The sequence below is a fragment of the Phalacrocorax aristotelis genome, chromosome 7 (assembly GCF_949628215.1).
Source record: "Phalacrocorax aristotelis chromosome 7, bGulAri2.1, whole genome shotgun sequence".
Lineage (NCBI taxonomy): Eukaryota > Metazoa > Chordata > Aves > Suliformes > Phalacrocoracidae > Phalacrocorax > Phalacrocorax aristotelis.
In genome coordinates, this window is record NC_134282.1 from 32601446 (window position 1) to 32719849 (window position 118404).

Below are 118404 nucleotides of genomic sequence, written 5' to 3' on the forward strand. Positions count from 1 at the left end.
TAGTGTATACTTGCCATGTTCCTGTATGCGGTCTTTTCCAGTTGTGGTCACTGACAGGCAATAGTGAGGAAGGTGGACCTTGGGTCCTACTCAACATCCAGTTCTTGCATAAGACATAAAAAATTTAGACTTCTCCATTGGGAAGTGCATTTTAGTTGGCAAAGCCTCTCCTACACAGACAGGCAAGCCTCAGTGCTGAATGAAGAAAAATGCACTTTACTAAAATAATAAGCTCCACACATAAATGCACTACAAAAAGGCACATATTCACAAGTAGTTCATCTGCCAAGATTGTTTTATATAATAGAAAACACAGATTTACTACAAGGAAAGCTTCACCACTCTCTCAAACCAAACTGCACAAAAAAAAAAGGTTTTTTAATGAAAGATACAGCTGAGATTTGAATCCAGTTTTATCCAGGCTGCACTGGCTAAGGAGCAGCTTTCCTGAGAAATTCATAGGAGAGGTTTTCAGGGTTGTTTTTTTTTTTTTTTGTTTCCCCCACTTGCATCTTAATGAGATCACTCCCCCTTAGCTGCCAGCATTTGTATTATTCAGCCACTCTGAGATCTTCTCAGCAAAGGCTGATACCAGGCTCAGTTTTCAAAGCGACAGCGAGCTGTTTGGAACAGACGCCTTTCTGAGCTTCCGGCACAGAAGGTAATGGCTATGCGTGTCATTTCCAACCTGCATTTACTTCCTTTGCTGAGAGAATGTCCTCCCACAAGAGTCTGGATCAATAACTCCCTGATAATTCAGCCTAGTCAGCTCTTAGGATCCACCTGAGATACTACGCAAGAAACTGCTCCATCTGTTACAGAAGAGAACTTTGTCTGACATCTCTGAACAGACAGGAGAACAATCATTTCTGGCCCTAAGATCAAGTTTCACTAAAGAGATTAATCAGACTCAGCATTGCTGAAGCAGAAGGCAGACAGGAGTGATGAGAGCAGGACAAGGGATATGCTATGCAAGAGAACTCATGGCAAAGAGGTTTCCTCTGCTCTGTATCACTCAAACTTCCAAAACAAAGAGCAAAGACAACCTTTAATATTCCCATTTCTCTCTCTAGTCACCTCCTTAGTGCTTGAAAGAAGAATGTAAGACAGTCATTGTGGCATCTGTTTGAGCGGGTTTTAACCAATGAGTCCTACAGACATGTAATTTTTTTTAAACATGAAACCTGTGATCATCCCAAAGTGGTAGTTTAAAACTTAACTGTATGCTTTTACCAAAACATTAATTGCACTAGAGAAGAGTGTAGTTAATATGGCTTGAAACAAACATGCACATTCAAATCCTAATTTAAGGCAGGACATAAAAACAATCCAAGTAAGGCCATAAAAATGTAAATTTAATCTTTTCCTCCATTTTTATACTGTTCTTCCAAATGTACTCAAAAACACGATGAGTTTCCTTACACCAGAAATAGCAAGGCAGCACGCTGTGTGTCAGAAGTACTTGACAGCACTGCTTCAGAACAGATTGCTCCAAGCACGTGTATCAGCAGCCAGTGCCAAAGATCAGCACAGAGACAGTTTAGCTGATCGCTTGTTGACAGCAGCATCAGCTTTCACCTAAGCTGTAGGCTCCAAAAGAGAGCCCGGCAGCACAGAGGTGTAAACAACTTTTAGGGTAACTGGAAAGAATTATGTTGCCTTGTACCATTCTCACAAAAAACATCCCAGTATTCATTTTAATTTTTTTCTCAGGACATGACTGGAATGGTCACCCTGTGGCACATAATTCCTGATACTTCAGTACATTATTACAGAATAAGAATAAAAATCCAACCACAACTAGCATCAGCTGATTTCACAGTTTAAATATACCTTTTTTTCCTCTCGTTGTCATTGGGAGGTGTACTACAGAGATGGCTACAAAAAGCAACCCCACCTTAGGCTAACTAGTCTTAAAATAAACTTGGGCAGAAGATAACTGATGGCAAATACGTACACACTGCTGACAGTTTTCCATTTGGTTTTGGAAATGGATCTACTGCTCTGCTGCTATCCAAGCTTTGGATTCCAGTAGCTGAGAAGTGAAGTTGGGCTCTAAAGCAACATCTAACAAGGGTCAAAGCAGTTGATGAGGTCTTTGCTACAGGCAACACATAAAGGCTAAGGAAGAAAATTTCAGCACTATTTCTGTAAGAAGGAACTCATGAGAAAAGAGCAAACTTAACCGGTACAACAGGAGACAACCAAGAAACACAGAAGTAAAGAAAATCAAGCAATGCCTTATCAATGCTGTGAAACTCCCCTGGAGGGGGTGGGGAAATAGCGAGCCTTTAAACTGGAAAGAGTTGGATTTGGGATGGGCTTTTTCATGGCCATATAGCAATCGCATATCACCACGGGCACGGCAGAGAAGGAACGTATCCTTTCAAAGTCTGCCAGCCTCCTGTGATTCACGCATCTCTTCAGCAAGCAACGTACACAGAAAAGATATGAAGCATTGCTTGGTTTTGCTCAAGGGTAAGACAAAAGACTGGAACCAACTTGGCTGCATTGGCTACAGGCACGTAGGACTGGAAATATCAAAGTGCACAAGTTTTAGCATCTAGAGAGCCGCTAGTGTACTGTTACAATGATGAGCTCATCTATTGCATCTTCGGAAAACTATGTGTGAATAAACATTTCCAGCGGAAGCGCTTCTGTTCAGGAGTACGAGGCTAGCCGAGGTTTGAGTCATCCATCACTGTGGATTTCAAGGTATGAGTATCACAGGAAAACAAACAGAATTTGTAGAGACAGGATCAGGGGAAAGCAGAGATCATTTCAAGCCTAGTTTTGAAGCTTTGCTATTTTTGCAACTTTTCTGTTTCTTTATGGTGAAGAGAGATCTGGATTTTTATAACCCATTAAATAAATTTGTTTAAAAATCTCTCACCTATGAGGGACATCTGTATTTTACAAAAAAAACCAAACCAACCAAACAAGAAAACCCACAATCGAGAAATTTCACTAGTTTTTCCCCCCTATACAGACCAAAAAAAAAAAACCAACCCACTAGCTTTTTCCATTTCTGTTGTTCAGCAAGGTCTGTTAAAGCAGCTTTTCTTCATTGTCGCTATTGTAGCTGTGCGGAGGTATGAGACAGCCTACACATGCAGGAAAAGGATTTCAAGAGACTCTGCAACCCTTATTGGAATTAAGCGTGGAAGGCAGAGGGACATTAAGTGCATCTGTGTTCACAGCATGTGCAACATGAAGAAAACATGCTGCTGTGTCCCACCATTCAGTTCAGTTTTGTTATCATAAGATTGTTTCAAAACTTAATCAGGGATACCAACAGTATATCTGATTAACAGGTCATGCTTGTTAAGAGTTAGCCTTGGTACATGAATGTGGTGACCAGGTGAGCTCTATATGCCTGATCAAAGCAGATAAATAGATAGAGCAGCCATCTAGCCATCACGAGCTACTGTCATTTGAGAAGTGACTCAGTGTGTGCCAGGCATTCAGAGCACAGTGACAACAGGCCAAAGAAGAAATACTGCCTGGTGAGAAAGAACAGGAGCAGCAGGTAGGAGGAGTGAGTAATAACAATAATTGGAGCTTTTAGGCCGAGATGAATTCAAAGCAATAAACCCCTTTTTCATACTTGTTTACAGCAGTTATTAATTCAAAGTAGTTTAAAGAGATAATTTAGGCCTGTAACACTCCTGTTAAATCCAAGTATAACTTACTCTTGGACCAGTTCTGTTAGTGCGGTTATGTGATTTTAAATGGCCACAAGGCGATGCCAGTCCAATCAGCCTCGCATCCCTGCAAATATTTTTGGAAGAGAGAAGTGCAATACAGCAGCAGGGCCACTGCTGCTGACAGCTTGCATGTATTTAGTTTTGTTTTGTTTCCAACTCAAGAATCCGCACAGCTTGGCCCAACGTCAGGAAAGTGGGACCTAGCGTAAGCAAAGGATTAGTCCTCCAGCTGGCAGGATGCATGGCCTTTGGTGGGCCTAGGGGTGGTGTGCCAGAAGGCTGTGATCAAAGGTTGCAAAATAACCCTGCTCATAGCCTCAGACATTTTAGGCGGCTGAAAGTAGAATTTATTAATTTTTTTCTGTAGAAGACTAAAGCAGAACTCCAAGTCTTATGCTACAATTATCAATAACAAAAAATAAGTGGATAGAAATAGTTCCAGTCTTACAAAGATCCTGCACAGAGATAAATGCTGAGACTCAACGGAAGATCAGGATGGGATAAGCTGCAGGAAAGCACAGCACTGACTGTATTTCTCCTCCAGTACAACACAGAGGACTTTGCTCAGAGGGAAAGCAGGAGTTAAATATACATTGACAGACAGCATTGTGTGCTAAGTCAGTACAAGTTACACCAGCTGTCAATTTTTATCCTTACAGAGCATTCATTATGGCATTTTCCAACAGGGGAACATCACTGACAACAATATGACAGCGTTACTGAAACGGATCACTCCAGCCTAAGTGATATAGGCTCTCCTCCCCTCCATTCAGACACAAACACTAACCTAAAGCAACCTCCTGCAAATTCTGGTACAGCACAGGTTTGCAGAGACATGCTGATTGAATTTAATTCAGTTATACTGAAAAAAAATGTACATGATAAGCTATGCATATATGCTTGAAGTTCCTGAAGTGGAGAGAGACAAAAAAATGCTGGGGCTATGTAATCCATAGTGCGCAACTATGAGGAGTTAAAAACATAAGTATTTAATAAGGACACATGGTTCTATTTTTTTTAATTTTAGAGGCTGTCCAGAGCAAAGAAACTATCAGTGATCTAGTCAAAGAAAAAAAACCAAAATCAAACCCTAAAAAAGCCCTCCTCACTTCAGTCTTCCCTGGAAAACACTGTTGCAGCTTTTGAGCCTCCAGAAGGACCTTCCCTAATATATTAACCCTTCTGAATGGAAAGCAGGGAAACTGAAGGCAATTACACAACTATTCTCAAACAGAAAGATTAGTCTCCACCACTCAATAGCTTTTCTGTAAAACACCAGATATAAGCACCCACTGTTAGCAAAGAACACCAGCTGTCAACCCTACTCTGTCTGGAACTCTTGGCATTTAGCGTACAGCAAACACAGGTGGTTTACCTGGCAAGAAAATAAAGCTGTCTCCCCAAATATAAACCCTGATTATTTTCACTTCTAGTTGCCCAAAAACTAAGCATGGGCTACTAGGGCTCAGTTAAATACTATTAGTCACAGAGACAACAGATACCCAAAATAATCTACGCAGCCTTGAGTCAGGTTTTATCTGTGCATTTACGGAGTAGGTACAGTGTGCATCACATTTCAGGACTCTGGCTCCCTCCAATGCTGGGGGCACCGAAGTTGAGAGGTAATTTCATCAGTAAAAAATACCATCATCACACCAAGCAAGTGGAAGGTTTGCTCTTGCCACATAGCAATGTGCTGTGAGGAGATAAACCAAAAGCCTTTATTTTTAATTTATCAGAGGCAAGGTAGGGCCAAGCACTGCTGTGCTCTCCCTGGGATCCACACGCAGGAAATTCTCCTGGCTGCCGTACTTTCCAGCACTAACAGACAAGACCCATTCGGAGTTACAAACAGCAAACGTACGCCAAACAGGGATTGATATTTGTTTCCCTCCCCACATGCTTAAGACAAAGCAAAGCCAATTTTCACATTAAATACTCAAACATCTGCACCTAACTTGGAAGTGTTTGAGTCACTGCCAAGTGGCTGGAATGCATCTGACAGTTTATACCTGGAATTATTCTTTGGCTCTTGTTTCAGTTATATCCAGAAAACACACCACGTGGATTCTGTTCCTATACCACCACTGGCTGAAATCCTAACGGAGGACACCATGGCTCCTCAGACACCGTAGAGTATTGGAGAAAAAGGAGGGTCTTAGTCTCCTAGTGAGGATATACTTCTGAGTATAGCAGTCCTTCAGCTGAAATAGCATCCCCAAGTCCCACGGTCCGGACAGGGTCTTTACAGACCAAAACGGGAGTGAAATGGAATGAGATGCCTTCTCTGTGCCAATGCACCACTGGCTTATCTGGATTCAAAAAGATTTTGGAAGGTGCCTCTGTCTGGGAGGTCACAAACTCTAAAGGAGCTTTAAGAAAGACTTTGCTGGTGTCGATGGTTTCAGTCGCACAGGCCTGAGTCCCTGCTGCTCTAGCTCCAGCAGCCACAGCAGCAACCTGGTTGCCCCAGTACCCATCCACTGTGACAAGGATATGATAGGCCAGGGTGTGGAAGTGGATCCGCGTGAGATCAGAGGCCCGGTCCACTGTCTTCCCGTGCTCCTTCAGGATCCAGAAGAGGATGTCGCTGACTATGCCCACATCGGGAACTCCACTCCAGGAAGCAAGGGAGGCGTGGGGACCAGAGGCAGACTGCGTGAGGAACAGCAGCTCCTGTTCATTCAGCCCAATGGAGTTCACCAGGGGAAAGACCTGCTAACAGAAACACAGGAACAACAGTTTTTCCTTCAGAGAGGGAATCAGACTTTAGTCTTTCTCATTCAGGGTATTGATTTTACAATACTGTGTTACCGGCTCTCTTGCCAGTGTGCGCAGCAGAAGGAAGCACCCAGTTTCCTGCAGAGATGCAGGCCAAAGTCACTGCTCAAGCTTCCCCAGTTCAACAAGTCTGCAAGAATTACTTAGCCAAGAAAACATTTCACGCCAAGGGTACATGATAATTTTGTGCAATTAATTTTCTAGACACGCACTTTGACATTAAAGAGTAACAAAACATCAAATCCACATCAAACTCTCATAACACAGATCAGAGCTGTGTCAAGCTAAACAGGGAACCATCAGGATCTGCAGGGAAGAAATCTTTCTTTGCAGAAAGAAATCAAGTTTTTTTTTTTTTAAATTACAAACTCAGCTCAAATTCAAACCCTGTTTTTTCTAGGAATTTGCAGGCCTGCTAAATCTAAACCAAAGTTACTTGTGGAGTTGTGAGTATTCCCCTGGGTCACCTTTCCTCCCGTGACTGCGAAAAATCTTTATATCAGAGAACAGAGCCCAGCTGCGTAGCATGGGATTTTTACTGAATACAGTTGCTGAATAAATTCAGATCTGAAAAAAAAAAAATCCTTACTCCTTGCTGAAAACTGTCTGATGATCAACCGAAAGCTTTGTAAGATACCTCCTAAATTAAACTTCCCAAAGAGACCTTTGCAAAAGGAGCACTCTCTTCTGAGCTAAAGAAAACAAATCTGTCCTCTGCTAAGTCATTACAGTTCTCCTTCGCTGCGCAGAGGAGACTGGTAGACCTGACCAGACTCTACTGGTAAGCTCAGCAGAGAAAACTGAAGCATTCAGAATGCAATAGCAGACATTATACCCATGTTCTCAATTTATCTTCAAAGAGACAGCTCTAATTTTAAGTTTTCATTTCTATATTCATCTATCAGTCCGTGCATTGTGATACTGAAGAAAAGGAAAACAGTAAAAAGAGCTTGTCCTTTCAGTTTCATTACCTGATGCATAATGTTGCTCATAAAATCTTGATCAGTCATACTGGCCAGCTCCAGGTGTATGGGAATGTCAGTGGGGATGTCAGAGATGGAGGCCACAGCCTACAGGGGAAAAGAAAAAAAAAAAATCCAACCTAAAACACATATTCATTAAGAAACAGAAAGAACAAAGGGATTTTGACTCAGAGATACACATCCTTCAATCTTCTTGTGTATGGAATTAAACACAAGTCCAAATGATATGTCTGGCAACTGCCAGAACGTACAGCTAAGGGGAAGAAATTAAAACAACTTCTAGTTTTCAGGATCCCAGAGCAAGAAAACTGTATCTAACCCTAATCTGCACCCAACTCAGCACTCTTCTAATGGACGAATTCAGAAACCTCACAAATCTGAAGCAGCTGTAGAGCAGCTGGTCCTAGACCAGAGAAAAATAAGAAATTAGGCTAGTGTATTGCATCAGGAAGGGCACTCAGCTGTAAGACAGGCAGTTATCTGGAAATAAAAAGAAAACTTGGTGTAGCTCCTTTGGGCTCAGATGAGAAAGCTGCCTCTTGGATTATCTAACATAGATGCTGCTTGAAGAATGCAAGTCTGGCTTATAACCTTGACCACCTTAGTGTCTGGGATAGAAAAAGAGTAATTTAGCCATTAGACAAGCTCCAGTAACTATGTCAGCGTACTCCAGCCAGACAAACAGACCATGCCTTTTTTCCCTAGAAAACCCACTGAATCTAAGAAACATTAGTGTTAGAGGATTAGGCTTTTGCCATTCCTACAGTTCACATTCTTCTTTTAGCATGCAATACTGAAAAGATTTGTGGGAGATCTGAAGACACAGCCTATTTACAAGTTCAAGCCTGGGAAACCAAAAGTTTGCCACAAAGCATTTGCTGGAATGGAAATTAAGGTGGTGTTCAAGTATCTTACCTCCATAAGTCGTCTCTGCCGCATCTCCCTACTCTGGCCTTCCATCATGTGAAGCCCTGAAAGTACCACAAGATCTGGCTGAAATTCATCCAAGCTGGACACAAACACTTCCAGCATATTTAAGGCGCCATTTGATAGGTCATGGGAGAAGATGAAGCGGTTGGCATTGGGTGCTCTCACTTGTCCCCACTCTTCACCTAGGATGAAACAAATAGAAGCGAGTTAACTCAGAAGAAAACGAAACCACCGGTCAGGAGACTGTTTTGGGATATCCTGCTGGAATACGAAGGCACGGTTTCACAATGTGACTGTGCCCACTTAACAGCTACTGCCAGCTACAAGAGAAGTCTTCCTCTTTTTCTCATTCATTCTCTTCATTCACTCCCTTTGCCTCATTTAGATGCTTGTCTGATCAGAAGGAAAATTCAATACTTGTTTGGTTTTGCAAGCTTTGTGATGTTTTAATCAGTTATATTCATTTAGCATGCAATTAGGTGAGTGTCACAGCCAGTTCAAGCCAAACGTTTGGAGTGTGCAGGATATGCAAAGAGAGGTTGCCTTCTGGCAACCTGCTAGGCTTGACTCAGGCTTCATCATGAAAGTACACCCTGAAAAGTCTCGTGGCTCTTGCTGTTTCTGACTGCGCAGCTCCCATAAATTAGCTGCAGAATAGAGCTGCATCAGTGCTGTATGTGTATATGGTTTTATTCCTGGATAAGATCACAAATTAAATGGGCTCCATCTCCAGGACACCAAGCTATGAGAAAACAGGGTAACAACAGTGAGCTGAGAGAGGATACAAATTACACAAGCCACAGTCCAACTGGCCAATCCTCTGCCAGCTCTCCCTATCTGTACACAAGTCTTTGTTCAGGCAGCGGGCAGTTCCTTGTGCCAGTTACGATAACTGGACAGAAAGAAATGTAGGGGAATAAACAAACACAGGTCACAAAGGGTAGCTTGGACAGAAAGCTCTTGAGACACAAGCATTTTGGAGGCTATGATAGGCAGAATCTCCACCTTAGAACCACCCTGCATACTTGTTCACTCAGGTCTCCCAGACCATATACTGGTTATACTATGGAGAATATGACCAGCATTTGTGGAAAAGCCACTAAAACAGTATCAACAGCCATCAGTGCTGCCTCCTCTTAAGATAAGGCTTATGACAAAGTTCTGTCTAGGACATAGATCCCCAGAGTTGCATCAGGAGGGCAGCTGCCACCTGAGAACAGAGATGCTGAGAAAAGGAGACATCATCTACTAACATATCATCTAATGAGGATGTTTCCAGGAGCAAGAAGAATGAATAATTACTTAGAGATTAGTGTAATTTTACAAGTGCTACTGTGTAACAGCACTTTTCAGTTATAGTAACTTTGTTTCAGCCAGAAGTCCAGAGCGAATGCTTTGAGTGCTGCTCCACATAGCTTTGCTGCTGAAAAAGTTTAATTAAGGTGGTTCCCTCCTTGTGTCACTCCCTCTTCTGTCACACCAATGTAACTCTGAAGCTGTATATTGAGAAAGACCAGTGGAATGATTCAGGCTGAGAACAGCAAGAAAACACAAGCAGATTTGTTTTATCCATTGTATTAGGGTTACCCTGAATTTCACCTGCATGTGGTTAAATGGTACCTTCTGTTTTCAGAGGAAATAAGTGGTCTATTTTGGTGTTCACACAGCTTTAGAATTACATCCATCAGGCCTGCTTAGGTTATGCATCACAACAAAATGAAAAGTCCACTTGGTTTCTATAGGTTATAGCGTACAACCACACAGAACCAATGGTATGGCAAGACAGCAGCATGAATCAGTATTCACAGTAACCGTATTACAAAGAGAAAAAGTTTCAAAAGACTTAGATGCCTGTTCACCTACCACACCTGCCTGAAGTGCATGGAATTATTGGATTAGCCCAGTGACAGCTGCCAGTACTGATAACTTACACAGTCCTTCTGGAATTAACTGGTTTTAAAAAAAAAAAAACCAAAACAAACAACTGCCTTTAAACCCAGGACTGTCTTAGTGATGTTCAGGGCTCCCACCTAACATCCAGCCTTTGGCAAGTTACCTGCTTGATACTCCAAGATAAGATGGAATTCATCTCTTTCCTGCATGGATTCAGGTGGCACAACTACATTGTCATCAAGTAGTTCGTGGAGTTTAGGGCCAACTGGGCCGCAAAGGAGAATCTAGAAAACAAGAAAAAACAATCAAGGATCCCTTGCCCTGTCCCTTGCCACCATTTCAGTGCGTTTAAGCATCACCTAGACAACTGATTTAAAAGCATTATAATTCAACTTTTAAAAATTAGCTATGCTTTTCAACTTCTAAGGCCAACCACATGTTTCACGATAACCTAAGAAATAACTTCAAGATGCACATAATCTACCAGGAAGTAACGTAAGCCTCACTACGGACAAGTGAATAGCATGGAAATTTTGGAACACATACCTTCAGGTCTGGATTTGTTGCAAGCTTCTGACCAATGAGAGCAGCATTTCCTCCTACATAGAGCTGTAAAACAATAAGAGGCAGGTATGGGCATTCCTGTGCTTTGATAGTTTTATACATGCTTAGTCCTCAATACAGGCTAGATTAGACAAGGGTCTAGCATTATAGAAGTTCATTAAGCTTACTGGGGCTGAAGGCAAAAACAATTTTACAATTCTCTGTGAGATCTCAACAAGTTGTGCATTCTCTGACTGTTTAAAATCTAAATATTCACCTTCAGGTAACTCTCAAGCTTGTAAAAATCAATTCATAACATAAAGAGCCCCTACTTCTGTGCAACTTTTCTGTGGCATTTGGTAACTTGTGGTTTTTTAGCAAGGCTGACAAGCAATCATTTAAAAACTGCAACAATACTTCCTCCAGTTTGAAATGAAGGTTAAACCTGCTACCTGTGCCCATGTGAAATGAGCAGAACTGTGAAAGTTTCTTACTCAGGTAAGAGAGATTAAACTTTCAAGCAAGAAAACTCCGATGTGAGCTTTGAAACTAAAGATTATAGATTGTCATGAGGATCACAGGCACTCAGAGGAGACAGAAAAGAGGATATAGGAGGATACAGATAATAATCAGGTGATTCCAGAAAGCCAGTGTAGCAAACGTGGTGAGAAACAAGTCAACACAGGAGAGTATTGACCAAGAGAAAACATTTAGAGCTTTTCCTCATTTTCAAAAGCAGCTGGTGAACTACATAAGCATTAAGCAGTCTGTAGAAATTATTAACTGCCAAGCAAGGTATCAAACTAGATTCAGAAGAGCCAGTATAAATCAGAGCAACAAAACTTTGCTTTTGGAAAGTCTTGCTTGAGAACAAATATTTATTTATTTTAATCACTCCTAGAGGGAATTTAAATCCTGTGTTAAGTAGCTGAAGCTGATCAGCATGTTTACAACTCCTAGCACTTGGATCTACTTCCTCACTTCGTGCCTCATTATAAGATGTTGGAGCCTTTTACAGCATCAGCCCCATCTGTCTCCCATTTTACAGTATTCCTATGAGGCATCTCAGACCAAAGTGTCAGTCTTGAGAAAGCAACCACGGGACAGACCATTCAAAACCCTACTACTTACAGCAGGTGCAGAGTTTTGCAGAAAGTCATTAACACACTCAAGCAATGGCAACAGTTTCCTTCCTGAGTGATTTGCTCTCTCACTAGACATAGAAGTCACCAATGATGCAGAAAATAAGAAACATGCTTTTCAAAGCTTATCTTGAGGTGGAAGACATACCTGTGCACCAGGGTACTCAGAGGCTGTCTGTGCAATGTGATGGAAAGACTCAGCGTCACTGAAGAAGCGCTCAGCAGCTGCCCCTTTTTCCATGAAGTGAGCGAACACTTCTTTCAGGTCCTGTCTGGAGTTCAAGACTGCATGATTTTTTCCATTCCCGGGTTCAAGACCAAGCGCCTCTAACAACTTCACACCGGACAGAACAACGTCTACGCAGGCATTGACACTGGAAGAGAAAAGGAAAATGCATCCTAAGAAAACCACGCGTTCCTTAGGAATATTGTTCCTTAATATTGTCCTGCGCTTGCAAGACAATACAATGAGGTCATTTTCCAGTTAGTGATGTTTGCTGTTCACAGCCCTCATGCTAAGGGGGAAAGTAACCAACGAAATGAAAAAAAACACAAACCACAAAGGCATATGAATTTCCTGAAATTCTCTAATACAGCGTTCTCCTCTTGACATGCTTTTATTGTGCTCCAGCACTGCAGAGAAGAGAGGTATTTTTAACATACTGCTGAATTATAACAAGAAAGAGTAAGCTGCAACATACGCTACCACCTTTGGACCTATGCAGTATATGTTATGCTTCATTTGCTGCCTTAGGTTTGCTCAAAAAAGAATAGGCACAATAAGAATAACATTTTAAATCCTTAAAATCAGATTTTTTTAAAAATATACTTCTAGTTTAAAACATATATGCAATTCAGAACCGTTAAAAACAAAAATGAAAGTATTTAACTCTACTATATCAACCTCTTCAGTTTCAACTATTGCTTTCAATAACCGAAGCCACACACACGAACATCCCACACATATGTTTGCTCTGTTGATAAGGAATCACAGAATCACAGAATCACAGAATCACAGAATCACAGAATCACAGAATCACAGAATCACAGAATCACAGAATCACAGAATCGGTAGAGGTTGGAAGGGACCTTTAGAGATCATCTTGCCCAACTCCCCTGCCTGAGCAGGCACACCTAGAGCAGGGGGCACAGGAACGCATCCAGGCAGGTTTTGAATGTCTCCAGGGAAGGAGACACCACAACCTCCCCGGGCAGCCTGTTCCACTGCTCTGTCACCCTCACAGGAAAGAAGTGTTTTCTCATATTGAGATGGAACTTCCTGTGTTCCACAGGAAGTCAGGAGAGCAATTTTTCGGTTGAAATATTTGGTAACTGCAATTTCAAAAGGACCACCCCAAATTTCCAGAAATAGCATACCACCTTCTCTCCAGTAGTGGAAACAGGAGAAAAATCCCACAATAGTTCGGAAGTGGTAAGAACCATTTCAGGAGGTCTAGACTTTATGTGAAGTCTAACCTGCAGCTCAAATCTTCCCAGTCCCCATTTCTTTTCAATTATATTAATTTAAACACAGTCTAATTCAGACTAGAGAACAGGAAAGTTTCTGGCTGGAACTAGGTCCCAGGAAGAAAGTTTAGGAACACTTGCCCTTCCCTCTACTCCTTGGTTTCAGAGAGACACCAATATATACCAAATATTTACTGAGATGATACCAGCAATTACTAAAATGTCTTCTGGAACTGCTGTCAAGTGCAATTTCTGTTCCTCTGCCCATGCTCCCCTGGCAGGGATTGAAACGATTTATCAAACTTAGGCAGGATCTCTAACTTACTATCTGTCTATCCACACAATACTCCAAATGCCAACACCTGCTTACATGTCAGCATGAAACGCACAGCCATTTACTATTCCTCCTTGTCAGTGACCTTTCATGCATGATTTGGGCTGCAACACATGAAGGCTGCATTGCACAAAATAAAGGACATTAAAAACAACCGAGGCTTTTCAGTACCTGAGGTAACCAGCGCACAAATCCTCTGTATTGTGCATCATCTCATGCACTAGGGAGAGAAAAATCCCCTCACACAGCAGAGAAAAGAAAACCAAAGAAACAATAAGCTCAAGCAGCACTTTAGCCCCAAACTCACTCAGCAAAAGGTCAGCAATTTTATATTTTAATAAATCATTAAAGATGCAAGGGGACATAAACCAAGTCACAGTTCTTTCAAGGGAGACACCTCTAATCATCTTCCAACTGTCCTTCTTCTCCCTCCCTGCCATTCCTCTGCTAACACACTTCATGCTTTTAATAAACTCCCTTAACAGCAGGGATATGCTACTAATGAACTGCTTCCAGAGTTGAACTTTGAGGCCCCATGTGTTTTGGGTGTGTGTATATATTATATATATTCAGTTGCTTTAAAGCAAAGAAGAAAGGAATAAACCAAAGATACCTGGCTCTTTTCCAGTGAGGGCACAGCAAAAGAGAGGACTAAATAAGGCACCAGAAAACCTATTTTGTCATAGATTCACAGGAGAAAGTCTGCATCAACTGTGATGCAAGGGCAAGACAGACTCCAACCAACACTGGATTAGCTATGGAGACGCTGAGGTGGAGAAACTTCTTCCAACACTTGAAGGCCCAATCTGCTAGTCAAAGTCAACCTGTCGTGTCCTTATGTTTAAAAGAAAGTGAGTCAAGTGCTAAATATAATGGCAAGATTAATGATAAGACTTAAAACCAGCATTTGATATCAATGTGACATTCCTGAACTTTCCCCTCGCCCTCTTCCCAGTTTAAAGAGAGGAAGGGTGTTGGATTTCCCTGTACATGCACAGGTGTTTTCAACGTCTCCTGCTATCTTGTTTCACCTTCCTCATCTCTCTCCTTCGCCTCTCCACCTTGACTCAGTTAGTTCTCCCCTATCATGAAGGCTTTCCTCACTTTGCCATTTTACAAACTCATCTCTTGTACCTATTTATTGCCGAACTGTGCTCCGCAGCTGCCACCTTCCTGGGGATGGGCCAGCAGCTCTGATTCCCTCAGACATTCTCTCTGTATAAATATGTTTTACAGGCAAGCCAGCCAGGGATAAGGTCTCCAGAGACAGACTTGCCAGCCGGCTCTGAACCATGCAGCTCACTTAAAGCACCAATACAGGAGTTTTCCAGACCATTAATCCCCTCAGCCAAGGTCCACCTCTGGTTAAGCAACGCAGGAGGCAGGTGCTGTAGTCACTAGCAGCTCACTCTCAGGAAGGCACCCCTACCTGGAAAACTACAGGCCTGAAAAATTAAAAGAGTTTTAATGAACAGGTGAGGAGCTCCAGTGAGCACCCGGGCTCATCAGTGTGAGGTCCTACAGCACGGCACCACCTTGCGCTCCACGACTAACCTCTTCTCCTGTCTGTCCGGAGGACAGTGGAGGAGGCCTCTCCCGGGGTGTCTGCTGGGGAGCACTGCCATAACCCCCGGTAACTCAGGGAGCGGCTTTGAACCTTGTCATAGCTCAAGGAGGCTGCGCTGGCTCAGGCTGGAGGGTTCCAGCCGGCGGGTCAGGCCCTGATATATACATACGCATATATATATATAAATCTATAGATACAGATATAGATACAAATACACGGCCGCAGAGCCCGCTGAGGGGAAGGGGCGCCCACCCGCGCGTCCCCCGCCCCGCCGCCAGGGGCTCCCTCCCTGCCCCGCCGCCAGGGGCGCTCTCTCCCTCCCCGGCACCTACCCGACGGCGACGCGTGCCCAGCGCCGCGCCGGGCGGACGATGGCCGCCTGCCAGGCCGCCACCATGCGGTCCTCCAGGGAGCCGGGCCGCCGCAGCCCCCCCGGCAGCGAGGCAGAGAGGTGCCGCAGCACCGAGCGGGGCAGCTCGGGGCCCAGCAGGCAGAGGTAACCCAGTGCCAGGGCCAGCAGGCCCACGCACACCGATCTCTGCCACATTGCGGCGCGGCCACTCCTCCCCCGCCACGTCTGAGGAGAGACGCCGCTGGCGGGGGCCTCCTTACGCCGCCTCCGTAGCGCCCCGCCCCCGCCCGGTGCCCGCTGTCGTAAAGTCGCTTCGGGAATCGAGGCGGGCCCTAATGCGAACGGCGTAACCTACGTACCTCCCGGGAGGTACGGTTACGCCGCCTGCGTAAATGAGGTACGGGAATAAGGTGGAGGCTGCGCGGTGCGTGGCGGTACTTTGTGAGGGGGAATGGCTGGTGGGGACCGGCTCCCTCACGGGCCCGCTGGGGACAGTCCGGCCTGGGGCAGCGCCGCCCTGGTCCTCAGGCAGCGGGGAGACCGCGGTGAGCATAGCCCTGGTGTTGCCTTGGCGCCTGGTTCACACTGTATTGCCACAACCGAGCTGAAGCCCACCCATGGCCATGGTGCCTGCATGCTCACTAAACACGGCTGTCCCCTGGCTCCTTTGTCCTGTGCCTCTGCTTAAACAGCTTCTCTCCAGCAAACAAGTCACTGACCTGAATTGCATTGCTGGCCCTAGTGTATATTCTGGCTTCCTGTGTAGCCTAGCGTCTGGTCTCAGCCTCTTCCGTGCTTTCTCTGGGGTGAGTTACTCCATCGCATTTCTTCCCATGCTCCTCCTGAGGCAGCCTGTGCTGGGAGCTGTGGGAGAGAGCGTCCTTTGTTTCATCCTATCACAGAGGTGGTGTAGTGAGTCAAAAGGGAGGTTTCCCTTTTTAACGAAAGGGAATTTTTCCAGGCTTCTTTAGAAATCATAGAAATATTAGCTCTAAGACTTACGACAAAATTTGCAAGAGTTTGACAACTGTGTGCCACAGTGCGTTGGTTGAGGCACCTGATAATTTTCTTATTCAGATCTGTGTTGTGAGTGATTGTCATCTCCTTTGACTCTGAGAAAACAAACAGTAAAGGAGATGGGGTAGGGGAAGCCTTCCTGTTGATTTTTCTTTTTAGGATGCAAGGGTTGGTATTTAGTCAACAGCTTATCTACACCAGCTGTTATCATGTACCTACTGACTGGCCCTGAGCAGTCATTTGGCTGCCCATCAGCTTCCCTTTCTGACTAGTCCTTATGAAAAAGGATTGCCTCATTTGTTTATTTTTTTCCCGTTTCTGTGAAGTTACTCCTTGGAGCAAGTAAAGACGGAGGGTGTGAAGGTCGGCAGGACGGGCAGATGATGTGGGCCAGAATTGGTAGGGAAGGAAAGAGTGAAAAAGAGCCTTCTCACCTGGCAGCGAACATGCAGGGGCACTGACAGCTTTTGTAAGCCTAAAGCGTTATGATAATGTAACGATCTTTAAGAACGGAATCCTGAAAACAAACCAGAGGCCTAGCCACCTTCCTTATTCTTCAGGAAATCCTTCAAACAGTTCTTTCTCCTCAAATAGCTACCTGCTTAAGTGTACTGTAAAAGGGTGATTATCTTCATCTCTGTATAGACTTACCTTCAGCCCACCAGAGTTGCTTTGTTAATATGTAACCCTTTTTTTCCTTTGCTCAGGTGGTCTTTGGGTTTTGTCAGTAGGCTTTTTCATTTGAACAAATTTACTCCTTTTCCCTTTGGCACTTTCCCCGCTAACGTTTATCTATATGTGATTATGAAATCTCGCTTGCTTCCGTAGTCTCTAACTCCCTGGGGTATAGGCCCATGAGGCTCGCACAGTTATAAACAGCCCTCCGGTTCAAGCAGGCAGTGCTACGCTGTGTGAGAAAGAGCAAATACCTGCCAGATCCCCTCATTGCTCACTACAATCGGGTCTTCACCTAAGGGAGCCTATGTATTTATAGCCTTGTCACAGAACATCGTAATTAGACGTGCCCATAAGGCAGCCAAAACCCATAGCATTGTCACAGCTTGCGGACCCCATTATTAGTACTGTGTTGTCAGAAGGTTAGACTGCAAGCGGATAACCTATCAAACACAGCAATACTTTGGGGAATTAGCCACGATTCTATTTTGGGGTGATTAATTTTTCATCTGATGCTAATGCAATGTTCTGCATTGTTGCTCTGAAGACTAAAGTTGTCTTTTTTTACTCCCAGAACAGGTACAGTTTCCACATGAACAAAATCGAAGCTGCTCAGGAGGAACCACTGCTATTTGGTCTCCATAAACTGCTGGTGTTAAATCTCCATGAACAGTTTTGTCAGTGGACTTGAATGAGACTATAAAGGTAATTGAAAGGTTTGGTTTATTTTCTTTATTCCTGCCAATAAAAATAAAAGGCTTAGCAAAGAAAAGAGGTTTTCGCAGAGAACCTGTTCAGTTACAGAGCTAAACAGAAATTTCTTGGTCAATGTTTGTTTTAAGCCATTGCAGATCTAGATTTGCCTCAAACAGCCAAATCAGAGGTGAAGCTGTCAGCTGAGAACTGGAATTTGGCTCCTTCTTTCCTTCCCTTGAGCTACCCAGCGCCCTGCAAATTCTAATTGGAGGTAACGGAGAGGGACGCAGGGCTGTTGGATTCTTAGGAGTTGACTCAGGCTGAGTAAAAGGTGTTAATTAAATACCTGTTTAATTACAGAAATATCAAGCTGATTACTTCTGGTTCAGTGCGGTGTGTTATTTCAAAGATACGACACACTGATTTAAAGGGTTTTTGCTGGAATGTTTTTATTAAAAGCAGAGGAAGAGAAAGTTAAGGGTTAGTGGATTTTAGAATGGAAAGAGTTAAATCTAGACTTAATGTCAACAATTTTCCTCTGTTTCTTTTCCCTAGTTATGTGAAGTTCTTTGTATAAGAGATCCTTTCCTCGACACTGTTTCGTGGTAGGACCTGCTTGTGAAGACCTGTTTTTCTTAGTTTGAATTCAAGCTGGAAGCAATTGCCTTTACTCCTTGTTATGTTGAATTTACATATTCAAATGAATTCATTCCCTTTGACCTACTTTGGCCAGCTTAAACTGTAGGCCTGTGCACAATGGGGGAAGGGGAGGAGTTTAGCTCAAACTCTGAATTCCTTTGTTGTTGCTGGGATCAGTCATGCGTATCTGTGATGCCTGGGATCCATTCTTCAGCTGTACCTAATAAAAATTAGGCAGTACTCAGGGCAGGATTTGCATTCCAGATGCTTGCAATCCCATTTCCTCCCATCCTATCCAACACTCCCATCACATTACTGCTTCGCTCTGTGTTCCCCAAGCTTCATGAAGTCAATTATTCAGCTTTTACGTGTCCAACTGACTCGTCTACATGTCATCATGCCTTCTCTGCTATTAAAGATCTCCCTGAAATCCCACAGCCTCCAATCTTTTATTACAGGCCTTGTTTAATCTGAATTGGAAACCCTTTACAGTAGGAACCATATATCAGCCTATATACATGGAAGGAGCACGTATGTTTCTGATGCTTGAGCCGTGTCATTAAATGAGAGCCGACAGCAGAATACATGGGCGTGAGTCATCACTGCTGGCACGTCTTCACTAGGGGAGGAGTAGAAAAAAGTGGAAAATAGGCCTTTTGGGTGGATCCTAATAAAGGCCTGGAAAATTCAGAGGTTGAAATTGTGTGCTGAGCCATGCAGATGAGCAGAGGAACTGTAACGAAACACAGACTCTGTTCTTGGAAACTGGGCAATATTCCCCGTCTGAGCTCTGCCAGCATGTCTCAATCCTGGACTTCAGCACCCACTGCTTGCTCTGCTCTATAAGACACCCACTCAGCTTGGCCAGCGCATCTCAATCTTGATCTGTAACACCTCCTGCTGTTCCAATTCTGGGCCATTTTTGAGCAGAAAATGCTATCTCTACTAAATTGTGCCAAATTGCTTAATTTTGTCGGGAGAACTCATTTTCACTTGTCACCTAACGGGATACCTAGAGACTTTCATCTAGCACTGTCAGCAGTAGAGTAAAAAGAACATGTGAAAACCTAGCCCCCTGCTAAGTCCCCTAATTATATAGTGATGTGTTAATAACAAACACGCTTTCATGTCTTGGCAGTTGCAAAACACTCATCGGTAGTGCAGTGCTTCAGAAGTAGCATCGCACAGGAAAGATGCAAGTCCCAGTTTAAATTACTTAATTAGTATCAGCATAGTCTGTACCCAGAATTAGAGTTTGGAAGAAATGCCTAGTACGAAGCTGTCAGATGCCAATCATTTGGATGTTCTACAGAATCTGAACCACCACATTAGAGAGATTTGCTGTTGCAAAAGTGAGTGTTTCTGCCAGAGAATCTCTTTTCCCTTCCACCCTGCCTCATGATTATAAATCTGCCTTCCTTGGAGGCCTTGCCATCATCCATTTTTTTGAGAGCTCAGCAGTGGGGGGTGGAATGGCTTCCATCTTGGCTGAGACACCAGGGTTGGAGCTGGGATCGTCTAGATCCAAAATTACGTATTTCTTTCAATTTGAGCCAAATTGCTAGATTTTGCAGTGCCGATTGCCCATGCCCTGTGGTGATCAGCCTGGCTTTCAGCAGAATATGCAGGAGCTGGAGCAAGTGTGAGCCACCATGCATGCTGGTGAACACCCATAGCAGTTAGAGTTTGTGGTGGTGGCTGCCTGAGCTCAGGAAGCATCGCCCTGTTTCTGGAGCAAATGGTTCAGAGCAACAGAAATGGAAGAACTAAAATCTTTGTGGGAAGAAGACAGTTTAGGAAATTATCATCAAGAAAGAAGTGAGGAAACTTTGGTGAGAAGAGGTCTTGATGGCATTTCCGTTCTTGCCCCAGTCAGACTCCAAGTGCAGCTGCACCAACTGCACTGCTGTCAGGTGCTGAGAGCTGCAGAGCAACAGGCCAGCTAAACACCTATTTATCTGTCAGGTTTGGCCCTGTGAACAGTCACAGGTGAGTTATTAGATGTATTACAGGTGGCACTGGATATTATCCAAAAGAAAGGATGGTTCTGTGTCTTATATGAGCAGTGCATATGGACAGAGCAATGCTTTATGTGCATTTCTGGATTCCTGACTTCTTTGGCAAGATAGAAGATGAATGACAGATGCCTGATCTTATCTTTGGAAAGGAACTCTGAAAACAAAGCTCAAAATATTCTTCAGTCCCCTAAATCCAACCAATTTACATACTCATTGGTGAGCGTTATGTGGATTGCATCCTGTAATATGTACTTTGGATTCTTTATTATATAGGTTATAATTTCTCTTCACATTAACAGCAGCACAGTGTCACTGGTAGTGAATGTGCCTTGAAATGTTTGGTGTCTATCAAATATGACCTCACCACTCTGATACAAAGGGCATTGCTAACACGTCATCACTACCTTATCATATACCTCAAACTAACAAATTGGCATAGTACAGCCCCATCAGCAAAATGATATGTCAGAAATGTGCCACGTTTCTGTTACCATTCAAGAAAACTCCTAAAGCCAGATCTCTGAGAAGCCCTTGGTTTGCAGCCCTTTAGGCTGTAATTGAAGCCTTTGCTGTGGCAGATGACTATGGAAGAAAGATTTAGGCAGGTCTGGAGAGACTAGAACAGAGAAGCCGAAGTATTTGCTGTCCTTTAGGCCTGCCTGCTTGTGGTGCTGTATGCGGGGACCTGTTGGGGTGCTTTGCAAATGGGCAGGGCAGCCTTAGGTCAGATTTCTGCGAGCATGAGGGAGGAAAAATATATATCCGGCTGAGCGCTACATGGTTTTATCAGCAAAAAGCCACTCTTGCTAGTATTGTTTTATGAGAGTAGCCTTTTTCTTTTTTTCTGTCTCTTATTCAGTGTGTATTGCATGCACGTCTGGAATAGCCACAGCCTGGGTCTTGGGCACAGGATACGTCTTTGTGGGGAGCAGTTCTGTCCCGCTGGCTCAGCTGCTGTTTTGCCATTCCAATCACACATGCAACTGTGGAAGAATTGTGTTGGGTGAGGACAACTTAAGGTGACGGCTACATCAGCTAAGCGCTGCTCATTCTCTTAGATCCTGCCTCACACCGTGCCCCTGGGTGGGCCATTACCACACAGAGTCTGCTTAGTCAGAAAAGCCCCAGGGCCACCTTTGCTCCACCCTCCCGAGCCCCATCTCTTCGCTAGCACCTTCCAGTAAGGCAGCACAGACTCTGCTGCAACTCCATGAACAGGAACTCAAGGCTGTGGCAATCGGGCATACGGTTTTACTTTCGCAGGGATGGCTGATCTGCTGACTGATAGGATGTGCTTTATGCAATATTGTAAGCTAGGCATATTTTAACATGCTAACTGAAGCTCCAAATCAGATTTTGCAATAAATTTGTGTATTGGTCTGAGAGGCAGTTGTTTCAGAATTTCACCGGTGAGACTCCCAAAACTATTTGCGTATTTCATAGTTCATATTGTAAAATACTCGCATATGTCCCCGTGTTATGTATTAACTGACACAACTCATAAATAGCAGTGCCTGGCAGAGCTGTCTTCCATAGATTTGTCTACAGAGGTTTTAGCCATAGAACTTGCTTTGACAAAGTTGCCCCTGGTATTTTCCTCCTGTGTGAATGACAGGAGGTGTAAGGCATGGAGTATTTGGTATAAAATGAAGTCAGTGGTAGTAATTGTGGCTGCATGTGGAACCATATTTGTCTTAATTGGCAGAAGAGTTCTCTAACCTCTTCCACAAAGAGGTGATGAACAGGGAAGTAGAAACTTTTTGAGAAGAAATGTGGCTTGAGAAAAGTGATAGGCAGCCAGAATACCCAGAAAATGTTTTATAAAACAAAGAGGAGGTGGAGAAGCAAGGGGCTAGCGAAACTGTATGGGGAAGAGCTTGAACAAGATTGCAAAGAAAATACCTTATGCTCTGGAAATAAAAATATAAAATGCTGGACATCACAGAAATACAGAACAAAATCTGTCCTGTTATAAATATTATTTGAGCTCGGTTTTTACTTATGCAAGCGTATAGGTATTGCTGAGGCCCCATAAGCATGAAATTCCTTTTTCCTTTGTAGTTTTGCAGCACCTGTAAGTCTTGTGAGGATGTGTTGCCTCTAGGCCAAGCAATGTGTGTGACAAGGAGAGGTAGCTGACCAAAAGAGATTGAACTGAAAACCAGATAGATTCCCAGGGAAATGGCTTTGTGGTCATATGGGTGACCAACCAGATCAGGCCTCAGAGAATTCCTTTTGAAAGTCTGTGTATGATTTAAGCCATCTTCATTCTATGAGCTCAGAGATTATGCTTCGTTAACGCTGCAGGAATGAATGCTTTCCTGTAGTATCTTACGGCTAATTTGGGTGGTTGGGTGGTTGTTCTCACTGGCTTAGAGCAAAGCACATCTCTCTTGTAGAAACGGCTGTTCTGCCTGTAGCACTGGCAACCCACAATGTAGTGCTCTGGGAGACAAGGCCCAGTAGCCAAGTGGGCTAAAGAGAACAGAGAAGGCACTAAAAGCCTCTCCATGATGGACATACTGAGAAAGACTCTTCCTCCTTTGTCTTTACAGAAGTGTAGAAGAAAGCAAACCGATCCTTTTCTACCTCTGTTGCTTTCTGGATTTCAGAAATGACTGCTGTGAAATTTCCTTTCTCAGTAGTGGCCAAGACAGATTGTCTTGTCACCTTATTCTTCCCTGCTCTGCCTCTAGCTGAAACGTCACACACACAGAAGACGACCTCAGCAGTGAGTGATTACTCCATCTGCTGTCTAGAGGAGGTCATTCATCTGTGAAGGAAATGCTTTGAGGTTCTGGTTGCTCATCAACCTCAAAACCTATATGGTATAAAAAATGTCCAGGGAAGAGCAACAGGGATGATTGTTGGTCTGGACCAGCTTCTGTACAGGGAGAAGTTGAACAAACAAATACTTCAGCCTTGAGCAGAGATGCTCTTGAGCAGTGCCGTAGGGGGTTAGGAAGTCCTCTGTGTCTAGAGGGTGACCAGTGAATGATGGCTTGGTCTTTCTTTCCCAGGCATCACACTATTCACTGCTGTCAGAGATAATGGGCTGCATGGGTCTGTAGTCTGACGTGCCATGACTGTCTTATGTTCTGCTTGGGAGAGGAGAAGTGTTACTGAGCATGGTTTTTACTTCAAGTGAAGTCATGAGATGCCAAATAGGGAGGTGTGTGAGGAAACCTTTCCCAAACAGATCCCTGTTACAGGAACAGAGCTGATAACTCTTTGGAGACTGCTACCAATTTAGCACTTAGTTGGCAGCTGAAGGTGAGAAAGACAGGTCTGGACAGCTGCACAGGACACTTGCCGGGGAAAGGGCACAGCTATGCACTAAGCACCTGATGACCAGACTTAGAGATTGTCAAAGTAGATGAGCCTGACGAAGGCTGTGCTACCAGAGGAGGAGCAGGAGCCTGAGGACAGCTGGGTTTTCTGTGGTGGTGCATGTCACTGTCTCCGTTGAGTTCAGCTGGAGACACAGGTGCTGCGATGCTTCTCACTGTTAGGCTCTTGAGCTTTCAGCTGGGCACCCGTCCAGCCATCCATTGCTCCTTGGATCTTGTCCATGGGAAACCAAATGTGATTTGAGAGTTGCCACCGTGGCAGAGATACCAAACAGACACCTGGCATTTAATACAAACTGAGGTAAATTCAGTCTGAAAATAGAACTGGGTTGTGCCTTGACTGCCAGGCAAGGGAGCCTGTGGTGGGGCTTCTGGCTGCTCTCTGGAAGCTGGGGTCAAGGCGCTGCAGATCAGCGCCAAACAAAAGGCAGAACCAGATGTTTGGATGTAACTGTAGAAAAATAAATGTGGGACAGCTCAGAACCTCAGGTAAATTGAAAGCCAAGGCAGGGGCTTTTCTTTTTTCCACCATGATTTGATCACATGAGTAGCAACTGAGTGAGCTCTTCTTTGTGGTACAACTGACATAACATAAGGGGAGGCGAGACTGGCTTTGTTTTCAACTATGAAATCCATGAAGGGATATGTTCTTTGTGGATTAATTAATTTTGAGAAAATGGAGTTTAACTATTTGACAAAAGATTAATTTCCACCCACTTCCCAGCTGGCACTCTAGTGTAATTTAAACATGGACTGTCAGATTCTCATCAGCCTTCAGCATTTCAACTGAAATAGCAACTTTTGCCTGGCAGGTCAGCGAGTAACAGTTGTGAGCCCTGTGCTGCTCATGGGTAGTATGTAGGAGAGTACCAGGGAGAGGAAGGACAACGTTCTGCCCTGCTTCAGACAGGGCTGGCTGGTGCTGCACATCCTGTTCAGCAGACGCTACGAACAGGAGCTAAAGTAGAATCCCTCTGACCAGGGGTTTATGTTCATTTCCCAGGCCAGCAGAAGCTTTCAGGAATTTTCCCCTTGACCTTTTTGTAAAATAAGGGGAGTGATGCTATCCTTCACTCCAAGGGAAGGATTTACTGTTCAGATTATTCAGTATATCAGCACCGCAGCAAGCCACATTAATAGGACATGCAGGAGTCAGCGCAGTACCCAGTGACATTCTGCAGACAGGTGCAGAGACGCCCTCAAGACAGAAGCTGCAGAAGATCATAATCACAAACTCATTAGTCTGCTAACAAGAGCTGGGGGAATAAACCTAAAATTAAATTCTAGTTTGCTGTAATAGCATGCGGCAGACACCTGCTGTCTTTCTGAGGTTGGGACTTGGCCCTGGGAAGGTGCATGCTGCTACCCGCTGATAATAAGCCAGTTCAGAGACCGTTAGGATGTATAAACTCTAGATTCCTTCCAAAGCTTTCAAATCTTTGCAAGCCTTTAGTTAGCCTTACCAAAGAGACAACTGTTATGGAGACATTTACATCAACATGATGCACCTGGCCCACAGCAGGTCTTACCCCTCAGTTCATGGTACAGTGATACAAACTGCGAGGTGACAGTGTCATCTGTTGCCAGTAAATGGAGTGGCAGGAGAGCAATGCCTTTCCTGTTCATGTCACCACTGTCAACAGAGCAAAGATGCCTCTAATGCATTTGTGATCTCACGTGAAATGTTCAAACTGTATTTCAAGGACAGAGGTATTCTGAGAAGAAGGAGATGAAATCTCCAAGGAGCAGTTGTGAAATGCCACTGTTAGTGCCCCCAGAATGTCTTTGGCTTATTTTGCTGAAACGGTGTGCTGCAGCTTATATCTATATGATAAGAAAAGGACACAAATGTTCACAGTTGGGACTCTGAACAGCCTTGCAGGTCATAAATACAGCAAGGCAACAGTAAAATGAGATCTTTATTCTGATAAAAGAAAATGCAGAGAGAGAGAACATCAACCAAAACGTGTGCCCACCGTGGGTGCAGATAGGAGGAACCTGAGAACAAACTGCAAGACAGATTTACAGTTGTGGATATTTGCTACTCTGTCAAGATTGAGGGGCACCAGAGAAGTCCAATTTACTGCCTAGAAATACTTAAATGAGATAGTGCAGCCCCCTGGAAAGATTGAGCTGGGAGCTGTGTGGCAGAAGGCTCCGATGAGGTATTGTTGAGAAGAGTTAGAAGGACACAGTGAGGAAAAAGACCTGTGTATCTCAGACAAGACTGACCTAAGCCCAGTGAATCTAGATCTGTTCATCTTTTCCGCTACCTAAAGCAGAAAATATATTCAGTGAACGTATTTTGGACCTTGCCTGTGTCTCCTTTGGGCAGTATGGACTTGAGCTGTTCCTCAGCCTAGAGCACCAAAAGGGGAATGTACTGACTTTTTGGTATCTGCATGCTCTGAAGCTGATGTTACCACAGCCAGCAGTGGTGGAAGAACTAAGGCAAAGGGGAAAAGCACTGAGAAAAAGCAAACCCTCCTATCGCCAGTACACAAAAGACCACCTGGAGCTACCATCAGGAGATCCTGTCAGTGTTAGACTGTTTTTTGAGGATAAATCGTGCACTTGGAAGCTAGAAGAATCTGTTGAGCAGATAAATTCTTGCTCATGCAGCCTAGCAGTAGAGTGTCATATATTTCACTGAAACCACAAATACATACACTCAGTGAAAGTGTAAGATGAATGAGACTTGGAGGACATTGAAATACGCAGCCTTCTGGGGGTTGCTCAGCAGCACACAGGAGGAACGTAGGCCTACCAGCCTGCCGAGGAGCATGAAACAGCCCCATTGCAGCCCCGCATCAGCCAACCTCCTGTCATCACAAGAGTGGCTTGCACTCACCCATATCTAGCTTCCCACACAGCGCACACAGGGTTTTCACAATGGCAAGGAAAGAAGGAACAATCTTCCCAAGCCTGGAGAAAATCCCTGTGGTGCCAAAGTAGGTGAGTCAGGTGTCATGAGAAGCAAGCTTGGTGTTGCAGGGGGTGGCTTGGCTGTGCTGGGAGCGCATCAGGACAGATATGTAAGAACATAAAACATGATTTGAGAGATGTGATGTTTATCTTTGCCGCCTGAGATGAATGTGGCAGGAAGGAATATTACAAAAAAACGTTTTCCAGCAGCAGGTGCCAGCGCATGAGCCTGGGTATGGCCTGAGGGCACATCTGGCCAGATGTTACAAGTGCCCACACTGGGGAGAGTGGGGCTGGGACACAGCACAGTACTGCTGCTTCTTGCTCAAACGGAAATCTGGGCTTCTCATTTTCTTTTAGGCCAAATGAAATGTTCTGGTCAATCAAAATCCCCTTTTATTTAATTTGTGATTTCTTTTGCTGACTTTATTCCAGCAACCATTTATGGTGCTGAATGTCCTGTGGGTGTAGCTGGGTATGGGACCTGACTGGCTCTGATGCTGGGGGCCTCCTGCAATCCGTTGCACTGTGGGAGGACAGAAGTGTTTCCACCTTCCAAGTGTTTTCATGGCAGCCAGGAATACTTTGCTTCCTGGGAGTGGTGTTTCCCGTTGGAGGAAGACTCACTTTTCCAACACATTGCTGTCCTGACAGTGTGGAAGCATTCAGCCAAGGCCAGCCTCTCAGGCAGCATTCAAAATCCAGCCCTCTCTTTGCATCTACTGAGGGGGCTGGAGCTCTTTCTGGCTCTTCTGGGGGTGGGACACCTTGTTTTCACTCACTTGGAAAGTAAAATGGCTACTGTAGATGAGCTTTATTTAGTCTATCTGTGCAACATGTCTGTATTTGTAAAGCTCCTTCATTCATATCCTTGGCTCCCAGCGCTAGGAGCAGTACCTTGTCCTTTAAAATGTTGATAATCCCTAGCAAACCAAGCAAACTTCCTACAGAAACAATACTTGTCATTGCTTTGCCTTTGGCTCTGCAAAAGATATCTCATATTTCTTCTCCTGCAGTGCATGATGCTGCTGTGCTGATGGGTTGAGGGGTAAGGTCCCAGGGCAGGTTGGTCCGTGGTGTGGGCATGGAGGTGCCTGGAGCACAGTGCCCGGGGCAGCGTTCAACAAGAGCCAGCTGCTGAGAGATCCTTTATAAATCCTCTGCGATGATGGTACACAGACAGACTGGTGAGTTATTCTGGCTGCTCAGTACACTGCGAGATGTAGTCAGACCTTAGGTGATGACCAGAGACTGGTGGCCGAGAGAGGGGTAATTGCTTTGCTCCACATTCCTCTGATGGATGCCAAACTCAGGTCCCCAGCAAAGCCTCTGTGAACAGAGCTTGCCTTTATCTGAAGTGCCCAGTAGTTGATAGAAAGCAGTAGGCAGGCAAAGATTTCTGCCTCTGCTTGCCAAAATCCCACTGGCCTTGGCTCAAGGTGTGTAGAAGTTACTGCAATTTTGGGTGCTGCTGGGATTAGTCCTTTTGAAACGCCAGCTCCGCATGCTGGGTGATGCGTGGCCACTGGGACCGCCCTGAAAGCAAGCCGGGTGCCTGGGCCATGCGTCCCCCGGTGCTTGCAGTGGCACAGTGGGCCTCTTCCGGCTGTGGGGTGCCAAACAGTCCAAGTCTAGCTGGCCCACGGCAGAGGGCGCTGCGGGCCTGCGCTGCACAGCCTGGCAGCTCCTGCCTGCCTGCCGAGCTGCCTTTGGCGGCTACAGACAATGCACCGGGCAAAGCAGACAATAACAGGCAGGAAACAGGCAGCGGGGGATTCACCTCCGAGCTGAGAGATTTCATTCCTTTGGAGGGGAAAAAATGGTGCTGGGAACTTGATGGAAAACAGCCCGAAGAGGGGAGGGAACGGATCATACTGTCCACTTGTGAGAAACAAGGAGCCTCTGAATTTTCAGATTATATTTAGTGTGGAGATCTCTTTGCCTTGAAGGGTGTTTTTGGTGGATTAAGGTGCTTTTGAGTTCAGCTGCTGCTCGACAGAAAGGATGGTGGATTTTGTTTCATACAATCAGATTATTTTTCCCCTTTTTGTTCTGTTTTGGTTGTGCCCACAAAATAGCCAGTCCTACCTAAAGGTTGTCGGTAGGAAGTGATGTTAGAAATGGTCCAAATCTGCACTGGAAAAGGTGTATCATATCACAGACATTTGTTCTCTTCCCATTTCCATGGAAACATGCTAGCATGGACTTCAGTGGTGTCAGGCAGAGCAGCCTGGCCCTCCAGCCTGGCAGGATCTAGTGGACACTCTTCAGGAGGAGCTGCTGGCAAGAGCACACAGAAATGTGGCTTGGTCTCGTCAGCTTTCGGGGAGACTGGGTAACCTGGTCCTTTAGAATAAGAGCAGAAACAACAGCTGGGACAAACATTTGACTCTCAACTTTCCCTTTCCCATACTACTCTTCCACATCCCATTGCCCCATCCAGTCCCGCTGAGAAAACAGTGTACACCACAGGCTACAATATTTAATTTCCTGGGGGGTGGAAGGGGTGGAGAGCACATGTTATGGCAACTGACAGGCTTTTTTGTTCTGCGTCAGTCCTTTTATTAACCCCCTGCTAGATCATTCACTCTCTCTGCTTAGCTGCTCCTGCTGCGTTAGTGATGAGAGTGTTTGTAACAGCAGGTGTGCCTTGGGAGATTATGGGAATCCCGTGGACAGGGAGCAGTGGGTTGGTAGGTGTGTGCACACAGATTGCTAGCTGCAGCTTTGCCTCCATCTGCCCTCTCTGCTAGCCTAGATACCTTTTATTATCCCTGCAGCAACAGCAGTTGCATGTCTGATCCCCCTACAGCCACCCTGTATCTCCCTGTGGGTGGATTTGATGTCCCACCTGTGAAGGCGGTGGTTGCCAGGACTCTGGCCTGTTGCGAACAGATAGGCAGACGGTTAAGGCAAGTGCATCATCCGCTATCCTGCACTCTCCACCATCCTTCAGCTTCGCCTAGCCCCTATTATTTATTGTACATTTTAGGTAAAAGCAAGTGTTTCCACCCAACAATCTTGTCTGTTCCCCCTCTGGACTTAGGGCCTTGGTTCCATAAAGCGTATTTTCCAGACATATTATATCCCAGAATTTATGGGAGCAATCTAGATCTCTCTGGGCCGTTGTTTCCCTTGCCTTTTTGATCAGACTGCTGTTGGTGGTTGATTATTCAAACAAATTAATTTGGGATACACACACAAGTTCTAATTAGGTGCAATTATTCACTTATTTTCTCCCTGCTTCCCTCCGACATTGCTAGAAATCCAAAAATATCACCCTAAATCAGTGTGCCCTGCAATAATTATCCCCTGGGCCAATCCTGAACCTCTCAATCTATGATCAATACCTTCATCTGTCAGCCACGATTAATTAAATGGAATCTCACTTTCAGGGCCTTGATTCATATCACCCAGAACAGCTTACTGCATATTATAACCCAGGCATGATTCTAATACTGTCCTCAAGTGAGAGGGAGGGGCTGACTGATACATCAAACCCCAACTTCATTAAAAAGCCAAGGGATACAGGGACTCTCATTGTAAGGCAAGTGATAAGTAGGTGGGACCATGCTTTTCTCTGGAGCCTGGCTGCTTCACATGGGAAAATAATGCTGCTGAAATCAAAGACAGGAGCAAGGGTATTACTCTGTGTGAGGAAGGGAAGCAGAGTTAGTCCCAGCATGATTGTTTTGATGTCTGTGCTGCCTGCATGGGTGTATTCTGTTCCACAGGAGCTTCTTTTTTTTGGCCAGCAGTTGCAGTTTTGGAATTTGATATGGTTATGAATGGTATTCAATATCCAAAGGCTGTTCTGAACTTCCTGGCTCTGGTCTGTGGTGGTCCAAGCCAGAACTCCAGAGATGCTGTAACAAAGCTCTTAAAAACAATAAAGATGTTTTACTTGAGATTCCTCTGATGCATTTAATAACCCTCCATTCTACACATGGAGTGGTAAAAGCAAAGAGGGATGTTAGGCCAAGCCATGCAAAGCAGGTACTGGATCCAAGATTCATGGCTCCCTCTCCTCTTTGCCATCTTGCTCGAACAGGAAAGGAGGTCAGATCTAAAAAGAGATGATTTGAATCTGTTCCAGGTCTTAAACCTGAGAGCCCGTACCCTTTTTGCTGATGCTGACCATGTGTCTCAGCCAGACAGCATCCTCTCTCAGGACTTGTGCCTTCATATTCTTTTTCAACTCTGATTCACAGCCAGGCTCTCTGTTTCCCAGAATGCCTGTCCTTTGCACCTTCACCCTCAGGACTTCAAAAGCCTCAGATCCAACATCTAGGAGTCTGAGGGCAGCTGCTGTTATCCACAAAGGGCAGTCAGCTCAGCAAATCTTCAGGCAATAAGAGCAATGATTTCCAACTTCAAGCCACCTGGAGGAAAGTGGAGCTGTTGATGTTGCCAAGAGTCATGACCCCAGGACTGGGAATAGTGAATCTAACTATGCTTGAGCTTTCCAGCAGTCCTCAGTGTCCAATTTCATCAGTGCAACTATCTGGGGGTTTCCAGGACATGCTGCATCTTCCAAATGATAGATGTGTTCTGTTTTCTGCCCTTGTAGGACAAATTACTTTAGAGCCATAATCAAAGGGGAACAGGGAAGCTGTGTAGGTCAGCTCAGGATTTGTGCTGTGTGTGTTAGAGGAGAGCGCAGTGTTTGTACAGCACAAGCAGGAGCTTATTGCCAGCGCTGGAAACGTTACGGTTTGCCTTCCTGGCAAAATTTACACCTCAGTGATATATAACGGAAGGAGGAGGCAGAAGGTATGTAAAACCTTCCACTCTGCCTGTGGCCATATTCAGCAGGGGCTGGAGCCCAGAACTGTGGTAGTGTTGCTCTAGGGAGCTGTGGAGCTGACCACAGCCTGGAGAGGCATACTTTGCATAGCTGCTTGAATTTGAAAGTTCGTTCCAGTTCAGTGAGGCAAGTGGTGCTTTCATGCTTGCTGTCTGCACAGGGTTCTAGTATTTGAGCTGTACCAGCATGCCAGTTCACATCCAGAAGTGATTAAACCAGAACGTTTGCTAGGCAAATTTCTTAAGTTTGATAGGACATTCAATTAGGGAAGAGAAATGATAGCTGTAGTGTGCTGGTCACCAAGTCTGCCTCAGTGACAGAGCTCACTGAGAATTTCACAGTGGCTTTGCAGAGGGAAAAACAAGATGTGAAACTTGCAAAATAAATAATTACTTGGGAGTTTTCTGCCTGGCTGTTTCCAAAACCCCATTCTTACCTTTTGCTGAAGGTCAGAATGGTACCCAGGCCGTTACTTTATCTGCACTTTAAGCTTCAGCTTGTAAATAGCAAAATGTCTGTGATCAGAATGTTTTTAGGTACATCAAGCCAAAAATGCCAATTTCTCTGTTCCCCACCTAAGACAATTGAGCAGTGGGATTTGTAGTAGAGCAATAAAACACAGTGCCTTTGTGGGTGAAAACTGTTAGCCTTAGGTTCATTGCAAGACAGAGGAACAAAGGCCACTTTGCATTCATCAGCCACTTGAGAAATACAGACCCCACCACCACACTTGCGGGGTGAAAGGCTCTGCTGGTGAGGCTTCATTGCCAGTAGAAAATGAAAATTGTACACAAAATACAGATGAGAAAATTTGTATCTCTGCATTTGAGTGCTGTGCTGGGTATGACATCACTGGTAGCCAATCAGCAATCTCCCTTTGTGTCTGGCTTTCTAATACAAGCCACTTCATCAGAGTAATTTGCAATAATAATTTATTCACCTTCTAGGAACAATACCACCTGACTCTCTTAACAGCCGGAGAGAGCGAGTGTGCAAAGTTCTCAAGCCCTAGACACTAGCTATGCCCTGAACGAGTGCACCTCCAACACTGACTTGATAAGAGTTTCGTTCAAGTTGCAGACAATATAAGCGATCACTTGTGTTAATTACCCTATGGTTGAGCACCCCTAAAGGTGCTCAGCGCTGCAGGCACCCGGAGCAGAAGGTGGTCCCCATGGCAGTGGGAAAACGGGTGCTCATAGGAAGTGTGGCACTGGGGCCATGTAACCAGGCTCAGGAAATCTGGGCAGGGTGTGATGGGTTCCTGTTGCTCCTCAGGGGTTTAATAGGTTTGCCTGAATGAGGGGCAGGGAACCCTGGACTGGAAGCACATAGAAGAGGCTGAGGCATCAAAATGTGGTGTGCAGCTGAGTTGCCTTGTGCTAAGCAGGGGAGGATCTGAAGGTGCAGGAATGTCATGGGTATGGTGTCTGGCAGTTGTGTCACACAGTTCAGCTCAGAGAAACCTTCTTTCCTGGCTGTGATATCTCAAAGCTCTTCTGTGGTATCAAACATGGCATCCAGTCTTACACACAATGAGTAATAGCTCTGTGAATGCATGTGCAGGGTTCAGGAACCCAGCACAGAGATGCTGAGGAGGGAGGACAGACTACACTAAAAAAAGAAGCAGAATCTGTAGGATCTCTCCCTGAATCACAAGGAAATGTTGCTTAGAGCAAGGTCCTGCAGTACTCTGGGGTTGAGTAAACCTGTTGTGGCTGCTTGTGGGGGTTGCTCGTCCTGCATCTCTCTAGGAGGAGCTTCACCATGCTGGTATGTTGTGTGGGAAGCTCTCTCAAAGCTGTCTTAGCCAGAGCTGTGCCATATAACTGCTTGTGAAGGCATATAGATGTATATTTTGCAGGTGTAAATTCCCCATATCAGGCTCTGCACAGGTAATGCTGGATTTGGAAGTGAGCACACAGGCACTGAATAGACACCAAAACACAAAGACAACCAAAATAAGAGATCACTTCCACCCTGAATAATTTCCTTTATTTTACAGTGAGAGAAAGCAGTGGAGCTGGAAACAGCAAACAGATGTCCCGAGTCAGCCCAAGTAACTCTAGACAGACATACCAATATAAACATCAGGACACTGAAAGAGGTAATGGAGATGTCAGTTGAAGATGCAGCTGAGTTAAAAAGCCCAACAGTTGTTAGGTGGCAGAGTGAAGGGGGTATTGTCAGAGTGTGCAGGCAGCAGCCCCCCTCTCTGGCTGAGCTGTCAGCATTGCTGCCTCAGGATCATCAGGGTGTCTACACGGCCTTTGGAGAATTTTGAAATTAAAAGCCCCAAATACAAATAATTCAGCCACTGGAGTTAATTTGCTCTGTAAATCCTTCTGCAAGTGCATTCAGGTAGGCTGTCAGGGGTTCCTCCAGTAGTTTACCCTCGCCCTGTGTGCCACATTGATCTTGGAGAGCTGGACAGCCCCACATGATGAAAAACCTACCTCTCAGCCATTCCTTAACAAAGTGTTTAGCCAGTAGTCCCTACTGCCCTGAGGGGGTCTATCATGATTCAGCTTGGAGGAGCTGCTTGTGGAGGTACAACCTTGTTAGCTTCTAGAAGGCTGCCAAGGACCAGGTCTTGTGCTGTTGTATGGCTGTTGGAGCAGTGGGGAGTACGAGGAGCCACAGGCAGCGTAAATGGGGGGCAGGAGTGAATATGTTCTCCCCTGGGGTTCCCAAGTAAATCTAGATATGCTCTACTTGGATGTATTACCCTCTGTGTGATAGCAAGCCAGAGGGGCCCCAAGTGTTTTCAGTGAGACTGGGAGGCATATGGCCCCTTTCTGAATCAAGGCTTTCCCGATTTGCTGTTCTAGTCCCTCGCTAGGGTTGGGATGTTTATTCAGGCATCTCCAGGGCCATTTGTAGCAACCAGGAGACCCTGGCTGCAGCCCACCTGTGGGTACTGCAGACTGGCAATGAGATATATCCCGGTTATTGTGCTATGAGAGACCCTCGCACCAGCCCAGGTCAGTGCTGTGTTGAGCAGTCATGCTGATTTGGTGACTACAGGGACTTCTGAACACTGGAGGTACCTTTCCAGCTGCAAGGAAGGACCTAGCCTGTATTCCCATACTGTAAAGCGACCCTGGGGGCTTTGGAAAGTGTTTTGCTGTTTGGATTTTGCTCGTTTATTTGGTTGGGTTGCACTAATCCTGTCTAAAACAATGATTTGGGCTGGAGGAACAAAGCAGAGGAAACCAGGGAGAGAAGGAGGGCTGAGGTACTGCACCCAGCTTGTGTCTGTAGGACCCTTTTAAGTGTTGTTTATTGATTTACTTTGAAACTACATCCTTGGCCTCAAATGCATGCAATCAAAGGTGACAGAACTCCAGAACAGAAGAGTTTATAATATATTTTCTAAGAATTGCCTGTCATATCTGAAGGGAAAATGGAAGGGTAATATAAACACACACAAAGCTTGGGGATAATGGCTATTACTGAGACAGCGCTCTCAGAGTCTGGAGTGATCTGATGAAGCCTTGGAATGGAAATTTACAGAAAGCTGTGCTTTGCAAATTCAATTCTCTTTGTAAATAAAGCTGTGTAAAAAAATATCCAAATTGCTGGAGCAGGTAAGCAGGTAGCCTGGAGAGACCAGGCTACCTTGTCTTGACTTAACTCTGTACTTCATGGAGCCTGGCTTTCAGATAACCTCTGCTACTCCCCGTCTGGAACCATCTCACTTAATTTTGCTTATGGGGTTTGTACCAGAAAGATGTGTTAGCACAGCTCACCCCGTCATGCCACCACAGAGTACCTGTCAGTCAGCGAGGGATGTTTTCTGAGAAGTTTACATTTACTGGCTTGCAAGGCTGGGACAGAGACAATCACTTTCTGGCGTGGTTCATTTATGAATCAGGGTCATATAATATCTTGCTTTCATCAGGGTTTGTGTTCCTTAAACCTAAAAGCAGTTTGCCTTTGTCATGCACATGCAGACAGAAACAGAATAACGTCTGGACCACTTACTTAAGGGTTGAGTTTCTCGCCTGCTCTTCTCCATTGACTTGGCCAGGCATTTCCAGATTGTAAGACATCTGACTCATTACATTATTATCCTCAGATTAGACAGCAGCAAAGTTGCTTAAACCTGATTTAAGTGCCAGAATAAGCCCTTTTAATACAGCCCTTTTGTTCTTGCGATGGTTGTCCCACTGGTCTGTTGCAGCCCCCTATTCCTCTCACTCTGCCTGGGGCTTGCTGGACTTGCTAAGAGCCTCTCTGTGGCTAGAAGTGGATCTTCTTTTTTTCAGAATCTCTTTGTTGTCTTGAGCTCTCAGAACAACTGCCTAACACTTGCAAAAACCCCACATCCCTCTGTAAATTACATTAATCCCTTCCTGACAAATGAGAGGCCATTGCCAGTGACAAGTTAACCTGGACATTCTCTGTGTGCTTTCCAGCCAACCCTCTCAAGTAAATGGGTGATTTCAGAACTCAGCACCTGGCCAGCTGGCTGTGTAATCTAGGGTCAGTTGTGACTTTCAGGATCCCACTGCTCCTGCCCCGGCACATCACAAAGATGAGCTCTGTCTCTTCCAGTGCCTGGGTAGCAGCTGAATAATGCTGGGTAGGCTCTGTTTCCCGGCACAATGCCCTGCCAGCTACAGCTGTGTCGTTTTCTTTTCCAATCTATGGCTACTGACAAGGCATTTTGCCCTCTCTTTTGGCTCTCATGGTGACCTTGTGACTGTCTCTTCTGGGGCTTCACTGCCCCTTCTTGCTATATAGATGCCAAAATCTCAAATGAGAATATGGGCCCTAACCACTGGAAGGTGTCTCCTCTCCATGGGGAAGCCCTGCTCTCCAGATGAGGTCTCGGCAGCTGCAAGAGCCAGGTCTGGGCCTGCACTCACAGGTGGCTCCAGGGGAACAGAGGCAAAAATTCATCCTTGGAGAACGGGGGCCCAGCAGCTTCCTGAGCCCTTTCTAGGTTACTTATCAGTAGCTGGTATGACGCATTTGCCCCCAAGAAACAGATCAGCTGATGGAGGTATGTGTATTCCCCTCTGCTCACAGAGTAGGACAGGGTTACTCCTGCAGCGATGTCTCTAAGGCTGTGCCTGTCCTGCTTGACAATCTTCAAGTACTGCCGGCTACTTCGCCTGCTCCATCCTTGGCCACTTGCCCAGCCCTCCTCTTTTCCTCCCGTACATTCCCTCTCTGGGTGACCTTATTTACAAATTCTGCATATATAATCTCCTGCTGATGACTCAGAGTGATTGCTTTCCTCCTAGCCTGTCCTGTGCTGTCCAAATTAATTCGCAGTCTGTCTTTCTGACAGCACTTTGCGTACACCCACCTACTGGCTTCAGCTCAACACAATCAAAGTGGAGTTTTAAATCTTCTTGTGCTTGCTCTTCCCTGCTACGTTTCCTGATATCTCTTTCTCACCATGTGCTCAACCCCTTGGTCCTCTTTGACTTGACCTGTCTCTAAATGCCCATATCTGGGCCCTGCTGAAAACTAGCTGGTTCTTCCTAAAGAATATCTCTAAGATCCAACTCCTCCTCCCTGTCTACCCAGCTGAAATCCCTTTGGGATGGATGCCCAGGTTTTCTGAGCAATCAGATTTCTGCTACACTTAGCAGTTCTGTGCAGAGTACCACACAGCCTTATCATCGGGATTTTCACTGGAGACCTCTGACAGTGCGATGTTAAAGGGTCCTGCAGAGTGTGTCTCACTGATCCTGTAATCATCTCCATCTTGTGAGCTGTAAAGCACATGTGCCTTCTGCAGATGGCCTATTCTGGCCCTGCTCCACCTAACCATCTCATAAAAATTTTCTACTGCAGAGATACCAAGTCCTGCCTGTCTGCCAGCCATGCCAGTTCCAACATGCCACTGCATGTTTCTCCCAGGTTACTCTGTCTGCAGCAGAGGAGTAACCTGTAAACACTAACAAAGCATTTTCTCCTTCTTCCACTAAAAACTAGTACGCTACACTGCCTACCGACAGCAACGTACTTGATACCTGCAGTTGCTACCCAGCACCTGCCTTCATGCCTATTAGTGCTCCTTTGCCTGCATACCTTGTCTTTGTGGCCTCTAAGTGTGTCCTTGGGATGTATATACACTCCTGAGCATGGGACTGTCCCTCCATGGCATTCTTGCAGCGTATTCAGCAAGATGAGACCATTATACAGTCTATAACGAGGGAGGAAAGCGTAATCATTTGGAAGCCTAAATTATTAAGTCTGGTCATTTTGGTTTCTGGGAGCACTGAACACAAGATTGGTTTTAGGGCTTGCAAATTTTCTGTGTAAGCTTCCATTTCCCAGGCATGTTGCTGTTCTGTTGCCTCTGTCAAAGGTAGCAACTTTGGCTCTCCTCCCACAGATTATCTGGGCATGTAAATGACCTAAGACAGATACACTGTCATTTTTTCATGCTGTGATTTTTACTTACACCCCCCTGTGGTACGTGACAATAAAATTACCCCACTTGTTCATTTCCCACAGACAATTTTGCAGGCTTGTCAAGCAGCATCCCGTGCACAGTCCTCTGTCAATTGCTTTTGGGACCTCGGGGGCAATTTGGGAAGGATCTTTTGTACTGTAATTCACCTCTGTTTGCCTTTAGGAGAAGGATTCTGGTTTCCATGCTGTTTTCTCATGTGCCTGCATGGCTCTTTGATCACAATTTGACTCCTCAGGCCTTCAGAATTACAGCTACCTTGTAAGGTTTGCCCATAATCCTAGTGACATATTGTTTCTTGACAATCTCCAGACTTTACTTGCTCCTGACTCGTGATTAATGGCTATTTCTGACAGACTTTGTGATTCTCTGGTTGCCACAGACTTCCTATTTCTTACCTAGATTTAAGTGCTAGTTGGGTCTAAAGTACTCCTTACCTTCTCCGTCACTGTCATCTGACCTTCCACATTTTCACTTTAAAATAAGGAAGATTTCAATATTGAATCCACTTCTCTCTCTCACTTTTATCCCCACTGACCCTTCTGCACAACATAAAACCAGACATGCACCAATAACTCAGGTGGAGAACCTGCAAGAGCCTGCTGCGCTCACCAGCACTTCTTACCAGGGTTCCTCTCTTGAAAGCACAAGCAACAGAGCTCTGACATACCAGCAAGGTCCATGTCAAATGAAACCTGTATGCTTTCTCATCTTCCTCCTGAAAAGACTTTATACATACACTGATGTGTTTGCTCTCAGGGCTGAGTTTGAGCTGGTCAAGCCAGGATAAGAATTGCTTCCAGGCAGGAATCTCTTTAATCAAATGCTTTTCCTCCTGCTTATTATGCAGTGTGTTCTTCTGACACCAGAGGGAACAGGAGCAGGATATCAGAGTTGGCTGCCAGCTGCAAGCCAACGGGCATGTTCTTCCCAGGGCAGACCCTGGTGGTGAGTAATGCCAGTGGGGTGTGGAACTGCTGCAGGAATCCTCATCTATAGGAAAACCATGCATCGTGCGAGTGGTGTGGTTAGTGAGTGGTCGTGGCTAGTGGTTACTGAGCATTTAAATATGTTTGTAGATACTAGGTCAGCCTTGAGGAGGTTTTTTTAGAAGAAAAGATAAGCAAGGAGGAAGGCAGTGCAACAGCAGTGATTTCCAGCCCTTGGGCAGGGGATGACTTCCATAGAGACAGACTTTTTTCAGTGGGCTCAACTTCGCTGTGCAGGGGCGCATCTGTGTCAGGTAACTTTAGAGGCTTGGAAGGTCTGAGCACCTAAGCATATGCTCTGGAGAGAGGGAAGGGAGAGCAGCCAAGGACTGAGGGATGAGGAAGACAGATTGTCCAAAGTATTGTACCAAGAAGTTCAGTGTATCCTGACCTGCAGAAGGCGTAAGCTTTGTGAAGGACAGGTGTGCTTACGTGCTTGCACTTTGAAGCGTTTTCTCTCAGAATATACAAAATTTGCTTTATGAAGTATGTCATGTGACTTTAAGATTTGCTTTAGTGTGTGACCACAGCATACCCTGCTAAGCTCCTGGCCGGCAGAAGTGCCATGAGGTATTGGGAATTGGGTCTAAGAGAAGTAACAGCTTGTAGATTAAAAGTAGAAGATGATGCACTTCTCAGGAGCAGAGGGCCTAGAGGAGAAGGTGTCTGGTTGTGCAAAAAACTGACCTCAGGATGCAGCTCTCTCCTTGCATTGCCTGCCCCAGAGAAATGATCATACAGGTTTATTTTTCCACCCGGGTATACAGAGCCAGTGTGAATGTTGGAGCTCGGTGTTCCACAACCTTCCCACCTCTCCTGCTCTCTGGCAGAGAGGGAAAAGCACTGAGGGAGGAGTACACCAAGCTTGCCCTAAGAGCAGTAGCTAGATAGACTGAGAGCTCCAGCCAGTCATGTTGGTGTGTAAAAGGAGTGATTACCCACGCTTCAACAGTAGAACCAGGGCATCCAGCTGAGGTCTTTATTCTGGAGCAAACTCACAGACCTTTGCAGGGAGCTGTTGAACTCTCTTCATCCATCCCAGGTCTCGCAGATGGATCAAAGCCCACCCTGCCAGCAGATATCCCCTGCATGCTGAAGAAATGAAACGCAAGTTCATCTTGGTCTTAACTCAGTGTTCTGCCTCCACCTTCATGAAGGAAATGATGTCCATCTTTTGGTAGTATTTTTCATATTTTATAAATCATTAGTGACCTCCTGGTCAGACATTTCAGGAAATTTAAGAACCAGCTGTGAGGAGGAACCTTGGCTTCACCTTCTATCTTCCAGGCTTGCATAAGCTGCCAAACTAATTACTGGCACATGCAGCAGCACTGGTATTACCTGGGGGTTAGCAAGGTAAGGTTTTCCTAGATACTGCTTCTCCCGCCTGAATTCTGCACAAATAGGGTTCACAAATCCCTATTTGTACAAGCAGAAAATGTCATTATTCTGCCCAATTATAATCCCAAACTTAAAAATTAATTGAGGCAGGTATTAAATTAAGCAGGTTTTGCTTGAGTAAATATTTTCCATTTTGAGTCTAATCTATTCACTTAATAATCTAAAAGAATTTTATTAATTTTATTATGGTTTGCAAAAAAATAATAATGTCTGTTCCATTAGGAGCTGTTGCTGGCTTAAGAGGATTTTACTCCCATTTTATGGTTTGGTTCAAAGAAAATTTATTCTTGCAGTAGGTTTAATGATTCTTAGCTAACGTTGCCTTCCCAGCTGCAGTTGGACTGTAATAAAAAAAAAACCTTTGGCTTTTGTTAGACTTGCACATTCTTGGCTGCCAATAATGATTAATCTTTCCCCCTATAAGACCATCTTATTACTTGGGTTTGACTTAGGAGATGCCATTCCCTCCGGAGCTTCGTAAGGGCTTTCTCCCAGAGCAGCTCTGATGCAGCGCAGGTGTGACCTGCAATACCTCCCTTTGTAGTCTGTCTTTGCCCCTTAATTGCTGATCTGCAGCATTCTGCTTTCTAAGCTCCTCTGCACAGGAATGCTATTTTGGGAATGACGGAGGATTAATTGCAAGAGGAATTCCTGAATACTTCATGCATGGAAGGGCCCTCGGTGGCCCTGTCTGGATCATCCCCAGCGGGGAGGATTGTCTAGACACACTGCTCGGTGAGGAGATGCAGGGGGTGCAGGGAAGGCTCCTACTCCTCCCTGACTGTGGGCATGCTGCAGAGGGCACTGACCCCCACCCAAATAAACAGGCAGCGATCTACGCCACTGCTAACTCTCAGCTGTGCTTAGAAGCCCTTTCCCACAGGGCGGCATCCCTATAGCTCTCAGCAGGACAGACCATATCCTGCATTTTTGTGGGACATCCTGGTGTGGAATATCATGCTCGTCTTGAGAAGGCATTTCAGTGCTGGTCCCCTCTCGATAGACAGAGATGGGAATGCACCCCAAAGGTGCAAGAGGAGGCTGAGAGTATAGGGCTGGTCTAGGTAGAGGTCTGCGAAAGCATTACAGTGGATGATTTTGGGGCATTGCCAAACATATGGGACTGGAGCTTCACACTGAGAAAATTTGTGTTTTAATTCATGGCCATCTTGGCAGTGTTTTAATGGTTCATAGTAATAAAAACCCTGGGAACAGGAAGGAAAGAGATGCTTAACCGATTTAAGAGAGACCTTTGCCATTAACAGGACACACATGGTTTCTGATCAGCTTGTTGCATCAGTCATAAGTGTGTTTGTGCTAGATGAATTTGCTCTACTGTCTCTCTGCCTTTGCCTGTGAGATCTTTTGGGCAAGATGATTGCACCGGAGACGTTGCATAAAGAAACATCTTCCCCCTGCCTGCTCTCTGAAAGGCAGCCGATTCTAGGGCAAGACTGGCAGCTCATTGTATGAAAAGGTGATCTGCAGTACCAGCAATTAAAACTGAAGTGGAAAATGCAGGAGATGTTTGGGCTAGCATCTGGAGTTCCTTTTAGAAAGCCTTTGCAAACAAGCATGAGTGGTCAGTGCTGTTGGTTTACATCCATTGGAGCCCTGCTGCATACCGAGGAAAAGACTCATGTTGGACAATGGTTGTCAGCAGTAAGAGGTGCAGAACTGGTGTTCACACAGCCTTGCTCCAAGCACAGACAAAGACAAACTATGCTCAGCATCGTTTCAGAAACCAAGGTTAAGTGTCGGGCTGGTCCAAGCAGGTTTTATGAGCAGCCTTAACATAACAAGCCCATATAGGTACAAGGAGAGAGCATAAATGGTTTTTGGAAAGGAGAATTACTTCACTTTCCACTTTCTAAAGGCTCATGATAAATCATAGCATGAACGCTCAAAACCAGAAGCCTCAATGGCTTTACTACCCATCTCACAGTGAAATAACAGGTGCGGAGGTGAGAAGGCACTGCTAGGAGAGACACAGCTGGGCACTGGTGCACACTGAGTCACCAAAAGAAAGCTGAAAGGTACGATCATGAATTTCAAACTGTCTCCCTGCCTCCACAGCGGGTTTCTTGAGGCTTAGGGAGCACTGGGGTATCCCTACGGGTTGATGCTCCTCTGAAAGTACTTGAATCTGAAGGTGCTCTGTCATTGGAACTGAGCCACGTATATGGAGTCAAGCAAAACTGTTTGCAGAACTGGTCAAATTCAGCAGGTCATTTCAGCAAGGGAAAAACACCCAGTGCTCGTGTGGGATTAGATCTTCAGTTCTTTCTGACCTTTTTTTTTTTAAAATTTCTCAAGTTTGCATTTTGAAAAGCCATTTTGTTCAGAAATTTAGCTGCCTGGCATTTTTTTAAATGCACAAAAGCTTCTGAAACCAAAACCAAACACATTTTCTTTTGGGCTGGCCAGAGTGTGCCATTGGCTCTGAAAAATGTTTTTAGATTTGGGTTTTTTTGGTTCAGCAAAGGAACCTGACAATCTTTTGTAATGGGTTGGCCTAAGAATGTTTGGGGTTTTTTTCCTCCTGTTTTTTTTCTTTTAGTTCAGTCTTTGAGAGGTCCTCCAAATTCCTGTGACGTTCCTGCTGGCTGAGATGTTCAGCTCTGTTGGGAGACCCCTCCATCCTCTTCCTTGTCAGGAAAGGGACACAACTGGGCTCTGGAAGCCCAACTGGATGGAGAGTGAGGGCAGGACTGGCTCTGAGAGTGGACTCCTTCTGGTGATATGGTTGAGAGTAAGCATGGATGAACATCATTTCCCCACTGCTGATGGAGCAATGTCATTTCCTTGCCTTTCTCTGCCTGCCCTTCACCACCAAATGGGTGAGTTTGCCTGCTTTTTTTTTTTTAGTCATCGTACCTGTATTCCTTTTCAACTGCGGGGTCAGGGTTGCCATATTGTGTGTGGGGAGTATGTTTTCACTGTCCTTGCTGTTCCGCTGGCTGCCTATGCCCATGTACCCCTCTCTGATGCCCTTTCTGGGCTCAGAGCACTTACTACCTTTCTTGAGTGAAGGCCTTATTTTCTCGTGTCCTTCTCAGCCATTCAACTAACATAATGAACCCCTTCTACTGTGAGTGAGGCTGTGAGCGTTAAAGGGGCTGGTAAAGGGTGTGTTTTACTTTTAACTGCTCTGTTTCTTCCACGAAAGTATTTCGTGCCCTGCATTCAGCCCCGAGACTGTCTTGGGCAGTCACGCCATAGCAGCAGCCCACAGTTGTCCTGGGGGATGCAGTAGCTGGGGTCGTGGGTGTTTCAGCTGAGCTCGCAACACTGTACTGACGCATTGCTATATGCACAGGCACTTCAAAGAGGTTTCCACAGACAGGAAGCAGGGCAGATTAGAGGCACACTGAGGCTTTTATTTTATGCCAGGACTTCAAAATGTTATTGCTGATATTTCTGTGGCCCCATTTTTAACCACTTTTAATACATGTATATAATATAGCACAAGGCTGGCCTCTGTGAACCACACACTGCATCTTCATGGGATGAGAGTCACAAGACACTTCACATGCATCAGAGAGCCAAGGGGCTCCAGGGGAGGTTCAGGACTGGCTCCTTCAGCTCTGCTTCCTCTAGCAGCAGTGAGTCAGCAAACCCAGCAGACCCTGGGCAGCCTCACCATGCCAGGCACTGCTCTGGAGCCTGAGATTGGCTGTCCCTGGTGCAGCTGACATGGCTATGCTGCTTTCCACCCTAGGGACATGCCACCTCCCTTGGAATGTGCTCAGAGAGGCAGTGCTGAGGTAGCCAGAGGTCCTGGCAGGCCAGGGGAGTAGGTGGTGCTGGAATTTTGCCGCCTTTTCTTTTCTCTCATACGTTTGCACGCTTTCCAGGCGTGTGTCATCTCCACTCCCACAGGAGCACTGGGAAGAACATGCTCCAGCTGCTGTTCCTCCATGGTTTCTCCCCAGCAATGTAAATAGTTTACAGGGGACTTTGTAAACAGCAGATTTGTTTAGGATATTGTCTGCATTCCCACCTCAGCGTTTCTTTATTCAGCAGCACAGGGGAAAGGCTGACCTGCTGGCTGTAGGTCTGCGGCTCTCATTGTTGGAGGGGAAGATGGTGATGACCGAGAGGAAGGAGTTGTGTACACTCCTGTATTCTCTGTGAGCCTGGTGGATTTGGGGGATCACACCGGGGTCACATGCACACATGGTGGCTGCATGGAAATGTTTCTGCATCTAGCAGAGAGGAAAGCTGGCATGGGATGCAGCTGCTGCTGAGCCCTTTGCAGGACACGGTTGCATGAGAGAACAGTGTATATGAACAGAAAGCATGCTTACACAGTGCCCAGGGCACTGGGAGGTAGATGAGAAATATTCAAAGATAGGAGCTTCATTTCAGAAAAGCACTGCCTATTTGAGAAGTCTCAGGAAGCTGATTGTCCACCCAGGGAAAGGGAACTATTAAATCAACTCAGCCTTCATCCTGTGGGAGTAACATCTGAAGATGTCAGTTCTGCCTTCAGAGCTTCTCACACCGGGATTCAGCCTGTGCTTAGTGGTAGGAGGTCAGCTTCCCTCCCCCACCCCTTGACCTTTGTAAAGGAGCAGAGAAGGGAGAAGGCAATTCCTACCTGAGCTTCTGTATCTGCCACAGAAGCTTTGCCAAACTTGAGCTGTACTTTATCTGGGAGATAACCATAAACCTCAGAACACACACTAAAGACATGAACAGTCATGGGAGTGGATGAGGGGAGCTTGAAATAGAGGCTGACATACCAAAAAGAGGCTCTAGAGGTGGGGGGAGCAGCAAACAGTAATATTTAGAAGCAGTCAGGAGCTTTTGGGTGAATGGGGGATGTTCCTCAAGGCCCTAAGTGTTTGTTGCAGCTGTGGGTGAGTTCAGTCTTCCTTCTGCTAGTGAAACATTGCTTTTGCAATGTAGCTGGGAGAGGCAGGTACCAAAATGGGAGAGCATAGGAGAGTAAAACTTTCAGGAAGCACCCGGGGATGGTCAGCAGAACCTATAGAGGAGTGAACAAACCCCGAATGTTACAGTACACTTAATGGTGCGTTGTTTTTTTTATTTTCTGTTGTTGTGCTTAAGCCTGAGCAGCTTAAATCTGTGATGGGCCCTCAAGCCACTACCTCTCAAATGCTTCCCACCGACAGGAGGGATAACTGCTGGAGGCCAGCTGGCTACCCGATGCTGGGCTGTCAGGAACCGACAGCAGATCATTCTGCTGTTTGTTTGCCCGTTCCCCGCCAACCACAAGTTTGAGTTTTGAATTTAAACATCCTGAATAGAAAGAACAAGATCTCCAAGTGACATCTCTGGCTTGTTGCCAGGGGAATCTTGCATCCAGAAGATAGAAACAGCTTGACAAAGCCAAATACTGGGAGAAGGAATCTGACCCCATTTTCAACAGCATTGGCTTCCCTAGCATGTGAATGCTGGTTGCAGTTCAGAGATGGTCTGCACCTCCTCTGTTAGTGTGGCCGTGTGAGGGGCTGGAGACTCCCTCTGGCCATGTCCACGTGTTTACTGTTATTAGGAAGAAAAGGCCAACAAATTCTTCCTGCTTCCTTCAGAGGCATGGATGTGTGGCATGGACCCAGCCTGGCCTGGGAACAAACGTGAGGGCTGAATTTTCGTTGTCTCTGGATGTTTTAAATACCACATAAACCCCCTGTTTTCCTTTGGGGGATGTGGATAGTTGGGTGTTGTCCAGCAGAATCCTGTTGACTTTCTGGCAAGCTTTAACTGCAAATATTTGAACAAAAAATTATCTCATGTTAACCTTAGCAAAATTTAATCTTTCTGTACATAGTGAAATCTGGCTTAAGTCACAAGTGAAAATGAGAGTGGTAGTTTCAGGTGATTCCCCAGTGGATGTTCAGCACAGAAACCTGCGTGTTGCCCATCATGGATGGCAGCTTGTTCATCAGGAAGGGATGAAAGGGCTGCTGGAATTGCTGGGCAGGATGGAGTTGTGTCGGCTAGGTTTAATATAGCCCTGAACAGGAAAGCAGGAGGGCTTCAGGTTATGCTGGATGACTGAGATGGAAGGTGGAAGGCACAGGGCTGTCGGGAGAGTTGCTAGTTCTCAAATCTTTCTGTTTCTTTGCAGGGTCTGGAGTTTGCCTGTAGCTTGGGACCAGTTTTGCTATAACCCCAAAGCTCAAGCAGATTTTCAGCTCTGCTTTAGGTAAAATCCCTGTCTGCTCAGCTCACTGGCTTGCATTGTACCCTCTTGGGAGGACAGGGGATGTTACAGGAAGGGCTCAGTTCATTCCTTTCTTCTCTTGGACTCTCACCTTTGTAATGGTGAAGAGGAGGCAGGAAGCCCTCTGGGAACATCTACCGTCCCTCCACCTCCTGTCTGCCTAATTCATTCCTGGAACTCTGCTATGGCCTGGGATAGGGGTTCCAAACTCCCAGAGGGCAGAGCTGAGCCCAAGGGAAGGAAGACTACAAATTACTGAGGAGAGGCTGAGCAGATGTGTGAATAGAGGGAGACAGCAGCAATACCAAAGCAGTTGGGGGTCATGAGGCAGACGGACATGAGGAGTTGCTCCCACAGCCCCAGAGGACCACCCTGGACTTGTACATGCTGGAGATTCAAATACTCCCAAGCAAACCCAAACGTGCAATGCGATCCTCATAAAAACATCTTCCTCAAGTAAGAAGTCTGAGTGGGCTGGGGTTCCTCAGAGCCGGCAGTGTTAGTGGCACAGGAGGTGAGCAGGGGAAGGGGCAGAGCTGGCTGCCAGGGCCACAGGTCAGGACCAGGGCACTGGCAGAAAGTCTCTGTGGTTCTGCTCAGAAAAGATATTCCAAGCATTGATGTTTCCAAATGAGGAGGAGCTGACAGCTGCCCCCTGCAGCCCTCAAGTGCCTTGAATTCCCATCTTCCTTTACAATAAACAGGTGCCTTGCTCAGTTAGATCCCTTGAGTGGAAACATCTGGGAGCTCCCAGCATTCACCCCAAATTCACCCTGCTTGAGCCACACAAGCAGGCAGGTCTGTTCCTTTGGTACCCAGTCTCTCTTCCAAAGAGAGTGAGTGCAGGATATTGTTGGGCTGTGCTCTCTTGTTTTGATGTGGGCCGAACTGTGTCTGGGACCTCTTCAGGGAGGGAGATAGTCTTCTATGGTCCAGCTCAGGCCCACTCTGTTTCAGGCCTTGGCTTTGATGTAGAGACTGACTTCTGCTGTGTTTTGTGTTCTTGCCATTCCATCTAGCAGACAAATTCCTGCTCTGCTGGATTTGGCCCCTGAAGCAGCAGAGTGGTCTTAGCAGCAAGGCTCAGGCCTTATGATAAAGCCCTGACACAGGTGTTCATGCTCTTGGGCACATCCTCTACCTCCCTGGGTGCTGCATAGGCTCAGGTGATCTTTGGTTGCCTTTTTTGGAAGGGGGGGTGGCTAAGTTTGCAGTGGCCAGTTGGTAGCTCTGTGATGCTGTCTGAGCTTGGCAGTATCACAAACCCGCTACTGACTGCTCCTTCTGTTGTGGGAGTGAGGGAGGCTACGCCAAAGTACCCTGTATGATCTGGCCTGAAGGGAAGGATGTAAAGCCACACTCCTAGTGTTTATTATCCTTTTTTACATATGGATGTAGAGAGGAGGCAAGTGAAAGGATGGCAAAGCTCCTGGGGATCCAGGCACCCTCCTCCACAAATGAGGCCCTGCTGCCTGGCTACCCAAGGCAGGCAGTGCTGCAGTGCCAGAAGGTCCCTATCTCTTGAACCACAGAGGGGGCGAGCAAAGGTTCACAAACTGAGACCAAGGGAGGCTGAAGAGCAGCACTGAAAAACACCGCCTGTGGGTCAAAGCAGTGCTCCCAGTTGCATGGTACTGCTATCAGGTGGTAGAGCACAGGCACAGAGTGTGCCTCAGTCCCAGTGATGCTTTCTGCCTTGCTTCTGAGAGCTAACTCTGCCAATCCTTGTGCAACAGGGACATCAGTGAGGGAGCGCCTCTTGTGACTGGAACAGTGCCTGTGTAGCTGAGCCCTGCAGGTTTCATCTCCAGGCCCTGTGACTTTGGTGTGACACGAGATTACAAAGGTAGAGTTGGGAGTGGGCTTGCAAGATGGCAAGTGCGGTCTAATTAAGAGGGAAGATGATTGTTAATAAACTGGGTGTGATAATACTTTGCAGGGGTGGGAACAGCTGATGAATGCAGAGCCACTCGAAGGCCTGTGAGCACCTGTTACGTGCACGGGGTGTTTGCAAGTGGGTTCGGTTCTCACTCCCAGCCTGTCCGGCGTGAGGGGCTGGGAGCTTCTGTGTGTGCAGGCAGGCTGGCATTGGGGGCTTCAGCAAGCTGTAACAATTCCCATTTAGGTTTGACCTTTTGCTGGATATTAAAGCCTTGCTGTGGCTCAGTGAGATCAACGCTGCAGCAAACACAATTCCTCAAGATGAAATATCTCTCCAGCGGGTAATTCCAGCCTCATTTGAGGGTTGCTGCATTTTTTTTTCTTTCCCACTGAATCATTTATTCCTGGTGTCAGGAAGGTGCAGAATGACTTTCCCCACTGGCTTTCAGAGCTTCATTGATTCTTCAACTCCCACTCCTGCAAATCTGCTGGAACAGCAGCCCGTTGCCTCTCCAGTTTTCCTGGGGCGGTGGGGAAGGGGAGGGTCTCAGGACTGGGGGAGTTCTTCAGTGAACCCATTCACAGTCTGGGGGAGATGCAATCATATTTTAAGCTCCATAGTCTGAGGCAGTGTTTTTTGATTTGTAGGTTTTTTTGTCTTAAATGCCTTCTCAGCACTCAGCTGCCTGCATGGAGAAGCGGGAAATAGGACACATTAAAACTGCTGGTGAAAGCAAGTTTTCTGCTGGAAGGATCAGGAGTGGGGCGTGATCCCAAGTCTTGGGTTGTCCTGAACACCATTTGGACACTGACACTGGTCACCAAAGACAGGGCAGGTCCCTGCCTGACTGAGAGGTCTTCAGAAAGAAAAGGAGCAGGATGCATTATGGCAGCTCCCCCAGAACAGGGAAATAATGGCAGATCAATGGTAGAAAGGGGAGCAGTGAGCAGGAGCATCTGCTACAGTTGGTGTGTATACGTATGTGTGAAGCACCTATGGGAATTTCTGAGATTGTACAGAGTGCTGGAGACCTTTGGCCCTTCCTGCTTTCTGGTTCTCTGTTGCAACTTAACTCCTGTGCTCACAGTGGGTATGAATCTGGTCCCTTCAGCAAAGGAAAGCAATCAACTCCCAAAATCTGCGCAGCGAAGAAATTCAATCATTGTGTGTCTGCCAGACGGGAGTGACTGAACCCAGGCTCTGCCTGTCATCATCAATCTATTTGCAGTCCTGTATCTGAGTTCACACTTCATGTTCTCCAGTGCAGCTCCCTTCTCTGGGCTCCTGGGGGACATAGAAATACTCATCTTCCTATGTGGGGGATGGAAGGAGGAGGGGCAATGGAGTTGAGACCTGGATAAAACGGCCCCAGAGCCTGGGAACTCAGGAACCCAACCCAAGAGGTACCATCACATCACTCTGTGATCCCTTCTGCGTACAGGAGCTGGCCGGAGCCACCACTGCTTTGCACTTGGCATGGCACTGAGGGGAGTGAAGGAGCCAAGTGGGTGTGAAATGCAGAGTGCTGCTGGACCCCTCTCCAGCAGAGGAGCAAATAGAGCAGGAGAGAGGCCACACAGACCCCAGCTTTTCAGCATGGCTGAATGGATGCCTTATGTCCAGCAAAGCTTGTCACCAGGCGCTTGCTACCAAGCTCAATAGCTTTAAGGAATTTCAAGCAGTCTGACCATGCCCATTAGAGTTTACACGATTCCCCTGCCAAGTAGTTGTAAATGTTTCCGTTCGTTCTGCGCATGGCCTAGTTTCTCCTGTTTATCTTAAATGTGCCCAGGATGTGACCCTATTCCCATCCTCAGCACTCTTTCCAACTCCATTTAATTTCTACTTCTTCCTATGAACCACTGTAATGTAAGCACTGTCCAAAGGACAGAAAAACAAAGGGAGGTGGATGTTCACAGGGTGCCATGCCCTCCTTGGAATCAGGCAGGGTGCTCTGGCATCAGTGTCAGATGGGTTTAGATGGACATAAAAGCAGTAAGAAATGCACACGGGTGCTTCAGGGGAGCTGGGGACTGGAAAACAATGGAGGAGGCTCAGTGCTGGCAGATATTTAAGTCATTCTTTATTGCAGTGCTACACAGGAACAAAAAAGATCAATATTTATTAGTCACAGAAAGCATAATTTTGCATGAAAAGCATCGATCAGTGTGTCAGACGAGACAATGTCATTACATCTTCTTTATGATTTGGTCAACATCCCTATAAGACTAAGGACATTGTTCCTCTAGACAGATAGAGTCGCCGGGGTGAAGGAAGAGTTTAGCACAGTGCTGTGATTAGAGGGAAGCAAAGCAGGGGCTGCAGTAGTGTTTAGTGTCACAGTTTAGTGTAACCTGGGCTTAGGGGCTCTGGTTCTCTACCTCATCTTTCTGCGTGGTCTGTTTGCCACTGGGGTCTAAGTACTACCAAGAGAAGTTCACTGCTTCAGAGTCAGGTCCTAATTTTTTAGCTGTTTTTCCCAGTGAAATAAGCTGCTTGCCAGCTGGGGCAGGGTAAAAGCTCCCCCCATAAGGTAGTGTTGCACAATTATAGGCTTTGTGGGATGTTTACACCATCCTTTAAGGCAACCCAGCATATGTGGTGAAGATGCCTGTCAGTCCTAGCTCTCCACCCGTTGTTCTTGTGCACTCTGACTGACTCCAGCCCAATCTGACCAGTGGGTAGAGGTGTCCGGTGTCAGACCACAGACTGAGGACTACATGCAACCACCAAAGCTGTTTGTTCAACCCAAGCAGCAAGTTCAGTGGCTGGCCAGCCAGTCTGGCTCTCACCCAGCCAGCTGGTGAGCTCAGGCAGGCAGGGCATGTGGGGAAGGCTGTGGGCATTGCTGTGCAGAGACTGGGAGGCAGCTGGGAATGGCATGGAGGAAGCAGAGGAGCTCTGGGGTGGCCTTCAGTGGGATGGAGGGGTGTTCAAGAGGATCTGGTGGGAAGTAGGAAGATGAGGAAGGTAGAAGTCATTACAGTTTTACAGCTGGACACAAAGCCAAAGGGAACAAACATCTGGACCTCCACTGTGTGTAGACAGCTGCTGCTAGAATCTCTCCTTGCTGTGGGTCCAGGAGGCAGGGCCAGCTGTGGTACAGTCAGTGCTAAAGAGGGCTTATAGCTGTCCCTGTCCCTGCGTGACCGGCAGCTTGTGCCTGAGCACACAGCAGCAGCAAGATCCCCTTATGCCTCTGCAAAAGCAGTTCAAATCCTGCCATTTCCAGCACTGTGCTGGCCCCAGCAGAGATACAGGAGCACAAAGATGGACATAGAAACAGAACTCCTGAGTCAGGACTCCTGGGTCATGATTCGTAGCAGTGCCTTTGACTCCCTTAGGGCAAGCCACAAGTCAACTGCATGCACTGCAATTGCAGAACTCAGCTTCCACTTAGACACCAAAGTAATCAGCTCAACCAGAACTGCTTGCTTCAGTCACTGAGGGCGTAGTGACTTTTCAGAAAAGTCCTGCTGTAAGTGTCATGATCAGAGCAAGCAGTTCTTCCAGTCCCCAGCCTCATGCTGGGTGTAAGCCAGGGAAGTGTGCCCATGGCTTGGTAAAAAGATCCTGACCAGTTCACGGGCTGGTTATGAGTCTTAATCTAGGTGTTTGTAGATAAAAGGTGTCATCAAATGAAGATGAGTGGCTCTGTCTGGGTATCTGAATGATGAATGAAGTGTTGTTCCATACAAGTAGAAGGGACCTCCATGTGCATCCTGAAATACAGTTTTTAAGACAGCTGTTTGGCTCTCAGCCCTTCTGTCAGTGAGAGAGGCCACTGAAGAGGTGGTACAGTCAGAAGACTTGGTTTAAAGGACACAGGCACCTGCAGCCCACCTGCATTATAGCTGCTGCTGCAGAGATTCGTGGATCTTGTACCCTTAGCATAGGAGGCAGGAGGCTGAGGGATCTCTTGAGCGTAGGAGCTCAGGACTGCAGTGTGAAGTGCCTCTTGGGATCTGGCATCAGCGTGTTGATCCCCTGAGAACATGGGGTGACTGTAGCACAGTGTAGGTGAGACAGTGGGCCTGGGCCGGAAGGGTCTGAGGGCTGTGTTGCTTTGAGGAGCATTGGGAAAAAACGAGTTTTCAGCTCCAGTTTTGCTCTGCCAGTTGCAATGCATAGAGCAGGCAGCTTTGCCATGTGGAATCTCAGTAAAGGAACCATTAATTTTGTATTAGGACATAAAACTGTTTGAGCTAAACAGACCGATACTCCTTCCAGCCCAGTATCCTGTCTCCACCAGAAGCCAAAGCTGGCTGCCTTAAAGGAAGGCATAAAAATCCCATAATGCCCATAATTGTGCAATACTACCCTGTGGGGGGAGATTTCACCCTGACCCCAGCTGGCAAGCAGCTTATACCCTGAAGCAGGAGAATCAATAGCTGTTATGATTTTCATTTGAGCTAGTGTCACTGCGGCTGCTGTTCTTATTCACATAAACATCTGATCCTGTTGTGAAACTCTCTAATGCTGTTCGTTATACTGCCCTTTTGATATCCTGGCAAGGACCTGATGTTCTCAGTTATGGTGCTCAGGATAGGTACTGGATGATCTGCCCTAGGCTGCTCGTAGGAGAGCAGAAGAGGAGCTTAGCCCCTTCCCCACCACCCCAGCCAGTCCCTGCCCCTTCTTGTACTCTATTTAATGTTAACCCTCCCTGTGGCCCTGCTGTAGAGTGACCATTGTGGGGACAAGCAGCACTGATGGTTCCTGTGTCTGTATTGATTTTCAGCTCAGGTATTGCCCTAGGAGTAGCTGTGTACCAAAGGTGAGTTTCTTTGCCTCTGGAATATTTGCAGGATATTCCCTAGAGCGGGATTGTGGAGCTAACAGGAGACTGGTTGATCCAGGTGTAACCTCCTTACCACTGCTGCAGGTGATGGAAACACTTTCTTGGCGGCAGTGCCCTGTCACTCCCTTTCTCCTTGGACATCCCAGTGGATGTTAATGCCAGGTGAAGCCTGCTGGGGAGTTGAGCAGGCGGTGTGTGACAGGGGCAGGAGCCGTTGGAGACCAGGACAGTGGCTCATTGCAGTGTCTGGGAGGAGAGCTTGATGTGACTTCAGCTCTAATGAGATTGAACAGTTGGTTATGTTTTCACTAAGTAAAAACAGATTTTTCATCCAGGGAAGAAGACTCACTCCCAACTAGCCATCATTAGGGTGAGATACCCAGCCCAGAGACTGCTTCTTCCACTTGTCTGGCTTCCCTCAACCCCCACCAGCCCTGAGCATGGGAGAAGTTAAAAAGCAGACTACCCATGAAGGAGCAGCAAAGGTGTGTTTGCCTGCTAGCAAAACAGGAGAGGGGAATGAAGGCAGGAGAGCAGGTCTCATCATGTAGAATGGGAGGAGGTGACACAGCCTGTGATAATTGGACCATTAAATCTAGCAAAGGCATCGACACTTACACAATGTGGCTCAGGGAAACAAACGTTCTGTAGTAACAATAACTCTCCAATAGCAAGCAATAAGTATCTGCAATCATTTTTCTGCTGATCCAGTGCTTAATCCTATTGTTCAGGCTCCAGGTCAAACTGTCCTCAGACAACGGTGCAGAGGCCAGATAGGTTTACAGAGATGTGCAGGCGTGACCTAGAGGAAATTTTGTAAATGTCTCTCAAATGTCCGCCTTTGTTTCCTGTGCCTTCTCTCTGCCAGTCCTTCCACCTCCAGAAATCTCACTGTTGGAGGGAACCACCCCAGTCCTTGTGCTCGAGCCCTCTTTATTCTGCCCTACATCTCCCTGTGAGTCTCACTCACCAACTACAAAGAATGCCAGAACTGCCTGAGATGGTCACAAAATTGGCTTAAAATCCTTATAGTTTACAAATCTGGCTTTAAATCTTTTTATTTATTGTAGGTCTGAGGAGGAGGGATTTAATCCCTGACCTGCATTCTCAGACTTTTCAGCTGTGAGAGCTAAGAGTGCCATTTTTGCAATAACAAGTGGAATTTCGTGTGCAGATGCAGGGCACCAGCCTGAAGAAAAACACCCTGTTTCTGAAAGCTTCACAATAAAGTCTGGGCTCTTGGCAATTTGAGGCTTCCAGGGCCAATACCTTCTGGACAATTACCTTTATAGATTCTTAATTCACCAACTCTAACCCCGTGGAGCATATCAGACCCCACTGATTGTTGTTCATGCTGTAAAGTACAGGCACAAGGTTTGACCAAGGCTGCTTAGATCTGACATTGGGCCTGTGGTGCTGGGTAGCCCTGGCCAGGGGCAAAGACCAAGTCCTGTGTTTGGTGACCAGGTCCCATTTGGCACTGGTGTGTTCAGGATGTGAACGTGCTCATAGCTGGGGTGGTGGCAGGAGCCCTGGAGCTTGAGGCCATCTTAAAGTGGGATTAAGAGCAAAGACAAAGAAAATTTTACCTCTCCACTTCCTTGGGGTTTTCAGCTCTTCTTCAGCTGGGTAGAGGACATGGAAGGTCAGAAAAACACTCTCTCAATCCCATGTCTGGCCAGGCGGGGGATTGCATAATGCCACAGATGTTCCAGCTGTGCTGTTCAAATGCAGATGACTCTGCTGGATGTCTTGGTTTACTCTGGGCTTTGGGCTACCAGGCTGTGGTAGAAAAATGACTTACAAGTGTTAGCCACGTATTTTCTTGGCCTGACAGCTGCATGACACCCAGGACTGACCAGAGCTGGTAGGAGGTATCCCTTTTTCCTGAGGGCAGATACACTTTAGAGCTAGTGATTCAGCATTCAGATGATATTTTTCCCACAGCAGCATCCTTTCTGAATAGCGCAGCACTCCTGAATTAGAGCGAATGATGCTAGTGTGTGAGAACACTTACAATATTTTTACTATCACTTGAACAGTGGGATGTGCCTCCTTTCCTCAGGAGGTGTAGACCCAGCTCACTGTTCCTGTATTGCTTCTGAATCAGCTTCACTGCTTCTCTGGTACAACCGCATAGGTCCTGATAATAGGACAGAAGTGCGACCCTCCACTGGGCAGGAGGGGATTGAATTGGGTCAGAAAGAGATGTCAGACTGTGTGACACGGGTGTTGTGAGACACCAGGCTCAGGGCTGGGGATAATGTGTGGCTGGAGTCTACTTGATGCAAGGTGAGCTGATCATGAAAAGTTTGTGACTCCCTGTAACTCATTCCCCTCCTGGGGCCATCTGTGCTCAATTATGACTTTCTAGAGATGTCTAGAAAGGGGAGATGCCTGGGATATATTTGTTTTCCTCTTCTTTCCATTGATGTCTCTTCCTTAATTGTTGGAGAATTCTGCAACTTGGGGTTGACCTTCTCTGCCTGGGCTGGACCAGCGCCTGCTTGGTGAATAGGTATTAACGGCAGGGGAGGGCAGGACCTGTGATAACTCAGTCTGGCAGCCCCACCCATGTCAGCATCAATGTGATGGAATAGTCTTTGGAGACCCAAAGAGCTTTAGTCAGCTCTTCTTTTTGAAAAGGGTTGTTGTAAAAGGAGTAAAGGAAAGTAGCCATACAAAGCCCTGAAAACCTGGAGGAGGGGACGGAAATTGAGACATAAGAAGGTAAAGCAGTTTAAGAGGAAGGTTAAGGTGATGCCATCCCTGTAATCAGTGATAGTGTTAGTAAATCTGGACTTGATCCTGCTCTTCCTAGCTATGAAACTCCTGCTGGTGTCTGTGTCTGAAGGTGTTAGAGTAGTGCCTTGGTAAAATGTGTGTGTTGGGAGCAAGGAGGCCCCAAACATCACTGTGGCATGCACTCAGCACTGCTGAGGAACCGCTTAGGAGGACAGGGGTATCTGGGCAGTGCAGATGGTGGTGTCGTTGGGGCTCGCAGCCTTGTGACACCTGCCTGGCTTCAGAGCTTGTCCCTGCAGCTGCAGGCAAGCTCTGACCTCTCCCAGACTGGAGCCCTCCAGACCCAGGGACTTGTTCTTCCTTTGGGAACGTGTGACCGGGCAGAGGCTTGCTAGTGGCAGTGTTGTTTCATTTTAACAAAGGAATAAAAGAAGGGAAATGGATTTTCCCTCTGCCAAAGATATATACCCATCTGCCTCACCCAGACCACCCACCACTTCTCTGATTCCCAGGCAGACTTTTGAGAACTGGTTGGAGCTTGGTTTCTTGCAGCTTAAGATGCTGCCCATTAGCAATTAGTTGGGCTTTGGGTTCCCTGAGTTCAGACCTTAGACTTTGTGGCCAAAGCACAGCATGGAGCATGTTCTGTGGTGGCACAGTGCGAATGCAGAAACCTCGTTCTTTGTTCTTTTAGCGATGGTGGTGGTGATGTCAAGGTACTGTCCTATTCCCTGCATGTGGTTTTCATCACCCTCGTATTAAGCTAAGACAGCTTGTTAACATAGCACACATCCCAGGACCAGATTTATAAAACAGATCAGCTGCTCTTGCTGCAACATGCAGTGGCAAGGAGCCATGGTGTGTTGCAAAATGATTATTTCCTCATATGATACCGGCCTGAAACTATGCCAGGACGCTTTAGGGGTAGGAAGCACCATTAGTTTGTGAGCAGGGTTGCTGCTTATCTCTGTTTCTTATATTTCTTTATCCCCTACAGAGTGATGAGACAGCTTGGTGTGCAGGAAGGTTACCCCAGCACCTGGCCCCCACAGCTCTGAGTTAGGACACCTTGTCACCATTGTGCATCTGGAGGTCAGTGATCTGTGAGTGCTTCGTACACATGCACACTCTGAGGCAAGTGAGAGGGATCTCAGCTGCCTGTGTGGGGATGGGAGGGTGGCGAACAGGGTTGGCAGCTGGCTGGGCAAGGGAACCACTTCAGTCATTGCACTGGAGTTCGCTCTGGTCAAGTATTTTCTGCCACTAATTCTTACCAGTCTTGTGGCATCCCCAAATGAGGCACAGGGGATTACAAAGCAGTCAGCTTTCGTCTAAAGCCTGACCTTGGCATCAGGCTGTTAGCATGGCAAGGAAGAGAGATGAGTTAGCTGGCAGCCTGCCTGTGCGTGGCAAGGGCTCTTTAAAGCCTCAAAGGATGCATTAGTTTGATGTCAGAGGCATTGTTTGTGGCATTCCTTGGAATAATCATCCTCCCTCTGAGTGTGTGTGCATGCGTACATGTATCTTCTCCCTATCTGTATCTCTGATGCTCCCCCATCCTATGTCCGAAGAGCTCAGTTAGACTGCATGGATAACTCCAGTGAGACAGATGGAGATGGATCCAGGCCTCTGTGGGGACAGCTGCGTCCCTGACAGTCCCCTCTGGTTGTGCACCTGTTAGGAACTATACTTAGCATGGGAAAACTTTCCAGAAAAGAGAAAGCAGGGGACAAGTGGGGAGGCAGAAAGGCTGGGAATTTGGCCTCATTCTCCCCAGCCAGTCCTGAAGCTCCAAAATTGCCTCTCAGTAATAGCATCCAAAAATGGCAATCAGGTGAAAAGCAGGCAGTGTACCAAGGCGTGCTGGCACTGTTAGGAGACAGCCTGAGCGAGTGACGGCTTCATAACTCCTGACTGAAATGCCAGGAAGCCTGGTGTGTTTGTCCTGACAGGTCCCAGCGGTCCAGATCACTCAGCAACTGCCATATGGGAACCCTGGTATATACTGAGTGAGGCATGTGCTGGGGGTTCACAGATTGAGCCTTCACTGTTGCAAGATGTGAGGCAGTGCAGACTCCAGTGTCCATCATGTATCACCCAGGAATACTGCAGTACCTCTAATGATCACCAATTCAAGCAGCCACCATTCCTAAAGCACTCAGCAAGCTGTCTGCCTGTGCTCCAACCTGTCTGCCACACTTAGAGCCATCCATCCACCTTCCATCATCTCTTTGCATAACCACCTACCTCCTTTTGGTGCTATGCAAGATTCTCTGTGAGGAGATGGGAGGCTTTTCGGCTCTTCTTTTTATAAACGCAGAACCTGAAGTTAGGTGCCCATGCTCTGATGGTAACTGAATATGCCTTCTTGCAGCAGGAGCTCCTTGGGAGCCTTGCAAGGAGGCAGACTGAGCTGTGGTGTCTTGCCTGAACAGAGGCAGCAGATCCAGGTAGGTTTAGAGGCCATGTTTTCCTTTATATTCTTTTCCTTTGATAAGCGCAGAGTTGCATTTTCACCACACAACACTCCCATTGGCACAGGAGATGCCTGATGGCCTCCTCTGCTGTGCCACTTGTGATGTGTAGCAGTGGCTGCACTCTCTCTAGACCATCTTTCATCTTCCTCCCTGGGGAGGCGCTCCTGAGCTCCTTCTGTGGAGAGAATCCCCTGCCTGGAGCTCCAGCTGGTGAAGAGTGAAACTCTTATCAGTGCTTTGTAACTGTGGGAAGCTTCGAATGAATGAGAATCCAGCAGCTCTCAAATGCCTCCAGAGCCATCCTGCAGCAGGGCCCAGCTCCCGGCACTGCTAACAGGTGGCATTGCCTCCCTGGAAGGACGCTTTGCTTTGCTTTCAGCTGCTCTCCCACTATGCCCATCCGCATGCCCTCTCTTAATACCCGCACACTGCGCATGAGTTAGCATTTCAGTATTTATGGCCACCTGGGCTGTTGCTTAGCAGGGGGATTTGCTGTACTTAGATGAAAAATGCAACAGGAACTTTAAACTGCTCTGTGGCTAAATTGAGTTCAGTTTTCCAGTCCCTGCAGCTCTCGGCCCTCCTCCTCTGCCCTGTTATGCCCTCTTAGCAAGAAGCAAGAAAACTATTATATTGCACTTAGGAGCCACTGAGTACTCTGGGTTTTACCAAACATCTTCCCTGAATGAAATTTTTAGTCAGTGTTTCCCCAGTCTCGGGGGGAAGATCTGGGTGTGAAACCAAGAAAGGAAGAGGGAATACAGTGTATCATGAGGATATCCACATCTCCAGCTGATAGGATAAATCCATAATATTCGTAGCTGCCTAATCTGGATTTTTGTGGCACTGGAACAATTTGTGTTTGCAGACCTGTGCAGCAGATGTGAATGGAGGTATCTTACCATTTCTAGGCACTTGAGCCCTGCTGGTACTGGTGCCCACTGTGCCAGCTCTTGATGCCACAGGTTTGGTTTCTGTGCCATTGGAAGTGGGGAAATGCTCGTCTCTTTTCAGTGGCTACTTGCAGATTTTTCCCCTTAAGACTGGGAAAGTCCTACTCATTTCCCAAATTTTTCCCTGTGGTATAGGAAGGGATGCGTAGGGAGAATCAAACCTATTTCTGCTTGTGAGTGGGAAAAACAGGAGTTTGTTCCTAATCTTAATCATGGAGATGGATTGAAAGAAACTGGTAAGCGTAGGATAACTGGGTAACCTGTATATTACTTGAACAGTGCCTAACCTCTCTTCGTATATGCCATGGAGGCTTTCCTGGAACCAAAGGCACTAACCAACATAAATTGCTTCTGTCAGTGTGCTTTATTGGACTACATCAGAGTAGAATCGATAAAGAGTTTTAAAAAAACCCAAAATGGGCTTACTAAGCCAGACCAAATCATAAACAGATGAAAGTGCTGTGGAGGTTAGGTTTCAGCTGGCATTCATGAAAATAGGGGGGTTCTGGTGTTGTCAGAGGGTGATTCATTGCACTGGAATATTTCAGGGGAGGAGAATCGTAGAGGAGTTGTTAACACACTGCTGCAAAGAGAGGGTCTACTTGTGTGTCAGGTTTCTGCCTCCATGTTTGCTGTCACAGATTTGTACTGATATCATTTATATCAGTATAAGTTATCTGTTTCCAGTTAACCTAGATGAAAGCCTGAGTGTGGTTATTGCTGGAACTTGTTAATTCAGAATAATAAAGTCCGTCAAATTAATTCACTCCTAAAATTAAGCTTATTTGCATTGGCTTGTCTGTTTTTTTGTAACCGATCTCTCTGCAGGCAAATGTTTGTGTAAGCTTTTTGTATGTGCTTGTGAGTGTTTGTATGCATATGTAATTTCTTTCACCACCTTACAACCAAAAGAGGCTGAGCTGGATTCAAACATCGTACAAGAAAAATAGTTTCTCCCTCCCTGTGAATGTATTCAGTGAAGGTCCACCCTAAAGTGAAGCTGAATAGCTAAGGTATATAAATCCATGGGAAAAAATGGGGTTTGTAATGGAAATGCTCCCTTGTCTTAAATTATAGTTAGGTATATGTGAAGCTGAAATTCATGCTGCAGCATCCAGACGGTGCCTCAAGCTGGCCACACATTCCCAGAAATAAAGAAAAATACCACAGACTACCTGCAAAATGACCTTTCTCCTAATACCGACTTGCAGCTCAGAAGCTTTTGTGCTGTAAGAGGCAGGGCAAGATACATGAAGTGACAGATTGCTGCTGACAGTGAAAGGCTCTTTCAGCTGCATTTCTCTACAGCCACAGTGATATATCCAGGGGCTTGTTAGAGGAACAACAACACCAGCCAATAACCAGTTGGTCTAAGCCCTAGAGATAGACCGTATGTCCCACACTCTGTTTCCTAATCTGCCAATGTAGAGTAAATTCAGCTGCTGTATCACTTCTCTCCCTGCATGTTACATAGCAAAGAAATGCACCCGTATATTTATTTGTCTATGGCAATGCCTGTATCTATAAATAACAATGTTTGTATCTGTGCACATGTGTACGTGTATTTATGTGTCTATGTATTTATTATGGGCGAGGCTGGTTGTAGAGAAGACCAGAAAATGGAAATCCTTTTCTGCAAATCATGCTTTCTTGGAGGAGAGGAGAGCCAGGAGATCAGGGGTGATGAATTGGCCCTGAACTGCAATGAAAAATTTTTTTAAAAGGCAAAACAATTTCAGGGAAAGGGTCTCCAAAAAAGTCCAGTTTCAGGAGGTAGCTCGATTGAATTTCTGGTTCCTGGCTGCCTGCCTGGAGGGCCTCTTGTCACTTCTACTTTCTTCCAACAAGGCAGAAGGCGGAACTGACAGCAGCTTTCCCGCCAGGCTGTTAGGGAAGCAGGGAAGCCAGATGCTTTGCCTCCCTGCTCCCTCCCCCTTCTGCGGCCCAAGGCCAGGGAGTTAAGTTGCTTAACTTTTCCATCTTCGCTCTCCAGTGTTCCTGGTCTGACTCAGTGGGGATCCAGAGGAATGAAATAATGCCTGGTAGTCAGCAGAGTCAGTGCATGTGCATGAAGGGGTTCCTCACTAACGAGCGACAGGAGTGTGTATGTCACACAGTAAAGTAGCATTACACTTCCATACAGAGAAGTAAAATTATACTTTTGTACAGACAGTTTATGCAGAGGCACAAAGGTGGAAATGGGCTGGTACACAAGTCTCTCCCCTAGAGCAAACCCAAGGCAAATTGTTGCATAACATGATTTCAGAGCTTCCATTCCAAACTCACTTCTAAACTCACTCTCAGCCTGTGCTATTTGTGTAGCTGCGTATAGGTTACATTGTAGGTGGTGGCTAAAATATTCTTACGATTTCTTCTGCAAGGACGGTATGCTCAGCCCCTCTCTTTTCTTCTTTGTGTAGGATTATCATCTTCAGATGGTAAGAAAAATAAGAAGGTTTCAGTTGCTGTTGAATTAACATTTCTATATGCATCATTTAACTAGATAATTTGCTGACTCTGGAATTTTTGTGTAGTCAAATTGGTTGGCTGTTTTAACATTCTTAACTGCTAGTTAAAATGATGTGGAGAATAGACCCCTTTCTTTAGATTCAGGGCAGTAGCAGGGTAAGCTTCTCTACTATAGTTTTTGGGACCTGACCTGCTCCAAGTCAGGGGTTGTGCATTTCCCAGCAGACGTGACCCACAGAGCTCTTGCCCTCCCTTTCCAGTTTGCCGACAACTGCAAAATGGGGTGAAAAATTGGTAGTGGGTGGCCAGGAAATTACACCCTCTCCCTCCCCAAGCTTATCTCATTGCAAAAAGCTCCAGATGCCAGTTAAGATGAGGACCCTTCTTCTCTGCCAAGCTCATCTGTACTGAAACTGGCAGTCTGTGGGCAAGCATCTCTGCAACCTGTTGGCTCTGCCAGGGGTCATCCAGACATCTCGAAAAGCAAAGAAATCGTAGGGCTTCATTAAAATACATGCTGTCCTTTTCTCCTGCTCTGTGCTGCTTTATGTGTTCTCTACACCCAGAAGTAACATCACTGTCTACCCAGTGTGTGCATGTACACTCCTTCCTTCTGCCACTGGTCTCTCGGTCCCTCTGCCACCTTCCCCAGGCGGGGAGAGTCATGATGGAGCAGGCGTTCCTCCTCGTCTGGCAGGCGTTGCTGCCTGTGCCAACTCAGGCAGGAATGAACATCAGCCTAGGGCAAACCATGAACATTTGCAGCCTGCAGCAAGGCAAAAAGTGTTGCCCAGAACAGCCTTTGGAAATATTTTTATTACCCCTGGTTGAACTGGCAATCAACTAACTTGAGTTAAAGATCACAAGTGGAGACAAAGTCTAAGGGGAATTTTATGCTTGGAGTCAAATTTCAGCAACATTTTTTAAGCATTTCTAATTGGTATGGTTTAACAGCCATCACCAAACATCCCCAAATCAAAACGGTTCCGATGTACATGGAAAGCAAATCACAGTCATACAGCTGTAGCACAGTATTATGAGGTGGATGAACATGGGGCTTATAAAGGAATCAGCCTAACCACTGAGGTCTTTCAGAGCAGCTTTATAGTCAGACTTCTTTAATGGACTGTAAAGAAAAAAAAAAGAATTTTATTTTTTGTTTCTTCACACTTGGCAGTGAAAGAAGAGCTTGCATATGGCTGAATGCTTTCAGATCGAGCCATCTTTGCCAACCAAAGCAGATTCTTCTTGCCTGCTTTCAAGAGGCATGAGCTTAAACAACTGGTCTCAGAGTGAGGTGTCTCTACAGTCTTAGCCATGAAGAGAGGTGATTATTCCTCCCTAATAATTCAGTTTCCCATAAGGAAATTATCACACACAGAGGCGTGCACCTTCCTCTGTTCTGTTGACATGAACTGCTAGAAAGATGTATTTCGGTAATAAGGTCTTTGCAGTGAAACTTAACAAAAATGAGGGGGCAAGTTTATTAATTATATATTTTACAGTTAATGAAAGATAATATTTAAGAGAAGTAATTGCAAGCATCTGCCTTGATGGCACAATTCATTTTCAGTAATAAACGGTTTGTGTGTCCCTTTGTTGGACTGATCAGTTATGGAGACAAATCCTGCCTCATGCTAAGCCCCTCTTATCTCTTTTCATTTGCAGAAGATTAAATGTTCTCCTGTTCTGTGTATATAGAAGAGACTGGAGCAGAGCTGCTATCTCCATAACAGTAGAACTACAGTGAAATGTGAATTCTTTGTTCATGTTTCATTGCCTGCTTTGAGGAAAATAGTGATCATGAGATCAGACATCAGCCTCAGGGTGAGTATGGATACCACCCACACCAGCTTTACCAACACACTGCAATCTAGATCTGGTTCTATCCATTCCTGTCTAGCTCTCTCAGCCCTGCTGCGGGCTCTGGTAGGCATAAAAGCCTTGTTCTACAGGACTCAGGTATTTCACTCCTCAAGCTGCTTCTAAGCAGCTTCTTCCATTTCTGCTGAAATATCATGTAGGAGCGCTTGTCACTCATCTCAGTTTGCATTCAAGCCATTTTCAAAACCTGGGCATGGACAAAACATTAGCTGTCCATGTAGTAAATTGACAGGTTGTCAGAGCGTATGTCCCTATAGTATCTGATACAAAGGGTGGCTGGTGTCTTGTGTGCCCTTACATTTGCAGAGTGGGAAAGTTTTTTGCAGTATCACTGATAATTTTTCTATGCTCCTAACACCTTTCAAGCAGTTGGTAGAGTCTACCTCATGTAGGTGCCCATCTCCCATTTTCTTTCTGCTACCTGAGGTACACTACAGAGTCTGTGACACACAGTTGAGTGATTTTTATTCCCTCCACTTGAGGGAAGTGTCTTACAACATTTTACACTGGTCCACTGTGATTGACTCATGCCACCTATTTCTGAAATGCAGCCAACAAGGTAAGAGAGGTTTTAGAAAACTTAACAGCACCCAGATCAATTTAGGACAGGCAGTAAAACCAAAAATTAGTTAAAACATTGTAAACAGGCAAACTCAGCATGCCCACTAAACAGAGAGCCATCCCTGTGTGACCGTGTGACATTTCTTCCTTCTTTCTGGTTTTTTTTTTCTTTTCCTTTAAAAACTGTTGGTGCAGTTGGTGGGTTCTCCCCATGGGGTTCACTGCAAATGAACTGCGACAGGTGAAGTCATTAGCTCTAATAGCTATGCACTCCTCAGGACAACAGTCCTTCATACATAAGAGGTTGATGGGAACTTTTCAAGGAGGTGTTTACCTAACAGCACGCCATGGGGATCAGGGTTAGGTCCAGTCTTCTTTAGTGTCTTCATTAATGAGCTGGAAGAGGGAGTGAACAGCATGTTAATGACATGTAGGATGAAATGAAGAGAGAGCAAAGCAAAGGGCCAGGGAGGTCACTGGTGCCAGCCCACCAGAAATGAGTAGGACTGGGTTGTATCTGCCATGGGCTTTCAGTCTGGCTTAATGTGGGCCTGATTATATAAGTAAAATGCACAGTCTTGGGTCTGGGGCTGGGCAACCAGGGCGGTGGGCTGGATATTTGTAAGAGCATCTGTTAAGCTATAGTGTTGGCGACTCTTGATTTAAAACACAGGTTTTCTGCAGACCTATCTTGTAAATATTTAAATGTATGAGTAGCGGAACCAGCCAGTCTGGGTGGAGAGTTATGAGCTGGAGGGAAGCAGAGGGTGTGTGAGTTGTATGTCTCTTTCTCACGTGTCTGCACTCGCACGTGCACATCTTCCAATACCTTCTGGAGAGATTTTCATCCAGAGAGCTCTGACAGCCTCTCAGGCATCAATCACACAAGCTCTGCAATAACCCTGCAAGGTCAGGAGGTGTTATCAGTTGGGGGAAAAGTCTGTGTCTCTGCATTGTGTCTCGGAGGAGCAATTTGCGCCTGAACAAGGAGAGGTGAACAGAGGGCTAGTGACTCCTGCAAGTGTGCGCATTTGCTGCAATCAGAGCTTTCCTGATTGCTAAAGCCAGGGGTGGGAGCCAGGTATCCTGAACCTGTTCTCTGCTTTGACCACTAGAAACACTTCCTCCCCACAGAAACCTCACCATGAAAACACCCGCAGGAGAACTGCTTTGTTGTTTGGCAGGGAGAGCACAGGCTCTGCTCTACCCAATCCGCAGGCGCATTTTTGGAGTTGCATGTTTACTAAAATCTTGGCTTTGCTGGTCTGGAGAGAATAAAAGTTGATTGTTCACCAGCCAGGGATTGACGTCTCCCTGCCTGTACGTGTAAATATCTCTGTACAGCCATACCAGGCCATAGGGAATGTTTGTGGTGCAGCAGCCTGCTTGTATTAGAATCCTTGTCTCCCTTCTGTGGTAAACACGTCTCTTGTTACCTGTTTGCACTGAAGCTTTTCTGGCTTCTCCTATCTTTTACTTGGCCACTTTGGCTTCAGGGCCTCATGATAGCTTGATTGATTGATTTATTTAATAATGAAACTTAAAGAACTGGTTGTTTTCCAGATTGCTCCATCCCAGGCAGTGGCTGTCTCTGAGGAGCCAGGTCATGATGGGGTTAGTGTGGAGGGAAGCAGGGCTGCTTGGCGTGAGCCTCAGCTCTGCCAACCCTGATGTTCCTTCTGCCTCTCAGCCTTGTCCAGGTAACCCCCCTCCTCCTGAACTGGCAGGAAGGATTACAATGCTCTTCAGGCTGTCCAGACCTTGCCAGTTCTGTCCCTCTCAGGATGTGGCAGGGATCCTGTAAAAGGGAGTTCACAGCCCAAGACTGTAAACAGGACCATATGACAGTAGAGAGACGATGACAAAAGGCAAGGAGTGGGCCTTCCATCAGTTACTTCTCCTCTGCAGGTACCTAGTAGGTGTCACGGCACGTGCTTGCTGTCTCTCACCTACTCTGTGGGCCCATGTCTGAGTGTGGCTGCTCAGGGCATGGAGGATCTCCCAGAACCCAGGTTTGGCTGTGCAGATCTGGACTCGTGGGACAGAACAGAGCCTCCCTGCACGGCACTGCTGGTGTGTTCAGTCCCAGTGGGAGTCCAGCATGGGGATCTTGTGTTGTATTTGTGAGACTGGATTGCTTGTCCTGTTCTCCAAGCCAATACAGAGATTGTGTAAGGAAAACCATAATGGGTGAAAACTGAGCACTTTAAGGAGAAGAGACAGGCAGTGAGCAGGCAGCAGAGGGAAATGGGGCTGCTCATGGAAGTGAACCCTTGGTTGGAGATATCAGGAAGGAAGATAGGAAGAAGGAAAAGGCCTCACTCAGGCAGAAGTGAAGGGAAAGACTAGGTGAGGCCAGAGAGCTTCAGTGGCCTTATCTCATCTATGAGTGACAGTGACATCCTCCCCATAAAGGTTAGAAGTGTTGCCTGTTTATTCACATGGCTGGGAAGCAATTGCACTCTCTTGGATGATGGATTCTTAAGTGTTTTAAAACAAAAGTCAGAGATCTGTACTCTGGATCCTGACCTGAGGCATCTGCTACTGCTTGTAATCTGAAGGCAATCAACTCCTGGGTGGTATGGGAAAGGGATTCCTCCACCCCACAGCTTCACATGTGGTACTGACAGGTCTAATGGGTCATTTTGCTGCTTTAAGAGACTTGATTTTATACAGCTTCCTAAAATTTGATTTCTGCAGTATTTGCATGACAGCACTGCTTTGGGCAAAAGTCAGTCAAGCTGGTTCGTAACTAATGCTTTCCTGTCTGTCAGTGTTACAGCTGGATAATGAAACCTGTTTTCCATTGCTCTCTGACCTTGGTTTGGCAGAGTGTTCAGGTGCATCTGAAGGACTTCATGTTTCAAGAGTCTGTCACAGCTGCTGCTCTGTGCTTTGGGTGTTTCGTTTCCCTGAAGGTTTGGCCCTTCCTTCAGGGGGACGTCTGTATATTCACAGTGTTTCTGCCCATAGAACTGATAACATTGAGATTGTCTTATACATCAGCAACAGAATGAAGAAAGCAGAGGCAATCAGGACCCAAAATAATTATGTTTATCATCTGTAATCATCACACAGGGTCTAACAGCACATAAGCACTTCTAGCAGGCTGCTTTCAGGAACTCAGAATGTAGGCAGTATCATTAGAGGATTCACTGATTATTTAAATGGATACTAGCCAGCTGCTGAGCAGTGCAGTGGGGGATTCTCTGGACTGCAAGCACACCTATTTATTACATATGTTGAAAATGGGCGTATCCAGTGCTGAACCCATTTCTGTGTGTGCAAGTGTTAACAGCTGTAGTTTCCAGAGCCAGGCCGCAGAAATAACAACTCAACCCCTTTCTGACAACCCTGGGATTTGGAAGGTATAATCTGGAAGAGCCTACAGCTGCTTGAACCCCTCTCCATGGAAGGGATTATTCCAGGGGAACTCTCTGATGTTTCCCCTTGTGGCTCTGTTTGTTCCTCCCTAGTTTCACACCAGTCCTGAAATGCATAACCCTGAACAAAGACTTCAGGACTGAGTTCCCTGCTGGCAGAGCTACCCTCCATTGCACTGGTGCACAGTCTGAGGGTGCTGAGCAGAAATGTCCAAGCAAATTCAACTGATCTCAGTTCAGAAGAGGCCCCTGAAAACATTTGCGGTCAACAAACCCCAACATTCTTCAACCCATATCCTTCCAGCTGAGTCCTTTCTCTCCTTGTGCTGCACTGTTAGGGAGAGACAAGTTTTTGGAGCAAGGGAGAAAGGGCCAAAGAAAGTCTTGGCCAGAATGAGTAGAGTCAATTGCTGCATTTAGCCATGTGGTGGAAGGTCTTAGTAACAGTCTACTTGGAAGTCAAAGTCTTAAAGCTGAAAGCACAGGAAGAGTTAAAGCCAGATTTGTATGTGTAGTGGAATTAGTTGGAATCCCATCAAAAGCCCATGACACTTCATCTCTTTAGCAGAACATCTGAGATGCTGCACATTTACTTACTCTGGCATTCCGGGCTATAAAGTGGATTTCTAAAGCCCTTGTTTTCCATTATGATCTCCAGATGAGGATGTAAAATCCCTCCTTACAGGATGCCAATCCTGAGGTGTTTCAGTATATGAAGGAGGGATATTTCTCATCCTCTCAGTATCTGTCAATGGGAACTGGTGTTTCTCCTGCAGACACCACCCCACTGCCAAGAAATCTGCTCTAGCAAGGCTCTTATGAACTACTTTCAAACCTGGAAGGGATTTTTTTTAGAGCCAAACCTTGATGTAAGTGCATTGTTACTAAAATTCAAATGCAAACCAACCAGGATTTCACTCCAGCACTTCCATTTTCTTGCAGATTGTTTTTCCATGGTCACCCGCTCCTTCTGGCTTATCTGCCAGACTGTGGGAATGCTGTCAAGACAGGAGCTGTTCTCCTGTATCTAAAGAGCAACCAGCTTAGGGATCAAGCGAGATACTTCTGCTGTGTGTGTATCTCATGCCAGTGAGGTGAGGAAGAGAGCTGAGCTCTGTGGTGTGCTTTGTGGCTGGTCAGAAGAGCCCTGCTGTTAACTTTGCAAGTGAGATTCTGCCTGCTGTTTCAGGGATGATAACCCTACAATCAGAGGATAATGTTGGGTGAAAGGAGCCTCAGGGACTCTTCAGTCTGGGTCCCTGCTCAAAGCACAGCCAGTTTTAAAGTGAGGTCCAGTTGGTCTGGACATCATCCAGTCAGCTTTTGTATATCTTCAAGGACAGGTAATTTTTCCATCTCTTTGGGCCCCTGTCCAGGATAATTGGGGTTTTCCTAGCGCCGAGTACTCCGTAGCTGAGTGTGAAATCTTGTAAAAAATCTTTGCCCTTTTCTGTGCTAGGATAGGTTCTGCTTGCAAAGCAGGTTTATCACTAACTTAACACCTGCCAGACTTTCCCTGCACTCTTAAAGCTTTTCCAGCCTCTTCCTTGGACTTTTCCAAGTGCAGAAAGGACAATGCTTGCTCCCATCCCAGTGTGTACCCAGGGTGCCTGTTCTGTTATGGTCACAGAGGACTTGAAGCCAGCCTAGACTGTTGGATCCCCTGGCTCAGCTGGTGAAAGGAAGACGAGACTATAGGAAGTCAATCAGGGACTTCTGTTGTAGCTGTAGAGCCTGGAGCAGGACAGTGAGGGGAAGAAGACTTAGAAAGTAGTGACCCTGGGTGGGTAGCGGCGTTGCCTGGGTGGTGTGTTTGCCTGTGTTTTGCATTGGTGAGTAGAAGTAGAGTCTTGTTCTGAAACAGATTTTGGGGTGGGATCTGCCTGGCTGGGGATGAAGGCTGGCTCCTGTGGATCACCCCCGCAGGGCCGAAGGCTTCTGCTTGTTGGAATGAAGAAGTTCTGGAGCAGTGGGGCAAAACCGCTGGACCTTTATGCTTCAGCTCAACCAGTCTAGGAAGAGAGCGGACCTGTATAGCAAGGGCCCTGAATGTCCCTCCCATTGTCCTTCAGAGGAAGAAATGGAACAGAAGGGGAAGGTACTGGACCAGTGATGCAGCTGGGGGAGCTCCTGTGGTAGACCTTCAGCACGAGAGCTGCAAAATTAAGCTTTGTGGTATTGTACAAGGTAAAAGGAGGAGGCTTGTCCCAGAGAGTTCCCTACCAAAGTGTGAGTCTGGTGGAGGTGAACAGAGGAGCAGTGAAGTGATTCTGACTGTGATCTTGGTGCTGCGCTGTCAAATTTGCTGTAGGAATCACAGTGAAAGAATATTTTGAAGAAGACAAGTAGGGAGCTTTGTGGGTGTTTTTCCCTTCTAGAAGCGTGAATAAAGAAAAGCACGACAGTGCTTCCTTGAAAATCTGGTGGGTGGACTGGTGCTATGAGCTGATAGAAGATGGGGGCTGATGCCTTCATGACGAATGAAATATGACAGATGGGGAAAGGCAAGGAAAAGCCTTCAGCACTAGTATAATTAACTTACTTCTGAGAACATTGGGATGGGCTTTTTTCCTAATATGAAAGAGAGAATAGAGGATAGTTGACTGAGAGTAATGGGATAATGGGAACTGTGGAGGTGAATTTGGTTGTTCCTCTGTTCCTGAGACACCTGAAACAAAGACCCTTTATCAGCTTCAGGAGCAGAGAGAGAGAGGATGGCCCCACTGGTCTTAGAGAGGGTAGGCTGCATGGGGCTGGTCTGCCTCCTCCTAGCATCATCAGTGACCCTGAGCTCTTGTTTTGGAAGAGGAGGTGAAGAGCCAATTCTCCTTCAGCCCAATAATGACTTCACACCCCTACTTTTTCCCCGCAAGCCTTTTCTCTTGCACACTAACAAGTCTGAGCCTACTTCACGGTACTTCAGTAATTGTGATTTTAATTATGCTCTGTGTCTTTGACCATCTGTTGTGCTCTTTTCAGAATCTGTTTCAGTTCTGATATCCTTTGAGATGAAGGGACCACAAGTGCACGCAGTATCCAAGGTGTGGATGAATCATAGATTTTTCTGCTCTGTTCTTTTTTTTTCCAAATGATTCATACCACTTGGTCTGTTTCTTGATGGTTACTGAGCATTAAGCTGACATTTTCATGGAACTGACAGCTTTATGTGGAAAAATGAGGGCCTACTGAGAGGACTGAAAATGATGTCTGTTGGAGAGGTAAATCCTGATCCTTTCAAGACAAGATTGTTTGACAGGGAGTATTACAGGAGTCTGAAGGGAGATGTTACAGCACCTCCCAGCACGGAGGCCACCTGGGAGGGAGACCAACATGAAGTTGATAGTGTCAGGAAGATGCTGTAACTTGCTGATAGACATATAAGAGCAAGCATGGCAGACCTCCACTTTGAGCAAGACTACAAGGGAGATGAAAATCAAGACAGGAGAGGGAGCTGGAAAGGCTCCAGCTTAAATAGAGGAGAGGAAGAGAAGCAAAATGAAAGGTTAATGAGCCAGAGAGCTTGTTAGGAAGACAGGGCAACTACAAGTTTGGGCAGAGGATGTACAGCAACATCTGTGAGGGGATTACATTCAGGGGTTGCAATAAAGTGGGCCGCACAGAAGAAGCAGCAGCATCCCTGGCTGCCAAGTTAAGCTTGTGGATCAGATGGTCCTGCTCACCCAGGCCTGGGAGTCCAGGAGGGAAGATTTGGCCTGTAGAGCTTCTTGGAGGGTGAAAGAAAGCATAGCATTTGGTGGATGAAAGGAACAGGCCTCCTGTCATTATACTTGGTGTGTAGGATAAACATAGCTGAAACAGAGGGCTGAAGTCTGCAGGAGCAGTGGTTAGAGTTGGAGGAAGGCCAGGAGATGATAACCTGCAAGCAGCCGGTTCTGCTTTTTAGGATAGGGGAATAAAACTGTGGTCTGGGGCAACTGTTATGTGGTTCTGTCATGGTTTAGCCAGCAGCTCAGCCCCACACAGTCGCTCGCTCACGCCCCCACTGGTGGGATGGGGGAGAGAATCAGAAGGGTAACGCTCGTGGGTTGGGATAAGAACAGTTTAATAATTAAAATTGAAAAAGAACAACAAAAATGCAATGGAAAGGAAAACAATAAGAGGCGTGAAACCCGGGGCGGGGGGCGAAGGAGGGAGGGGGATGAACTGCCAAAACAAACCGCACGCGATGCAGCCGCTCACCGCCCGCTGACCCGCCGCCACGCCTCCCCAAGCCGCAACTGCCCCCCCTTAATATACTGGTCATGGCGTCATGTGGTATGGATTGAACATGCCATTGGCCAGTCGGGGTCAGCCGCCCCGGCCGTGGCCCTGCCCCTCCCAGCCCCCCCCCCCGCCACGCGGCAGAGCGCAGGAAGCTGGAAAGGTAGCCGACCCCCACAGTGGGGAGAATTAACCCCTTCTCAGCCAAAACCAGCACGTTCTCCACCCCTTATTCCATACCATTTACACCATGCCCAGGTCCCGTACAATCCAATACAACCTTACCAACCACCACCCCTCCCCTTCCCATCCTTTAACATAATACACAGACATCATTCCCTTAGTTCATGGACCTTCCCTGTAAAATGTCCATTAAAATGTCCATTGAGTTCACCCAGTCCATGACTCTGGGCTCCGTCTGTCGTATCAGTCTTTCAGGGTGGGAGAGATGGTGTGTGTGGCGGTGGGTTGCTGCATACCGAGTCAGTCATCGTTCCGTCACTGCTGCACTTTGCTTGTTTCACAATTTATCTTCCATGGATTGGGAGGCTTGTACTCTGATATCATTGATACAACACAGAGATGACACACAATATCATATAGCAGTTCACATTGTGCCATTCAGTTCGTTGGCTGTTTTCACCCAAAATCAAATCCCCTTGAGGCACACTTTGGATTTTTCCGTCCTCCCACACCACCCACCAAGTGCACCCAGGTCCTTGAGCAAAAGCAATCCCACGAATGGGTTTGCCTTTGCCTGAGGCAGGAAGAACCCAGACTGTTTTGCCCAGCATATTTTTTACGTGCACTACAGGGACTCTATCCCCTTCCACAGTATGTAGGATTTCTGACTGGGCAGGGCCAGCTCGCCTGGCAGATCCCCTCGTGTTGACTAACCACGTGGCTTTTGCTAAATGTGTACTCCAGTGCTTGAATGTCCCACCCCCCATTGCTCTCAGTGTAGTTTTTAACAGTCCATTGTACCGTTCAATTTTCCCAGAGGCTGGTGCGTGATAGGGGATGTGATACACCCACTCAATGCCGTGCTCTTTGGCCCAGGTGTCTATGAGATTGTTTTGGAAATGAGTCCTGTTGTCTGACCCAATTCTCTCTGGGGTGCCATGTCGCCACAGGGCTTGTTTTTCGAGACCCAGGATAGTGTTCCGGGCTGTGGCGTGGGGGACGGGATATGTTTCCAGCCAGCCAGTCGTTGTTTCTACCATTGTAAGCGCATGGCGCTTGCCTTGGCGGGTTTGCGGGAGTGTGATATAGTCAATCTGCCAGGCCTCCCCATATTTATATTTCAGCCATCGTCCCCCGTACCACAGAGGCTCTACCCGCTTCGCTTTCTTGATTGCAGCGCATGTTTCACACTTGTGGATAGCCTGTGCAATAACATCGCTGGTCAAGCCCACCCCTCGATCATAATCCCACCTGTATGTTGCATCTCTCCCTTGGTGACCTGAGGTGTCATGGGCCCACCGAGCTAGAAATAGTTCACCCTTATGCTGCCAGTCCAGATCCACCTCAGCCACTTCAATCTTGGCAGCCTGATCTACCTGCTGGTTGTTTCTGTGTTCTTCAGTGGCCCGACTCTTGGGGACGTGAGCATCCACATGCCGTACCTTTACAACCAGGTTCTTTACTCGGGCAGCAATATCTTGCCACAATGTGGCAGCCCAGATGGGTTTGCCTCTGCGCTGCCAGTTGCTTTGCTTCCACTGCTGCAGCCAGCCCCACAGGGCATTTGCCACCATCCATGAGTCAGCATAGAGACAGAGCGCTGGCCACTGTTCCTGTTCAGCGATGTCTAAGGCCATCTGGATGGCCTTTACCTCTGCAAACTGGCTCGATTCACCTTCTCCTTCAGCAGTTTCTGCTAGTTGAGTAGGACTCCATACAGCAGCCTTCCATCTCCGGTGCTTTCCCACAAGGCGACAGGACCCATCAGTGAACAGGGCATATTGCTTCTCATTTTCTGGCAGTGTATTATACAGTGGGGCTTCTTCAGCACATGTCACCTCCTCCTCTGGTGATAATCCAAAATCTTTGCCTTCTGGCCAGTCCATAATCACTTCCAAGATTCCTGGGTGACTGGGGTTTCCTACTCGAGCCCGCCGGGTGATCAGTGCAACCCATTTACTCCATGTAGCATCAGTTGCATGGTGTGTAGAGGGGACGTTTCCTTTGAACATCCAGCCCAGCACTGGCAGTCGGGGTGCCAGGAGCAGCTGTGCTTCAGTACCAACCACTTCTGAAGCAGCTCAAACCCCTTCATATGCTGCCAATATCTCTTTTTCAGTTGGAGTATAGCGGGCTTCAGACCCTCTGTATCCCCGACTCCAAAACCCTAGGGGTTGACCTCAGGTCTCCCCTGGCGCTTTCTGCCAGGGGCTCCAGGTAGGGCCATTCTTCCCGGCTGCAGTGTAGAGCACATTTTTTACATCTTGTCCTGCCCGGACTGGCCCAAGAGCTACTGCATGAACCACCAAAACAAAACGCACACAACGCAGCCGCTCACCGCCCGCCGACCCGACACCGCACCTCCCCTTAATATACTGGTCATGGCGTCACGTGGTATGGAACGAACATGTCATTGGCCAGTCAGGGTCAGCCGCCCCCACCATGGCCCCGCCCCTCCCAGTCCCCCGCCATGCGGCAGAGTGCGGGAAGCTGGAAAGGTACCTGACCACCGCAGTGAAGAGAATTAACCCCTTCTCAGCCAAAACCAGCACAGGTTCTGGCACCTTTTGGCTGTGTATGGAGCATCTTTTCCCTTCATAGGGAGAAATTAAGTCTGAGTGGCTTCCTCTTTATCGTGTCAGCCCTTGCTCTGCTCCTTTTGCCTGGTGCACAGGTGTGTTCTGGCAGCGTGCCTTCAGCCCAGTGCTGGCTTTCTCTCACCACTGTGCACGTTCTGTGCACCTATACCATGCTGCAGTTGTAGCTCTGATTTGGATTTTTGTGTGGTGACAGTGTGGGATGTGGGTGGAGCGGATGTTCATATATGGTGCCAGACCCTCGGTACCCTTAGAAAACTCCTATTCCATCCCAGGCCAGGGAGATCATCCCTTGACCTCTGGCAGCTTCTGCTTGTCTTGTTTTCTGAGCATCTTTCAAAGATACCTTGGACTGCCTTGATGTGATTTCCTAATGCCTTTTTGACCTCCCCCTTTCCCCCAGGCCTGACAACCTAGTGCTTAGATGTCACCCATTATCACTGCTTCCTACATGAGCAGTGAAAAGAACCACCTGATGTTTTGCTTGCTGTCTCTGTTCTAGCTCTCAGACAGCTTTCATCTCCAGCTTCCTACTATAGGAAGGAATTGTGGTATTTGGCCTGGTGGTTATCAGCCCAGCAAAACAGTCTATTAGCCAGAAAGCAGGAATCACACATAAATAAAGTAACCAAATCTAATTCCCATTGACAGGAGAAAATTTCCATTACCCTCTCCTAGTCCTGCCTGAAAGGGAGAGTGGCTACTGGGATGGAAGAATAGAATGATATACAGAAGCAAAGCTACCTGGCTGAGATCACATGGTAGATCTAGGATTACCAGGAAGATTAACTGGCAAACCCGTGTAGGTTAGTTACTCGAGAAACTTGAAAGAAACCAGAAGTTTCTTTTGGAGCTAAGAGAGCAGAGATGATTTGGGAGCCCTGTGTTCTTCTTGAAGGGGTTTTATAATAGAACTTCCTCCACATTTGGTGCTCTGGCTGAGCCCCTGGCCAGATGCCTGTGCCCTGCTCAATCCCAACCCCTTCCTGAACCCTTCAAACAGGACGTCTTGATGCTTAGCTCGCAGCATGTTCTGTTTTAGTGGGGCTGTCTTGTTTTCTAGGTGGAGTTATGAGTTGCCAGGTCTGAGACTCCAGGAGTGCTGTCAACTGTACACTGAGGTGCAAGGCCTTTCTCTGTCATCCTTCTACTCTTGCTGTTTTCTTATGCATGGATGATGGTGAACATAAATAGCTCACCCAATTACTTAAGGGGCTCTCTTACTCCTGTATTCTGCAGGCAGGTTCCTTTCCAATGTAATCCTGTACCTGCAGGGTTAGGTGCCAAGCATCAGTCACGTGAGAGGACTGTGAATGAGGTTCCTTCAAAAACTAGTTCTAATTTGCCTAAGGCCATAATGGGAAAACTGCTGTGTTTCTATTAAATCCCCTTTGTATCAATCTGTAGAGCTCGGCTGTGGGCGAGAGGTGCTAGGATCCCAGTAGGCCACTAATTAATTACCAACCCCACATTCTTTATTGGCAATGCAGGGGCCTTCCGGCACCGCCTCTTGATAGTTAATTAGTGTGAAAGCCAAGGAGAGGCTCTGTTTCAGTGGCAATCAGTTAACGTTCCCTCTGGCTTTATTCCTTGCAGACATGTCTTGGCATCATGACGGGAAGCCAAGATTGAACATATGGCTTATTATGGAGCTCTGACCTTCCCAGAATGCCAGCGATCTGGGGTAAAGCCAAGAGGCTGGAATTTCCTTCAAGTGCCACTCAAAAGCCTTACCTGATGCCATAGAAAGCCTCCATGTCCACAGAAACCCATGGGCGTATTACCAGCAGTTGCTACTTGCTCATGTTATTCCTTATTATACAACATGGATAGCTGAGAAGCTTTTGGTCGGGCAGCAGGAGAAGACCACCTATGAAATCTTCTTTGCAGGGCTCAGTGCTCACAGGTGGTAGACAGCAACGTAGCTCTATGGGTGCTCTCTGATGGGTGCCTGCTGGCTCTGGGTGTCCCTTGCATGGCTCTATGAATCCGGGGGATTGCAAGATAACAGATTGTGACACCTGAGGGCACGCTTCTACAAGCCACACATGAAGTCTGTTGGGATCTTACCTGTCATTAAAGGAAAAGGCACGTCTGAGGTGAGGCACAGTAGTTCAGAAACTGTCCAGCTATTCTGGGCATGAAATCCGTGGCTGACTGGCCTGAGAGAGACCTTGGATAAGCAAAATGTAACTGTTCACAGTGGCTTGCCAGGGTCTGGGTGGGAAAAACCTTCCTTTGAAGAGGATTTCCCATCTTCTCCCAAGGAGTCCCCAGCTGCTGAGCTTTCTTTGTTGCTGTGGCCTTGTGTCTGGGATTTGCTTTTCTTAAGACCTTGAAACCCATTCCCTTCCCCAAGTCCTTGCAGAGTTTGCGGCAGCCTGTCTCCAGTAATGCAGCTGTTTGCTCCTTCTCTGGAATCTGCTTTGCACAGAAAAGATTTCTGCTTTATTTTCCTTTTGCTTTGCAGCAATCTAATTAGTTAACTTTCTATTGCAGCCTCTTCCTACAGCACTTGCCAAAGAGCTCATCAAAGCCTCCCTGCCCCAGCGCTGGGGGAGGTGGATTATTAGTCTCTCTGTGTTCAAGGTTAGAGGAGACGTTTCCTCCTCTTGTGGACTAGCAACTCTTCCAGAAAAATCTTTAGCCTCCCCATTCAAGATCAAAACTGCAGGCAGCTGGGAGGGTGTTAGAGTAATGTTCATTCAAAGGCCGTGCTTTGTGTTCTTTAAGTGACTATCAGCCTGCCTCTTATGTGCTGCAGACAAACTGACTTCACGCCTCTGCCTCACACCTTGTGCCAGAGCGGAGGAGAGCAGCCTGCCTGGGAAGTGGCTGTGGTCACTAGTGACACGTTGCCCCAGTTGTCCTGAGAACCCTGGGGCACCCACGTTCCTCCTACCCTCCCCGGAGGAGGCTGGTGAGACCTTTGCTGGGTCATCTCTGCCCATGCCTGCCTGGACAAGGGACAGCTCACAGTTCTTCCAGAGGGCGTGCTTGTGCCTGGTGTTGTACAAGTGTCAGCCTTGGCTTCAGGGAGGATGAACATCGAAAGGAAAAGGCTTCGGCAGCTGAGGTTGGTTTGTTACTTTGGAAGCTCCCTGGGCTGTGACCCCACCTCATGGAAAGTGTCAGTGTAGTGAGCTGAGACATATGGGAATGTTAGAGGCTGAGCACATACTGTGGGGCTCGATAACCCTGCTGATCTTGTTTCTTTTGCTTTTACCCTCAGCATCTGCTGGGTGGTAACAGTGAGTGTTTCCACAGAGTGGACGTTACAAATCTGAGATTCTTCCTGACATGAGGCTGCACTGGAATATCACATACTTAATTCTTGGCATAACTGGATCAGTTTGGTCTTGGGATGATTGAAGGAATTTCTAGTCTCCCTTCTACCTTGACAAAATAAAGCTCATAAATAGCAGTATTCCTCCTGTGCCAAGGAGACTGGTGCACATACCAGGTGCCAAAGGCTAATGTAGACAAAATATATCACTGCTGGATGTGATTTCCCAAATATGTGATGTCTTAGAGATGTGGTAGTGCAGTGAGCAGGAGAGGTATGTGAGAGAGCAGGAGAGCCTGGTTAAGCACCCATGTCCTGCACTCAGATTTCATGTGCCTATGCTGTGTGCAGGGAACAGTTACTCAGGCCTGACTTTGCTGGTGTCCTGAGCTGCACGTAGCTCTGCAGCAACAGGAGTGCAGAATCCAGGAATGTATGTCAGCCTGGCCCCAGTCCCACCCTCCCTTCTCTGGAGGGGTTGTATGAGGGCATCATGGTGCAGAGCTGTCTATGGAACCAGGACCAACAGTAGCTCTAAAGCCCCTTGGTCACCCAGTGACCAAGTCACCCAGTGATCCACTCCAGAAGATCATTTTGCATAAGGAAAGCAAGGGCAGGATTTGCAATGATGACTAAGGAGAGGGAACTAAAAATCAACCGGGAGGTGTAAGAAGGGTGTTGGAAGTTGCTGTCAGAGTCAAGGGAGCTGGATGTGACTGGTGCTGGAAAAGAGATCAGAGGAGTTGACTGGGGCAGAAGATGGGTTAGGTGCTTAGAGTCATCCCAGCCCTTCCTTACTTGAGCAGCTCTGCCTGCTGACTCTTACTCCCCCAGCAACACCGTCCTGGGACCTACAGGGCTGCCCCCTGCTAAAGAGCTCATGCACTGTTGCAGTCCTTTGGCTGGAGTGCAGCATACCGCTCCTTCAGCATCCTGCACTTGCAGAGCTGTGTGTGTATCTGTTGTTCTGTGGCTGCTGGTACCCAGCACGTGCCTCTGCTCCTAGGCAGCAGCTGGTAAATCCATTTTCTCAGCAGGTGTGTTCTTGCATTCTCTGAAATAATAGACTTTTCATAAGAGAGGGAAAAGAGACAGAGGAAGAACTGGAGGGGGTGTAGGAGGAAATAAAGGGAAGTAGAAGACAGAGGGAAAAGGCAGCAAATGACAGGAAGAATTAGAGATGGAGTGTGGAAAGGGCTGCATGTCCCCAGTTGCTGTGAGCACTCAGCAGATCCTGTGGTGTGTCTGCTTTATTACTGACAGAGTTCTCCCTTCTGTCGGCTTGTTTCCTAATTGCTGGTCTTGTAAACCTCTTGATTTATGGCTCTGTTCATCAGTTCTGGCCCTCGGGTATAACATGCTTTTCCTTCCAGGCTGGGAAGTGAATAACGAATTAACAGCCTGCCTTAGGTTCAATAAGAAGCTGAGCATTCAGGGATCTTTATTGTGATGCACGTGCCAAATCTAACTGCTTAATTTTTACTTCTCATTCATGGAGGGTATTCAACAACTCCTCCCCCAGGGCAACAGCTGCGTTGTGGATGCGTGGTGCCTTTGAAGTGTCCCACAAGAGAAGCCACCAAGGAATGGTTTCACTGTTGGTTTGCACAGAGAATTCAATCTGTTTCCTCACAGCTTGCTCTGAAGCTGGCATTGTGTGTCATAAACGTTTGTCTCGGACAAACTTCCTTTCAGTACAGCTGAGGGATGAAGATCAAGACAGAGAACAAACAGCCTAGCTGAGACAGAGCCATGAGCCTCGATGTGCAAGCAGCCATCAGACCAACCCCCGCCCGTCATCCCCATGTTTAGCCCTGAGAAGAGGTTTGTCCTAGACCCTGGAGTAGGGTCCCTAGAGTCAGCACAGCTTTAATCTTTTACTGAGCGAACCAAGTGCCTCTGCTCCCACAGCCCTTGATTGCAATCCAGTGCCTTCCATGCAGCTCTGATCCATGTGGCTACATGGTCACACCATGATGCACAAAGTTTATGGAGCATCCAGGTGTTGTTATGAGAAGGTTGTCCCCCTGCCACCCTGGAGGGTTGTGAGGATGCGAGTTCCCTTGGGTTCAGAGCATGTGGCTGTTCTCCTTAACAAGTTCACAGGACTATGGCCAAGGAAGTAATGTCATGTTCATATAGCAGCTCTGCAGCACCACAGGCACACTGCAGTGGAGAATTCATGAGAAAATGCCTGTAAAACAAAACCTATGATGTGAAGGAAGAAAACTCTTGTAAAGAACAGAGAAACTACTGTAGAAGTGCGGGAGCTGTTCTGCAAGCATAGCACTCTGCAAGAACTAGCTTAGGGCTTGCAAGTCTCGAGCAGATAAAGTTTAAGCTGACAAGTCCCCTCAGGTGTTAGCAGCTCTATGCCATCCTGCCCTTGAACAGCCTCTTCGGATGTTGTTGCGATCTGTGAGCTGATTTGTGGCTGCAGCAGGTAAATCTGATCTATCTGAAAGGGGGAGTTCAACAGAATGGCTTTGTGCCCTCTGCATGCTGCTTTAGGAACCGGGGGATTCAACTCTGAATCGCATGAGGCCATGAGTGAAGGAGAGTGCTCGGGAAGTCAAGTTGAGCATTAAGATAAGGCCTGCAGCCCCTAAGGTGGTGTAAAAACTCAATTAGAGGGAGAGTTTTAATATACCTGCTTAGTCCTGATCTAGTCCTCACTTGTCTGCAGGAGTTCAGCCCACTGGGAGCTCAGATGGATGGAGCATTTTCTCTTCTGAGAATCGTATGGCAGTGAGAGCTGCTGATGTCTGTTTTTTTCTCTTAGGGCACATATAGTAAAGCAAAGCAGAAATAAACTACAGGGTACAGCATTTCTTTCCTAGTAACATTAGCAGTAGAGCTTGATTAGATCATCGCGGCCATCCTGTATGCTTTGTCTCTTGCTCTTCCTTCCCTTGATGAGTCTACAGGTACAGACAACTGTATCCCTGTCTGTGGAGCAGGGAACTGGTGTCTTTTGGAAGCATCTGCCAGCCCATGCCTGTCACTGTGGTGCAGCTGTCCCAAGCAGTCTGAGTGCCTCCAACTCTCATATCGTATTCTTTGGCTTCTCACAAGTCTCAGGAACGCATCCAGCCCTTGGTGTAGGCTGGGCCCCCACGCGTATGTATGCCATATCCAACAGGATCCCTAATGTGATCTTCATTTTTATTTAAAATCCATGAATTCTCCCCCAACTGCCTCCTTCCAAATCACTTATCAAGCTTGTAACGGACAGCATATCTTGGAGTACAAAGCATGAAGACAGGACTGCAGCATTCTTCATGTACCATGGCTGTAGTCATTTGGTTCCTCACGCCATATAGCCCAGGATCCAAGAGCATGAGGACAGAAGATCAAAAGAGCCTCTTGCTTGCACTTCATGCATCCTGTCACTGAGAATATTAACTACTAATTACTAACATAATCTGAAGATATACTCAAAGTCCAACTGTTTACACTTACTAATCAAAAGGCTTGAACTGCTTTTGGTTCTGTGTGTGAGCATGCTCACACCCATGTAGAATCCCTGTCATATTTCCTAGACTGCTTGGCAGGCAAGATGGTTCAGATAGAATAAACGCAGGAGGTTCAATGTCTTGGCCGTACCTTACATCCAGCTGATCAGCTACCTGTGGCTGCGAGCCATCAGCTGAGATCAAAGGAGCAATAGTCTGGGATCCATGTTCAGGGTGGGCACAGGAGATGCCTGCACCCTTCCCCTCCTCTGGTGTGAAGGCTGGAATAGTTTCTAAGCTTGGGACCAAATCACCTCCTTTCTGGATGCTGCTGTGGGTGGCAGCAGAGCACAGACAGCTTCTCTTTGGACATGTTCCTACTGCTCACACAGCACCGTAGGCTTTAAATGGGATCAGAGTGAAATATTCCTCTTTAAACTCTATATTCACATGGCAAGATCCTCTCTGTCACCTCTGACCTGTTCCTGCCTGGCTGCTGATATGGATCTAAGTGCTACAGCATTCAATCACCTTCCAGACAATTGAACAGGAGCCGTTCCAAATACCATCACTTCCCTTCTCCCCTGCCTGTGAGTAGGAATTATCTCAAGCAGGTCCTAACGGTGTGTGTAATAATGACTGTATCAGTGAACGTAGTTCCCGTTGCCTGGATGCAGGTTAAAAAAAAAGGCTGCTAGTAGAAAGGGGATAACTTACAACTGAAGATGTGATCATTGAGCGTATGTTCCATCTTTAGAATTTTTTTTTTTAAAGTTACTATATTTCAGCTAAAGGTTACTGCCCCTCTGCTGTCAGGTGCCTTCCTGCAGCTTGGGTAACTCACTCTTTTCATGCTTCTGTTCTGTACAGTGCAAAGTAAAACAGGTTTGTGTGAAAGCCCTGCTGACATGCTCTTCTTGTTCTGAGTATGATGATGTCAGGGATCTGACCTTTCACAGGAGTCAGCTTCACTGTGTGTGCCCTGTGGTCACAACAGTTGCCCCGTGACACTCCCAGCCTCTTCTGTCCATCCAGTCAACTGTAGCTGGCATAAAAGGATGGAATTGGGCTTTTTTAGGAGGGTGAGCTCTTGGGTTCGTGTGTAAACCTCAGGAAGAATTTTGATTTTCAGGTTAGAGATCACTACCAGGACTGTGTTCTGGACAGAAGACGCTTCTGGATCTCGTACCAGCTGGGCGAGGAGGCTCCCTTCCTAACTGAGTGCTGTAACAAATGGCTGGTGTCAGACCTGTGGGGCTGATCTGGCCAGGCCTGTGTCCTCCTGGGGCAGAGACCAGGCTGCAGACATCGTTCTGGTGGCTATCAGGCACCAAGGACTTGGGCCAAATGCTCTTCCCCACTTCCGAGGTTCATGATGAGTTTCATGAACCAGAGAGTGAATTCAGCCTTTAGGGCTCCTGGGGTGAGGGAATAAGACTTGTCACAGCCTTCCTCATCCAGCTGCAGTCTCCAGGGACTTTATGGGTCTAGGATGCCTTTGCCCTGTGGCTTCATTGTATCATCTGGCAGTACAAGACTGCCCTAAAGAGCGCCAAGTGAATCCCTCTAAATATAGCCTTGGCTAAGGTATGTTTGCATAGGTCTGGCTTGGGAATGCTCATGAGGAGCAAGCTGGGCTATGGCCATCTTCTAAAACCTGTGGGGACTGTGGCTGAGAAATGTGAAACACCAGTAGTACGCTTGCTGACTACTCATTTACCCCAATCCACCCATCCCTCCCACAAAGGGACAAGGAGGCAGAAGCAAAGTGTTTATACATGTTTAGAGTATAGAAAAAGACAGCTCATCTTGACTGAACCAGATTAGGAAGCGATCACAAGCATACCCCAGCTGGCAGATCTGCACAAGGCTGGTCTCATGGAGTGGGATGGTGACAAGGTGTGAGAAGCAGCCTCAGCTAGAGCTGGCACAGCTGCAGCTGAGCTGTGATTTTTTCTGCTTGTTTGCCCTGCAGTGCACTCTTCCCTTGGCAGCAGCTTGGAGCCTACATCCCTTCTCCCTGCCCACAGGACTGATTGCAAGCTAGAGGAAGAATCTGGTGGCAGCCCCCACAAACATTTGGGTGTTTTCCAGATCTCTCCCACTCTCTAGCAGCTCTCAACTTGCTTGAAGTCAAGGACATACATTAACTGTCTTTCTCTCCCCCACACAGCGCATTAGCTATGCTCTGGCTCTGTGGTCTGACAGAGGTGTGCTCTGCTTAGGCAGTAAGCGCAGGTTACCTGCAGGGTGACAGGAGCCTTCTCTGGCCTCTTTGGTGGTAGAAATATTCATCCATTTTTAGTTCTCTTGAGCCAAGTAGGGGATGCTGCACTGCTGATCTTGCTTTGAGCATCGTGCCTTCAGATCCTTGGATCATCCCTACTGCTGGGAAGGGAGAGCTGCTCTCACTCTGCATGTACTCAGCTCTCCTCTCTCGCCAGCTAGACCACAGAGAGAGTTGATCAGCTGAAGGCTGTGAAGCTGTAGCTGACCCTTAGCCCAGACTGCCCAAGCTCGTGCTTTTAGATCCAAGACTTGGTCCCTAAAGCCAACCAACCCAGCAGTGGTTCTTTCTTGCCCAGAGCAAATGCAGAAGTTGTAGCCCTCCTGGCAGACTAAAGCTCCTGGGCTGACAAGACCTCTGCTGCCTACAGGGCTAGCTAGGACCATATCACCTCTTCTCCCTGACAAGTCCGGTCTGCAAGGAGACGCAAGGCAGGGAGCGATCTGTAATGATCCCTTCTCTTTGGTGGCTGCCCACCAGGTCTCCAGCTCCTGCTGGAAGGCAGCACCTCGAGCAAGGCAGAGCCCTGCATGCTGCCAGTGGGGTGGAGATGATCCCCTTCCTGACTGGCATTGCTGCTGCAGAGATGTAAAGTTCTGGCAAGATAGGTGCAGGGAGAGGGAGGCAACATTTTTCTCTTGGTTGCTTTGTTCATTGTTTAGGTAATGGCTGGAAAAAAGACTTTGCTGGCTATGTTAAGGAAGTTATTGTTTAGTTGAGGTCTTATTTGTTCTTTTGGGAAAGAAGATTGTGTTTGCCTTTTGGGGGGGATATTGCACAACAGCAGTTCATTTTAATTAGTTGCTGTTTCTTTACCTTGGCTTCATTTAACTGGATAAGCTGTTTCTGAAAGGGGAATTTTAAAAAGAGGGAGAGAAGAGAAATCACAAAACAAAGCCCAGATTGGGGCTGGGATCTGGGATCTGTGCTTGTGGCTTGTCCCTGATATGTACCCACTTAACAAGAAAAGCTTTTGCCATAGAGGCAGAGGATGTGTCTCATTGCTTTCTCTCTCTTCCTAGCCTCTCCATTCACTTTAGGGAGTGAATGAGGGAAGTCTCTGTGTCTCTGTGGTGGGATTAATAGCAATATGGAGATGAGCTGAATGGTTAATGACCCATTTTGCCGGGATAAAAGGCCTGTACCAGCAGCAGTTTGGCCCAGATGTCTGTGAGGACTGTATCTTTTCCTCTCTTATGTAAGCACCCAATAATTTTTTTTCTTTCAGCTCTTCTGCCCTTGGTTGAGTTGCATCAGATACTCCCCAAGCTGGGGAGCAGAGCAGGCTGCTGAGCAGAGAGATGTGTCATGTAGCTGGCTGTTGCTGTGAGGGTATTTAGGCACCTGTTTATCTGACTTTAGTGAGAATTAGGCATTAAATAGGAGTTGAGTCCAAGACAGAGGATCTCTCCCTCTCCTCCCTTCATATCCATCCCCTTTTATATTCATTTTCCCCTCTTGCAGCTTCACAGGGAGGGAGCAGGGGGAGGATTACCCACTCCGTTTTCTCGCCCGTGTCTCCAAGTTGCAGCTGCCCATGAGGCTGGGGTGACATTGGGGGCCCTTTCAGCTCTGGTTCTGCCTCATCACCACTTCTTCCCTCCTGAGCTGGAAGGTGACGGTCATGACAACAGCCAGAGAGCTGGGACAGGCAGCTGGGGTTTGGCAAGTTACAGGTCAGGGCAGGGTTTTCTTTTGTGCAGGCCATAAGGAAAGGAGTCCTCCTGGTACAGAGAGTTAAAAATATCTCAATTAAAGCACTTCTGGCTGCCCAGTGCTTTCCAGACCATATTTTCAGGCTGGCGGCACTTGCTGGCAGCCTGTTGCCCTCAGAGCGGAGCCGGGTGCCTTCTGTCTCCTCTATTCTCTCTGAGGGTACCACCCCGCTGTTTGGGTCTGAGTGAGCTGGGGGTCATTCTCACTTCAAGCCTTTTTTTCCCTTCCCTGTCCAGCTCCTTAAACAACAAAGGTGTTGAGGGAATTTATACCTCTGCCTGGTAACGAGACAGATCAGTGAGACGCTGTCATGGTTTTGTGAGGGCTCCATAGATTTTTATTGCTTTTCAGTCCTTGGGTTCCCAACCTTCCTTTGGCTTGTAAATTGGCCACAAAATACAGACACAGCTCCTATTCTGTGAGTTCCTTTGATGATTTTATTTATATCTCTTGCTTTGTCTTGTCTTTTATTACAGGGAGACTGCAATTAATTATTATCCCATCAGCTTCTATTTAGCCTGACAGTACAATGCAACGCTCAGTGTCCAACCTTCCCCTGCCTCTGTGTGCACGAGTGGGTAGCTATTCTTGAGAAGAACAAAGGCGCTGGCAGCTTTAGAAAGGGACGTGCTGCTAAAGGGCAGCTTAAGAGAGTTCACTAGCACCAGCAGAGCACAGTTGTGATATGGCTAAAGTGAACAGACATACCAATTTAATTGTGATGCTCTTGATTAAATCTTCTCATCCAAAGTGTGTTTTATACTGTCACCCTTTGAGCGGGTATAGGCTTGTGGTTCAAGCAGAGGCAGGGCTCTTATGCCTTTTTCCCACATCTCTGATTGACCAGATCTTTTCATGTTTTACCCCCTCTATGAAATAGAAATTGCACCCGTGACATGTGTAAAACAGTCCCTGCTTATTCAGCATGGGCAGAGCCTCAGTGGGAAGACAGGAAGTGCACATCTGAAGAGAGATGAGCAGCAGACCAAAGCGATCATAAATCTAGAGAACGCTGGCCTGGGGAGTGGACTGAAGGAACTGGCAGTGTCTGGGCAAGAGACAACTTAGAGGACACTTGGTGATGCTCTGGCAAAGAGGAAGGGACAGATCTGTTATTCACATCCGCAAGGTAGCGGGAGGGCAAGAATTGACTTAATGTACAACATGGAATGTTGTACACTGGGAAAGTGGTAAGAATAGTAATGGTGTGAGCAGATTTCATGGGGTGGAGAGGGAGAGTCTCTGGTGCTGAAGCTTCTTGGGAGCAGTTTTGGATTGTTCTGTGAGCGTGTATGTCAGAAAGAGGTGCTTCCACGCGCAGCCCTGTAGAAATAATAATGGCTGAAGACCTCAAGAACAAGCATGTGTTAGACAGGGAAATGTTTGATGGTAATTTCAGGACTCATCTTCTATCCAGTCTTGAACACGGGGTTTTGTACAGGGAATATCAGTTTTCTCTACTGGCCATTCTGTCACTAGAAAACAAGCAAAGCTGTTTTCAACTCTTTCCTTTTTCTTCACATCTTGCAAAAGGGTTTATTTGCCCCATAGGCCTGTGCATGGCGTGACACTGTTGCTGAGCAGTACTGGTGATGAGATAAAGATGTTTTGACAAGAACCAGTGCCAGGTGAGTGGAAGCTGCTCTTAAACTAAATGTTTGTTCACTTCTGCTTATTTCTCTTGTTGTCTCATTTGTTCATTTACACCTGATTTTGGCAGCCTTTGGTGGTGTAGCTCTTGGCCTGACCTCCCCAGACCAGATAGTGACAATGGAGCAGAGCCTCTGGGCCAATGTCCTTAGGAAAATGTTAGTATAGTCCTTATACACCAGCGTCCTCTCCTCTTCTCCCCAGCACAGTGCACTCCATGCTTTAAAGGAAGCTGCAAGATTGGCCTACGATGCCGTAAATTCGGAGAGATGTTTCTCGCTCCTGTCCTCCACAGAGGACATGGGCTCGCTAGCCCACATGGCTACCAGCCATTAGCTGGTTTAAGTTTTTCAGTCCAAGCGAATGTAGCTGTGGGGCTCTGTGGGAAATGAAGGGCATGTCTGGACGGGGAGGACAGGCAGATGGAGCTGGCTCTGCCATTGCTACTGCCAGAATGAAAGTGCCAAGAGCTGCGGGGCTGAGATGCTGAGTTTGCTGGTAGAAAACTGGCTCAAGTTTAGGGCTGTCTAGGTTCACCCCACTTAATTAGCCTTTCTGAGAGAGCAGATTGACTGGCTTGGGTGCAGTTCTGCTTAGGTATGCTAACCTGCTCCTGAGAGTGAGCTGGGATGGTCTTGCAACCCTGTCCAGTGTTGTGAGAACTTACCTCAGCTCTGCATTGCTTCAGGTCTCTCTCTCTCATGCTTAGAAGATGGAGCTAAAGGTAAGAGCAGTAACTCGATGTCTGATTCCAGGTCTCCCATTTGAAAACCTCAATTAGGTGGTCAAGTGAGCTCTTCTTCCACCTCCACCCCAGCTGCATGCCAGCTGCATTTCTACTGAATCTGTGATTACTGTGATAAAATTGCAACCAAATTCTCTCAGCTCTGAAGCATGAACTGTGAGGGTTGGTCTTTACATCAGACATGTAATTACCTGTCTACAAAACTATGAAAATGTACAAGGAAAAAAAGAGGGAAAAGCAAGATCTCTGTCAAATGAGAGAAAGGCTATCATTTTCCCCATGTTTTTTTAATTTGTTTTCCTCCATTCACAGCAGTGCATATCTGTGCTTAATCCAGCTAGGAACTTGCTCCAGAGATCAGTCTGCCTGATAAGCTACCTTGTTGCTACTGACCCTCAAATATGTGTAGGGATGTGGGAATTTATGTTTGAAAACCCTGGAAAAATTCTCAAATCTGCAAGATCTTAGAAGCAGGAAAATGTGTTTTCCTGCATAGGAAGAGGGTCTTTTTATGGTGAGTGAATACTGATTTGCAATCAGAATGGCAGTACTATTTGCTAAATGCAAGTTACTTAAATAATTCATTTTTCTTACTAATTATACAGTACGTGGTTAGCTTCAATGATTCCATGTAATTAAAGGAGAAAGTTTTCTGCAGCACTGTCATGGCTTTGATGGTGCCGATCAAGAAGAGACTAAGATTTCCTGGTAGTCTACAGATTATGTGCTAATTTAGGGGTTTAGATGGAGTGGCGTGTATATCCTGTGCTTGGAGACACACCTTGAACATAGGCAATATCTCCCAATTTCCTAGAGGTCCTTGGATTTGACTGAGGTCCCAAGTTATCAAAGCTTCTGCTTAATTTTAAATATGTGCTTAAAAACTTTTGAAGTCAATGATGCTTAAGTATGTGCTTCTGCTTTAGTCACACACGATAATTTTGCTGAATCAAGGCCACAGGCTGGTTAGGGATGGAGCCTCACTGGTACCTGTTCTTCCCCAAGGACACGTCTTATCCCCTTGATTTAAGTGATCCAACATAACGGGCTTGAAACACCTTGGTGACTGTCACAGTTAACTTTATTTCTTTTTAAACTCAATAGGCAAACATCTAAGAGCTTGAAAAGTTTTTTTTTTCCCTGAGAAACTAAATGAGACTATATGTAGGAGGAAAAAAATATAATCTCTGGCTATATTATTTTGCCATGTCAACCAGTGGGGAAGCCTTACAGAGGGTTACTGTGTGGTGGAAAAGGCTTGGTTTTCCATGAATGCTTTAATGACTGGACCTTTGTTCTATGTTTTAACTGTGACCATTTAATAACTACTTGACTCACTTTGCCCTCAGCAGGAGGTTGCATGTAGCTTCACTGTGTTGAAGAACACAGTTGAAATTAAAAATGTAATTTAATGATTCAGTTGGTAACAGACAGATTACCCAATAGCTGGCCTGTGTAGTGGACCTTTGTAAGCATCTTTCTATACGAGAACGCTTCCCTCGACAAAAATTAACTTACAGGTATTATGCAGTAAGTTCCCAAGTCATCTTCTCTGCAGTCTTTAAATCCTGTGTGAAAAATCTCTACTGAATGTCTAGCCAACAGCAAAATGAAAGAAAGTTCTCTCCTTTAACAAAAAGAGTTGGTAAGTGGATTTAGGTATCTTTGAACAGTGGACCCTTGGAAAAATGGGTTGGTCTTGTCTCTGAAGAATTCAGGATTTAAACATACAAGTCAGACTCGAGGTGGGATGGAAAGCTGGCTTCGAGAGGAAGGTGACATGCCTAAAGGTGGCACAAGAGGACAGTAGCAGAGCTGGAATTATACCCCAGGCTCCCAGTGCAGTGCCTGTGCACTGTGTCAGCAGCAATCCTTGCGGGCTTTGGCTGCTCCTTGAGGTTTGACAACTGTATTCAGGTGGGGGAAAACCCTATATGGAACGACATTATTATCTACTAGCCCTCATGGTGAGTAAAGAAACTGTAAGAAGCAATTTTTCTGTATCCATAATAATTGAGGAGGCCTCCTGAGCTTCTCTTCAGCTCAGGAGAGGAGGTACCTGGAGGAGACAGGTAGCTGATAGCCATTGGCTGGGGGAGAGTGGTCAAGAAAAAGAAGAGAAGGCATATCTTGACGGAATGTATCAGTGGACTTTAGTTCTCTGGACTTCAGCTCAATTCTTCAAGGAAATCTTTCCTACCAAAAAACCCAAGCTAGCAAATTCCCCCAACACCCTCTTTCATTGGAGAAAGATCTCGCAACATGATTGTAATGTCTGTCTAGTCCACAGATCCCAACCAGACAGTGGAGCAAGGGAAATGGAGGTTTCAGTTTGAGAGAAAATTCTCAGTTGCCCTGAGGGAAGAACAACAGGTCTTTCTGCCTGGTCTCTGAAAACAGAATAATTGGACCTGACTCTCCTGTCAGGCAGGGATAGGACAAGAAAGAATGGATTTCAGTTGCGATGGGAAAGATTTAGGTTACATGTCAGACAATTCTTCCCATAGCAAGGGAAGTTAACCATGCAGTAGCTTTTTTCAGTTTTGTTTTTTTTTATTTAAAGTAGTCTTATTAGATGTAGAAGGTGATGATGCCGTCTATGGTTGGAAGCTACCATGGTAGATCTTACTGTTCCTGCTCCACACTCTCATATTCAATGTGCTTTGTCAGGGTCCGTAGGAAAAACAGATCAGATGAAATCCTACTTTGAGTGTCTCATGCCAGGTTTAATTCCTTGTATGGTGTGTCACTGTGAAAGGAGTCAAGTGTCCTTGACTGTAGCAGTCCTCTCTGGAGAGATAACTCTGTTGTACCTCTATGTACCTGTACCCTCTGGCTCTCTCTTAGTCTGGCCCATTCCCAAAATGACGCAAAAATGTGTACGCTCCATCACAACAGAAATAACAACAGGAGGCAAAGAGTCAAGATGAACGTTTTCCTCATGATATCTTCATTTACAGTTAATTTGCAGGTGGGTTTTTTTTTTAGAAAGAATAAATTTACTGTAATAGGAGTGAGTCAGCATGGATATATTGCAGGTAAATCATGTCAGACTAATTTGATCACTTATGCTAATGAAATAACTATCAGTCTAGATAGCATAAATCTATCTGGTTGTCCAGAAGGTTTTAAGAGAATCTTGCGTGATGGATTATAGTAAAAATTCCCTAAAGGTAGGTTAAAATAAACTATTATTGAAAAGGGTAAAATACTGGCAAAAAGGCAGAGTCATGTCTTGGAGCTAAGTGTGAGTGTCAGTGAGGAGGTGACTGAGGAGCAGATCCTCTGCTGGAGCTCATTAATATTTTTATTAAAGATTTACACAACACGACAGCAGGTAAGATCATTAAATTTGCGGGTGATAGAAAGCTAAAGGGCTCAGGCAAGCCTTACTGTCTTTCTTTATGGACCAATTGCTAATTCACCTAAGGAGACTCAAAACTGTGATATGGTCTTGACTGGACCAAGATGGTCCCTGGCAGTTACAGTACCTTTAACAGAGAACTGGAGGTACGAACTGTGGTCTTTTCAGTGGAGATGGAGAGGTTTATGTCGTAAGGTGTGGTAGAGGTATGGGAGTGAGAGGAGTCACCAGCAGGAGGACAGAGAGATATTTTTCCTTCACCTTCTTATTTTTTGAGTCTTTAATACACTCTCACCATAAACATTTACATGGCAGTGTTTGATAGAAAGTACTGGGGGTGGTCATGTTTTATTATAGTATATAAAACAATATATATTCTGTTCGGCCAGGTTTTATTATACTATATAAATTATATATTATGTGTGTAGCTGAAGTAGCAATTATATCTGAGAGAGCTTGTATTTATGTCTGTGAGTAAGGACTCACATGTTCCTGACTGCCTGCAGTGGGAGGAAGGGGAACTGGATAGGAACAAAACGTTCTGGTGTGCCCACACACTAAAGAGTTAACTGGGAGCAGATACTATGCTTCTAGCTCTCATCCTGTTATAGCACAAAGCAATGCTGAAGTGTACCCTAGCCATGTTTAGTTGTGTAAATATTACTCTTATCATACTTATCATCTGAGCTACTGAACTTCACATTCATCTGGGTTTCTGGTTTTAGGTGCTCTTCATCACACAAGTCTGGGCAACATCTTGCTAGTCCAGGCAAGAAAGGAGCTTCCTTGGCTTCAGCCTGCTCCCATCGAGTGTGAGACAGCTGAGCTGTCCAGCAGGCAACACTCGACGCTTCCAGCCAGCTTTTCTACCAATTTTTAAGAATGATGTGATGACTGTGCTACACCAGTGACAGTGTTACATATGCTCTTCTTTCTGCTACTTTGCAAAAAAAAATGTTCAGTCTTTGGAAGATGTACTGCAACTAGCGGCTGATGTGTTGCATGAGACTCTGAGAAGGGGAAGAGTGAAAATAACAGGAGAGTGTTTTTTCCTCTCTTTTGGTCTCCAATTTAAATCAGTTTTTGAGGCATTATCCATCTCTGGGAGAAGAGGGATGCTTTTGGATTGAGATTTCTGCAATGGAAGCAATCTTCTGGGGTAGCAGACATCTGTATTTCAGAGTTAGTGTAGATGTTTAAAGGTAGCCAGTTAACTTGCAGCATACCCAGATGCCACACTCCTAATATCTTCACTATAGAGAAGCTGAACTGCAAATCTTCAGACAGCTGTTATCATTAACAGAAGTGCAAAATATTAAAATGTAAACCACAAAATAAATCTGTTAAATCAAAGATAGAACTGAAGAAGAAATCTGAAATCCCTGTGTAGCAGGTATAACTCATTTGTACTGCCAGTTCAAAATCAACTGTACGGGACAATTTAATGATATCATTGTTTAGTGAAATTAGACTTGACACTAGCCAGTTACCTTTTGTTTTGGTTGGTTAGGATTTGCAATTGTTTGACACTCATTAGAAATCACAGTAACCTGCTTTAAGGGCAGGCAAATTAAGATTCCCTCTCTCTGTACAAGATTAGTCATCACACCACAGCTACATGCTAATTGGAAAATAACTAGTGAATGAACATGTCTTTCACAAGCTGTCATCTGAGCTTGTCGGGTAACGTACCAGAGGTGATCTCGCAAAGAATTTGGTCATACACACAACAGCTAAGAAAAAACTGTTGCAGGAAATTAACACTACAATAACTTACCAGGTGCAAAAATAATTATTAATCCTTAACAATCCCGTTTTTTTTTTTTTGTGGGAATTCACCTGACCTTCTGTTCCCTGCACTGCCTCCAGCATGAGAACACATGGTTCCCTACTCGAACCTCAGCCCCAGCTTTTTTTTATTCAGCGCCTGCCAGTGGGTTACAGAAGCCCTAGAGTTTGCTGGGCCAGGCCAGGCTTCCAGGGAAAAGACCTCTGGAGACTCACAAGACAACAGGGTAAGCTGCTAGCTCCAAGCGTGCCACTCTCTGTCTCCTGCTAGAGGAAATCTTGTTTAGCTAACCAGAACAGAGTGGAATGGGGCTAGATTTTAGCTAATTCTTGCAAAGGGGCTGTGGACTGCTAAAAGGGCTGTCCGGTAAGCATCATGAGGTCTTGCAGGGAGATAGGCAGATGCAGAGAGAGGCTTCTTAGTGGTCACGCCTGCATTAGCAAGCAGCAAATGCAGTAGGAGCAGATCTGGGGAGTGAAATGTTTGGTGCTGGTCCACTATAGGTATTTTGCAGGATTTACTTAGGATAGGTTGGATCTGGCCCCATGGCTTGGATCATTCAGTAGCAGCTGGGACATGTTGGGTGCTTGCTCTGGAGCTCTGGAGCTCATCTTGTAATTTAGTTTTGTCTGAAGGGAATCCAGTTCTGCAGTGTGGGCCTAAATGCAGTAAGTGGGGACGGTCACAAGAGTCACCTCAAAAGGCTGTCCTGCTCCAAACTAAAACAAACAGATACAGCTGTAGGAGAGTCTGCAGGAAGCCTCTTATTCCCGGAAATAGGTAATGAAAGTTAATCTGAACGTGCACAGCCTGTTTTATTGTTTTTATAACGTGTTCACTCTGAAATGCTTTTGTTCCAGGGAAGCAATACTTTGCAATCAGGAAGTTGCTTGTTTCTTGATTAGCATAGCTGTTGCCCCTGGGGGAAGGGATGGCATTGTCTGGACAGGCTTCGGATCCTCCAGGGAAACTTGCGTCTGGTACTCCACCTGAGATCCAGTCTAGAAGTGGAAAAGAAACAGGTTCCTACTGATGACGTTGGATTTAGGAGCCAATAGATGGTGTGCTGTGTGGGGACACAGCATCAAATGAGAGTGGTGAGAAGTGTAGTTCACCTATGAGCTGTGACATGAACTTAGAGCCTCAGTTTGGCAGGAAGATGTATAGGTAAGATTAGCTTTATCAGTTTATTCTCTGCAATGCATTCATTTTTTTACCTAGAAAATACACTTCTTGTATCACACTGCCCAACTCTATGTGTTCCCTGTATATTCAAACAGAAGATGAAGTTTTACTTCTGACAGTTCAGCTTGCAAAACTGAGAGGGAGGTGGAAAAAGACACTTCTCTGTCAGTGTGATGCTTGATCACTTTTTATTTTTGCTCAGATGCCAGGTCTGGATTTGAAATAGAGAAGTAATATACTATTTTATGGAGTTACTTCAGGAGGGGGGCCTGAAGGAGGAATGTAGAGTGCTGTAAGATGGGGCTGGAGAGATCAGACAGGAACCGGGAGAACAAAAGCTGCGACTGTTAGAGATCTGGGAGTTGGTGTTGGATGAAGCAGGGCCTCCCGCTGTTTGCTGCTCACTGTTGCTGTGGCCAGGCTGGCATCACTGTGCAAGGGGAAATGCAGGCAAAGTGCTAATCTGTCAAAACAGAAGGACAGACTTAGCTTGAGAAGATGAACATGCTGAGCTGGTTTCTGCTCTGCTACATGCTGAAACCTCACTGATATCTGTACAGCTCCCCAGCTGTAACTAGGAGCAGACAGGGGTTCTTTATGCATTTTCTCCAGAGCCAGACTGGTGAGGATTTGGTGAGGACTGGAGAAACTGATACTGAGATTTTCAACTCGGCGGGAGGGAATCTGTGTTTGCTTAATTTGGGAAGACACAGTCATATAACTTACAGTATGTAAAGCTTAAGCAGCGGAAGTATCCCCCCGAGCATAGTGTAGAGTTTGAGACAGCTAGGAAAAGTCTTTCAGGCTGCCCGAGCCTTTCCACAGTGCTTCCTCCATTCCTTCAAATACAAAGAAATGTCTGCTCTGAACAGTTTGTGCAAGAACTAGAATCCAGACTAGTAATCTAGGGATTACAACAGCCATGTTTAGTCTAACTGCCTATATAATGTCTCTCAGAAGGTGAGTTAAAGAGCACCTTCTGAAAAAGCAGCTAATCTCATCATTTCACCTAGTTCTCTGGCAAGTTTTTCCAGTACTGAACAGCCTTCATTGCTGTTTCTGTTATGTTTTATTTCAAGGTTAAATTTCTATTTGTCAGCTTTTTCAGTTGTCTTGGAAGAGGCATCATGGTACCCAAAAGCCCTCTCTCACCATTGCCTTCCCCCATATTGGTGCCCGTAGCAGTAATCAGATCCTGTCTCAGTCACGTCTTTGATAAGCTGACAGGCTTGGGCTCCTTCAGAAGCACACTGGATGGCTTCTCTTTCCCAGCTCCAGGGTCATTTTTTGGCTTTGCCTGAATTCCTTCTGCATTTTCTCTTTCTCCACGAAGGAGGGAATGTAGCCCAAACATGGCTTTCCAGCAGATTGTCTCTGGAGCCGCATACGAGAAGGAATGCTTCCTGCTGGGGTCTGCAATTGCCCTTTCTAAACACTGAGGGATTGGAGGAGTTCCTTTATGGCAGCTTTAGGACTATGGCAGATCTCTGTTATGCCCTCTAAGTCCTTTTCAAAGCAACTCCTTTCTGAGGCAGCATCCTGTAAGCGTAACTTGCATTTCTGGTTTCAGATGTCTTACCTTGCATCTGACTTTTTAAATCATGTTTCACTGGAGTGTGGCCAACTCGCAGTTATTTCAGATCACTGTTTATTGATAGTCCAGTCCTGCTTGTTGTTTCCCTACCGCCAATCTTGTTGCTATCTGCAGACTTTGCCACAACAAGGATTTTTATAGCGTCATTTAGATCATTGATAAAAGTATTGAATAAAACGGTAATGGGAGTTTCGCTCTTCTTTTATCCCAGATTTTTTTCCCAGTGTAATATCGCTGTACATTTATTGAATTGTGGTTATTGGAACATCCAGTAAGTATGCCTTTGAAGAATAGCCAATTTCCAGAAATGCTTTCCACCTTAAATGTATATTCCCAATTCATTATGCCGACAACTGAGGTTAAGGCTTGGGAAAATAGAAATGTTAAATGCATAGGTGTGTGCATCACTGTCTGGTGCCAGATTGTTTGCAGAAGTGTAACCAGATCATGCCCTGTGATATCTAGGCAACTTGCTGGTTTTTAGATCAGCAGTGAACTCTTCTTTGGACTTCAGGGGTTCTGCAGAAGGTTTCCTATACAGATTGCAGCAGTTTCTGGGCTGAAGGCATTATTGTTTCAGAAGAACTTTTGTTCCTGGCTTTATGAGAGGTCTAGGAGCTAGCTTCTGGGTTGAAGCTCACCACAATAATGAAACTTTGCTTCATGCAATCATGTAGAGAGGAAGCGATAGCCATGCTGGACATTCTCCCTGTGGTGGTGCCCGCCTATTAAAACACTGTTAATATACATTTTGAACTTTTCTTTTCAGTTACCAGCTTGCATCTCAGCAGGGAACAGGGCTGCTCTGACTGCCATGGGGTAAGCTGGATCTGCAAGCCTATCCAGAGCCAGTTGACATGTCCGCAGGTAGGTACCAGCATTCCCAGCACAGCAGCGCAGGACCTGTTCTGCAATGTTCAGGCTGTCTCAGAAACTAAGGGAGTTTCAGACTCTGTACAGCTGTGAACAGGGAAGGCACCAATGTGGCAGAGAGACACGTTTGCCCTCCCTCAAGTTTTGTGGGTTGTTTAGGACCTCTAATGGAGATTATTTAGATTCTAGGTTATGAGGGTTGCAAACTCAGGCAATTGTTTATATAAATATCCCCTTCACTCTCTGAATCTAGACTCAGAGCAGCTATCACCTGACTTTGGGATGTGTTGGCATGGTAGGATCTGCACCTTTTGCAGAGCTTCCTAAGAGGAGAGGTGCCACTGTTGCAGGTAGGGACAAAGGCAGCTCTTCTGAGAGCAGCTGTGTAGCAAATCTCTTTACAGAAATGCATCTCAAAATCTCCAAACTGCTCAGAGCACCCCAGCCAAATATCCCCAGGCTGGTACAGCAGAGAACAAAGGAAATCATTGATATACAGAACTTGGTCTTTAGCTACACAGGACCTGAAAGCATGGGCATGTTTGTACCTCTGGGGAGAGAGGTATGAGGAAGCAGGGCAGCCTTTGGCATGGTAACAGGAGCTGTCCCTTGCAGAGCTAGAGGCAGAATAGTCATTAAAAGAAGGTGACTTGGCCTTTGTGGAGACATCTGAGCTGCTCTGGTTTGCAGACCCCTGGGTCTTAAGTCCTGAACTCACTGTGGGGTCAGCTCAGCACAACAGACTCTGAAGGAGGGTTATGGCTGGCGAACTCTGGCACTGCCAGTGGGAAAAGGTCATACAAAATAAATAAAAAGAAAGTCCCTTTTGACAGGAATTGAGGAATATTTCTGCCTGTACACAAGTATCATCTGACTGCTTAATTTCAGGCTCATGGCATACTAGCAGGAGAAAATAAGAAGGGATGGCAACTGAAGGTAGTTCCTTCTACATTCAGTTCAGTGCAGCCTGGGAGAGCTTTGGGCAGTCTATTCCCCATCTCTGTCTGCTTTTCATTATTATTTTTTTTATAGCCAGAAATAAGAACTTTATTGGCTTTATTCATCTCCTGTTAGTTGCCCAATCAACATCTGGCAATACAGCAATTCCCAGAAAGTGCTGACCTAGTGAGACCCAGTGGAGCAGGAGGTGCTGAGGAAGGTCTCCATCCCCACTCCCATCCATGACTGCCCTTTTAATTATCTTCCCAGCCAAAGTAGTATATGTACCCCCACCTCACCCTTGCTACCTGCCTGCGTTTCAGAGCACCAGGGTCATGGGAGCTCCTGTGGTTGGAAGGCATCTGAGAAAACATTTAGGGCATGGAGGGATAGAGGCAGGAGGAGCTGAGCAGGAGACAGAGCATCCTGAAAACTGCTCCTGGATCCATAGAACTGATAGTGAGGGACTGAATCCTTTCCCAGGGCTGGAGTAGGCCACTGCATGGGGGGGAGATTTGGCAAATGGATCAGAAAGGAGCTATGGACCATGTGCAGTGCCTGGCCAGTGTAAGAGGGATGCACATGGCAGGGCGGAGGAGCTCAGCTTTCCCTCCTCCAATATACCTTTGTTTGGATTTGCACAGGACTCGGAACCTCTGCATAAAAATGCAGGGACCCTTCCTGAAGAGTTTCTTGCAGGTTAGAGGATTTTAAGATCTAGCAGAAGAATGAATAGAGAGAAACACATTTTTATTTACTTTGGTGCATATTGCACTCATAATAAAATTCAGGTGTAACAAGCCAGAGGCAAGTTCTGTTCTATTCGGAGATTAGCCTGCGTACAGCTGCTCCAGCAGGTCCAGCAGGTTCCCTGTGAGATCCCTGGACTCCCACAGCAGATCTCTTGAGCCTCCTTTTCCCACGTGGTCCCACCCTGACTTCTCCCTCAGGTGTGGGTGGCTTGTTTGTGCTGAATTGTGGTACCTGCCTTTCCACATCTTGGGTTTTCTTTGCTCCCTATCTCCTAGATTGAAGCTCCAGCCAGTCAGTCAGGGCAGTTCCTCCTTATTCTCTGCTAGAGTCTTCTCCCCACATTTTGGTCTTTTTTTGCTGACCACCTCCATAGGAAGCTCTCTCCTGTTCCTGGGGCACTCTTCTCCCTCTGGTTGCTCTCCTCTCCCAGTCTACCTGCTACCCAGCTCTGCCACATGCTCTTCTGCCTACACATCCTCCTTGGGCTCTGCGGCCCCTCTATGGGGTCTTCCATACCTTTACCCTGAGACAGCACCTAACCAAGGCTGCTTTGTGGCTTCACTGTTTTTGTCACCTAGTGCTTCAGGGGCCTTTGCACTTCAGTGCCCGTGAAGAGTGGGTTCCCCTTTCCTCTTGCCCAGAAGTGGAGCTCCTGGGGGAGAAAGTAGCCAGGTATGGCTTTTCCCTCCTGGTGCCAGCTGGGTCAACTGCCTTCTTGGGCTTGGCCATTCTCCTTGGGGTAGGAAACCTTGCTGTGAAACAAGGGCACAGACCCTTGTAGCCCTCAGCGATACAGGGTGCCTTCAGCATGGTCCCATCCTGGCCATTTTTGGACCATGCAGTCTTCTCAAACACCCTGTCATATCCCCACAACTGGGTATCTTTCATGTCCTCTGCCTAATCAGATGCCCACTCACGTGAGGAAATGCCACCAGTGGGAGCTGAGGCATCATAACCCAGCCTATAATCCTCCTTTAAAGACATTTCAGCAGCTCAATTAAGTTTCCACTTGTGTGTTTTCTTTTTTCCCCCTTTGCTTTCATGGTCATTTAAAACAAATAAAGTGAGCAGAATACGGCAGCGTGATAACCACCATTTAATTCCCTTCCCACGGGTCTCCAGATTATTTGGTGATTCAGTGGCAGCAGGGGGAACATTTATGGAAAGGGAGGCGGGAGCTTCCCACAGGGACAACAGCTCACAAACCAGGGCCCCTGAGCATCTTGGAGGAAATACGTGCCTCAAGTTTTCCTTTTAAATAGCATGGATATGGTGAATGCAGCACCAGAGTCCAGGCCTTGGAGCAGAAGCGGACACCCGCTCCCCCACTTTTGTGGCATCTCCATTCTCATTGCATGTCTCACTGCCCTCGTTGTTCTCACACTGTGAAGTGTGGATGAAGGCCAATGTCCAGGATACATTTCACGCTTCTGTGCAAACACAATATGAGAATGAAGAATTCATACCCTTAGACAAGGAGACGAGAGTGTATTTTCTCATAATAAAGAAAAGCAGCCAGATCGGAGCCTACCAATTCCTCTTCAATGCTCCCGACTTCCCTCGGAAGTTCAAACAAGCCTATACTTTTAAATAGGCAGGGAGAAGTATATTATATTTAAAAAGCAAAACAAAACAAAGCAAACCACAAATCCTTTCGGATCTTTTTTGCATTATTCTCCCAACCTCTGTCTTGGTAGGTGACTTTTCCAGCTCTCCCCCATTTGATCTGCTGGGACTGCAGTGGTGGCGAAGGAGAATGCCATGTGTTTTATGTGTTTGTGAACAATTAATAGTGGTACTGCATTTTGCTGGAACAGCATGTAAAATGCACCCCGGGAGGGGAAAAAATAACAACTAACCAGACTCTTAAGCCAGCCAGAGCTTTTGCTGTCCTGTAGGAAAACACAGTGTGGGGGTTTGCTTATTCATCATCATCAGTAAATAACAGGCGCTCACCTTGAGCTCTCCTTCAGCCACTTCTTCTTCTCCCCAGCCTCTGTGCTAGCAAAGAAATGAAATATTTACTGTAGTTTGGATGAAGAATTGTGTTTTTATAGTTGTGCATGTTTTGCCTTTTGTTTTCTCCCTAAAAAGCTCTGCTTTCGTAGCTTTGGCTTTGTCTTCCCCAGCATGAAAAGCCTCTGTCTGGAGTGCATTCTGCCAGTCTGACACTGAAAATTAGTCCTGAACCATTTGCCTGAACCTGTCAACCCCACATCATAGCCACACATTGTGTATGCAGGTGGTTTGGCCTGGGAAGGATGCATAATGCACGTTAGTCATTTAATACATTTATAATCTAATCTCTCAGAACAGCATTGTCAGCAGCTTTTCTTACCCCTTGTGCAGTACATCAAGACATGTTTCCATCCCTGTGCCCATGCCAGGAGGAGGTATCGGCTCACCCAGCACCGGGGTGGATGGTTCAGAATTCTCTCCAGCAAAGGCTACAGCAGCATCTGTAGCCCTGCACCTCTGCCTGCCCTGGTGAGGCAGGACCCACATCTTGAAAAGCGACTGTCTGTCCTGTGAGCGCCTGGAGCCCACGGCCTCTTTGCTGGGATCAGACCCAAGAGTGCCTGCCTGACAGCTCCAGCTGCACCGGACGTCCCCAGCATGTGCCTCGCCGTCGAAGGTTCACGGCATCCCTTCTTTGCATCCAGACGTCAACACTTCCCGTTGATCTTGCTCAAGCTGAGTCTGAGCCTGGAGGCACAGGGGTTACAGAGCCTTTTTTTCCCCCAACCATCTGTACTCAAGAGTCATCCTGTCTTGTATAATTTTCCAGTGTGGAAGAGACAGGCTGGGCAGCGTGAACTGGAGACCGCCGTGCGGCTTGGTAGTCCTTACAAGCCATGAGTGGCCAAGACCTGCCGAGGCATGTTGACCAGGAGAGCTGCAGACACTGGATTCCTAAAACCTGTGCTTTACCTAACACCTTCATAAAGTTTCCTGAATTAAAATGGTTCAGGAAACATATTTTCAGACTGTCAGTGAGATGCATTCGTCACTCCCCTGAATATGCACCAGATTGTTAATGCTTTAGGCCAAATACCATGTCTTTTTTAATGCCTACAAAATGTAGTGCATGTTGCTGGTTTTATATTTATAATAATTATAAAAGTAACGGGAGTAGCTGCATTCTAATAGGCTAGAAATGGCCGGGCACAGACAAAAAAAATGATTCATTGTTGCAATTAATGCTTGAGCTTGCACCTATGATTAATTAGCCTGGCGACAGCACTATGCAAAAGATCAGGGTGAGAATTAATAGGGAGACAAGTGCCGACTTTTAAAATGGTTAGACTACTATTTAGTGCTCCTTCCTTGGGCTGCCTTGGCCCATTTAATTAAAGGCAATGGCACATACTTGCTGTGCACCAATAGACCCATAGGCAGGTGGTGTGGAATATTTATATAACGGTGTTCAGTAGAAAACTTAAAACTTAAACTCACATCCATGTCTCTAAATATAATTTTGAAATGTCAAAGATGCTAAGAAGAGTGCTGGCACTGGAGGAGACTGCTGTCAGGAAGAGGCAATAGTGTGCCAGATTTATACTGGTCTAAATACGTAGGTGACTTTTCAGCTCGTGTGTTGAAGGGAGCCAAAAATGCTCCAATGGACGTACTCGATCTGGTGGAAGGCAGAGGAACCAACAAGAACATGTGCTACAAATTTGTACATCCATAGGCGTCTATTGCTGATCCCCGTTGACAGCCACATGCTTTGCCTGAAGTTGTCATAACTGTGATCCAGCACTGCCGATGTGGTGGGCGAGTGCCAGGGTTTAGGTGTGTTGGCTACAGGGGGCCAGGGCAGGAGTTGTGGGGCTTTAAGCAGAACCCATTTGTCATTACCCTGTGATGCTGTGTCCCTCCATCCACAGCCTTGCAAACTGTGAATTACAATAGTGTACCAACGTCACCTTGATGTTTCCTCCTCAGAGATACCACCAAGTGTGAATGAGAAGGGAGAGGGTATGGAGAAGGGAGCATTGATGGATGCACCCTGATCAGATGCTAATGGAGAGAAGGATGAGAGATGTCCCACTGAGATCTGCCTGGGGAAAAGCGCTCTGTGGAAAGGGCTTTGGCACCTTTCCTGGAGCATCACATCAGTGATAGGGTAGCAGTTTGCCCCTCTTAAATGACCTTTTGCTGACTTTTGTCCCACAAGGTATTTATTTTTTCCTCCTCCCAGGCTCATTTTCCTGCAAGTGTACTCCTGGGTGAGGAACAGCTTAGCTCTTTTTTAATAGGTGGCTTTGATGGGTGAGATGGAGCAGGGGCAACTCCCGAGAGCCTGAAAGTTCCCATGAAGCACAAATTACTCTGAAGCACCAGCCTTTTAAGCTGAGCCCTGTTGGCAAAGTTTCTTCTCCTTCTGCTGGCTCATTATCTTTCCCTTCTGCATATTTGTGCCTCCCACCACCCCAATTCATTTTTCCCAGTTACGGCGGCTATTGACTGGTTTATATAGATGGGGTTTAACCAGTCCTCCCCCATGGGCTGCTCCTGAATAGCTGATGAGGCCGATTTATCTGTTTACACATCAGTCTGAAAGCACATGCAAAGTTATATCTTGGCTGACTTAATTGTTAGGAGCTGCAACCCCAATGTCTTTGTAAATAAAATGGTTTAGTCTCACAGGGAATGCCTCCTGGAGAGAGTTGAATAAATACATCAATATGTAAATAGATCCACAAGAGGAGGATGAACTGGGACTTCGCAAAACTGATAAAGCATCTTAGGAGATGTGTTGTCATTACACTTCTTGCATATTCTGATGAAGCAAACAGTAATGCTGGATCTCAGCCCTGGGTTGCAGGAGAGGAAGGGGGGAAGGGAGAAGTGCGGGCACAAGCGCACCGTGACTGAAATTCTTGTATGGATTGATTTGACTTAAATATATTCCGAGGCTGGTCTAATTGCTAGTTTAGTCTCAGGCTTTGATTTTCCTGTTGCTTTCACATCTCTGCTGCTGAGTCTTTCCTGCATTTCAAGCAGCCTTATCAGGGGCAGCGTCTGGACTAAACTGAACTTCTGTCAGACCAAAAGAGATGATACCTGTCCTTGCTGAATCCTCCCGCAAAGCACTTGCAGCAAAGTGGGCATGAGTTAAAGGCAGTGAAGGTCAGAGTTTTGCTGCATGAGTGTTTTGCCTGTGTAACGGCATCAGGGGTTATTTTGGAAAACAAAGCCTGAAACTTTTGGGACACCATGTTCATGGTGGGCCCATGGTTGTGTGACCCTCATCAGAGATCTTCTTAGCAAATTGGGGGAGACCAGTTAAACGAAGCACAAACAGGAGAAAGGCCAATTTGCTAACGCTGACACGCATCCTGCAGGATCCTGCCTGCTGCAGGACTGTATAAGTGACAGCCCTTATTTTTTCCTGTTGTGTGTCATGTGCTGTGGTGCCCACCCACAGGAGACACTGCTCTGTGGCAGCACTGCTGCACTTCCACTGCACAGGTGGAAATACTGAGGTTCGGTTCACAAGTGGCAGCTCTGCCTGCTGTGTGTCAGGCAAGAGGAAACCTGTAACCCGCCTCGGGCACTGGAGCACTTCTGTGCCGATTTCTAGGCAAAGAAGGGGAGGAGAAACCTCCCACCGCATTGTCTGTGGTGCTGCCTCCCTTTCTGCAGGCTGAGCTCCAGCCCTTGTTTTGCAGTGTACCATGTGGAATTCTATCACCTTCAGCAATGAAATCTGTCACCTTCAAGCTGCTTTATTGTAATCTGGGGACTTTTGCCCTGTCTGCTCTAACCCGGTACTGGGCTCCTGCCACATAGCGCTGCATTCCTCCCTACGCCATCGCTAACATCTATCGATCAGGCTCCTTGTTGCAACCAACGGTGTTAACTTTAGGGGCCACGTTTGTACTTGTTTTCTCACCAGGATCAGATCATTAATTGACCTTCCTTCTTTCTCTTTGCCTTCCTTCTGTCTGGTGTGCATCTCAACCCCCTTCTTCTGGTGGCTGCTTCACCTTCCTTCCCAGCCCCCGTCCAATGTGGAGAATAAAAGACATGCAGTATAGCCAGTATTCAGGAGGTGAGCTCAGATTTTAAAGAATGTGATGTATAAATAGATCTTTTAAATGACGATACCTTCATGTTGCATCAGTTATAAAAATACACACGTTTGAGTCAGATTAACTGGCATATCTTCTCTTCAAGAAAGCAATTTAATAATAAACTCAGGGAACGGTAGCTCTTCAGCAGATGCAGCTTGGATGTCACAGCTCCTGAAGTGTGGTGTTGTGTGAGGCTTTTTTCTGAACAGTTTGAGAACCCTGGTGTGGCAGGACAAGATAAATTGACCTTGTTAATGGGCCGTTATTATTAATTATTATATACTTACATGTTAGAATCAGAATACTTTTGCTTGCTGCTTTTCTGTAGCTTCTATTGTAGTTGTATTTTTGTTTCAGGGGATACGTAATTTTCATCTGAAATGCAGTTATGGGCATGTGCATACACATTTGCCTGGGCTAATTAAAAACTTAGAGTTGCTTTCCTGCAACAACCACTATGCAGCAAAATGGTTGTTAACTTTTTGGAAATGTGTTTTGTTGCAGAAATCTGAACTTTTTGTAAAATCATGTAGTCAAATCTTTGGGGTTTTGATTTTCAATGAATAATCAATATTTGCAACAAAAAAATGAAAACAAAAAAGGGTGTTTATTGAAGCTTTTCCACAGGACAAAATCTATACCATGTATTATTAAAAACAGAGGCTTATATCTTGAGTTTTCTCGTGCCACAGCTTATAATAGCCCTTCAGAAGCTTGAAGTGGGGTTGTTTTTTTTTTCATTAAACAAAATGTTGTGTTCCCCCTGCTGCATTCATTACAGGCAGCATATTGGAAGGTGCCTGTGCCTGGCAGTTCTGGCCTGGAGGGCTGCTCTCATTCATCTCCATCAATGCTATGAGTTATTTCATAAGCAATGGAATTATTTCTTTCAAAAGTGGATGCGTAAGGGATGATAGCAACATCAGAGGTGTGAGGAGCAGTGAAAGGGAAAGCACATTTTCTTGGCAACATTTTTAGACATCTGCCTGCTGAGCACCTCAGCAGGGAGATGGCGACTTTGAGACAGGTGCCTGGTGGTTAAGGGTGTAGTTGATGATGGGTGCAGCTCTTCCCCCAAGTCCCCCTCTGGCCACAGGTCTTAACCCTGACCTGTGAGAAGTCCCCCCTCTTTCTCAGCTGCCTTTGTGCAGTCCCTTATGCACTTGGACATTTTAGGAGATTATAGTAGTCTCTAGGGCTGAGAATACAAGAATTTCCAGCACCACCAGCAAGGAGCTGGGGAAAAATCTCGTTACTCTGTGTCCCTTCAATTGTTGAATGTGCCAGAAGTGGGACTTGCAGGCCAGTGCTCCAAAGCATTGCTTTGGCAGCCAGGCAGACTTGGAATAAAGAAATGCTTCAGTCATGTTTTCGCTCCCCATGGCCAAGTTCCAATATTCAAATTAGGATTACCAGAAGTGAAATGGAGTTGCGATTTGCCTCTGCTGACCTTCAGCAGCTACTGTTCCAGCCCTGGGTCTCTGGAGAGCTCTGGGGATGCACCTCCATACTGATGTGTCAGTCTCATATTCCTGCCTTAAGCCTATCCTAAGCTGAGATGGCCAACTAACATACCCAACTGCAGAGATTTTGTGACAAGCTGAAAGAAGCCTTTCTTCCAGAACACACAAATATGTTTTGCAAGGCAAAAATAAGCAGTAATGCAAACATCATACTCTTGTTTTTTTCCCCCTGTCTTTTTTTCTTTTTGCTTGAGGAAAGCAGGAAGAGGCAAGAAAGGACTGACACTTTATCCCACCAAGGGCTTTTTCTAAGATGCCTGCTGGGAATGCTCACTGTATGTTTCTCTTTAGGTAGTAACTCTTTTGATTTTCTCACTGCCTTGCAAGCCACACTGAGGTGCCTGGAGAAGGATTTGCTGATGGCTTATGTAATCTATTCTCCCTTGAGGATTTGCTCTTTCCATCTTGATAAACTTCTAATTCTTGCTTTCTAATAACACTGAGGGACTGTGTTTAATGCCTTTATGAGGGTTTTGTGATTGATGTTCATCTGTGCTTGCAGGAGACCAATGACCTCATTTTGTTTTTGACAGAGCATCGGGACAAGCACTCTGTATCCTTCTCCTGTCTTGGTCATATATAAACGAAAGAGAAAGTAAAGTGGATATAATATGTCCAGATCTGTCAGTCTGGCTCACTTGTACTCTCTCACCATATTGCTCAACTTCTGACACTGTTTCTGTCCAGCGTGGCATATGGGCACGTGTTTAAAGGACACGGTTGGCTTATTTTTTATATTGTTCTGTTATCTTGTTTTTATTCTTCCTTCTGTACATGAACGTCTGGGATATTTGGAAGTAGCTGCTCTAACTTGGCATGGGATTAGATTGCTTAAAAATTACCTCACAGAGTCAATGTAAATTTACAGCAGATAAGACTTGGACCCTTTAAAATGCCTTTTTTAACCTGTTCCTGTCTTTTTTCCAATTCCATTCCTTCTTCTTTTTCTGATTTATTTCCAGCAGTTTTGAGATGAACATGACTCCTGTTTTATGCTTAGACCGACCTCATCTCTGATACCCTAACATTTTCTACATGGCCCATAGAGAGATCTTGCACTTCTGCACATGCATATATGCACACGCACAGGTACCCACCACTGGTGAAGGATTTGTTGGTGTAAGAAATCCTGGAGGGAAAATGCCCACAATGATGAATTCACAGAAAATATGTGAAATACTATTCCCAGATATCTGGGTAATATAATTCACTGAAGTGTTTTCATAGAGTAAATGTCATTTCCCTTTAAAAATCCATTTTCTTTCCTTAGGAGAATGGACATTTAGAGCACCTGTACTGAAAGAGGGAAGGTAGAAGGGGCTGTGAGCATGCCCTGCTTCCTGGGCTGTTATGCAGATTCTAAATGCAAGTTTGGTTATTTCTTATATATTTCTGTTTTTCCTCTCTGCTTTTTTGCTTTGAAATATCTGCTTGCTTTGTCATTGAAGAACAGCTGAGAGATCAGGAAAATGGCTTAAGAATTCAGTGGGCTGTAACCTATTTGGATTTAAAATAGTGCCTGGGAGAAAGCTTTTTACACTGCCTTGCTAAACAATCCTCCTTCTGTCACCATCTGAGGTTGCCGTCCTTTGTTCGTCATCGTGTCGCTTTCCCTCTAACTCTCCAGAGCCTTCAAGGAAAGGAGAAGAATGATGAACGAGGCTTCTTTTCTTTTTCTTTTTTAAATCCCCCCAAGTCATTCTTTAAAAAAAAATAACCCACAACCCTTATGGGCCATCTGCCTTTGTTTTAGTTGCACTTCTTGGCTTTGTTTCTTCATCATTTCCCCCTCCTCGCCTCTTTGCAGGGCACAGCTAAGAGCTCAGGGAGGCAGCTCAGCACCCCTGGTCTCAGCTGCAGCACTTGTAGCATCAGAGCCTGCTCATTTGACTACAGCCAGGACAATCTCCGCTCCCTACAGAGTCTTTTTTTTCTTCCCTCTCCCAGGATCTGCAAAAGCAAAGCTGCGGCTGGTGTGCCAGGGGAGCGCAACTCTGGCAGTGAGGCAGAACGAGCGGGGCACCCTGTTGCTTGCCCCTGCTGCTCCCCAGCAGAGACAGGCAGGTGGTGGGGGGTTCGACGTCCTGCTGTGTGGCAAGGCCTCCAATGCCTCCCCTTCGTGCCTGCCACCGAGCAGGCAGGTGGCAGAGGGAGGGTCCCATCACGCTCGGGTTCCAGCTTACTCCCTCTGCAGATGCAGATGCAGGCAGGAGAGAGCACAGGGGTGTCCCATGGTACAGGCTGACAGCTCATCCTTTCACCTTTGATTTGCAGCAAATTGAGGAGAGGGCTACCCCAAATGGATGGCTCTCCCAGACAGGCTCAGCACCACCCGCGCTCGGGGCAGGTAAGGTGGCTGAGGGGCCCCAACATCTTTTCGTCACGAACGCCGGATCCATGGGAGCTGTGAGCAGGACCCACATGCCACCCTTAGCTGCAGCTCACCCTTTGCATCCTGCCAAGGAGAGTCTGCCTGCAGGACACACAGGCACGGCTTCTGGAGCGTTTCGAAAGCCATTTTTGTTCAGAAATTCCTGATGTTGTTTTTGCTGACCTAAGCGGTCTGTATCTTTTCCAAATGTTTCTGACGTTTCTCCCAGAGTAATCTATTAATGTCACAGACAAGGATTCTGCTGACTTCAGTTTGGCTTCTGTTTCCCATTGGACAGGCTCCTCTCTTTATGGGGGAATGCCTCAAGCCAAAAAGAGAGGAAAAAATCCCAGCCCCTGAGCTAACTGAAAACAGGCCCAAAGGGAAGCGCCTTCCAGCCACATTGCCTCTCACTGGCTGGCTTCTGTTCTGTGCTTGGGGACGTGCCAGACTTCAGTGCCTCCATGCTTTTGATTCTTGTTTATCCCTGGCAACATGATTGTCTATAATTATACATAATCTCCACCTTGTTTACCCTTCTTCCTCCAGGTCTGAACGCAAGCTCAATGGCAACCTTCTGCTCAGTCTGCCAAGGCTCCAGCTCCAAACTACTTCTCCGCATCCTCCACCTTCTTTTTCACAAGTAACAAAGACATTTGATTTCCTCCCACTCCTTCTACGCACGCCCCTGTGCTTTCCCCCTCCCCCTTGCTGGCACTGGGGTTATTTATACAGAATGTGGAAACAATTTGCAGGAAAGCAAACAATGTAACCCGGAGTGAGGGAAGGGAGACAAGTTTATTGTGCACACTTACAGCCCCAGAAGTGAAATGCTGCTTTTTTGGGGAGAAGAGGGAGTGGACTGTTTTCTTTCTGCTACTCTCTTTCAACGTCTCACTGAACTGCTTTCCATCTTGCCAGGGTCAGGTCCAAACCCGAGCAACCAGATCTGACTGCGTGTTTTGGAGGAAGTTCAGGTTGGATCCCTCCCTGCATCACAGCTTGATGAGGCAGTATCTGTGTACTTAATCCTCTCTGAGGTTTTGCTCTCGGATCATTTCTGCTCCTGGATTAGCATTAATGAAGAGCATGTGTGCTTCAGAGGTCCTGATCCATGCCCTGAGAGTTGTAGCATTGCTAAAGGTATTGTTTTCTGCCTGGGTGTTATACAGAGCTATTCCAAGGAATAGTTAGGCTGAAAGAGGGGATTCCTTGGGAGTGAATGAGACAGGAACTTTTTGCAAAGTGTGATTACAGTCTCTCTCCCCTCACCTACTTAGCATTACATTTTCAGAACATCCCAGCACCTTGCTAGCACCAATGTGAGTGTCTTTGTAAATCAAGCAGTTTGCTTTGGTGCCCACCAAAGAGTTGAGCTTTGCTGGAGCTTGGGAGTGAAGCACTTGCAGTTCTCAGAGGTGCAGGTGCCATTTATCCACGGGTATAAGCAATGGGAAGCTGATCCAGCATTTGATTCAGTACCACTGAGCAGGTCTTCTGATCCCTCTCTGCACTGGGCTCAGGTACTATGAAGTCCTCAAAAAGAAGTAGTCCAAGCCCACTGATCTTCTGGGGAAGAAATATTGGTGTTGCAGAGACAAGGAAATCTTCTCTGCAGGTTGCACATCCAGCAGAGTGGCGGCCTTGGCAATCTCCTCCCTCCCTGGGATCTCGCAGCCACCTTTCTCAATAGCCTCAAGACTTGGGACGTGATCTGTGCAAGTTGTGCTGAGCTGGTAGGGCAGGGCCAGGAAGCTGCCAACTGGGACATCATGTTCCTCTCTAAATTGGGCAAATTTCCAGCCTTGAACTGGTGCAGCAGATAAACTGTGATCCAATGGTACAGAGGGACAGTTAGAAGAAACCTATAGTGGGCTATTCCGCCCTGAGATCTTGCGTCTTCTCCACCTTCCAGTCCTCAGTCTTTGTCCATACACAAAGTGTGAGCTTCCAGGGTATGTTTGTTCTGTAAAATGCCACATCAGCTCTGCCACATGGGATGGCAAATGTCTCTGTGGACAGGATGACCCTCCTAAAGCTAACGGCACGGTGCAGAGACCATCTCAAACACTGCTGCTGCTCCCTTCCTTAGCCAGGTCTTGGCCTGAATTAGCAACTCTAGCTGTAAAACACAGCAAGGGCCAGAGCAAAGATACTCAGTCACCTGTGTTTTCTGATGTGATCTGGTCAGGGGCAATTCACGTCCTCTCTTTGGGCTCTTCTAATTTTCACTAACTCTCAGAAAGGCCAGGCACAGCAACAATTTCTGTTTTCTCTTCCAAGCCAGGCACCAATACTGTGGACTGGAAAGCCTGCAGCTGGGAGCAAAGAGTGACTGCCGCAGTCTGCTGATCCCCGTCAGCTGAGATGCCCCCAGACATAGCAGTGCAGCCCCTTTCCACCAGCTGAGCCACACACAGCGGCTGTGGCACAACAGAAACGTGGGTCTTGTAGGTATTCACTACATCTATGCCGGTGTCTGTGAGTACAGCGTGCTCCTCAACCTCAATGTCTGCCTCCCGTCCATGCAGCTGCCTCTTGCAGAGCCTGTGGTGTCTGCAGCAGCCTGCCCAGGCATGTCGCACAGTGTGCTTAGCTGACTAGCAGTATACTGGACTATAGAGAGTGTTTAAATGCATAAGGCTCTGGAGAGTCCTCTCTGGTCCCTCCTGCAGCCGTGCTTGCAGGCTCAGGCGGTAAGGACAGCACCTCTGGTTTTGGGGTTAGCCTCTGGGCACCCCACTGAAGGCATTAGGGGCAGACAGACATTTCCAATCCTTCCTGACTCCTAAGAGACTCCCCATACTCCTAGAAACATGTGGCCTTGAGTTAAACTACATGGAGAAATCTTGACTAAACAGCTCACAGCAGCACTACAGGTTTGGGCAAAGTAAAGTCTTGTAGCTCTTCCTATAGGCACTTCAAAATGCAGAGACCAGAAGGATCGGTGTAATTGCAGCAAAACAGTCATTGGAGCACTTGTGTTTTTTTGCTTCTGGTTATAAATGTTCAAATTCTCATAAAAATATGTGAAAAACTCTCCTTGGAAGGACTGTGCTGCTGAAACCATCATTGGCTTTTTGGAATTTCCTCTTTCATCTTGTTCTTTTTTTTATTATTATTATTTTTTAGGGCTATTTAGATGAGAACAGATTTGTATTCTTCTCTTCATGCTGCTTGCTTACCACCTGAAATCCTCATCTGCACTTTGCAGTTCCCAACACAATCGTGAGCAGTATCCTGAACTGAGCGTTCTAACTTCAGGTGAGGAAAAGGAACAGAAGCAGATGGGCTTGTAAACAGCAGAGATCTGGCTCTCCCACAGAGGTCCTTGCATAGTGGAAAGCAGCAGAATGGTTAGTAAACACTGAGCAACTTTCATTTTCCAGGCTGAAATGTGATAATCTGGGGAGGGTAGGACAGCATAGAAACAGCAGCTATCGTATTCTGGCACAGTCAGCTATTCCCAGCAGAAGCTGTTCATGGTAGAACTCGTAGCAAATTGGAGAATATGGGAAAGGGGGGTACATTTTCCAGCAACAGGGAATTTATGGGTGATGAAAACAAGATTTCCAGCAGCCCTTTTCCACTAGCATTTTAATTTTGGTTTCTAAAGAAGAATCCTAATGTTTTTCTGTCATTCCTCCCTCCCTTTGAATTAATTTTGAAACTATCAGTCAATCAGAGTTGTGAGTAATTTCACTGATAACAAAATTCCCACAAGTTACCTGAAGGTTGGCAGCTGGATGGAGGAAAAAGAAACCTGAAGTAGAGTCCGCACTGGTGGAAGAACACTCAACCACATCCGTTGCAAGAAGCAGCAGCAGCCAGCTGGCCAGGCTGCACACGTGCTGCTCTGATCTAGTGTGTGCTGCCCTTTGTCCAGCCAATCACGTACAGGACGTGGAAGTGAGCAGGAATGTGGTGGGGAAAGGCAGAGGGGAAGATGATCTGTGGGATCTAATTCCCTAACAATTTATCTTGGGTTCTTTGGCTTCTCAGGGATCCGCTTGTTGCTGCACGTGTTCCATTAGTGGAGTGACAGTGAAGAGAACCAGGGTGCATCAGACTCGTGGGTGAAGTGTGGGTAGCTGGTCGGTCTGTCTGTCCTGCTGTGTCTGCTCCTGCAGGTGCAGTGAGGGGACAGTCACAAGGGCAATGGGAAGAATAGCCTAGTGCTGACGTAACCTGTCAGAGCCTTCCAGCTGGGTGTTGACAAAGCTCCGAGTCCATCTTGCTGCCCCCAAGAAGCAGTACATGAACTGTTTTTTGAAGGGACACAGATCCCTGGCTATATAAATTCTGGTTTTTAGTTCCTCTTTCCTTACCCTCTGTGTAATAGAGCCTAAGAGTGAAGCAAGCAGGCAGGTGTCTTCCCCCATTAGAAAGCTGGGGACTCCTTACTTTTCTTTCACGCTTGGGCAGGACCCTTTTTCCCGCCATTTCTAGCCATCCTTTGCTTAGTACTGAACCCCAGGGGAATTTGGTTGCTTAGCTTTAGAGCCAGGAAATTAATGAAGAGGGGCAGGAAAAGAAAGAAAACAGAATAAGGAGGCTCACTGCCATAGTTTATTGAGCCCAGAGAGATTTCTATAAGCCACATGGTATCAGGCGTAAAACAAATGACAGGTGATAACCAATGTGGAAGAATGGAGCAGGCCAAAACTCCCACAGCCCACTGAGTCCCCAGAAATGTTGGATAGGCTTAAACAGCAATTTAACATGTACCTGCCAGCAAAGAGCAGCCCCTCTACCATGTTCCTGTCAAGAAGTGGTCCTGATTCATGTGATGTGTTTTCTTTCCTCAGACAGGGAGACTACTGCAGATCCTGTGGAGTGCAAGAATCATGCAGAAAACAGACCTATGAAAGATGGTTCCAGGTTGGGATTTTAGAGAGGTTTGTGCTTGATCTAGGGTTGCAAAGTTGGTGTTTCTATTTTTCTTGGGGACTGAGAGGGGAGAGATTACTGAGTCCCTGGGTCTTAATGTAAAATTATTAGGATCTGGAACAGATTCCCAAAAAGACATTTAGGGACAACTACATGCACAAAGCAGCTTGAATATGCCTACTGCCAGAGTTCGTCCAGTCCCAGATAAAGCCTCTGAAATGGGCAGTGCTTTAATAAGGTACATCTGTTTGGGGACTCAAAATACAAGAAAGAAATATCTGAGGAGGAAGAGATAGCACTTTCTCCATTTCCTAGAAAGGAGGGAGAAAATGCCAAAAAGTTATTAATTTTTTTCTTGAAAATGTCTCAGCTGGACAAGAGCCACTCCAGGTAGGACAAACCCCATAACCTGACACTTGCAGAACAAGTGGGCTCACTTCATCCTGGCACAAGCAGTTCTGGCATTTCTAGGGAGATCTGCAACTCCAAGTAATAACCTCAGAGATTAACTGAAGTCTGAAAACAAGTTTATTTGGTAGGTGGGCTAGAGGGGGCTTTAATTATGTGTTTAGGTCTGTGCTGCTTTAAGCATTAGTTTTGCCTGGGAAAGGAAGCTGTAGCATCAGGAACGACACCTTCACACAGCTTAGATTTGAAGATGGAAAATCAGGGGGGACTGGCGAAAGCCTGTCGTCTGTTATGGCAGATGGAAATGAGCTCTGAATTAAAAGAATATCTTTTGTTTGTTTTGGGCCAAAAATAACTGGACTCTGCATAAGGCCTGATTTCCTGAGAACGGGTGCTCAGCAGTTTTTTGACAGTCTGTCAGAAGGAAGCCATCCAAAATCCAGACTATACACATCTGAAATTTTTTTTTGCCTTATTTCTCCTTTCTGCTTTGTTTGTCATATTTTTCTTGCAGCTTTCCAGAGCAGAGTTACTCTTCCACTTGTTCCCCTTTGCCTCCTGTTAAGTCAATTGCTTTATTTTCCACCATTATTTGTATTGTAGTCACTCCCAGAATCTGCGAAATCTTCCTCAGAGTTCTCCATGTCTCCTGAGCTTACTGCCAACTCTCCCACTACAGCTTTTCATTCTTCCTTCTGTAGAAGAACAAAAGGCCAGAAAAGTGTGCTGTGACACCCATTCAGGTGCCATTACCCTGTGATTCTTTAAAAACTCTATATGCATTTATAGTCGTGGAGAAGGGCTGAAGCAGAAAGCTTGCAGGCTAAATTGGTGTTAGCACATGAAAGAGAAGCAAGTGCTATGGCCTGGTATTGGGCACCGGGTTCTGGTTTTGGTTTGGATGCTGACTCATTCAGCGAGCTCAGGGAAATCATTTCCCTTCTCTGTGCACCTGTTTCCACTCCCCACCTCTAATTGTCTCCCTGTTTAGACTAGGAGCTCTTCAGGACACAGCCTGTCTCTCGCTGCGTGTACATACAACACCTCAGCACAATGGAGCCTTGTCTTGGTTGGGGCCTTAGGTGTTCGAGTAGTACAAACAAGAATAAAAGGTATGCCCAGACAGCAAGGCAAGCTTCCCAGACATGCTGCCCTGCAAGCATGTCTGAAAATGATGTGCTGGGAGCTGTCTCTGTTCCCAGTCCTTGGCTTCTCTCAGCCGGCCAGCAAAGCATTAACCAGTTCCAATTACAATGGTGAGGTGAACTGGCACGTTCCCAGTTCCACTGGGAAACCGTGTGAAATCACTAAACTCATTTTGCAGACTCAAGCAGCGCCTGATAGGAACCTCCATCCATACAGCTACAGACCTGCCTGGAGCTGCGCCACCTCCCTGCAGGTGAAAAGCTCCTTACGTCAGCCCTGAAGCTCAGAGCCATCTCATCCCACTCCCAGCACACACTGCGCACGCTTGAGCGCGCTCCAATTTGCCAGCAGAGAAATGAGCAAAAACATTTTCTCCTTTCCTCCCTTGTCTGAAGAGGTGCGTACATGTCTCTCTGGCTTTTCTTCTTGTCCGCTGGCTTTTGCATAGGCCCTTCCTCCAGTTTTTTGCTCGTTCCCTGCACTCCATCCCATCTTTTCCGTTCCTCCCTGGTTTGATACAGCATCTCACTGGTCCTGCTTCACACTAAGAGAAGGGGTATTAGATGGATTCCCCATAGAGTATAAATTGAATGGAGAGAAGTGGCTGGTTTCCCAGCAATAATTTATCTGATTAAAAAAATACTCCCCAAACTCCCCCTCCTCTGCTGGTCCTACGCCCCCTCCAAAAAGAACATTGGCACTTGGGCTAGTGTTTGAACTGTATTATTCAAATTGCTGGAAGGGGGATTTAGATGGGAAAATAACTGTCAAAAGATGGTTCTCTGGGGATTTTCCCCAGATAGCGTGAGCTCTGAAATTTGGAACATGGGTTGTTGTACGGAGGAGGCAGAGAGAGTAAATAATTCTGAGTCAAGCACCTCCGTGATTTCTAGCTTTGTCCTCATCTAACAAATACCTTACACAGATACACACAGATGCACATGCACATGCTCACACACATGTGCCCCTGCACACACATTTCATAGAAGAAGCCATTAGCAGTAACTTTAAAGCACAGCAAGCTGTTCCTGCTGTTCCCTTTCTCCTCTCATTTTTTTTCCTTACTTCAGGGCTGATTCCAAATAAAAGAAGAGATCTGCTTCATAAAATGCCTGTCTCCTTGTTTATTACCTGTACAGGTGTTATTCCTTTCAAATCAGTGCTACCCAAGGCTGGTAGTTTTCTTTTCCTGCCGAAGCCAACATTCCTTTACTTGTATGGCCTGTTGTAATTGCAGAATGGAAAAGTCACCCCAACACCCCTCTTCATCACAGCAATGCAGTGTGGGTGACCTGAACTATGGATTTCTGGCCCATCTGTATTTCGGTGTTGCCGCCTTCTTTGCGGAGAGAGGCAGGTATTTTACATTTCATACTGTTCCTGCAGTATGCTCTGATTTATAACAGGAGCTACCTTATTAATGTCAAGGGCAGAATTGCTACCGACATTCAAGCTGCAAGAGCGTATGAAAATCATTTAGTTAGCTATGGCGTGGTCCCAGCACTGAGGGCTGTTAGCTGATGTGCATTCCTCTCCCTTCTCGCAGCCTCTGCCAGTCTGTGTGCTGGTTTCTGGGCCAGTGGGTGAAATGTGAACAGGCCCATTCTAAGCCAGAGATTTTCAACGTCGGAGCAACCTTAAGCTAGTCACCAGGGCTCAGGTTTCCTTGCTTTTTGACAGGAGTACTGTTCAGATGAAACCTCTCTCCACTCCTCTGGAGGATTTACACCGCCACAAGTCTTCATTTTTTCCAGATGTTTTACCTAATAAATCAAGGAGTCTCATCAGAGGATTCAAATCCAAAAGCTGTTACCATGACTTCAAAGGCACAGGCTGAAATGGAAAGAAGCAGTGCGGACATTTTATACTGCTCTGTAGTCACCAATCATGAAAATACACTCCAGTTCCAGGATTTCTTTCCTGTGGATAGCAAAACTCCACTGTGATTAAATAAAATGGTGCTGTGCTCCTTCAGCCAACCTTTGCTTAAAAGAATTGAGCTGCAGCACTCACAGGCTGTATGGTTGGCAGTAACCGAGGATAGCGCTGGTCCTGAGAGGAGGTGAGCTCTGCCAACCCCCGTCCAAGATCAGGGACTGTTAACTCAGGTTTGAACTCTCTCTGTCCTTACAGATCAATATGAAGCTGCATATTTTCTGACACTGCTAGTTTAAGCTACTCTCACATAAAGGATTCAGATGTCCATTCATATTTTTCAGATCTTTCAGAGAGGAAAAGATAAAAAGAGTTACATGGCTGAAAAATGTGATTGTGATTATTCATACTGGTTTGTTCCTTGATCAAGAATGTAACTTTTCTTTTTTTTAAATACAGTGAACCCTTTCTGTTTTCGGTGTCTACATGGTGTCATTTTCTTTCACTGTTAAATTTCTAAAGATAAATGCTCCAGCGTTTTGAGAAACTGTTATGTATGTGTTTCTAATTACTTGATAGCACAGTGTACTGCAGGATAATGTAATGAAGAAAAGCAGCTGAAGAAAGAAAAGATGTTCCTGCGGGTAGGTGAGCTGAAGACCTGCAATACTGTATTTTGGTTCCCTGCTTTCCTTAAGAGTGCTGTTGTGGCTCTGGCTGGGCTAGGTGCTGCCCATCAGAGATGCCAGAGTTAGGCTGTGTTCTACAGCAGCTTCTGGCAGCAATGCCAAGGTAAGCTGCTCTTCTTCACCCCTCACTTTGTCTGCCCTGTCTGTGCAGGTAGCTGTGGGGCTGCATGCTAAACGGTTTCCTCACTGAATTTGTCTCACCGCTCCACAAACAGTTTTATGAGCAGGAATGAGCGAATGCTGCCAGGTGAGGAATAGGCTGCCAGTGGCAGGAGGTAGGAGGTGGTGTGTGGCCTTCAGCCATGAAGAGAGGTACCCAGGTTGAGTGTTGAGTTTCAAGAGAGGATTTGGACTGGCTCCTTGACAGGGCTGCCCTGTGCAGTCTCCCTGCAAAACCATGAAGTGAGGAGGCTGTGACAACCCTGTAGGGGTACCTACAGCAGGTGATGTGAGCAGAGACTTTGGCTTGCCCTGTGTGAGGATTCTGGTATGTGAATAAGTTGTCACTGGGGGGCTGTCAAGGGAGGGCTAAGCTAACTCCCTCTTACACTGGTTGCAGGTTAAAAGCATGTAGAGGGCTCTTGCTGCAAAGCAGATGTTGTGGTAGACTGCTTGCAGGCCAGATATCCGAGGGAAGTGGAGACTGTAGTACTTGGAGTACTGTGAAAGTACTGTGCAACCCACAGTAAACACTGTAGTTATGTAAAACAGACTCGGGACATGAGTTTATTCCAGTTAGACTGTATTCTGTATGTCCCAGGCAGCAGGGAGCAAGAGGG

At 46.4% G+C, this 118404-nt stretch overlaps 1 protein-coding gene and 2 long non-coding RNA genes across 37 annotated transcripts; 1 reads left to right on the forward strand and 2 right to left on the reverse strand.

Annotated features, from left to right (window-relative positions):
- Positions 1–5401: 5401 nt before the first annotated feature.
- On the reverse strand, positions 5402–16504 carry ADPGK (ADP dependent glucokinase). Of its 4 annotated transcripts, none has more exons than XM_075099815.1 (7): positions 16419–16504; positions 12128–12353; positions 10841–10903; positions 10458–10578; positions 8387–8583; positions 7460–7558; positions 5402–6422 (listed from the first exon to the last, which is right to left on the reverse strand). In XM_075099815.1, the coding sequence occupies exons 1-7, from the start codon at positions 16427–16429 to the stop codon at positions 5874–5876; spliced, it is 1266 nt and encodes a 421-aa protein (XP_074955916.1). In that variant the 5' UTR covers positions 16430–16504; the 3' UTR covers positions 5402–5873. The 4 variants fall into 4 exon arrangements, with proteins under 4 accessions (XP_074955916.1, XP_074955915.1, XP_074955914.1 ...); XM_075099814.1 differs by having other exon boundaries at positions 5402–6425; XM_075099813.1 differs by lacking the exon at positions 16419–16504 and adding an exon at positions 15680–15894.
- Positions 15998–117410, forward strand: LOC142060134 (uncharacterized). Of its 32 annotated transcripts, XR_012661645.1 has the most exons (15): positions 17577–17884; positions 17966–18096; positions 21604–21747; positions 43213–43492; positions 48585–48694; positions 57274–57368; positions 63844–64002; positions 87300–87376; positions 96845–96942; positions 100990–108593; positions 109167–109260; positions 110901–111067; positions 111750–111973; positions 113426–113515; positions 114907–117410. It is a non-coding gene; the product is annotated as an uncharacterized LOC142060134 (long non-coding RNA). The 32 variants fall into 32 exon arrangements; XR_012661617.1 differs by adding an exon at positions 46753–46830 and having other exon boundaries at positions 111750–117410; XR_012661623.1 differs by having other exon boundaries at positions 111750–115458; positions 116132–117410.
- Positions 99373–112452, reverse strand: LOC142060136 (uncharacterized). Its single transcript, XR_012661647.1, has 3 exons — positions 112346–112452; positions 100597–100641; positions 99373–100070 (listed from the first exon to the last, which is right to left on the reverse strand). It is a non-coding gene; the product is annotated as an uncharacterized LOC142060136 (long non-coding RNA).
- Positions 117411–118404: the final 994 nt, after the last annotated feature.

Bases quoted from the DNA above. Each gene is read 5' to 3' on its own strand.
- ADPGK (XM_075099816.1), bottom strand. From the start codon at position 15,894: ATGTGGCAGAGATCGGTGTGCGTGGGCCTGCTGGCCCTGGCACTGGGT. The intron at 12,354-15,679 runs GTAGGTGCCGGG...TTTCTCTTCCAG, and splicing joins TGGGCACGCGTCGCCGTCGG to TGTCAATGCCTGCGTAGACG. The intron at 8,584-10,457 runs GTAACTTGCCAA...GTTTCATCCTAG, and splicing joins TATCTTGGAGTATCAAGCAG to GTGAAGAGTGGGGACAAGTG.